Raw genomic sequence first — 144,179 nt, 5'->3', positions numbered from 1 at the left:
GTGTATGCCACTCCACAGAACTCCATTTTCACGGATTCCCTGGTCTTTGGGAATAAAGCTACCATGAGACTTTGAACTACTACCCTGCTCAATGCTCAAGGTTACAGCTTTCACCATGTCCTATGTTGGGCAATGAAGTCCTTATCTTCTTCAAGCCTAAGGCTGCCAAAAAGAGAGCCAAGGATTGAATTTGACTCATAGATGGTTTTTTTCCTTCAATTAGCTAAAGGCCCCTCCACTCCCTTTTGTTCCCAAAAATAAAACTGAGCATCTGCATCATCATTCTTTCCCCTGTTGCTCCTCTTACATCTGTGGTTAAGTGCACAGCCCCCAGAACCAGATTGTCCAAGTTTGAATCTAAGCTCCACCACTCACTAGCTGTATGGCTAGGTCATGTTATGTAATTTTTTTGCATTTTAGGTTTTCATCTTTAAATTGCTCATAAACAAAAGACACCTATCTCTTAAGTGTATATATTGCACTTAGAACTGTAAGTTGTACACAGTAAGTGCTTTGTAAGTGTTATTACTTTATTTGTCATTACCTACTATTTATTATTATTACTTTGTTATTGCTGGCCTGGCTTTTATAGGCATTTGAATGAGATCAGTAGATTAAATCTTTTACCATAAAGGCTATAGTGGAAGATTTCTTCAAAGTAGTTTTATACTCAACCATGCCCTATCAACATTTTTGGCCTTTAACAAAACAAAAAATGTTTATCTCCTTGGCAATAAACAAAACTGCCTAATGGACTTTTATTTTTAGGAAGAAAGGGATGCATGGAGAATTATCTTTCATTCCTTTGACATTAGATTACTAGTATTTTTTAATCACCCTATGACATTTTAACAGGCCAAAAAACATTTGCCCAATTTCTAACTCAGAAGTCTGTACAGATTTTCTCACTCTGTTCCCTACTTAAGCATCACCAGGAAGATGTTTCTACTGCATTGAAAAATTGGCTACATTTCCATCCCCCATCTGCTTTCTAGCACTTGTGGCTTTTTATTTCATATCACTTACAACTCAAGGTACTTTGAGTTGCTTCTTAAAGTCTCAGACTTAACTTGTTAGCTTGTCAGTCATCCCTTTTCTGTAGTGAATCAAAAATATTTTTCACTTGGTGAACAAAATATGGATATTTCATTTCATTGAACCATTTCAAGTTTCTAACATTGAATTGTTGATATCTGAGATTCTTTGTACCTGTTTAATTTTGATACATGACCTTTACATTGCTTTGAAAGTCAAACTTCTAATGGGGAAGAATGTATTTTAATGTGCATATTGGCATGTTTCATAGGTTCAAAAGCACTTTCTTTTATGTGTGAGAGAATGAAAACAAATGTTCCTCTGACAGCCTGTCAGCCAGAGTTTTATCAGCCATGTCTGATCATGTCCCTTGGTGGAAATGGCATCCAAAAGCAGCTGGGTTTTTATTTTTTTGTTAGGGCATTTTGTACACGTTTAAAAGGAACTGTGGTTGTGGATCTAGAGAAAGAGTATATGTAGAGATCAGGACACTCAATTCCAGAAACTGCCTGAGTGATACTGTGATGAAATGGGCAGACCATAATTTGCTTCTTGTTGGTTTATATCTTGGGTAAATTAACCCCTGCCCCTATCTGGAAGGGTCTTTCTCTAAGACTTTTCACTTTATACTCACACCTTCCTCCATATGCTGTTCCTGCAACTTACTTTAGAAATGTGGAGACCTGGGGTAGGGTGGGGATATTGAAGAATTCAGAGAAAGAGGACCATTTTTTTAATGTTTCAGATTGCAAACTTCAGTGAGATATATTTGCCATTGTGGAGGTTATAGTTGTCAAGTAGCCAGGCATAGAGACTAAGAACAAAAGAAAAGACAAGACTGTGTTCTAAGAATTGTTTTTAATACCTTGCAAGGTATTGTCTCTTTTTACCCCACAATAATTCTATGAAATAGGAACCAATTTTATGCCCATTTTAAAAGGTGAGAACATGTGTGATCAGACAGGCAAAGTGACTTATCCAAAATAACATGTCTAGTAAGAACAGAAACAATTAAATCTAGGTTTGTTTATTACAGAACACATAGCAAGAGAAGTAAAAGCCCACTTGTTCTGAGATTTCACTATGTTATGGAAAATTTTATTTTATTGATCATTTATGATAGATTTATAGATCGTAGAAAGTTGCTAAACTATTTTTAAGGAGAATTTTTTCTGTTGTTTATTTTTTTGGTCAAGGCTAGCTGGATTTCTCTTTTTTTATCAGAAAATTCAGGGAATTATTTATTTGTTTTGTTTTATTGAAGTATAATTGACATACAACGTTATATTAGTTTCAGGTATACAGCATAGTGATTCAACATTTATATACATTACAAAATGATCACCTGGATAAGTCATCTATTATCTGTCACCATACAAATTTATTACAATATACTTACTATATCACTTATGCTACACTTTATATCCCCATGATTTGCATATTTTATAATTGGAAGTTTGCACTGCTTAATCCCCTCTACTTTGTTTCAAAAAAATATTTATTCATTTACTTGAGAGAGAGAGAACAAGAGAGAGCATTCAGAAGAGGAGCAGAGGGAGAGGGAGAGTATCCTCAAGCAGACTCCCGATTGAGCATGGAGCCCAATGTGGGGCTTGATCCCAAGATCCTGAGATCACCTGAACCAAAATCAAAAGTCAGGTGCTTAGCACACGGAGCCACCCAGATGCCTCTTCCCTTTACCTTTTCTGTCTGTGCTCCCACTCCCTATCCCTCTAGCAAACACCAGTTTGTTCTCTATTTTTATAAGTCTGTTTCTGTTTTATTTGTTTTGTTTTGTTTTGGTTTGGTTTTTAGATTCCACATAGAAGTAGAATCACATGATATTTTTCTTTATTTGATTTATTTCACTTAGTATAATACTCTCTGGGTCCATCCATGTTGCTGTGAATGGCAAGATTTCATTTGTTTTATGACAGAATAATATTCCATTGTATAGATATACCACATCTTTATCCATTCATCTATTGATGGACACTTTGGCTGCTTTCATATCTTGGCTATTGTAAATAATGCTGCAATGAACATATATGTGCATATACCTTTTTGAATTAGTGTTGTTATTTTTTTGGATAAATATTCAGTGGAATTGCTGGATTGTATTTTTAACTTCTTAAAGACCCTCTATACTATTTTCTATAATGGCTGCACCAGTTTGCATTGCATTCCCACCAGCTCAATGAGGGTTCTCTTTTTTCTACATTCTCACCAACATTCATCTGCCTGATAATAGTCATTCTGACAGGTGTGAGGTGATATTTCATTGTGGTTTTGATTTGAAATTTTTATGGTTAGTGATGTTGAGCACCTTTTCATGTCTACCATGGCTTTAAATGCAAGTAAAAAAGTTCTCCCTATTTGTGGTTAAAAATTATGGCAATACTGGGGCTCCTGGGTGGCTCAACCAGTTAAGCGCCTGCCTTCAGCTCAGGTCATGATCCTAGGGTCCTGGGATCGAGTCTCCACTCTGAGCAGGGAGCCTGCTTCTCCCTCTCCTCCCCACTTGTGCTCTCTGGTTCTCTGTCTCTCTGTCTCTCTCATAAATAAATAAATAAATAAATAAATAAATAAATAAATAAATATTTTGAAAAAATATGGTAACATTGATGAATACAGTGCTAGTTAGGCTTCAGTGAATTATCTTCTTTAAGTAGTTGGGATTTTCTTTGAGAAGTCATGGAGAAATGAGGAAGCATAGAAAACTGCTTTCCAGGGGATCCCTGGGTGGCTCAGCAGTTTGGTGCCTGCCTTTGGCTCAGGGTGTGATCCTGGAGACCCGGGATCGAGTCCCACATCGGGCTCCCTGCATGGAGCCTGCTTCTCCCTCTGCCTGTGTCTCTGCCTCTCTCTCTCTCTCTCTCTGTCTCTCATGAATAAATAGAATCTTAAAAAAAATAGAGTGGATTAAAAAAAAAAAAAGAAAACTGCTTTCCAAATTTCACAATTAAGTTAGGTCTATGGAACATTGGAACATTTTCCAAGATTCAGCAACTACTTCAGGACTCAATTAGCAATTTCTGGGACCTATTTTGTCATCCATTCAGAAATGGGCATCTGTGAATTCTTGTTGTGGGCATCCTGGCTTAGTTATGACTTGTATAGAGGGTCACATGATAAAAACATGAGCACTTTAATAGAAGACATTACTTGCAATTGTTTTCCTCACAAGGCAGTTGTGGGGGAAGAACACGGTATGTTTTCAGATACTTCTCAATACAGCTCAAATTTGCAACACAAATTTATAGCTGTAGATACAGTTATATTTACTGTAATAGCTGAAAATACAGAAATGACATACAATTTTGCATTAAAATCATTACAATTTGGATTGTCAAGAAATGGTACAGTTTCAACTTCAAGTTGAAAATAGCAATTGAGGTTATTCAAAGGCTTCAGGATTTTTTAAAAAATTGGGTTATTTCTAGGTGTACGCCTACTTTATAAGAATCCAGTGAACCTTCACCTCTGGCTTTCACATCAAGTATTTCATTTAATCTTTAGGTCTTGCCTATAATGGGCTGAATGTTTATGTACCCTAAAATCCATATGTTAAAATCTCAACCCCAAGGTATTAAGATATTAAGTGGTGGGAACGTTAGGAGGTATTAGGTTATGAAAAGAGAACTCAAATAAATGATATTAGTACTCTTATAAAAGGGGAGAGGTCCCTCATCCCCTCTCCACATGAGGTCATAACTAGAAGGTGCTACAAACCGGAAATGAACTAGGAATTGGGTTCTCACCAGATAGCAAATCTGCTGGCACCTCTATCTTGGATTTACCAATCTCCAGAGCTATAGGAAATAAACTTCTGTTATTTCTGCCACTTGGTCCATGGTATTTTATTATAGCTGCCAAATGGACTAAGATATTGCCCTAGAACTAGTTTTTCCTCCAACATGATATCTTTAAAGTAATAAGATTAGTAGCTTCAGGATTATTTTGTATATCCTAGCTTCTTGATCTTACATAAGTTTACTTAAATTTTCTGAGCCCCAGAGTTCCTATGGTATTAAAAATGAGGCTTATATTATTTTACTTGGTTGTAAAACAATTGGTAAACTGTAATGAAAAAAGCTTGCAAAATCTATTGTATTTGAATCATTCAATAAGCAGTGTCTTAAATAGAGAAGGGGTTAATTGAATTACATTGGAATGAGTTTAATTTAATTTATTGTGATTAGAGAGTGATTTTTCTTCCTTAAATCCTCAGATTTTGAAATCTCTAGCATTCAGAGACTCTGGAAAACTTCATTTTGATGAGGTCTAGTTAGGGAAGAGGGAGAAGGGATTTCTCAAAAGGAGCGACATAAGCAATCCCCCTTCTCTTACCTGACCTATCAAAGTTCTCTTGAGTTGGAGACTCTCCATAGATTGAGTTGCCCAGTGTCCATTGCTACTAAAGTTGTGCAGGAGGGAATTTGCCATTAGTGACAATGACATTCAGTGCTTGTGGAGTCAAAGCAAGCCAAAGCAAGCATATGGAGGCACATGCTAACTTTTCATTTTGACCCGTGCCTTCTTCTTCTTCTTCTTTTTTTAAAAATATTTAATTTAAAATAAATAAATAAATAATTTATTTATTATATTATATATTTAATTATAATAAATAAATAAATAATTTATTTATTTATTCTTGAGATCCAGAGAGAGGCAGAGATATAGGCAGAGGGAGAAGTAGGCTCTCTGCAGGGAGCCCCATATGGACTTCATCCCAGGACCCTGGGATCACACCTGAGCCAAAGGCAGATGCTCAACTACTGAAACACCCAGGTGCTCTAGCCATGCCCTTTTCTGATGGAGAAAAATATGCATATATATTGGTTTCTTCTAGAATAAAAAAAATGTTTTTAAGACCAAAGGCTTTTCTACATGTAAAAGTGGGAACAAAGTGGTATACAATGCTCTTGGGGTGAGCACCACACCTCCTCTGTGATTATTATTGGGGTTGAGCTATGTTAAGGACACAGAATGTGCTTTAACATGGGTGTCTGGGAGCTGAGCATTTGAACAGGAAGAAATCAACAGCCTGCTGCTAATATATTATTTTAAAATAAATATTTCAAAATGTACCAGCAGAAATATAAAACCCAATCTCATAATAGGAGCTTGGAGATTTGGCCTTCTTCACTCTTAATGATTTTATTCAGAGAAGGATTATCTTTCCTTTGTTTCAAACAGTGGTGATCTGGCACTTGTACAGGCTCTCTGCAGGAGGGGGTTGAGACAGAGAGAGCTGGGAAGAAGCACTTTGAGCTGGAATGTGTCATTGAGCAGATTTAAAGGTATTTTAATCATAGGCCTTTAATGCTATTTTAGAACATATGCGTGGCTCCCTAGCTTATCTCCTTCTTTCTACTCCAGCTGCTGAGAAATAGGCAAATTGCTCTCAGAAAGACGAATACAGTATATTTATGGGCCTCGCATTTTTGATCCCAAGTGTTGAGAACAAGCAAGTTCACAGAAACATGTGCCTAGAACAGCGCCCCGTGATCAGAGAGCTCTGTCTACGGAAGGGCTCCTCCCCCCTTCACATGGACTTAGCTTCCTTCAGAAGCCCACAAGTAGCTACCTGGGCAGGTTCAGCTCATTGATTTGCCACTGCCTTTATTCTCCTGAAATATGACTTTCTATTCATGCTATCCTGGTTTCTATTCCACCCTGTAATTTGTGCAAAAAGCAAAGTATCAGGCGTGCCTGCTTAACAGTCTATTGACATTTTGCAGAACAGAACAGATTGGACCTATTTTCTTTCTGCAATCAGTTTAAAGTATTTGAACCTTTCTAACAGCTGTGAGACAATATTTATTCTTAGTCAGCAACTGAGTTCATGAGTCTGACACCATGTAATGTATGTAACTGTGTATTAAACCATGCAGAGCTGCCTGAGGAATGAGACAGAGCTTCGACAGGAGATCAAGCATGCTCTGAAAAGGACGCTTTGCGCTGGTGCGATGGGTCAGACTCCACTCTAGAAATAGCACAAAATGGTTCAGGAGGATGCCAGGGATTTCCATTTCCAGGAAGGCCAGTCGAACTCACCGGCAGGGGGAGTGTTTGTAGAGTTTTTCTGGGTGATGTTGTGGTAGTAGGGGCAGGGTTCCTGCAATGGGAGAGTTGTGGGAGATGATTAGGTAGTAGCTGTTTATGTGTGAATTTCACAGGATATCAAATAAATTTCAACCAATTCTGCTTGTTTTTAAATTATTAATAAGAAGCCTCAGGGAAGGGTTGGGTTATGAACCTTTGGGATGTATGCATAGAATCACTTTGGGAGCTTATTAAAAATGTAGACTTCTGTTTGCATCCTCTAGACTTTCTGGTTCAGAAGGTCACGGGTAGAGCTAAGGGATTTGCATTTTAAATAATCATCACAGGTAATTCTGATGCATGTAATTTAAGACAGATTGTTAAAGATTTCAAAAGGAGAATGAAGACCCTAGCACACTTCTTGCCCACGATTCAATCTCAACACTAATCCACAAATATTCAAGAATAAAAAATGGAGCAAAACTGACTCTACTACAGTGTTGTGTAGTTCGATTGTACATGGTGGGGAAGGTAATCAACATTTTTCTATCCCTTAATATGTGTCAGATGATTGGAATGCAATAGATTTTAAGCTTTTTATAGCTCTGTAAGTCAGTTCACATTACGTCATTTTACGGGTAGTAAAACAGGCTCAGAGATGTTTAGTAGCTTGCCCAAAATGACACCTGGTAATTACCAGAGCCCCCTTAGGCTTCTCGCTCTCCTCATTATGCTTGGGAAAGTTTCTCATGACTTCCTTCACAATGTCTTCACCAACAAATCTTAAGCCTGTGTTTGTAGCCTGGATCTCTCTCGGGTGTTCTCCAGCCATCTAGCCGTTGGTCTGTTTGACAACTTTGCCTTGATGTTTCCCAAACACCTGAGGTTCTCAATTGTGTTCTCAATTGTACTTGACCTCTTTCTCATATATTTTTTTCTCCTTTACTAATCCTCCAGCTCAGCCAGTAGGACCCACCATCTACCTATTGGTCCAAGCCAAACATCATGAAGTTCTTTTGGCCAAAACACCTAATAACCTCCTGATCCTATTCTTTTCTGCTGGTCCTCCCTGCTAACCTTCTAGTTCAGGCCAGTATCATCTCTTGACAGGTGTATCAGTTAGTGTTTGCTACACAACACAAATTTTCCCATAACCTAGTAGTGGCTTAAAATAGAAATAATTTTACTTAAAAAAAAAAAAAAGAAATCATTTTACTTAACTCACAATTATGTGTGTCAGCTGTGTAGTTCTTTGGGTCTGGACCAGTTTGGCTAAGCTCTGCTGGGCTTTCTCTTGTGTCTGTGATGTGTTGGTGAGATGGCTGGTGGCATAACGACCTACCATGGTCTCACATATCTAGCAGTGGGCAGGCTGTCAGCTGATGCTCATATGGCTTTTGACTAAGATGCTGGGGTTCTTTTCGATAAGTGGCCTCTTATTCTTCAGTAAGTTAGTGTGAGCTCACCCACATGGTGGTCTCAGTATTCCAAGCACAATAAAAGAGATGTAGAAGTACTTTTCAGGCCTTTGCACTATATTTGTTAATGTTACCCAGAGCACCTGACTCATTCACTCACCAAAGTTTATGGATAGAGGGAAAGAAACGTTTTATGGCCATTTTTGCAAACTATTACACTGGGACTTTGTAATAGCCTCCTAATGGTTTCCTTACCACCACTCTGGCTTCCTCCAATCCCCTTTTCATCCAGCAGTCAATGAATGGTCTATCATGTCTTTACTCTGCTTGAAACTTTACTGCTATACCATTGTTTTGAATGTTCTAAAGTCCTAGCTCCTTAATGTGACTTAATAAGGTACTCCAGGATATATGTTCTATCTCCCCTTCAGGCTTTGACTCTCTCCCTATATTCTTAATTTCTTGTGATTACTTAAATAGCCAGATTTACTCTTTCTTAATCAGAGGGAACATGTGGCAGTAAGCTCTCATTAGTCTCCTTACCTTTCTCTCCCTGCAGAAGCTCTTTCTCATTTCCTTATCTTCCTTCCCCTCCCTTGTCTAACTAACATATTTATCCATAGTCTGAGCTTTTAAATATTCCTTCCTTAGGCTTTCCCTTGACTTTTTAAAATATTAGCAGTTATACTTTATTGCTTTAAGTGTTAGTCTTGGCTTTCCTGTGAGACTGTAGGCATTGTGAGGTCATAGACCATGCCTATTTTGCCTAGTACTGACTCTCTAACATGTAGCTCAGTGCCTGACACACAGCAGGTGCTCGATAAATACTGGCTGAAAGAACAAACACCCCTGACTTATTTCAGAATTCTTCTTACTATGGCACACTGCAACTTAGGCTCAATTTGCTGACCCTATTTCTTTTGCTTATACTTAATATATTTTGTTTATGGACTAGAAATGATTTAAGTAATGTGAGCAGAAGGAAAATATATTATTTTTCTCTATATATCATACATATATATGATATTGGAGGTATTTAGCAAATTTACTAATTAAATTTAGTAAATTTGGTAAATTCATACATTTCTTGTACAGGGGTAAAGTGAAATTTATGTCAATGTATTTTTCTTGCATCCCATCCTTCTCAGAGAGAAAAATAAGTGAGTGATTTAAGGAGGAGAGGATAGGACCTCTCCAAAGGGAGTTTAGACAAATTTTCAGTGGTCTGAGAGCAGTCTTCCCCATGTTGTCTTAGCTATGGTCTGCTGCTGTATAAATGTTTTCTTGGTGGGCTGGCATCGTGAACATTGGCCAAAGTTTGTTTTTTGGAAGCCAGTCAACTCTGAAGGCCATTATAAAAGTCATGAAAGCCTACTTGGGAAATAGAGTTTCAAGGCTTGCCTTCCTTGACTTGTGTACACCTTGTGTCCTGTATAGTTTGTGTAATGTGAAGCTGCTATGGTGAAGCTCCTAGCAAATCTGATAGCTCTGTTACTGCAAACTCAAAACAGAAAAGATTTTTCAGAAGTTTTCTCTGCACTCTAGAAAAAGTTGCCAAATCAAATAGTTCTTCTTACATCAATGTTACCTTTATTTCCCTGGAAAACTAAGTCATGTATAATTTGTATAAATCTACTTAGAAGCCTATAGTCTGATTTACAGCATCTCTCCATACTCTTTATCTTTTGGTATTTCTCAATTTTTCCATCTATGAAATGGATATTTGAAATAACTTTGTGTACTATAAAGTGTTATTCATTCATCAAGCATTTCCTGAGTACATATGTTCCAGGCCTTGTGTTAAACCCAAGGCAGGGATATAAAAATGAATAACATATAGTCCTTGCTCTGATTGAGGTCACAATGGATGGAGTGACAGATGAGGGTAAAATCGCAATACAGAATGAACAAAACTGCAATATCACAGAGGGGGTAACAGTTAATTCTGGCTAGAGGGTTCACAGAAGAGAAGATATTTAATGTGGGTTTGGAAGGATAGACAAGATTTTACCAGAGGGAGAAGACAAAGGGCATTCTAATCAGATATCTACTTATAAACTGTAACAGGAGACTCACTCCATCTTTAAAACAATGATAAGTGGTGGGAAAATACCCGGAAGGCACATAAAAGAAGTATAATTGTGAATTATATTTATTTATTTTTGGATTAAGAGAAGACAAGTGGAAGTCATAAAACAAAGCAGCTTCAAGGACAATTAACCAGAACAAGAAGCCACGAAAATTCACTGGGGGAAACAAAACCTGTTACTTTTTACTTTATATATACCCTCAAAATGTGTGAAAGCTTTGAGGCCACCCCCGTAAAACTTCACAGATCAAAGAGGGTGCTTTTCTCTTATTTAATAATCTGATAAGTGGATATGTCAACATAGAGGTGAAAAAAATTCAAAGTGTTTTTTAAAATTATTTTTATTATTTTTTTTAAATTGAAAGTGTTTAAAGGTGTTTGGTCAAGGACACATTCAAATACTTTTAGAAAAGTATCTTCAACAACAATTCATGAACTAAGCAGAAAAATGGGAAAGTAGTTGAGATCTAATTAGAATTATTATCAACACTTTGTGTCATGGGTGCCGAAGCCCATTACTCCTTTATACCACCTTACCCCTATTGCCAGCGGACTACTAAGATGGATGAATTAATTTTAAAGGTAGCAATCTGTGCAAGGCAGATTCAAGAAAAAAGCAAAAACATTTTAAAGGTAAAGAATTCAAAATCTCAGGGGAAATGCATCTACCTATACACACAGATTCGTTTCCCGTTTTCAAATACACCAACTTATAGATCAGACACATAATTTAAATTATTCAGAAAGATGTCACTGAGAATGAAAGAGAGTGCACTTTATAATTGTCACCAGGGAAGCAGGTGCGAACCTGGACTGTCCTGGGCATGTATGGTAACTTAGTTGTAGGAACTGCGCAGTTAAGCTCTGTTGAACAGGACAAAACAAATGCTTTTTGTTCCCCTCTAAGGAGCTCCTGGGGCTTTTGGTTCTGAAACACAGAAGTTTTGGCTTAGGCAAAACATTATCTAGGTGGGAATGGAGTAGAATAAGGACCAGTATATTGTTGTGCTTGACGTCATTGACTGGTTTCAAATTCTGGCTAACTGTGTGACCTTGGGCAAATTGCTTAACTTCATTGTGCCTCAACTTCCTCATCTGTAAATTTGGGATAATAACTGTTATTGTGAGAATTAAATGATACTACAAAGAAAGTGCTCTCAAGAGTGTCTGGCTCACAGGATTATATGTTTTTATTTTTATAATTATCCTTGTTTTATAGATTATACTCCCCCCCTTCCCCAATTAAGGAAAACAGAAACAAAACCCGAAAGGAACAGACCAACAGATTATGTTCAGGGTTAATCTGATATTTGGGTTCAATTTAAGATAGAAAGTGGTCCAGGACAGATTGAGCTGGAAACTTGGGCCTTCACCAGAAAGAAGTATTTCCAAGAATTCTCTGGAAATGAGTGAAGGGGACGAAGAGGTCAGACAAGACCTTATTTTATTGGTTTGGTTTAGAAAAGTCTCTGACATGTCCAATGCTGGGTCAGTTCTGGACTAGATTTGTTACTCATGTAGTGGTGTTGTCAAGGTGAATGAGATTTGGAAAAACAGTAGAAGCAGCCGGAACAACCACAGGAGATCCGTATTTATATGTTTACCTTTAAATCTTGCCTATTAGGCTGATTCCTCTTCATTATTACAACAGCTAATAATTATAATAATTACAATTACAACTAATACAATAATTTAAAAATCATTATAGCTGTCTTTCTTAAGCATTTACTAGATGCCAGGCCCTGCCCTGAGTTCTTCACATGTGTTAACTCATGTAATACAACAAATATTTGATTTAGGTACTATTGTTGTTACCATTTTGCAGATGAAGATACTGAGGAATAAAGAAATTACAGATTTACTCAGTTTTTGCATTTCATCAGTATCAAATACCTACTGGGCACCTAGTAAGCATTTATTGAATCAATTTGCTGGTAGGCTTATTAATATTTTCTACCACTTATTATTGAATCAATTTGCTGGTAGGCTTATTAATATTTTCTACCACTTATTATTGAATCAATTTGCTGGTAGGCTTATTAATATTTTCTACCACAATCAACCACTTACATGGTTGATTCTATTCAGTAAGAAGAAATTTGGAGACTCTATTTAGAGGAAAAACTTTTGCAACTAACGTGTTACCCTTGCATATATTTGTTCTAGGTATTTTGATTTCTGTAAAACCATAAGAATTCATAATTATATTTGAACAATATTTTAAATAAGTGCCATCACAGGTAAGGATAGAAGAGTTAAACGAGATTTTGAATTCTGGAAAACAGCCTGACAAGTAAGTATGGAAAAATTTTAATAAATCACCTATGTTTGGCTTTGGAAAGCCTTAATGTGGATATTTTTGCCTCCAGTGATTTGATTTCCTAATTATGTTTCTACCTCAGGACAGTATTATAATTGCTTGCATTTTCTGAGCACATACCGGCTGATAAGGGGAGAGGGGCACTTCTGGGCAGTTCTGTAAATGTCAGGAGGCCAGTCTGGGGTTAATGATGTGCTCTGAATCTTCCACACAGTGGAAGAAGCACACAGGAAAATCCTCCAGCGGAGAGTGTGTCTGTGGTAAAATGTACAAAGTCCAGAGAGGATGCGGAGCAGAAAAAGAGGCAGCAGGAAAGGCATCGAAGGGGAGATAGCACAGAGTAGCCCTTAGAGGTGATTGATCAGGGAAACAAACAGAAGATGGGAGTAAATTTTTATTCTCCTCAATGGGCTATTTTGTAATGGTACTTTGTGTCCTATGTGATTGGCCACAAAAGCAGGCACCGCATCTTAATGTTCTGGGCCAGTTATAGAAAACAATAACAGAGGAGAAATAGTATTCCCAAGGTTATGATGATGTCAACCTGTGTTTATTTGCCACATTTAAAATTTAAAGGGCCAGGAGCATGAAATGAATTATAATTAGATTAAATGCCTCCCTCAATGCCAAAGCAATGCAGTGGCTCCTCCCTCTCTCTCCCTCATCATGTCTCTGTTTGAGAACTGAGATCTAAGCCCTGCCATGTTCTCATCAGCTTTGCTTTCCTTAATAAAAGGTACTGCCTTCAAAGATCCATTCGATCAACACTCATTGAACAGTAACCATGGGTGAGCAAACAGTCCGGTGGGGGAGAAAAACCATGACACAATTAGAGATCACCCCATAATTACAATTATGTTGAAATGCTATGAAGAAAAAGTTGGTTTCTTAGAACATTGTATGGAGGGACTTATTCTTGACTGGGTGTGTGTGGGGAGAAGAAGGAAGGTTGGGAGCAAGCGTCTCTGCATAGGTCATACTTGGGACTTGAAGAATAAATAGGAAAAAGAAAAAAAAAAAAAGAAGAACAAATAGGAATTGGCCAGATGAAGCTAGCAGGGGGAAGAGTCAGGGGTACATGACTGGCCTTACTCCATTCTTTATAGTAAAAGGGTTTTGTAACTTGAAGTCAGCCAGTCGAGTAGCTCTGGTGTGGACGGATTGGAGGGAACGTGATGGAAACTGGAAATATCACATAATGACAACAGGACACCAGACTGACCCATCTTTCTTCTAAAACACTTCTCTCCATTTTACAAAGCAGCCATGTGTGGTAGAAGTGTGAAAGTGTGTGGACGGGTTACCTTCTCTCCGCCTTGCAGGTGCCAGAAGAGGGAAAGGAGAGTCTGCATGGACTCAGTAGGGGTGGAGGACAACAGTCAGAAACTCTTAGCTTGTTGCCTCACCACAGTGCAATTACTATGGGCTGACAGGGGCCTCTCTCTGTGCAGACAGGGAATATGGAAAATGCCTTTTAAGGCTGGCAGATAAAAAAAAAAAAAAACCCAGATGGCAGATATAAAAAATCCATCTCCAAGAGCATTCTAGGGGGAATTCAGTGCTGCTCTTGGAGCCAGAATTTTAAATCTATACAACCTCAGACCATTGTGTGGCTGATAATTTCAGATATTTATTTTTGCTGCAGCATGGGGCAGAGAGGTGACTTAAGCAACTTTTTTTGTGCCTGATGCCAGATTCCATAAACCATCTCAGAATAAGCCTGACATTAAGAGCAAAAATGAGTTAAAAATCCCATATTTTTTTTTTTTTTTTTTTTTTTTAAAGCTGTGTAGGAGGCTGTGCTCAGTCTGGGAGGTTTGAGAGGAAAGCTCTCACGATGTTCACAGCCCACACGATCACAGGGTGTAAATTCTCAGGGAGGGAATTCTTTGGCAGCAGCAACATATATAGTCACATTTTCCTCAGAACAGAAGATTTTATGTCCAAATTTTTAATTCATGTTAAGTTTAAAGAATTGTCTTTATTATAAAAATGGCCAAACATTTTCTTATTGTATGGTTTCAGAAAACAGATTCCTTGAGGAGTGATTTAATCCAATGATCAGGGTGATGGTAGAAAAGCACAGAAAAGACTTGTTAGGCACAGAGCCAGGAACGTGCGTGTGTGTTTGAGTGTGAACCCCAGGTAGGAATATGCATTAAATTATTCCATTTTCCCTGCTATCAAGTGGATGATGAGCAAACCCCATAAGCACAGTTCTCCTGCAAGGATCATGCCTATTGACAGCTCATTCTCAAGTACAGAAATCTCTGCCTGAAACCAAAGTAACCAACCATAATAGTTCCTCTGTCAACTCTTGATTATGTGTAAATTATGCCTGAATGATTTCCAGGGTCGGTAACATCGCTTCATCAGGGAGCCCAGATTATTTGAGTTCTGCTTTAGGCCAACTTAATGCTGAAGGAGATAAGAAGTTTCATAGTAATGCTAATAATAATCGTTAATATTTATTGAGCATTGTCTATGTGCCAGGCAATATTCTAAGTGCTTTCCATGTTTTATCTCATTGATTTCCCCCGCTCCCCGGCAAAACTCTTGTGGAATAGATATTATTTTTATTTCTGTTCAATAGATCAGAGAGAGAAAGAAATTGTGAAAATTGGCCAAAATCAGACAACTCATCATTGTGATTAGGGTGGCAATCTGACTTCTCTACAAATTTGTTACAGCAGAAGGGAAATATATTTTATTGGTTCTTCTCTCTTCAAAATATACTCAAATAAAGATTTATCTGAGGGGGTGCCTGGGTGGCTCAGTTGGTTAAGAGTCTTCTTTTGGCTCAGGTCATGATCCTGGGGCCTGGGATCGAGCCCTGGGATGGGCTCCCTGCTCCGTGGAGAGTCTGCTTCTCCCTCTCCCTGCCCTTCCCCACTTGCTTGTTTTTTCTCTCTATTTCAAAAAAAAAAATCTTTAAAAGAAATGTGTCCTTATTCACATGTTTTATTTTGCTTAGTGACACAAAATTTAATGACAGTAGAAGCTAAATATTTTTGATCAGCACCGTGGACCAGTTTTAGGATGCTATTTTTGCTTTCTTGCTTTGGTATTATCAGCTTGTAAGTAAAAGATACATTTTCCCCCCTCTTTTCTTATCTCTTAACATGAGAAAATAGATTGATGAATAGATTTTTAAGAAATTTCCATTTAGGTATAAAGTATGCAGCCTGTCCCAAATATATTTGACTTTGAACCCTTCCCTCTTTTGGGGGAGCATTTCATGCAGCAAATGTTTCCTAACTGTGATAAATGCTGTCCTAATATTTACTATACGCATATTTTACCTCCTTTTCATCTCTCAAATCACTATAATCTGGGTTTTGTCTTCAGAGTTTCCATAATTTCAAATCCAATGGCCTCTTCTCAGATCATGTTTCACGATTTCCCAAGAAGTGACTCTATAGACAGTTTCTGACTTGTCTTGGAACATTCTCCTCTCTGGGTTCCAGTTCACCATTTTCCTTTTGGTTTTCTCTCTTCTCCTCTGTCTTCTCAGTTTTCTTTATGAACTCACATTTATCTAATTATTAAATGTTAGTGTTCCTTAAGGCCCCATCCTTGACTGTCATCTCTTCTGTCTCAATGTTATATTCCCAGTTGCATCATTTAGACTGCCATACTCATCCCTACGTTTGGAATCTTCTCTGACTTCTCTATTTTATTTTAATTTAATTTAATTTAATTTTATATTTATTTTTTAGATAGGAGAGACACAAAAAAAAAGAGAGAAAAGAGAGAAAGGAGGGGCAGAGGGAGAGGGAGAGAGAGAGAATCTTAAGCAGCTTAACCAATTGAGCCACCCAGGTGCCCTGTAAGTCTCCCTTGACTTCTATAGAAATAATTAATTTTTCTCTTTCCCTGCCAAAGGCACTTTATTTATGCCGTAGTACATAGTTTCATCATGTCTGCCTTCTAACCAGTCTCTTTTGTGAGGAAGTAATAGGCTCTGTTGTGGTCAGCTCAGTAGATTATCAGAATGGAAGTTTACATCTCACTCACGGAACAGTCTGCTCCAGATCTGGGCAGTACTCACGGGCAGCTGTCTGCCATTCCATTTGGGGTCTTGGAAATCCAGGGAACTTCAAACTTGAGGCTCTACTTTCTAAGGAAAAGTGATTTTTCTCTGACTTCCATGGCAGAAGAGAAAGATTAGAAATTTAATAGGGACATAGGCTTCATCCTGATCTGTGCTGTTCATATTTCACTGGCCATAACTAATCATAGGGTTCTAGATAGCAAGATTGGAAGCTCAGCCTTCCATGTGCCTGGGAAAGACAGGGGAATGACTGGTGAACTGCTTAGCCCAGGGATTATATCATAATCATTTTTCTATCTCCCATACTTGGCACAGGGTTTGACAATAATCGCCAATAAATGTTTCATAAATGGAATCTTATCTAGATCAAATTTGCATCAACAGGTGAGGAGGCTCTTCTAAAGGAAAGGGAGCTTCCACAAATGATTCAAGGAGATAATTACAGAACTAGGACAAGAATCTAAGTCTATTCCTCCTTTCACTACACTTGTTCCTGAAGGAATTTGTTATAAAAGAATTGTATGTTTTTCTGGGTTGAGCATTATTTTCGCTAAGATGGTAAGGTTTGTTTTTGTTTTCTTGCTCGCTTTAAATCTTGGCTTACACAGTTAATAGAGGTATGGCATGAAATATATTAGGAAAATGAATCGAACGCAACAGAATGAACTCAAAATAGATTATCAGTTAGTTGCCAGGCAACATCAATAACTATTTCTAGTTCTTAAATAGCCCATGTCTCCTTTGCTACCTGGTCTTTAATTGCATAGTAAATACTTTTATTGATATGGAAAGAAAGAAGTGTGAAAAGTGAGCCATAGTATTATAAATTATCACCTACTCTTACTTTTTTAATGTCATTTCTGGAATAATAATTCTGTGTTTGCTCAGCAATTTGGGACCTTCCTCCTGCCCACCCCCCATTTTATGTTTACCAACTCCTAAGTTAGTAGATAGGGATTCTCTCCGTGCTATTTTATCTATGAAAATATTAAATTTGATGACTACTGTAATATCTTTTTTAGGCAATCTTATTTGTTTTAAAGCTTGGTGATCTCATTTACTTTACATCTCAGGGTTCTCCAGACTCCACTGAGATTCTCTCTTAAGCTCTACTTCTGCATGTGAAATTCCATTTGAACATATAAACTAATCTTAACTGCAGTGTTTCTAAAATAAGCTCTTGATCTTCTTTCTTTTCTCCCAAGCCTCCTCAGGCGAATAGACATAGAGATTGCTGGTGGTGGCCTGTGTCTGATCTCTAGTCGATGGAATATGAACAGAAGCATGGACACCCCTTCCACGTCTGGCCATGTCATACCATCTTCCTGGCCCACAGCAAACCAACAGACCACTGTCACCACTGCCACCACCACCAAAACAGGTAAAAGCTCCTCCTTCCTAGTTTCCAGTTGGCTGGAGATGAGTATGCCAAACTTGGAAATCAGCGCTAAACCGCTGAGCCACCCAGGCTGCCCTCGACCTGAATTCTTTTTTTTTTTTTTCTTTTCCGCCCTGAATTCTTATACGACTATGGTGAAAGAGCCTTATCACTCTCCTGGACTGTTCGGATAGCAAGAAATAAACTTATTTCATGTTGAGTCATTGGTTAAGATTATTGTTACTATAGAAATAATACAGGAACCTCAGTTTGCCCATCTAGAAAATGGGAATAATAACTACTTTATTTTGAGAACCAAATGAGATAATATAAACAAAGTGTTTATTTTAACATATGATTCATAGGAGATATCCAATAGGTTTTAGTTTCTTTACTTCCTTTCATCTTCCCTTAGATACAAGGAATACAGTCTTTTTTCTCACTTCTTTTATTTCCTTATTATTATTATTATTATTATTTTAGAGAGAGAGAGAGCACAAGTAGGAAGGGGCAGAGGGAAGAGAGAGAATCTTAAACTGACTTCACACTGAGCTCGGAGCCTGACTCAGGACTCCATCTCATGACGCAGACATCATGGACCCAAAATCAAGAGTTGGTCCAACAAACTAAGCCACCTACTTGCCTCTCCTTTGCTCACTTCTTTTTTTTTTTTTTTTTAAGAGTTTATTTATTTATTCATGAGAGAAACAGAATGAGAGGCAGAGACATAGGCAGAGGGAGAAGCGGCTCCTCACAGGGAGCCTGATGCGGGACTCGATCCCTGGCCTGGGATCACGTCCTGAGCGGAAGGCAGACGCTGAGCCACCCAGGTGCCCCTTTTGCTCACTTCTTAAACCTCTGATTCCTCTACCACTTTTTTCTGCTCTGTACTTGGTAAAAGAAAACAGTAATTATGAGACTCAACCTGTTAATTTTCTGTTGCCCAATCTACACATAGTCATAGGCTCAAATTCCCATTTTGCTCTTGTCTTCTGTCCCAATCTCACTCCTGTATTCTTTAATATTAACCAGTGTTTATTAAGTGATTAGGACATGCCACGTAATATGGGAAGCTCTGCATGGATTATATCATTAGAGCTCATGAAGTAAGCACTATATTATATCCTCAAATTGCAGATGAAAGAATTGGGATCAGAAAAATGAAGCAGTTTGCTCATAAAGCAAGTGTGATTGAAGTCCCATGTATCTTTAAATTCTCTCACTCTATTTTCACTTCCTACCTGGACTTAAACATGCTCAAATGTCTACAGTCTCAAGAAAAACCATTCTCTGAAGCTATTGCTCCCTTCTTCATTATCTTCATTTACTGTCTACTTCTTCATCTACACTCTCCAAGCACCAGGCTTGTGTCCTCATCACTCGGATGAAGTGCCTCCTCTTATCAAGTAACACACCCAGTAAAAACTGCCGAGTTCTTAAATCACTCAACTTTTCTGAAATTCCATTGACTACTCTATTCCTTTTCCTTTTCCTTCTTTCTATGCTCCCCTCTTTTAACATCCTTGTCACTCCCTGTTACTTGTCTAGCCACTCTTTCTCAGTCTCGTTTTGGGTACTTCTTTTTCCTTTTTAAATGTTGGTGCTCTTTGGGGTTCTACTCTCTTCACTCCATTTTTTTTATATGCTGCTGGTATCATTCACTCCTATGGTTCCAATTAAAACTATATGCCACTCAACCCCATGTCTTTAATCCACACGAATAAATGTTGCTCCTGAATCCTATAATCATTTAAGCAATTTCTAGGTGACATTCTCAATTTAGATGCTCCATGAACACCTCAAACTCATTTCTAACACTGATTTCATAATCTCTCTGCAAATATCTTCCCTTGTAACATTTCTCCCTCTGAACTTCCCTGCCTCAGCAATTTGTCCATTTGTCCAAGTTGGAAACTGTGTGTTGTTTCTGGATCTGCTCCTTCATCACCCCCACACTCCCAATCAAATTCTAGAGTCTTGTTAATTAACAAGAAATTCAATTTCTAAAATATAATTCAATCTGATTTTTTTGTTGTTGTTCTCCATTTCCTACCATTTGCCATTATTCATGCCTTTGGAGCATTAAATGCTGAAGCAACATCATTTGCCATTCTCAGAAAACAGCAGGCCCTTTCATACTTTGAAAAAAGGCTTACTTATCTTTTTCTCCCTTTTATGCTTCGAAAAGTATTTCAATAATCATCTCTATTGTCACTGCTCTTGTGAACCTTGTAAAGTTTTCTTTGAGGCTTCCCTACCCTCCCTCCTGTGCTACCATCATACTTTGCACCCACCTCCTTTCTAAATATTTATAAGAAAGTTTGCAATTATTTGACTATTTATCTCTTCTGCTAGATTGTGAGAGGCTTGAGAAAAAAAAGCCTATCTTTATTACAGTGAATCAGACACTTCCTAATTTGAAAACACTTTTGCTAAAGGACCAGTTCACAGAATGGCCATTTGCCAAAAGACTGGATTCACTGAATTTATCAATTTATTCCAAACAGTTGTAGTAGTTAAAGCTCCTTGGATGTTTACGTTTGCTTCCCAATGATGACATGATTTTCTGGATATTGACTTTTTAAGGTCGATATATCACCTGACAACATGACAAAAGGGTAAGGTTAGCAAAATAGAATCACTACTAATTAAAAATTTTTTTTCAAAGAAAAAGCTGTTCTCCAACCCCTACTCCTTTTTTTTGGTTCCATTTTATATGTAATGAGACCACTTCTCTACCTCTGAAATATTTTCAGTTATCTTTGAATGTCATTTTCTATTTCGGTAAATTTTAAGCATTTTCCTAATTCTTTTGCCAATTCCTCAAATGGCATCCCAGCTTTCCTTTTATATATCTAGCATTTAAAGTTTAAGATTAAATTAAACTTTAATGAAGATTAAACTTTAAATTTAACTCACAGGCACTAAAATAAATCAGAATTTTAAACTAGATTAAAATTTAATGAAATACAATGTTTAAATTAAATTAAATTTAGAATTACAGTTTAAATTCATCCAAAAGAATCAGAATTAGTTAAAAACATTACATCTCCATGAAACTAAAAATGTGATTTCTATCAAAGAACAATTAGGGGTATCTTGACTTGGTTGGTTAGCAGCTCGCAAAATGATTCACAAAAAAAGCACAAAAAACAATGAAAAAAATGACCACAATGGACCAAATCAGAAAAGATGCTAAAGAATAGTAAAAAAGAAGTATAAAAAATAAATTGATTAAAAATACAATCAATGATAATAGATGGATGCTGAAAGCTTGGCTCCATACAAAATGACATTTTTGAAAGGACTAAATGTGGAATATAAGAAATAGTGAAAGGGACCCACCCATAAGGAGACCGGGGAGACTGAGTGATGAAAAATTAGAGAGGAAGACAAACCAGGAGAGATTCTTGACTCTGGGAAACAAAGGGCTGCAAAAGGAAGGTGGGGGGAGGATGGGGTAACTGGGTGACAGACATTAAGGAGGGCACATGATGAGATGAGCACTGGGTATTATACTATATGCTGGCAAATTGAATTCAAATAAAATAAAAAAAGAAAAAAAACAGTATAAACTGAGAATCCCCATATGAAAAGTAAAATTTTACTTAGTACATATGAACTATTTCACATTCAGTCATCAAATCTTCTTCTTAAAACCTATAAGAGCATCTTTTGTCAACTCAACATATTTGATGGATTGGTTGTCAGTGAATCAGTTACTTGGTGAATTGAGTTTTAGTGGGTTTGTCTACTTGTTTGCCACCAGCAAACTTGTCTATGCTCTCAACCCCTTCTCCAATTTCCACAACTTTCTCATGTTAACCAGAGTCTCTCTTCCTCTGGCATCCTTAAGTGGTATCTGTTAATTCTTATACAACCAATTTACTTCTCTGGTCAGAGATTTCTTTTTTCTTTTTTAAATATTTTATTTATTTATTCATGAGAGATATAGACAGAGAGACAGAGACATAGGCAGAGGGAGAAGCAGGCTCCCTGCGGGGAGCCGAATGTGGGACTCCATCCCAGGACCCCGGAATCACACCCTGAGCCACAGACAGATGCTCAACTAGTGAGCCACCCAAGTGCCCCTGGTTAGAGATTTCTAAACTTCTTTGGTCAGAGGTTGTTTTCCTCTTCTTTTCGAAGCTTTTGAAGCTCATTGTCTCTTGTCTGTCCGATGTTCTTGCCCTCCTCAAAGACAGTACTATATGCTACTACAAAAGCAGTCTCTTATCTTGTTTCTTTTCTTAATATTTATTTTAAAAATATTTAATATATTTGTAGAATATGAATCGGATTGTGTCACTCTCCTGTTTAAAACTTTTTAATAGCGTTCTATCACTCTCAAAGAAAATTCGTAATATGGCCCACATGTTCATGCAAGTTTTGGCCTCTGGATACCTTTTCGTGTTTCTTGGGGGACTTGCTCTTTTTCTCCAGGCATTGACCTTTTCAGACTCTGGAATGTGCCATGGCACTGTCCAGCCCAGAGCCTTTCTCTGTGTACTTTCCTCTGCATGCCTCCTCCTACTTACTCCAATGCCTTTTGTTATGAAAAGCCTGCTCTCGCTCTCTCTCCTTTCTTCTTCTTTTTAAACCAGACTTTATTTTTTTGAAGAAGTATTAGGTTTACAGTAAGATTGAGTAGAAAGAACCCAGAGAGTTCTCATAGACTCCGTGCTCCCACGTGCACAGCCTCCAAGGTGCTCTTTCACTTTTTAGTTGCTCCTCTGCTAGATATATACTTCTATTGTTATCGGTTCTCATAGAATCATGTTCTCTTCCTCAAATGTCACTTTGAGATTGTAACTTTTTAGTATGATTATTTGTTGCTTGTCTTTTTTCTCTACAAGGCATAAACTCCATGAAGGCAGAAACTGTTTATTATTTCTTATCGCTTGCTTCTCCCACTATGCCTGGCATATAGTAGATCTTCATCAAACATCCATCATTGTGGGTCAATGACATATATCATATAATCTTTTATAGTCTAGGGCCGAGACACAGCTCTGTGTAATTACCATTATGAGACTTTGAAAACCTAAAATAAAAATTAACCATAATTTTGCTATTTCCTTCTGTCTCAGATGAATTCAGATTTTGCATTTGTAACTATTCTGTACAGCAGCTTTTAAAAGTTAACCAAAGATGTTATGCTAACATGCATATTAATAAAAATAAAATTATTTTATTATGTATTAAATATAACAATTCCTTTCTACTTTGATTCTTTCTTCTCTGTTTTCAAATCTGAAGTGTTTGGTTTCAAACCTGTAAAAATTTGCTTGTTTTGCCTAAGAGGCACAGATCACCACAAGGGGGCAGGGGTAGACAAATATTCAGTTTTTTTTACTCCGAATTCTGTATCACCAGAGTATTATTCTTTGACAGAGTAAATTTGGACCATTATTTTTTGTAGAAGCTTTTTTCTTTTTTTTTTTTTTTTGCATTTACCATTCAGTTTAAAATCTATAGGTACTATTACCCTTTTCATACACTGTATGTCTTTTAAAAAATGAGCAGACCTTCACTACACAAATTGTAGGCATGAAATAACTTGACTCTTCAGTACATTGTCATTTTACAGAGTTATAAGAATGATATCCCAGGCATGGCAGTAAATTGTTCATTGGTAATTTTATAGCTAGTTTTTATTCTTCTGTTTTATCTTTGGTACCCCTCCCCTTCTCACCACCACCTCCCCCAGTCCTCCCCTCCCCCCCCCCCCCCCACACACATAGAGACTGGTAGGAGGAAAAGAAGATACTATGGTTTTTGTTTGTTTTTAATAATAGTTTAGGGAGTATTTAGGAATTTATTGCATAGAAGTAAGAAATTGAGCATTTTCTGGAATAGGATTTCAACAGTATTGTTTGCTTTATTTTTCTATCTTTTGTGCACTAAGTACATATCCATCTTCTTCTTCAGTTTGATTAAGAAAAACACAACCTGAGCTCTGTGTGGCTAGCTTGACATTGTTCTCCTAAATAGTTGGGGTAGACCTTTATGTAGAGATCTAATTACATGGCTAACTTTATTTTATTGCTTATTCTGAAATTTAGTTTCCTATAAATGCAGAGCTCATCAAATTTGGAGTTGAATTTTAAGAATGTTAAGTTTAATGATAATGAAAGCAAGATAATTTGCATGTGAACAGCCTTGGTTTGGAGGAAGTTTAGAAGAGAAAGAGGGCTTGTTAAGAGAAACTAATAGAAAGAAGGAGACTTTGATCAGACTAAGAACCACCAAAGAGTACATAGGCAATTTGGAGACAAATCACCTAATCTTGATGCTTTTTGATGCCTCTATGTCTGCCCTTGCTTGCCCTCTAACTCTGGAACACCTCCTCCTACCACATCCCTCATTTTTATTCCAGGTAGTATAAGTAACTGGGCATGTCTATTATATTCTAATCTCTGGAGCCCATGGAAGAGATTGCTAACATATCATCATATTCCCCCACGCCCACCAAATCTAGCCTCAGTTTCCTTCTCAGTCCAGCTCCTCAAAATAGATTGGATACCAATACCAATTAATTACAATTCTCCTATGAAGCGAAACATATTTGCCATCTTTGGAGAGTTGCCCCGAACTGGTGGCTGGTTGTCAGACCAAGGTGGATGGCTTTGGAGAATGTAATTTTGCCTTGACTATGATGTGAAGATATTAGAATGTCCCTTCTCCCATTACACATGGTGACAAAATAAAATACCATTTAGTCTGAGGTGAGAAAATAAAGCAACTAAAAACTAAAAACTCATAATTTATTTAATCTTGGTCAGGCTGAATTAGAACATACATTAATACGCTCCATCAAAGAAGAGACATGCTCATTTTGTTCATCACTGTATCACCAGCAGTTAGCCAATGGTCCGACACAGACCGGGTACTCAATAATATTTACCAATTGAATGAGTGAATAGAGAATAATGGCAGATACTATGTTTTATGCCACATGACTTTCTCGATTAAATGAGGTAGTTTTTCACTCAAAGCTGGTAACCTCCAGAGAAGTAAAAGGGAGAAGTCCTTTTTCAGAGGGTAATCCATGGTCTTTTGGAAGGTAGAAAGAGAAAGAAATGAGCAGTAAAAGCTGGGAAACTTGCAAGGGCCCTGTCTTGTCTATTTTACTTCAAATCATTAAAGAATCATATAATTTAAAGAGTTTAGAACTGGAGATTTCTCATGAGTCAATATGATACTATTAAATTGGACATGAAACATTAGACATTGATACTCTTCTGAGACCCATTTTTGGGAATATTTAATTTAACTCTTAAATTTTTGAGGAGAAATATTGCAAAATCTTCCAAGGATATTTAATGTGTTTTTTTATTTCTAAAGGTCAGTTAAGTTTCAGGTTAATTCCTTGTATTCACTGGCATCCTAACCTAAGAATAGAAGGCTCAAAACTGAAAATCTTATTATTTATCTGACCACAGTATATGTGAACAATTTTCAAGTTTAAAAACTTGTGTTATGATAGCAGATGGCCTCTGGGGCATCTGTCATTTATTGACAGGTTGAGGAAAAGGTTATGAAATGCTTCAGAGGTGATCAACAGAATATATTAGTAAGGTCCTTAGATATTATCTGGGCCAGTGTTGTCCAATAGAACTTTTTGTCCTAATGGCAATGTTATTTGTATTGTCCAGTGCAGTAGCCACTAGTTATATGTGGTCATTGAGCACTTGAAATGTTAGTGCAACTGAGGAATTGAATATTTAATTTTATTTAAAACTAGGAATTAAAATGTATGCTTAAATACCATTTGTGACTAATGCTACTTTATTTGGACAGTGCAGACCTAGAAGAATAAATGCCTAATTAGAGTGCTGCAAGTTTTGAGATGAGATACTAAACATTTTAGCAAACAGAATATCAGACTAAAACTAACAGAAAACTCGAGAATGGTGGTATGGGATTTTAAAAAGCAACAAGTTAAGCATTTGCCATGTACTTGACTCTCTGCCAGGCATTTTATATTTATTATCTCAGTCAATGCTTGTAAAACTCTGCAAATAAAGATTTTATCTTTATTTTATAGGCAAGGGGCCAGATATTAAAACTTCCATAGTGGAAATAGGATTAGGACTTATACCCATTTGGCTTCAAAAGCCATGCTTCTGGACAGAAGAAAACTACCCAGATGCAATTATGAATGTGTGTTCTAGGAGAAAGGTCAGGGCTTGAATGAATGTCACATCCAAATATGAGGCTATAATATTTTAAAATCCATTGCTAAGGCTAGAATTTGTTTCTGATGATGTAACAGGGCTGAAGGTAAGGACAGGTCAGATGGTCTGGATTGAGTAGAAGATGCTACCCATGTACATGAGCAACAATTGTTAGACTTGCTATTCCCATTAGCCAATGTTGACTATGGCAGCATCCTTGGCTATTTTTTGTGGTTGGATACTCCTTTGATGTTATTTTTCTCTCCAATAATGCTCTATGACTTAATTTTGTTCTCATTCATCATATGACTTATGCAATGTGTTGTTCACCTGGTAACTGTGAGTTGGGGCATTTCCTTGTTATAATTGCGTTGAGAAAGAGCTTCCTTATGGTGCAGAGGGTGGAGATGTGCCTTTACTTGTTTTTCATCACTAAAACTAATGTCTCTGGGTGCATATGTTTTCATTAACACCTAAATCTTCCTGTAGAAAAATGTGTTCTGTATTCCTAGAATAAAAGGATAACCGCATTTTTCCTGCCTGGTCTTCAGAGTATGTGCCACAAAAAATGATCCTGCACTAGCTTAAATATTAAATGAAGCAGTCTACCTAAAGAAAGCTGAATATATTGGTTTAAGAAGTTGGCTTCCCAGTGATTGAAATAAATTAGATATGAATGATGGACAAGGTATATATATTAGGCTAGGCCTGTACTTTGCAATCCTGGGATTCTTTTAAAACTAGAAATCCAATATTAGAATTCTTTGATAAAGATTGAGATTCTGAGACAGGGTTCACTAAATTCCTTTTGAGTAGAAACTAAGGCAATTTTGTGATTCCACTGGGAATTAAACCCAGGATTTTCTGCATGCAAGGCAGATGTGCTAACCACTACACCATGGAATATAAGATGAGCATTAGATTCTGAGACAGAGTTATGTGGCCTAACCAGTTTAGGATTGGGGCGAGAGTTTATCAAGTGGGATTAAATGGCCATGGATATCTTTGAGGTCTGAATATGAATCTGTCGCAAGATGGGGGACTCTTTATAAGATTTCAGTCAATGGAAATAGTGGGTTTTGGAGGCAGTATGTGAGCCCAGAAATTGGATATGAAAAGAAAACTAGGTTTCTGAAAAAAGCAGATGAAATGATGCAACAGTCTTTGGGGCCAAAGCAGGAGGGAAGCTGGAGAAAGAACAAGGGAAGAGAGACAAGATTGTCACAAGGCAGTTAGGGAGCAAATTACTTGAATTGCAGCCCACTTACATTTGAGCAAATGTGCTTCTGGGAGCTTGGGGCTTGTTCTTAAAAGAATCAGTCCTGTAGGATAGGTGCTTTGCCAAAGTCCAGATTGGCTTCAGTGCTAGAGAAACAAACACATTTTGCAAAATCCTAATGTTCATAGCTGGGGGAGAGCACAATTCCCAGGAAAGGATTGTTCTTTATTTGATATTCTTAAGCATCAACCATGTATTAGACAATATGCGGCCATAGAGAATTGAACTTAATTTCTGCCAGCTTAGCCCAATTGCTGGATGTCTTCTGGAAGAATAAGAAATCCTGTTGAAGAACTATGTCAGAATTAACTCCAATCTCTCCCCATTCCGCCCCCACCCCCCCCCCCCGCCCCCACTCTCTCCCTATGTCTGGCCTTTATAAACAAGGGTAATAAATCTCTTTTCCAAGCTTATCTCAGTTATGGCAGAGGGAAGTGGAAATATGTTGTCCATTTGAAAGGAAGGTTATTGAAGTACCGCAGTACATGATTTGTTAAAGCCTGTTTGATTTAAACTCTGATTATACCCCAAACACTCAATGCTGTTTCACACATGGAAAGCAACTCCCTTTCTGAAAGATTGTGCTCATAGAGAGTGGAGAAATGGGGAGAGAGGAATACTTTCAGGGTCACTGACTGGGGATTTCCCAGACTGGGGTGAGAGCAGGGCTGCTGGGTCTGCCAGTACTATGGCCCTATCCTTTTTCCTTGGGCAGTGGCAGGACTCCAAGTATACCCAGAGACTCCAGTCCTAGACCATGGAGTTGCCACTCCCCATAAAGAGTCCTGGACCTTGAGAGAGGCACAAAGCAAATAGGGTCCATGTGCGACAATGTCAGAAGGGAAAATAAGCTTTTCCACGGTAATCAGTGCGTACCAAAAATAGGACGGGCCTCTGCAATGCCTTGAGATCGAATAAGACTCCTCACCTGGATTTTTATAGGAAACTAAGGAAAAGAGGACAAAATGCTGTGATAATTATTGGGATTAAAATCTCTCCAGATTGCTGGGATTTGGAATGAAGTTGATTAAACAGTGTTCGCTATAAGTGAATTTAAAGAAAGCAAAGCAATGCTTTATTACTTGCACATCTAGATTTGTGGATTAAGGTCCCTACCTGCAATCACTCAGCAGGAAACACAGATGTAAACAAGTGATTACTATTGTGAATTGACTCATCTAGGAAGGAAGAAGTCAGGATACTTTAGAAACAGAACTCGAAGCTTAGCTGGGAGTGTGTTTGGGGGATAGGATGGATGAAGGAAGTAATTATTCCTTGAGTGAACATTTTAGCTGTTATCCACAGGGTAAATAAGAGTTACTTTGGTTAAGGGGACATAGGAGGGTTGGAGAATGTTCCAGGAAGTGAACAATATTTGAAAATATCCTGAGATGAAAAAGAGCATGGAGCAGCCAGTATGGCCAAGACATGCATGCAAGGCTGAGGAAGGTCAAACACAGAGAACAAAGAGGTGACAGGCCTCAGGTTGTTTGGGGCCTACAAGACTATTAAACACAGATAATAAGAGATATGGAAAGCCACTGAAGGATTTTAAGTAGGGGAGTGAAATAAAAGATTTGAGATTTTTCTAGGACTAACTTTGGATGCAAATTGGAAAATAAAAGTGTCAAAAACTATTTAAAGGACTGATGAGTAGGCCTGTGGTTATAGTTGATTGGCCTAGCTTGCAGAGGACGGATTGGTGAGAAGTCAAAAATAAAGAGAGTTTTGAGAGATGGAATCAATAGATCCTGATGACTGATGTTGAGGTAGGGGCATGAGGTGGAGGGGTAAAGAGTGAGAAAGCTTCCTACGTTTCCAGCATGAGTAATAAAAGAGAGGAGGGGAAATAATGGAATCAAGAAACACTGGTTGAAGAACACAATTTAGATTTAGTTTTAAGAAAATGGGTTTGACCTATTTTGGAGACCTCTAAGCTTTTATATATGCATGTTATAACAACCATATGACTGAGTGTAATAGTAATTTATTATTAGACTAAAGGTGATTATAATGAGTACTATGATAATAAATTAAAAATAGGTGATTCTATGTTATCAGATATATTAAAAATATTTAAAAAGGAATTAAGATGGATCTGAACAATTGCTGACAAAGTAAACAACCTCGACCAAGAGACCGGCCAAAGATAGATTGTGAACCAAATAAAATTTCCTCAGATTTTCAGACAGGAAGAAGCTGGTGGAAGAAATACTCTGAGTGGCTAACACCTCACCTTGAAACCCATGAGATGTTAAGTTCTTCAGTTTCAGGTTGTCAGACCTGCAATTCATAAACAGCAGACATTCCACCAAGCCACCATGGAGATAGCTTGGTCTGCACACCTCCACACGTGCTGACCCCCCCAAGTGCATCATCTTCAAGAAACCATGAACCAAATGGGAAAATGTGTGGTTGTGGATCAGTAAAGTCTTTACGTCTTGAAATTATAACAGTAGTGATTGGTTGCTAGTTTGCTGCCCCTCTGCTAAGAGCTATCATTACGAAACTAGCCATTTGGCTTTTGGCATAAACTTTATCCCAAAGCTTGCCACAGATTGAAGAATCCAGGGAGTTTCTAGCCAGTCTTTGTTTTCCTTCACGTGGGGGGTTACTGCAGAGACCGCATGTTCACAAAACCAAAGCTTCTCCTTAAAGGAAAGGGAAATGAAACAGAATAGATGCTTCAGGAAGCAAAACAGGGAGATAACCAGTAAAAGATTACTGGGGTTATTAAGGCCTCCTTGCTTAAACTCCTCATCAAGTGCTTAATGAGACAATGTGAGAAGCCAGGCGTGGGTGCCTCGAGGTTCTCTGACATCTGTTTCCCGAAGCATCTTGTACTTTTCTTAAAGACATTTAACAGACTCTACCTTCCAGTATAGTTAAATGACAAGTTTTTTTTTTTTTTTTTCTTTTTAAGTAGGTATAAGCTGCAAATAGCAGACTGGAAAGAGTTAAAGGGTTTCTATGTGTTTATCCCAGCCAGCAGCACTTTGGCAGAATTGGATTACAAGCCTAGTTACAGCAGTTGGGAAGCATCTGGGCAGGGCCAGAGGCGGGGGGGGGGGGGGGGGGGGGTGTTTGAAAAGGAAATAGGAAAGGATTTATGAAGAAGGAAGCCTATTGTTCCCAGCAATATGGTCTTCCTTGTGGCTTGGTGCCTAGAAACTCATAACACTTCTAGAGCAAAAGGCCTCAAATAGGGGGTAATGCATAGTAAGGTGCGGTCAGAGAAGGCGGTGTGCATCTGTCAGGCTGTAAACCTGCAACAGCCTACAAAGCTAGGAAGTGATTGGGAGGGTAGACCCCTTGTAGATAGTAGTAGGAACGGAGGGGAAGAGCTGTGCGCTGGCCTCTGTGGGAACCAGAAGGTAAGAGCACTTGGCAGGGCTGTATCTACTCAGTGGGTGGTTGTGAGGATGAACTGAGACAATTGGCTCATTGTGACTCAATGTATATGGGCTGTGGACATTATAAGTCAGGCTGGTTAACAAGGCCAGACATGAGATATGGCCAGTCAGGTCATTGAAGCTGTAGCCGTCAGAGGAGAGTAGTCACGTTTACTACGTGTAGCTACTCTGCTAGGCACCTTACATAAGTTATCTCCCTTCATTCTGACGTCAAATATATGCAGAAGTATTAACACCTCTATGTTACAGAGGGAGAAATTCAGCCTCGGAGAAGTTAAAACAATTTGCACAAAGACACACAGCTTGTTAGTGATGGGGCCAGATTTAAAGTCTTCCTGATTACGTGCTCCTTCCAGTGGTCTGTGTTTTTAGAGTACTGGGAGAGATCGGGTAGAGGAAGGTGGAGTAACAAGAAGGTTTGAAATTTGGAAACTAGGCAGAGAGGAACTTAAAAATATAAGCATTGGGGTCTATTCACAGTTCCCAGAACATCTAGGGGATGCCTCCATGGCCCGTTCCATACTGCATTCTATTTACAGATCCATTTGGATGGCCTTGTCTAGTAGACTGGATGCCATGTGTAGGGAGATACCTTTCTTTCTGTCCTCAGTGCCTTGTAAAATGTCTAGAGCATAATTGATGCTTTTTTATTTGTTGAATTAGCGAATTCATTAAATCAAGCCCAGAATTGCATGTTATAGCACACAAACGTAGGGAAATTGGTGATAAAACCCAAGCAGAATCAGTGGCATCTGTAAGCAGAAGTCTTTTTACAGCAAAGTAATGTGTACTATAACATGTTTGGGTTACTTCTTAAACAGAATGTTACAAACATTAACTTGAGGGCAGATCCCTTCATACTTATCATATCTCTTAAGGTCCTCCCAGGCCAACATCTTTCACATAGTAGACATTCAGTAAAATTTTATTGAATTCTAAAAAGAAGTCAACAGTTCAAAATCATGTATGATCTTAGTATCTTTGGGTTGGTTGTGGAAATTTGGGGTATTAATGTCTTTAGATCTTAATATATGAAAAGTATATGCGGTTTATAGTTTTAAGATTTAAGGTCATATCTAAACCATATAAAACATCTGGATAAAAAGTGAAAAATGGAAAAAAAAATACCAGGCCAAATGTTGGGATATTGGAGGAATATTTTGTGCTATATAGTAACAGCCTAAAGTGTAGTATTTTACTTTTTAGACCTCAAGCTCAAACCTACTATCAACATTACATCCAACTTTAAAGCTGGGCAAACCGAGCCATCCAGCATTCTTCTGATAACCTCAATTAGCTTAGATTTGAGAGTACAAATTGAAACGAGAAAAGAAATGCTTGAGCTGCTGGGAAGTGGCATTGACATTACTGAGACTCTTTGGTGCTTTAATTGTGCTGGGAAAAAATACTAATGGGGTCAAACAATTGAAGGCTCAAAGAGATGAAAACAACTGGGAGCAAGAAGGGAAAGAGGGGCGCGGGAGGCTGAGAGGTTAATATCAACTTCTGTCTAATTTCGGATTTGGATTAAAAAACAGAGAAGCTCAAACCTGCTCAAATCGTGCTGCCATCTGTGACTCTGATGTGGCATTTGCAAGAGTAAAAACACATGCTGGAAAATTACCAAGACAAAGAAAAGTTCTGGAATCTCGGCACAGGATTTTCCTTTGTGGCTAAAAGGCTGAGCTACTTTGGAAACATTTGGATTCCGTTTCTGTTTTATCTGAGCCGCAAAGTATCTCTTTCAAAGCATAGACATTGGATTCGATATAAGGAGGAACCTTTGTGAGTTAATCCGACATCATTTTCCAGGCTTGTCTAGGAGTTACATCATTAATAAATGTGAGTTGGTAGTTATCGATTATCTAACAAAAGGGAAAACAAGGAAAATTAAAAATCTTGTTTAAGTGGTGCAACACTTAATGAGCTCTAAGATGGTCTCTTTAGCCCCAGTTCCCATGGAAATTATTTAATGCCAAGAGAGAGTTCAAAGTACTGAGGGGAGATGCATTTTTTTTTTTCAGAGCACTTAAGGTGAGAAGCAAAGCAAGATGGGTCTGCATCTTTGAATAGAACAACATTTTGTGTTAGATGCACATCTGCATTCACTATTTTTTTTTAAAGATTTTATTTGAGAGAGAGAGAGAGAGAGAGAGTGTAGGGAGAGGCAGAGGGGGAGTGAGAGAGAGAATCTCAAGCAAACTCCCCACTGAGCATGGAGCCTGACATGGGCCTCAGGACTTCATCCCTGAACCTTGGGATCATGGCTTGAGCTGAAATCGAGTCCAATGCTGAACCCACTGAGCCACTCAGGCACCTCTGCATATGCTCTTCTGAAAGGCTTCAGGAAGCTGGCTGAGGACAGAAGACAACATGATTATTCTTCGAATTTCAAATTGTCACTGTACTTTGTATCCTTTACATACTTGATTCTAACATGAGTTGATATGGACAGAAAATTTTTTTTTGACATTAAAGGGAAATTATGTGATACAAAGATATTCCAACATCATACCATTTTTGTGGACTCCCTGGGTTATAAAAGGGGCTTCCCTCCAATTCAGCATAAGGGAATTTTTTAAGTTTGAATTTTTTTGGATCAGGCTCCTGGGTTCAGGCACCATGTAGAGTGTGACAGACATCGAGCACAATACAGTTGGCCCCTTCAACCAAATGGCTTTCCACCTTGGCTGCATTGCTGGCATTCTGTGTGGACTGACCCAATGTTACCGTCATCCACTCACCTTCTTTCCATAACAGGAGTGTGGGGCCTCGTGGTGAGAGGGATAATAAGGACCTCAGAGCTTGAAGCTCTGGTTCCAGTGCCGGCCTGCTCTCTAAATAGTTATGAGGCTGTTGGCAAGTGACTGAACATCTCTACACGTTGCTTTTCTCATCTGTAGAACAAGAACACCATTGGCTAAAAAACAGAGATGGAAAAATCAAATAAGATGCTCAATAATGCTAACTCCTCTTACCCTTTCCCATCAGTTAGCTAAGCACGCTGTCCTTTATAAAACACCCCACTCAGAATAGAAAGGTTTCTTTAGATTTGGTGCCCAAATGTAGTTGAATCTTATTTCCCCCTTCTGTCTGTCTGTCTTTCTCTCTCTTTTATAGCACCAGAACTCTGCTCCTATTATACTTTACAGCTGTAGTTACTGTTGTTTCTTTTGAGGAAAGGACCTGTGCCTACTCTTATCATGTGTGATGTCTACAGGCTTAGGAACAACAAATACACAGTTCCTCTGGCCAGTGTTTGGTTCAGGTGACCCGATTTGCTCTTTCAAAAGTTTTTTTTTTTAAATAAATTTTATTTATTCACGAGACACACACACACACACACACAGAGAGAGAGAGAGAGAGAGAGAGAGAGAGAGAGGCAGAGACACAGGCAGAGGGAGAAACAGGCTCCACATAGGGAGCCTGACATGGGACTCGATCCCAGGTGTCCAGGATCCCGCCCTGGGCTGAAGGCGGTGCTAAACCGCTGAGCCACCGGGGCTGCCCCGATTTGCTCTTTCAGCCAAAGCTGCAGGCATGCAAGATGGTATAGCCCCAAGGAGTCTCTACTTTCTAAAGAGTATGACCATGAAGTCCGTGGAGGAGAGCAGAGTCAAGATATGGGTCTCAATGACTTTATTCAAGGTCCTAAACCCAGGAGGCCCAGAGGTAAACGCTGCATGTCCTGGATTTTTCATCAAAGGAGCCGAGAAATTATCTTTTTTTGCTTTAGTGAGTTTGGATTAGTTTCTCACCTTTTCAGTGGAGAGGGTTTTGATGACACTTCCAAGGTTAGAGATCAGGTGGGATGCAAACATTTTTCTTCAGATGGTCCATATATTGCATTAATTCTATAATGCATTTGGAACAAAATAATTGAGATGATTACTTTAAAAATTTCATGCATTGGAGTTATGATGTAGGAAGGCCCAAGGCATCTTGCATCAAGAGAAAAGAAGCTTAGAGATGATCATCTAAAGCATGTACGGAATAATTATGCGTCTTCACAGAAGAGAGCACTATAGGTGTCTGTGTGTGGCGTCCTCAAAAAGAAGCGAGCATTTTTGGAATCTCGGAAAAACACCTTCCTCTCTTTTGTAATATTTAAAAAAAATTTTCTCCACCATAGCATCTCAAGACCTTCCTTAAGAGACAGACAAAAGAAAGCAATTAAAAGCTGTCTGCAAAGGGGAGATGGTTAACAAATGAAATTGAGAGTACATAAGAATATGACTGGATCATTCCAACATGGTCTTGTTAAACAATCCAGGCCGTCCACACTGGAGGCAGCCCTCACACCACACAGCTGCGAAGGGGTAGGCAGAGCTAAAAAAGACACATTGCTGTGCAAAATATAGACAGCAAATTAATGGAATTTGTTATCCCAGGGGGGTGATAAGCCAATTTAGTAGTGGGGAGAGGCTTAGATAAATGTATTCTTGTGAGATATACAGTGAGTTTTTGAAGGACGGTGGACAACTCGGGAAATACCCTCTGTTATTTAATGACCACTCAGTGTCTGGGGAAAGTGGAAAAACCCTCATGACTCAGGGAGTTGTGAGTCTGGTTTAGCCTTTTCAAAAGTGTGTGATCTTGAGCTCGCTTGTCATATGGTGTCGTAATACTACTGTCTGACATCACTGTGGGAGGCTCAAATCAGATCGTTATTCCAGTGCCTTTGGAAGACAATGAATGAAGTTGGAAACAAAGTTCCAATAGAATTACAGGGCTGCTCCTATCGTGATCACCAGTAACCCCTGGCTAAGCCCCATGCCCATTCCATTCCTTCATCTTTATTTTATTTGACAGATGAGCACTATTTGGCAAGTTCTCACTTTCTCCTTGAAATATATCATTTCATCACCAGGACATTGAGCTTACCTGCTTTTTTTCCTTTTTATTTCTCTTTCTTAGTCTCTTTGCTTTCCCCTTTTATCTCTTCAATCTTTAAATGTTGGAGGTGACTTGGGCGGCGTCCTCTTTCTCTTTCAATCTACTCTCTTCTTGGGGGCAATTTCATCCAGGCCAGTGGCTTTAAATACTGTCTACACACTGAATGACACCCCAATTTATATCTCCAGGTGAGATTTTCCCCCCCCTGAAATTGGGGATCCCTATATCCAGCTGCCTATCTGGCAGCTTCACTTGGATCTGATAGGAATCTGAAACTTGCCAGGTCTAAAGTAGGGGTCCTGGAGTTTCCCTGCACACTTGTTGCTCTTAGACCTTCCTCATTGAGTCAATGTCTTCCTTCTGTTAGCTGCTCAGTCCAAGATCTTGGTGTCAACATTGACTTACCTCTTTCTCTCCTCTCTCATATCCAGTCTATCCTGTCAACTCTTCAAACCGTATCCGGAATATGACCACTTATCCCCACCTTCACAGCCTCCACCTTGGTCCACATCCTCATTATCACTTGCAGAGGCTTGATTATTAGAACAGCTTCCTAAATAGTTTCCTAACAGCTTTTGCCCTTGTCCTTTGTAGTCACAACACACAGAGCCAAAGTAATGTGATATAAGTCAGCTCCTGACCCTTCTCTTAGAATTCTTCATGGCTTCCATCTCAGAATAAAAGATGATGTCCCTGACATTTTATAATCTAACCCTGTTACCTCTAAAAAATAATTTTTGTCTACTTACTACATTGTTCACTCTACTCTAGCCCTGCTGGCTTCCTTGTTATTTCTCTACTATCATAGGCATAGTTCCACCTCAGGACATTTGCATTTTCTGTTTTACAGCCTGGAATGCTCTTCCCCCAGGTATCCGCAGTGTAAGCTCCTTCACTAGCATTAAGCTTTTACTTGGAAGTTGCTCCACTGAGGCCTTCCCTGGCCTATCTAAAATTCCATCACCCCACACAATACTTCTTACCTCCTTTTCCTTGTTTATGTTTTCTTTTTTTTTTTTTTTTTTTTTTTTGAGAGGATATCGATTTTTATTTCCAAAGAATTCCAGGCTCCAGAAAGATGGTGGAGAAATAAGGTCCCTGGTAACTAGTTTTCCAAATGGTGGACTCACCAGTGTGAACATGAGCATAGGGTCATGACTTAATTATGCACTGAACAACCTTGTTACAGTTTGGGGGATCTTTAAACCTAGGAATTTAGGGGAGACTTAGGGTATCTTGATTGCTGTCTTTACATCTGCATAGGGCTGCCTGGGGAAAGAAAAGTGTGGCCTCAATGGGGACAAACCAAAACCAGTGGGAGGAGCTATAGGAGACCTAGAGGCTGACTTAGCATATGGAAGAACCTATATATGGACTCCCTTGCTAGAAAGGCTGCACTTGTTCACAGCAAGTCAGTAGAGACTAGATGACCACCTGGTAGGAATTTGATATCATAGATTTATGCCAAGACTAGACCACCAACTGTGAAAGTCCCTTTTACCCTTGAAATCTGAAGTGACACCAGCTAACAGGGAGTTAGCCTGAGTTTATCTGAGAGACAGACTGATCAATGGGGTCTTGGCACAGGACTGCTGGGCTTACAGCATCACTCTATAGGTTCAGCTATTCTTTGTGCCATTGGCCTTGATACCTTTGATCTTCTAAATGGACCTGCCCCTCCTGAAGAGCTGAAGAGCTCTTAAAAGCTGTGTACTCCTGCATGTTTTACAAATTGGATTAGGCTCAGAATTTTAAACTGTGGAAAAATGCCAAGAAGCAGTCAGAGACCTCTATCATGGATTCTCATTTGTGGAGGGACTGGCTACAGCCTGAATTTACCTTCCTGCTCCAGTGCAGCACAAACAGGGCTTTATTGGTAGACTGTACTTAAGAAGCTGTGACAAGGTCCAGCATGTAGACTGTGAGGGCTTGATGTAGTGGCCAGGAGATGCAGATGAGGGGACCAGCCCCAGTAGGCTCTGGTGTCTGGGGCACTTTGTCCTCAGTTCTTGGGGACAAGCATGCAGGAAGAGGGCTTGGCCCTTTAATGGAGAGCAACCTCATAGGTTCCTCCAGATTCCTGATCCTTTTCCTCATGGTTTGCCCAGTCCTTCCATGGACTAATGTCACTGAAGATTGTCCCTGACTCCAGCCCCTCGGCAGCAAACACAGCTTCATCACATGCACACGTGCAGCGCATGCACACAAGTATGTGTTACATCTAATCCAGTTAATAAATATTTAAATTGTGTATATATGTATATAACATAATGTATATATGTACGTATAAAAATGTTTTTGGGTTTGATAACTTTATCAAAATTTACCTATGGCAAACCCTGGCAAGGGCAGAGAAAGAAGGAAGAATTGTCATCAATTAATATAATTTGCCCCAAAGGGAATAACATATTTATCAAAGAAGACAGTATTCATTCAGTAACTAATTAATTCAATTGTCAATGAACTTATTCATCAGAAAGATATTTTTCAAGTGTTTAGAATATGCTAGGTTCTAGACTCTATGTATTGTAGTCCTGGTGGATCTCTCCTTACTATTGAAAAGGAAAAAAAGAAGCAAAATGGAAGCCCCCAAATCACACTGCTCTCTTATTTTTCATGGTGAAGACTAGGTCTATCATGTTATATACACTCCTTGAACAGGGGAGTTGTTGGGGGGAAAAAGCCACAATAACTATGAAGGATCATCTTTTTCCCATGTTATTTGGAAAGAATAAGATGTTGCTAAGAATAATTTCATCTTCTCTCCATATCAGGTCTTAGTATTGTATTTATTTACTTGTACACATCCCAGTCCACAATGATTTGAAACAACTTAAGGAAACACATAAAATACAAATGATAATATAAGATTAAAAGGCAAAAATAGAATAAGGTGACAGACTGAATAGGAGGTCAAGATGAGGAAAAATTACTAAGAAATTCAGGACCTATAGATGAACACAATTGTTACAATTGAATAATAACTTTGGCAGTGAGTTGCCTAGTAGCCTAAGTGAAAAGATAACCCATCATAATTTCATAGCTTTAGGAATTTAATGATCTGTGAGGGAAGCTCAGTATAAATAAGTTTCCCACAAAATAATTCGTCTTTTTCCCCCACTTGTATATAATTCTATAAGTAAACAAATAAATATTATATATATATACATACACTTTTCTTTTAGAAAAGCTATCCTCGCTGTATGAAAAATATGATCTAGAATGACAGAAATAAAATTTCAGCCACTACTGCTAACTAAAAATAAAAAATATAAATAAGAAAAAAAGGATAAGAGGTATTACGTGGGGTGATCGAATTTTAGATAGGCCGGCAAAGGCCTCACTGAGGCCACTTTTAAGTAAAAACTTAATATTAGTGAAGGAGCTCACCAGGTGGATGTCTGGGGCAGAGCATTCCAGGCAGCAGAAACTGAAAATGCAAATGTCCTGAAGTAGAAATATGTCTGTGATAGTAGAGAAGCAACAAGGAGCTAATGTGGCTGGAGTAAACAACATGGTAGTAATATAAGATGATTTTTCAGAGATAGCATCATAAAATGTCTGGGACATTTAAGCTATTTGTATTAAACTATTAAACTATGACCTTGAAAACACACAGTAATTTTAGTTTTTGAATGGTTTCTAAAATGTATAAACATTTAGGCAACACATTTTTTATTGGTTATTAATTATGGAAAAACATCTTAGTGATCAAATACACAATCCCTCATTATTTTATTTATACAGTCTCATTTGCATGGTTTTGATATTAGGTAGACAAAAATAATTTTGTATAAACAGAGGCAGTTGGGACTTTTCTCCTTTCTGTAAACAATTTTCAATAATTCAGTACACCAAAAAAAAAAGAACAAAAGAAATAAAAGAGAAAAAGATGTTAAGACAGAAGGTACAAATAGTTTTTTTTTTCCCCTTAAATTACTCTGTCACAATGGCACACTTTTTTCTCCCTGAGGTAGATTTTTTTCCCCTTCAACAGCCTTTACTTATTTTGATTTTTATCAGATATGATTTTTATTTTTCTCTGATCTTTACATGTGAGCTGTGTCCAAATGGAGAACAGTACAGTAGAGCAGTCCCCTTCTGTATTTTTAAAATCAGCCCTTTGGGTTTTTAAAATGACAATGTGAATAAGATGATAAAGAAGAGTTAGCTTTAGTGCTATCACAGAAATTGCAGAAACTGAAAAACGTTTTAGTGGAAAATACAGACATTTTCAGCTGCTAAGCCAGTTTTAAGAGCTACATTCAGAATTGTATGTTCCTGCACCTGTCATTCTCAACAACTACTGTTTCTTCTTTTTTTTGAACATGCATTTTCAAAATAAACAGAACTCTGCTATTAGTGCTGAGTGAGAGAGAGGAGCGAAAGAAGAAAGCAGAGACTTTGTATAAACTTTTGTTAAAAATACTGATTCTCAGTTTGTGGCTAAATTTTTTTTTTTTCTGGTAGTATCTGTTGTGGGTTGTATTGTGTTCCTCTAACAGATAAGTCAAGTCAAACACCTAGGTGTCTATCTAACACCTGGTTCCTGTGAATGGGATCTTATTTGAAAATAGGGACTTTGTAGGTATAATCAAGTGGAGAGGGGGCAATGGTGTAAGTCTCGATCTGAATCTGACAGCCTGAGAACCAGAAGTATCAGGGTCCCAGGGCAGTAGAAGATGGAAGTCTCAGTCTACACAGAGAGAAGGAATCTGCCCTTCCACCTTTTTCTGTTAAAGACCAGAACCGATTAGATGATGCCCACCGCATTGGTAAAAACAATTCTTGTTCAGTCTACTGATTTAAATTCTAATCTCTTCCAGAGACACTCTCATAGACACACCCAGAAGTAATGTTTTGCCAGCACTCTGTACCTCTAGCCCAGCCCAATGGACTCATAAAATTAACCATCACATAGGCATAAGAGAAGGGAGGTATTTTATTATTTTATGATTGAGTATCAGCCTTCTAGTGAGCCTGAGTTCCTGGGCTATATGACATTACTAAGTACTTCTTTGCTTTTTTACTGCGTCCTTCCCTTTGGTAAGACAGGAAGGCTGGAGGTGTTGGGGGTAGGAGAAATGCCTTACTCTAGGAAGGCAAATGTATTTTTAAGTAAATGATTGTTATTTGAATACATTTTAAATTCATAAAAAGTGAATACATTTCCTAATAAATACTGAAATGTTTGCAGTTACTCAACTGTATCTGGAACCCATTTGCAACCTTCTGTCTATGGTTCTTAACAAAGGGCAGAAGGCAGAGGGGAAATCTTGACACTACTCAGGGTTTGTTTTACTTAGAGTCAATGCCCATCTGAGAACTGGCTGAGAAAAAATACTTGGTTGAGAACTTCAGATAAAATAACAAGATTAAGGGAATGATCTGTGTGGGTCTTAATGTTGCCTTGCATTGTATCTGAGGGTAGGATATGTCAACTGATATGCCCCAAACCTCATAGTTCATCTGTGGTACAGGAAGGCTCCAATCCAGGGTCTTGAATTCCCACTAGAGTGACCAACCATCCTAGTTCGGGTTCTGGAGGTTCTCCCACGATGTGGGGCTTTCAGTGCTCCAACCTGAAGGCCCAGGCAAACCGGAAGTGTTACTCACCATCATGGAGGATTTAAAACAAAGAAAAAAACGTAAGATGAAGAATTTCCCCCCTTGGCACTTATTATCAGTGTGCTGATTACTTAGAGCATGCCTATGTAGGTAATGTGGCAGGTTACAGGAAGATCAATTTGCTGGCAAACAGTTTATAAATTACTTCATTACTCACATAGGTGTTATCTGAGATTTCTATCTGTCTGACAAAAGCAAACAATAAAACAGAAGCTTCTCTTTTCATGGGAACGGTGTAAGCGCTAAGTCTATCTGCCTGCTGGCAACCTACGCTTGGGTGGGAGTTTGATGGCAGCTCTCAGTATATCTTTCTCTCCTTTCTCTGTTACCAGCAGTATCAGGAGTGGGAGGAAACAGGATGGGGCTGGAGGGAAAGCGTGTTGGCATAGCCAGACTTGGGAATGGCTCATCCTGTCTCTATTGTCACCTGCACTGCAACTGGATTGCTCTTTCATTGATGTAGTGATGGACCATGGTCACTGACTTAATCTAGTTCCAAACAACCCTGGACCTATGTGCCTCAAATTCTCATGACTGGGATTTCTTTCTTTATTTATTTTTTAAGATTTTATTTATTTATTCATGAGAGACAGAGACACAGAGACACAGGCAGAGGGAGAAGCAGGCTCCATGCAGGGAACCCGACGTGGGACTCGATCCTGGGTCTGCAGGATCAGGCCCTGGGCTGAAGGCGACGCTAAACCGCTGAGCCACCTGGGCTGCCCTCATGACTGGGATTTAAAGCCTCAATCCTAGTGCTCAGTTAGTTGTAATCGTCTTTTCTCTTACTTCCCTCCGATCTAGGGCAGAGGTGTGCCATTTTTCTAGGTAGTTCCTTCTCCAAAAAGACTAAAGTCTTATCCCTGACCCCCATCAAATTGCTGTGTATCCTCTGCACAATGACTAACACTACTTATCACTTGTGAGCTTCAGCTTAAGGGTCCAACATCTCTTAAGGTCCTGAGCTGCAGCTTAAGGGTCAACATCTCTTAAGGTCCTTATGGTCTTAAGGTCAACATCTCAAAATATCTGTGATATTTTGTCTGAAATCTGATTGGAGATGGGTCTATTCTAGGCACTATACTATATCTGGCCTCCTGTCATTCCAACATTTGTTTGAAACTCCCCTCTCTCTTTCCTGGTCAGAAGCTCAGGATTGTGTTAGGCTAGAGCTGAGAAGGTTCTGGCTGGGTATACTGGTTTGGAGGATATCTGCTGATAGGAAAGTTATTTTACTGAAATTTCCTATATTTGGCCACATACCTCTACTCAGCTGCAGTGGCATAGGGCTATGTCCCCGAGGTGAGTGCCTGTCAGTGGAGAAAGTTTTTCTCCAGTGAGCCACCAATCCAGGGATATTTTCTCTACCACTTCAGAGCGAATATTCTGCTTGCACACACCTTGTTATTTTGAATAAATAACTCTGGAAGTCTCTACTACACTAGAGGATGGGTCCTCTGATGGGACCCCATACTTCATGGTTCAGAACTTTTCTGGGAAGTTCAAAAGCACAGCTTTTCAAGGCTTTCTTCTCCAGAAACCATTTTATCCAAATTAAAAAACGAAATTCTGAGACACAGTTAATATGTGTTAGCCTTGTAGGACCAGCACAAATCTAAGACTTTTATGTGAAGGGATCTGCAGGTCTTAACTGACATGGAGAATATGGCAAATATGATTGTGTGCGTTGAAATGTTTTTTATTTGGTGACTTGGGAGTGACAATCACACTTGGCCACAGCTGGGGATGGCTTAGTACTTTGGCTCCTCTTCTCTCGTGTTTATCAATTTTTGTAAATAAATAAGATAGTTACTAAGAAAAGAACACTTTGAGACAATTTAAATCTTTCATCATTAAATATGTTAGGTAAAAGCAGTTAATGGAATGGATCTAATTAGTGAGTTTGAAAAGGAAATGGTTCCACCTGAAAGTTTAGTGGACACTTCTATGATTTTTCATTTGTACTTGGCCCTGGCATAAGCACTTTACCTATATTTACTCATCTAAATTTTATACCAATCATATGAAATAGGTACCTTTATTATTCCAATTTTATAGATGAAGAAATTGGGGCCTGAAGAAGTTAAGTCAGGTCCAAAGTTGTGCATACAACATTGGAGCTGAGATGTCAATCCAAGAGTCTTTTTTCTAGGGCCTATTTAGATAGTTTTAGGGGGTGCAGACTGTCTATTCTGTGAGTGGACACTCACACTGGCTCTTGCTGGGAGCCTGCAGTGCCCATAGCATAATGGAACAGCTAGAGGTTTTTTAAAAATTTTTTTAAATTTCAATTCAGTTTGCCACTATATAGTATAACACCCAGTGCTCATCCCATCAAGTGCCCTCCTTAATGCCCATCACCCAGTTACCCCATCTTCCCCCCCACCTCCCCTTCTGCAACCCTTTGTTTGTTTCCCAGAGTTAGGAGTCTCTCATGGTTTGTCTCCCTCTCTAATTTTTCCCCACTCAGTTTCCCTCCTTTCCCTTATAATCCCTTTCACTATTTCTTATATTTCATGTATGAGTGAAGCCATATAATGATTGTCCTTCTGCAATTGACTTATTTCACTCTGCGTAATATCCTCCAGCTCCATCCATGTCGAAGCCCATTTTATCACGATGGGCTCAGATCTTGATACAGTTCTCTAGTTTACATGAACCAACGATGGGTTTTCTAGGCACGTTCAAAACTGTTCTATCACCCTTGGACGTGTTGTCCCTGATGAAATCCATACCAATGGGAGTCATTGAGCAAATGACATGAGGAAGATTATATTTATTGACTAGGTGTACTTGGGGCTTTCATATCTCTAGTTTTATTTGGCTCTTGCTAATTTCTTAATCATGTGGATGTGATTTCCCCTACTATTTTTGCAATTATTTCCTCAATAACTCTGATTGCCTCTTCTCTTTGTTAATCACCTTCTACAATTTGGGTGGCTTTACCAGAGAGCTGACAGTTGTAGATGCAAGAACAGAATTCCCTGCCCGCTCTTCTAGATTATAATTCTTCCAACAGAGAGTGTCCAAATCTTCTCTTTCTTCTGTCAACTGTTTTATCTCCTCTGTAGAGGCCCTGATGGTTCACTGGAGGATACTCTCTACAACCTGAGCTATATTTCCTAACTCTCTCCTTCCAACTTCAAGATCTAATTTATCCTTTCTTTTTCTTTTGTGATTGCTCATCTCATCTCAGTCCCCCTTAACTTCTCTGCATGGGTCTTCTTCCCCATCTCTAGGCATTTCTTTTTTTCCATCACACTCTGACCTTGCTTTTTCTGCACGTTATAGGTAAGAATAATACCTTACCTTTTTCTTTTGTCAAAGTAATCCCTAATTTCTTTATCCCATTCAGTAAAAAGAAGCTCATGAACATAAATGTTTAAAATGCTTCTCCTCTCCCATTTCTCAGAATATCCAGTCCATTAGATTAGAGGCATTAGCTCACTTTATGTGTTTATTGAGTTGTGATAGTTCTTACAACAGCTCTATGAAGTAAGTACTATTATTACTCTCAAGTTTGCAGATGAGAAAGCTGAAGAACAGAGAGGCAATGTAACTTGCTCAAGATCATGCTTCTAGTAAGTGGTAGAGCTATGTTCTGAATATGGATAAGGTGATTTCAAAGTCTCTGTGTTTTTTTTTAAAGATTTATTTATTTTATTTATTTTGAGAGAGAGAGATAGAGGGAAGACATGAGTGAGGCAGAGAGGGGCAGAGGGTGGGGGAGAGGAAATAATCTCAAGCAGACTCCCCAGTGAGCCTGAAGCCTGATGTGGGGCTTGATCTCACAACTCTGAGATCATGAACTGAGCCAACACCAAAAGTTGGATGCTCAACCAACTGAGCCACTCAGGTTCCCCTCAAAGTTTGTGTTTTTAACTCCTACATCCTACTTCCTTTTTAAAGACAATGATCTGGGTACCCGGCCTCTGCAATCACATTGCAATAAATATAGTCTTTTTGTCACTTAATAAATGGATGGATGAGTATTTAGAATCTGCTGCTTCCAAAACATGAAGAGGCCTTCTCACACATTGAGTTTCCTAGTGATAATTGATGAGACGTACAATGACTTGTTCTTTATTTTGAAGCAGATCTTTTGGCAAACCTTAGATCCATGGACCCCAAAGAACTTAATGGGTGTAGCAAGCTCTGATATGATTTGTCTTCCTCTGTCTGGGGAGCATGTTTCTTATTGAGACTTCTAGAGTACTTGCTACTTCTTACTCATTAGGTCTGATTATGATGATGTCTTTAACACTGTGCTACAGTGTTCAGATGGTTCAAGTCTCTTCAGACTATATTGTGACAGAGGGCAGTAGAGTTAACATAGTCCTGCAACAAGATTGTTCATGTTTAATTATTCATATTAAGTGAAAATAAAGTGCTTCAGATCTCCTTTCCTGAAGGATGTTGAATAGAACATATTCACCAAATCAAAGACACATATGACATACCTAGGGCTGTATTAATATGCTCTAGTTAAGATACCAGATATGGTACAGCAGCTGTAACTGAGGCTAATCCTAGTTAGTTTGTGTTGGTTTGCGTTACTCCACTGTCATCCATCAGGATCCTTCTGGTTTATGCACAGGTCCGACTAAAGAATTAAGTGGGGATAAGTGAGGGCCATCTACTCTTGTATCTTTCAAGTCTGGACTGTGGCAATAGTCCATTCTCCCTCACAAAAAGTCAGATTTTTTTTTTATTTCCAGCCTCAACTGGAGTGGCTTCTGATGTCAAATGCTCAGAGAAAGACTCTTTATTTAATGGAAAGTTGCTTAAATCTTAAATTAAGATTTATAGATTGAGCAAAAGATGTTAAATTTATCCATTCATTAAACAAATAATTTTTGCATACCTATTAAAGCATGGTGAAGTATTTCAAGATTCTTCTAGGCAAGAAAACAATGAAATAACCTTAAAGCACACACATACACATACATATATATAAAGGAGATATAAATAGACGTTAGACAAATGGTGAAGATATGGTGAAAAGTCAGTGGGAAGGATATGAAAAACATCCAGAAGTTGCTGGAGGTACTTGGTAAGGAAATACATACTACCAATGAGTATTATTATAGTAATACTTAACATTATGAGCACTTACTGTGGGCTAGGCACTTTATTTATATTTCCTCAATTAATCTTTTCTATAGGCCCTATGGTTGAGAGCCATATGGTTCCCATTTTACAACCAAGAACACTGAAGTTTGGAAAAGTTAAGTAACTTGTTTCAATTTTTGTACCAAGCTGGTAAGTAGTGGAACTGGGATTCAAATGTTTTAGATTGGGGACTATAACTTATGCCCACTGCATATCTGTTGGCACTGATGTATCCTGTTGGAGGCTGCAATCTCTGATGATTAGAGTGGAAGTGAAGGCTCTTTGCAGAAGACAGATGCAGAAATGACCCTTGAAAAGGGTCTTGAAAGATGAAGGAAACATCATTCTGGTTTTAAACTTGCAGAAGAAGATGGATACGTAAAGAGAATTTGGTTATGAGAATTCCTTATCTTACAAAGTGTTGTCAACATAATCAATGCTCTGTAGATTTTCTAGATCTGTTACAAAGACATAGAAGATTTCTCTAAGGATGACCTCTTGAGAAGGCAGGGAAAGCTTATTAGCTTCTCTCTTTTGCTTTTGGTATATTATATACTCCCTGCCTCCCCAAAACTACCCATTAACCATCTGCCAGGATTTTAACTTAATTCTTACTTGTTCAATGCTAACATCACACTCATTTGAAATAGGAATGGTTGAGGTGCTGTTTCAATGCAAACTCACTGGTTAAAATGCAGTTGCCTCATAATATAAGCATATCCTATGCTACTGTTTTTCTTCTTTTTTAAAGTAGTTTTTAGGATGCTTTATTAAATAATAATAATGAAAATTAAATACATTCTCCCCAACCACCATAAAAATAGATGGCTTAATATTTTGCTACCTTACAGTTCTTATTAATATGTATGCATCATTTTTACATAATTGTAATCAAAGCAGAGATATAATTTTGCTTCCTTTTCCCCATTAATGTATGAGCATGTTCCCACGTAGCTAGTTAGTGTTTTTAAATTAACACATTTATGGCTGCATATTACTTCATAGAGTTACTGTAGCAAAATGCTTTTTACTATTTCTATACCATTGAACATTTAGGTTGTTTTTTTAACTTTTTTATAGTCATAAAGAACAATGAGGGGCACTTGGCTGGCTCAGTCAGTAGAGCATGTAACTCTTGATCTTGGAGTCATGAGTTCGAGCTTCACGCTGAACGTGGAGCCTACTTAAAAAAAAAAAAGAGCAATAAGCAAATGGAATATGGAGTCTGGGTGATCTAATTTTAAGTCCTGACTTTGCTACATAAAAACTATAAGACCCTGGGCCAGGTGCATTGTCTCCTTATCCAATAGCGTAATGTATTCACAAATACCTGTTGTTAGAAACTGCTTGGTGCTGGGTACATGGTGGAACATGAGAAAGATGTGGTCCCTTCTCTATACAACTATGTAGCTAATGGTCAGTACAGTGTAAAGTGATAACAATAATGCCTATCTCACGTGATTATTGTGAGGAGTAAAAGAAATAACAACTGTAAAGTACTTAGTACAGTGCCTGGCATATACTCAGTGTCCAATATTACTCTTATTACAATTGGTTTTATTATTACTATAGTGTTGTGATTACCATTTTTATTATTATTTAGGCTTATATCTTTCACCAAAGCTACTGTTTTTCAAAGATTATGCATTTACTAATTGATTTTATTGAGCATAATTTAACATTTCTTAAAGTTGCCTTAAGGTCGTATTAGTTTACAAATTCATTGTGGTATTTTTAAATGACAGCTGAAGAGGAGACCACTGTTTTCATGAGTTGAGCACTCTACATATTGTCAGACCCTGTGCCAGGGCCCAGAGGTAGAGCAGTAGGGGCCTAACATCTGTCCTCAGAGAGCCACAGGTTAGTTGTTTATTTAAGAAAACAACGAGATAATAATTATCTTTATTATTTTTTAAATATAAAACTATATGGTCAGTTTTCAATATTCATATTCAAAGAATATGAAACACTGACTTTGTGCAGGAAAAATCCTAAAATCTATGTACTAGTATATCACACTTATAATAAAACAGATATATTCACTTTCTCAAGTTGACTTAAGTCTACATGACTGATTTATTATCATCTTAATTGTGATGGCTTCATTGGGTCCCTCAGCATAATTAAAACTTTGGTTTTAACTCCTAAATTATGAGTCATTATTGCCACTATTTAAAGCCCATAGAGAATGCCGCCTATTAACGCAGCCAAGTTGACATTGATTAGGAAAATTTTGTTTAATTATAAATTGTATTCATCAACTTTGCTGGAATTTCCTTATAGGAGACTGTGTATGAGAAATTCACTCCTAGGATTTTGTATAATTCATATTTTGCTTATGAATTTATTAACTTTAATAAATTAAATCTGACCATTGATATCTTTGTAGTGTAGCAGAGATGCCTAACCATAAACTATAGACTTCAAGAAAATGTTTCAAGTAGAGCCTGATCCACAATGCTCTTCAAGGGAAGTGCTTTCCCTGTACCCTTTCTTTTTTACTTCTCAGCCACATTTGCTTATGCACATTTTTAAAGTATTAAAATTTGATAAGTTTTGATATATGTCTACACCCATGAAACACAGTCAACTCAATGAACATTTCCGTCACTCTCAAATGTTTCCTTATACCCTTTTGTAATCCTTCCTCACCCTTTGCTGTCTCTACCCTGAACTTTGGGCAATCACCGATCTCCCCTTTATTATAGATTAGTTTTCTGTTTCTAGAATTTTACATAATAAATTGAATCATACAATATGTATTCTTATTTGCTTAACACTGTTATTTTGAGTTGCATCCACTTTGTAGGTGTATCAAGAGTGTGTTCTTTTGATTTTTGAGTATGAGCTCATTGTGTGGATACACTGAAATTTGTGCGTCTAGGTACCTGTTCATGAACATTTGAGTTGTTTCAAGTTTTTGGTTATCATACATAACCTTATGCTGAAAGTCATATAAAAGACTTTGTGATTTCATTTTTATTGGTGAATACCCAAGAAAGAAATGGCTGGGTCATGTGGTAGGAATAGTTTATTCTTTTAATAGACAAACTGTTTTCTAAAGTGACTCTATCATGTTGCATTCTTACCAGCAGTTATTTGAGAATTCCAGTTGTTCTGCATCCTTACCAACACTGGCTACAGTTAGTCTTTTTAATTTCAACTCTTCTAGAGCCAGCAAACTGGCTCACAGGCCAAATCTCGCTCACCACCTATTTTTGCAAACAAAGCTTAGTTGGAACATGGTGGTGCACACTGGATTATATTTTCTTTTTTCTTTTTTTTTTTAAATCGGAACTATTTCCAAGTTCTTTTTTTTTCTTATTTATTTATTTTTTAATTTTTATTTATGATAGTCACAGAGAGAGAGAGAGGCAGAGACACAGGCAGAGGGAGAAGCAGGCTCCATGCACCGGGAGCCCGATGTGGGATTCGATCCCGGGTCTCCAGGATCGCGCCCTGGGCCAAAGGCAGGCGCCAAACTGCTGCGCCACCCAGGGATCCTGGATTATATTTTCTGTGGCTCTTTTTGCTTTATCATGGCAGGGTTGAGTGGCTGAGATAGAGACCACCTAGCTCATAAAGCCTAAAATATGTATGATCTGGTCTTTACAGAAAAAAATTTGCTGACACATGGTGGAGCAGTTTCTCATTGAGGCTTTGATTTGTACTTTCCTAATGATTAGTGACACTTCAATGTCATACATAGATATTTAAGCTTAATTCAAGCTTTTGTACCTAATACCACATGGCAGAGTTAGACTTTTCCATTACTACTTTTCTAATTACAACTGGAAAGAATCATAAAGATCATGTATTCCAACTACTCTTCTAAAACTTGACTCATCTTTTTGTCCCCTGTTCTTCACTGTGTCATGCTTAATTGTTACATTCATATGTGATCTAACTTTCCTACAACCATGAGAAATTCATTTCTTTTACTCTAATTTTCTGCATAGTTGTAAATATCTTATTCCAAAAGTAGCAGATTTTTCCATTGATTTTCCAATTTTATTTATTGGGTCCTAGACCAGAGTTGGCTAAAAAGTGACGTATTTATCCTTTGCCCAGTATCAACTATATGTGTAACTCCTTCTGGCATATCTTTTATTTTTTGTTATGTTATTTGTCTCTGAAATATCTTATATACATAAATATATATGTACATACACAAATACATTTTACACACAGATGCATATAGATATAAAATAATCCATTTTAACATATTTTAAATTAGGAAATAGTTAAAACATTTGAGAGTATAATAAACTGGTTTCTCAGTTTCAATTTGGGTCCTGTCTAGTAGATTCTCAACCTTGTACTCAGAGTGATTCTTTGAAGATAAGTCACTTATGTAACTAACTCCTCTTCAAAATCCACTGATGATTTTCTCTCTTGCCTAGAAGACAAGCAAAGTCTTGCTATGGGCTCTTGCCTCTTGAATTCATCTCCTCTCACTCTTTCCTTGCCACTTTGGTGTCCTTACTAGACCTAGAACACACACAAGTCCTACCCAGGGCTTATGCTTGTTTTCTTTACCTGGAAAACATTCCTCCGTTTGCTTCTTCACTTCCTTCATGTCTCTGCTCAAATAACATTTTTATCAGAATCTCTTCCTGACTACTCTATACAAAATAGTTCCTTTAATATCTATATCTTCCCTCTGTTTTAACTTTCTTCACTCAATTTTCATCCTTGGTATGTTGTATATTTATTTATTTTCTTCTTATCTCTTTTCTCTCATGAGGATGTGAGCTCCTCAAGATCACAGATTTTGCCTATTTTCTCCCCAACTGTGTTTCTGCTACTTACAACAATCTTTTGTATTTGATACATAGAAAATATTTAATAAATACTTACTGAAAATACTAACTGAATGAATACTGCAAGCTGCTTTTTCACTTGAGATTATATTTTTGAGATTTATGCATGTTTATTTGTATTGGCTCATTTTTCCACTGCTGTGTAGTATTCTCTTGTATGACTATATCTCAATTTGTCATTCTTGTTTGGTAGATATTTGGGTTCCTTTTAGCTTTTCACTGGTACAAGCAGTGCTGAAATATATATTCTAATTATTTCTCCTTGTGTATATGTGCTGGCTTATAACTGAGTGGTGTATAACTGAGTGGACTTTCTGAATTGTAGGGTATGTTAAAATTCAATTTAAACAGGTATTGTCAAATTTCTCTTCAAAGTGCTTGACTTATTTATTCTCCCATCAGTGGTCAGTACATGATTAAAAGTGTGTTATTTTCCATTCTCTGAGCATTAGTGTGGCTGGCTCTTTGTATGCTTTCTAATAGCATTCTAATGTGCAATCTTGAGTTGAGTGTTTTCTGTAATTTTTTTTCCTTTGTTGTGGTCTTTCTTCCATTTAGTGAATAGAGTTGACACGCAAAGGCTGGGCAAAAAGATATGTAAATAGTATTGCTATGCTTGCTGGAAAATCCCCCCAGAAATGATTATCCTTTTTTGAGGGGAGGCTGTATAGTTCCCTTCGAGGAAATAAGTGAAGGAAACAGAGAGTAAATATTAGTAAGCAATTAAGGATCATATTCCAAAGAGCATCAGAAATATTCAGCATCCTGGAAGTACTGGAAAACTGTATGAATAGCAGCTGAAAAGAGCTCTTACTGGAGGCATGCTGTGACTTGAGAGGATTTGACGAGAGGGAAGAGAAATGCCAGAGCAGGTCGCCCTCAGCACAGTCCCTATGCGATGATAATATAACAGGTAGGGATGTCATCCTGGTCACTTTAGCAGATAACAGCCTCATCACTATTATTATTAAATGATGCACAGAGAAAAGTAAAAAGAATATCTATATAATACACACTCTATTCCTGGCCTTGTGCTTATTTTTTAAAAATATGCATATTTGCCAGCATATTACATTATTGCCCAATTCCAGGGGTCTCCATACATAGAAATCAATGTAAGTAGTGCTTTCTGGAGGATACAGTGTGGTCTATTTACCAGGCACTGTGATAAGTTCTTTTTATACATCATCTCATTTTACTCTTGAAACAGCCCTTCAGGTTAGGTATCTTGAGATAGTACTTAGTTCATAAAACTTTATGCCTAGTGTTATGTAGCTGAAAATGTATTATTCATAATGATATATGGGAGCATGGTTGAAATGTAAATGCAATTTTGTGCTGGAATTGAAAAACATTTTTTCTTCATGTCTCCTTCCAGGTTGATTGTTGACTAAGTAAGTCTAAGTTCTCCTTGCAATGACCTTATTTTTCCTGATTTGCATATGGCTCTTCAGAAGGGTTGGGGGTCAGGCAGGAGTTTGAGCTGGCTTCTCTCAAGCGGTCCCTGTAGACTCATCGCTGCAGAATGGGATGTTGTTGCTGAGCTGGCACAGATGGGTTGATTGAAGAGAGAATGGATAAAGGACAGCTATCATATTTTATGACACTTTAAGGATAGGAAATGTTTTTGGAAACTGGAAAATGAAGGCATCTCTCTTTCAATGATGTTCAGAGACATTAGCAAAGGAATTATTCCCCTGGAACCCCTGAGAGCTCTTTAAAACTCTGGTCAGAGCACACTGTAGTCTTAATACATGGCCTTTGATTTAGAAAATACTATTGTCTAAAAGGAGAAACTTAGAATCCCTTGTGAAATCTTCCACTTGCCAAATACACAGTAATCTTTTGAGACCAAAACTTGGTGAAATAAACATCAAGGATATTACTGTCCTCCCAACATGAGAAAGCTTTCCTTGATATCTTGATGTTTAGGTTTATGTGACTTGATCCAAATTAAGCATGTTTGTAGAGGATCTAAGTATGCTTCCTTTTTTGAACTTATTAAAGCAGATGAAAAGAATGGATTTTCTCATATTTTCTTTCTTTGATGCTTCTACGGGCCTTCCTAGGGGATCCTCAACCTAGAGGAAACACATAGATGTTAGAAACGAGTGTTTTGATCCAGTTGGTATGTCACAACTCATGATTCAATTTACAGCAGATATCTTGGCCTTTGAATTTTTTTCTACTTAAGGACCAAAGGATTTTCTTTCATATCTAACCCTCTTTACTCAACCAATAAGATGGATTTTTATTAAGATGATTAGATAAATCACTTGACAAAGAGGGTCAATGACCATTGAATGACACAGACAGATTATGGAAGATAGTGGTTAGTTACTGAGTCAATATTCAAATTCATGAAGGTCCCTGTATCATATTCTCCTTTTCTGTCCATTAAACAGTGATATATCTCTTTTTTAGCTGAGAACTTTTCGTTTACATGTGCATAAGTTTTTTAATGCTTAAAGATAGATTTTTCTTTCTTGAGAGAGAGAGCACATGCATGCATGTGTGTGCAAGTGGGGAGGGGGAGTGGCAGAGGGAGAGTGGGAATCTTAAGTAGATTCCACACCCAGCATGGGGCCCAAAGTGGGATTCAATCTCATGATCCTGAGATCGTGACCTGAGCTGAAATCAAGAGTTGGATGCTTAACTGGCTGAGTCAGTCAGGCATCCCCCAAATAGAAAGATCTTAATTAATTTGTTGAGATGGAGATATGTAACAAGGTCATTTGAACTTGTCAACACTGATTTCATTTTTGCATACGGGTAGAAATCATGTATTTCCTCTTCCTCCATTTAAAATAAATTGACAAGCAAAAATGACCACCCAAGTTTCTTTCCTTTTTTTTTTTTTTTTTTTTGAGTTTTTTTGAGTTCCAAGTTTCTTTTTGAGTATTCTCTGACCACACTGGGAATGTTACTAATGGTTGCCATTTCTAGAAAGTCTAGATAAAGACTGCAATGGAATTCTAAATTTAAAGGACAATAGATTTGATTTGCTCTCTTCTTTTTTTATAAGCCTTGAACTAAATAACATTTCCCTTTAGTCTTTTTCTTTCTTTCTTTCTTTCTTTCTTTCTTTCTTTCTTTCTTTCTTTCTTTCTTTCTTCTTTCTTCTTTCTTCTTTTCTTTCTTCTTTCTTTCTTTCTTTCTTTCTTTCTTTCTTTCTTTCTTTCTTTTTCTTCTTCTTTTTTTTTTTTTTTTGTGTGTGTTCTCCAAGATTTAAATAGATGACAGAAACAGTAAAGCCAATCATTTGGTCATCTTAATGTATTCAGCACTTTTGTATATGCTAAATATTACTGTAGATGCCAAGAAGAACATCTGCTTTGAAAATTACCAACATCTCTAAGATTACAGAGCATTAAAGTGCAGTAGAATATCCACTCAACAGTGAGCCACCCACATAGTTTTTCAAGCATATGTCTCATAACAAAAATTCCCAGAATATTATTGTTTATGGGGAGTTTCTGATATATTCTCAAATAAAACAAATGGAATTATATTTACAGATGGATTGCTATGCTTTGAGATTCTATAATATGAATCTATAAATGTAATTCTTGTTCAAAATATTCCCACCAGCTTGTGTAAGAACAATATTTAAAGCTGCCTCCCTTTCCTCAGCAAACATTTCCATGTTAATTACAAAAGATTCATAGTTCAGTCAAGTTCCTTTACATTCTTGTATATTTTGAAGGGATGATATAAGCAGCTACATATGTGAGATAATAACAGGATGATTTTCCTCTTTAATCTTTGTGTTTTATATTTTTCAAAATGCTGTGTATAAAACTGAAAAAGGAAAATGATTCCTATTGAAATGTCCTTCTCTTAGAAGAGGAGAGGATTTAAAAGAGAATAAAACATTTTAAGCTTGATAAGTTAATGAATTAGTCATCAACCACCTTCAGTAAATAAATTATAGAAACAATATGAGAAATACATGTAATGTTTTTGTGGGAATTGATCTTGGGCCTACAATAGGAAACACCCAGAAAGCATTTCTGAAATGAGTCTCAAGCAGGAGCCTATGGACTACATTTTATTCTGTTATGTTTAACTCAATTTAGATGCTAATGTTCAGGTCAAACAAATGAACAAACAAAATAAAACAGAACCGAAACCAAAATGAACTCCAAACAAGCAGGCAAACAAACAACTTATATAAAGATTCACAAATTCTTGGTAGCAGGTGGTTGTAACTTTTGTTCCATTTGACTCTGATTGAAAGACAATTCTTCAGTTTCTAATCTGTGTTCTCTCTGAACAACGAGGTCGAGTACATAGAATATCCTTCAGGGTAAAGTATTTAGGGGTTTCAGAGATTTCATTAAATCAAATAAGATCTCTTTCTTTTTAGATTGATGAAAGCAGGTATCTTTTAAATTGTTTTTCTGCTTGTTATCTTACTGTGTCTTTTCTCTTCTGGAGAAATCATTTTCATTTTTGTTTAAGATTCCTACCATGTGAATCTGGTGAGTCAGTTGCTGGCCCTACTCCACCAACCAGCCAAGGGTGACTGCAGGCTATGACACCCATCCCTTTTCAGCAGTTGTCCAAAGGGGTATGCAAGTGATTGGTTGGGTCAAACTCCGTCCTTCTCTGGAATGGTTCCAAATTAGGACAGAAGAGTTTTCATTTTGCTCTGCCTGTAGAAAAGTCCCCATTGCCGCCTCTTTATTGTACACCCATTTTATGGAGCAGTGATAAGAACAACACATACAGATGTATTGACACTAGAGTTGGATGCAGGCACTGATAACAGTACTTGAGTCCAAGAAACCAGATGTTCCTAAGGCCAGCACCTATTTTATACTTTGTGAGTCAAAAATTTCCCTGTTTAAATGTAATCTTATTTTGGATGAGTTCCTACCCTTGCAGTGGAAGGAGTCCTAAGGAATGCATTGATCATTTAGCAATAATCTTTTAGTGCCTACTCCACTATAACCTTTCAATGGAGTTAAATAATTGTATATGTACCATGAGAAGGCATAAATTTACACATCTAATTTGTGGGTTAGTTTGCCATCTTGAAATAAGGTGGCTGTACATAAACATTTCAGACGGGCATCTCTTCTGCAACTATTGACATATTTTGGTAAAAATGGAGAGTTTCATTGGTTGAAAAATACGGAAACAAGGGGATATACCAAGCAATGTCTTAGAACCAGTAGTGAAGCTTCTCATGATTGTCAGCCAGGTACACCCTTGTGGAGTACTGAAAGGTTGATTATTGAACGGACTCTGAGTTTAACAGCATCTATTAGGAACAACATCCAAATTCTGACAAGAAAGAACATCAGTTGTAACTTGGGGGCTGATACCGGGTTGACTATAAGAAGAGAGTTACTGGACTCTGTAGTAATATGGAGCTATAAAGGCAAATCTCAGCAAAGTCAAGATAACTTCAATTTCGAGGACTATGTTTCCGCCATTTTGTCTGCCCTGCTTCTTCTCTTCCCTGAGTCTCCATCCCACTGCCATCTTGTCTTGACTTCAAGTCCCTGGGCATTTCTTGGCTCCTGATGACCTGCTTTGGAGACCATAGGCCTGTGTGCAACTATGTTGTCTGCAATTTTTGTTCAAGACATTTACCAGTACAACAGAAGCCATTCCTACCTCAGTGTGAAAAATAAACTTAGACTCCCTTTGGTGAAAAACTACAGTAACAGGGAAGAACACAAGCTTGGGATTAAAATAGGCCCAAGTTAAAATTCTCTGTCACTCACCAACACTGATGAGATGAGCATCTCTAAAATAGGGACAATAATAGCAATCTTGTAGAGGTATCATAAAAAATAAAATACTGCATATGAAATGCCCAATATTGTCCCTGCACAGATCATCAATAAGATATATCATTGATATTTTTATAATGCAGTGGGCCCCAAAGCACTTCTCACCTGAGGGCTCATTTCACAACCAAAAGAAATGTGCCTGTGCACTTTTTTCTTCTAAGTCTAAAATGCTAGGGCTTCTCCTTATATTGCTGAGGTCCCTTTATCACTAGGGGCCTTCAACACATGCACACTTTTAACCATAGTCAGAAGTCAAAGATACTGTAATATATAGAGTAAAGATGGGCTTAGGACCTATAGCTCAGGCTGTGCAATATGGAATACTGTGCTTGACACAGTTCCTGGACCATCTTTCTTTTCCTGGTGGTAGAATCCCCATCAGCTTCTCTGAGCTGGCCTGTCCTCTTCCCACATAAAGGAAGCAATTCAACAGAGTAACAATTGCTGAGAAAACTCACCTGAATCATCCTTAGGAAGCCAGAATTATTGTAAAGGGGAAGAATAATGTTCCTACAATGGAGATTTAGATCTTGGTTTTGCCTTTTTTTTTTCCCATGTGACACCAGACAAATTACTTATTCTTTGTGCCTCATTTTCTTCATTGTAAAAGAGAAAATAATGATGTTTGTGAAGATAAAATGAATTAGTAAGTGTGAAGCACTTGGCACCTAGTGATCGCTCAATGAATAACTGCTGTGATTTTGCGGAGGCCAGTGTGACTGTTAGGATTATTTTAGAAGACCTTGCTCTCCACTTTCATTTCCTGTTTCCAGTAAGTTTTGAAAACATTAGGAAATACACTGCTAGCCTTCAGAGGTAATGAGCCACTGGAATGGTTCTTGGGATGTGCAAGCAGGTTAATATTATGTAGTATTTCACTTGGAGCAATTACATTGGAGGGAAATTTTCTCATTTCAAGGGCTCAAGGGCAGTGTGTTCCCATGTTTAATGAGCAAAGTTTTCAAAATCGCTTTTATGAACTATTGGAAATTTGAGGTTTAACTCTTTATGAGTGAGAGTAGCAGTCATTAAACTAAGTGGATGTAAAGGTATTTCAGGGAATATTTTGGTATAATTTTTGTGATTTTCTTAAACAAACATCCAGAAGTATTTAATTTAGCTTAACCATTACCACCAAATCTAACAACTCTTTGTTAATTTGTTCAGAAGCAGCAGAATTTGCTTTGTTGAGATGTTCTGACATCTCAAAAGGGTAACAATACCCTTTTGCTGGAACTTGGTGGGCCTGAAATGCTGTATTTGGGGGATAGAATCCCTTTAAAGGTGAAAGAAAGCAGAACACAGTGTAACTCCATTTTTAGGTATTTTGGGGAAGCAGATTGTAGGAGACACTGTTTTTGAAATGCCTGCTCTGGGTTTAACTAGTTTGACACCAACCATTCTTCTGGAGAAACTTGCTGAGAGACTCTTATTTTATGTTAAAGCCAAGAGACCCCACAGAAGCCTGGGCCACCACCATTTTACCCTGGTAACAAGACCTAGGGCATGGTGACATTTGTCCCACTCCAGCTACACTGAAGTTCAGAACATATGTGCAGATTGAAAACTCGAGATAAAATGTAAATATGTATTTGGTAAAATTTGGAAGTTTAGTGAAAAAATTCACTTTATGTTCTATAGATTACATAACGATGACAATAAAGTAAGCAAACATTTAAACTACAGGGCAGATATTAAATCTTGAATATTGAATATCTTATTTTTCCACTTTAATCTTCTCTTGCTATCAGTTTCCATTTATCTCACCTTAAGAACATTCATAGCAATAGCCTGGACCTTAACAGATAATAACTAATAATTACCAGAAAAATAAATTTGCATCTCAATTCTTAGGGATTTCTTTCCTCAACAAAGATGGTAATTATGCCTAAATTGTCTTGAAATGTCAGAGCAGTTTGGCCAACTTGGTCAAATATACTTAAGACAAAAATGAAGAGACAGAAAGAAAAAAAGAAAAAGGATTTAAGCTTTTATGTTTAATGACTATCAATACTAAGAAAGTAGATGCCATGTTATTTTTTGTGTTTGGAGTACACAGATAACAATTGTCAGCCCAAATTTTTATTAAAATACCATTAAACACGTTTATACTAGAATGAAACAAAGAAGGAGGTTCATATCTCTTTCTCAAGAAGTCAGCTCCTTTTTCTATTAAGCACAAAATTATGCACTGCTTCCTCTTACTATCCTGCTTTAGTGTTGACTATCAAGTGTCCAGTGAACTAATTTTGACCTACCTTTGGGGTGAGACTACCATAGTGCAATTCTGATTGTGCTGATATATATATATATATATATATATATATATATATATATATATATATATATTTTTTTTTTTTTTTTTAATCATTGTCATACCAAGGGGGAGGAGACCTAAAAAAGAGAAAACTCAACCATGTTGAAGTTTTAAGGGAAACTGAAGTCTGCTTACTATTTTTTTTGACTTTTGCCTCCCCTATCTGGGAACATGTCGCAATAAGGACAGTTCTGTTTTTCCTGCGCACGCAGGCCTAGAACTCACATATTGTCTCCATATTACTAAAAGCTTTTGGTCTGATTCATGAATGTCACAATGCAGAAAGATGGATGCATTTTTCCTGACTCTCCTGTACTGTTTGACAGCCTCCCACTCAGAGAACTGGCAGACTGGCTGGGTAGTTATTGTGCTCTGCAAAGAGAATTATTACAAAGAAATATTCATTCAACAGGAAAGGAAAAATGAATCTCACAGATTTCAGCACAACATGAATTGATTTACTTCAGACGGTGAAAATCTCCATGTTAAGGTTATGCAATTAAGATCCTTCTCATTTAGATTCCTTTAATTTTTTTTTAAAGAAGTGAATTTTCTTTCATTAAGAAAATTAGAATACTCTCTCCACTCTTACTCCTGTATATGTAGAACTATTACTTAAATTACGATAATTACACTTAAGTAATGTCAGCTCTGATTTATCTGCATATGGTGCCCCCCCCCCCACTTCCATTTCCACTCACATATTCATTTGTAAATTGCTTTTTCAGGTACTCTAATGTGAATCAATTGCATTGAAGGTCACAATTAACAGCCTCCCTGTGTCCATGGCCTTTACAGTGTGACCTTGCAGATTCTTCCTTCAAGAGGTAAATCTATTTCCTTGCTCCATGTGCCTGGTCTGTGATTTGCTTTGGCCGATTAGAACGTGCTACTAATCACACTGTGCTACTTCTGAGCTTGGGCCTCAGGAGGTTATGCATGCTTCTGCTTTTTCTCTTGAAAGCACGCCAACATGTCACTGCCATGTGAATATCCTGGATCACACTGGGGGTTAGGACCTGATAAATGAATTTTGAGGGGGAGGGTCATAATTCAGTCTAGAGCAGTATCTAAAGTGGTCTTATAGTTCAACCTTTATGTAAGATGTGTCTATTTCTAAATTTTCCTAACAAAGGGGATCAAAAACTATTTAAAATATTCTTGGAATTGATTCAACAACCATTGTTAATAATTTGTTTCTTTCAGAGTCAGTGGGTTCTTGCTTATGCCTACTTACACATTTTTAATTTGTTGAAATTAAACTCTTTCAATTAAACACATGCTCTCTTCTGCACAGTTAGAGAATGAATGATTGGTGTAGTATCAAAATTTCATTTTTTGATTGTAGAATATTCACATCATTATTTCCTTTCCTCATTGTGTTTGTTGATATTCAACTTTATGATTTTCAGGACTATATCTAAAACCAGCAATACCAATTAGGGTCTCTGGAAGTTGTTTCATCTAGGACATATTTGAAATATTCTTAAATTGGTTGACCAGTTACATAAAGCATGCTATTCCCATGGAACCCACAAGATAAAACTCAGAACTACATAAATCTCTTCCTTCATAGGAAGACAATGCACATATGAAGAATTCCTTTTAGGACAAGAACCAAAAGTATATTTTAGTTTATATAACTGATGTTTACATTATCAGTATAGGACCTGATCTGTCTTAATCATTTTTGCATGTGGCTTTAGTCACTTTCTCAAGTACATCAGTACATTGTACTGATCTCTGCCAGTTTTCGTTTATAACATTCTTGAATTAATTTCAGAGATTCATTTATTCTTTGAATTAATAATGAGTAAGATCCTACAACATGTTATGTATGTACCATTCTAAGTTCTAGGGTTTCAATGGTAACCAAATGAGACAAGATTCTGGGAATTTTATGATCTAATGGGAGATAACAAAAATGAATATAAAATACACTCTCTAGTACCATTCTGTGTTATGAAGAAAAGTCAAGATAAATAGAGAGTGGAGGGAAACTATTTGAATAGAAGGGTCACTGATAGTGTATCTGAGGATACATGATTTGAGCAGAGATCTAACTGAAGTAACAATACAAGTTATAGATATTTTCTGGTAGAAGGTTTTTTACTGGATGAAGGTTCTAAGAAAGATCTTTAAAAGAGGGAGGGATCAGCTTGCACATGCCTTTTACCCTGCAGTGTTCACCTTTCCCCTTCCCCAGAACATGAACTCAGTTCTGGATAATGAGGTAAATATACAAACAAAAGTGAACATGGAAGTAGTGAAATGGAAGGCCGGAATGAGCCTGGCTCCCGGTGACATTGTACAGTTGCTGAATTGGCCCTGGATTTCCTACTGAGAACCTCTTGTTTTGTATGCAAAACTGTCTGAATTTCTTTAAGCTAGTGTTACATTTGGGGTGGGGGTTAAGGGATTGCTTCTTTTTTAAAAAAAATTATTTGTTAGAGAGAGAGAGAGAGAGAGAGAAAGAAAGTGCACATGAGTTGGGGGAGGAGCAAAGAGAGAATGGATCCCCAGCAGATTCTCCCTGGAGCATGGAACCTGATGACTTGGGGCTTGATCCCAGGACCCTGAGATCATAACCTGAGCTGAAATCAAGAGTCAGAAGTTTAACCAACTAAGCCATCCAGGTATCCTGGGATTATTCAGTTATTATTCATAGCTGAATGAATTCTTTTTTTTTCTAATTTATTTATGTTTATTGTCTGATTTTCTTTTTTTTAATTTATTTTTTATTGGTGTTCAATTTACCAACATACAGAATAACCCCCAGTGCCCGTCACCCATTCACTCCCATCCCCCGCCCTCCTCCCCTTCTACCACCCCTAGTTTGTTTCCCAGAGTTAGCAGTCTTTACGTTCTGTCTCCCTTTCTGATATTTCCCACACATTTCTTCTCCCTTCCCTTCTATTCCCTTTCACTATTATTTATATTCCCCAAATGAATGAGAACATATAATGTTTGTCCTTCTCCGACTGACTTATTTCACTCAGCATAATACCCTCCAGTTCCATCCACGTTGAAGCAAATGGTGGGTATTTGTCATTTCTAATAGCTGAGTAATATTCCATTGTATACATAAACCACATCTTCTTTATCCATTCATCTTTCGATGGACCCCGAGGCTCCTTCCACAGCTTGGCTATTGTGGACATTGCTGCTATAAACATCGGGGTGCAGGTGTCCCTGCGTTTCATTGCATCTGTATCTTTGGGGTAAATCCCCAACAGTGCAATTGCTGGGTCGTAGGGCAGGTCTATTTTTAACTCTTTGAGGAGCCTCCACACAGTTTTCCAGAGTGGCTGCACCAGTTCACATTCCCACCAACAGTGTAAGAGGGTTCCCTTTTCTCCGCATCCTCTCCAACATTTGTGGTTTCCTGCCTTGTTAATTTTCCCCATTCTCACTGGTGTGAGGTGGGATCTCATTGTGGTTTTGATTTGTATTTCCCTGATGGCAAGTGATGCAGAGCATTTTCTCATGTGCATGTTGGCCATGTCTATGTCTTCCTCTGTGAGATTTCTGTTCATGTCTTTTGCCCATTTCATGATTGGATTGTTTGTTTCTTTGGTGTTGAGTTTAATAAGTTCTTTATAGATCTTGGAAACTAGCCCTTTATCTGATATGTCATTTGCAAATATCTTCTCCCATTCTGTAGGTTGTCTTTTAGTTTTGTTGACTGTATCCTTTGCTGTGCAAAAGCTTCTTATCTTGATGAAGTCCCAATAGTTCATTTTTGCTTTTGTTTTTTTTGCCTTCGTGGATGTATCTTGCAAGAAGTTACTGTGGTCGAGTTCAAAAAGGGTGTTGCCTGTGTTCTTCTCTAGGATTTTGATGGAATCTTGTCTCACATTTAGACCTTTCATCCATTTGGAGTTTATCTTTGTGTATGGTGAAAGAGAGTGGTCTAGTTTCATTCTTCTGCATGTGGATGTCCAATTTTCCCAGCACCATTTATTGAAGAGACTGTCTTTCTTCCAGTGGATAGTCTTTCCACCTTTATCGAATATTAGTTGACCATAAAGTTCAGGGTCCACTTCTGGATTCTCTATTCTGTTCCACTGATCTATGTGTCTGTTTTTGTGCCAGTACCACACTGTCTTGATGACCAAGCTTTGTAGTACAACCTGAAATCTGGCTTTGTGATGCCCCCAGATATGGTTTTCTTTTTTAAAATTCCCCTGGCTATTCGGGGTCTTTTCTGATTCCACTCAAATCTTAAAATAATTTGTTCTAACTCTCTGAAGAAAGTCCATGGTATTTTGATAGGGATTGCATTAAACGTGTATATTGCCCTGGGTAACATTGACATTTTCACAATATTAATTCTGCCAATCCATGAGCATGGAATATTTTTCCATCTCTTTGTGTCTTCCTCAATTTCTTTCAGAAGTGTTCTATAGTTTTGAGGGTATAGATCCTTTACCTCTTTGGTGAGGTTTATTCCTAGGTATCTTATGCTTTTGGGTGCAATTGTAAATGGGATTGACTCCTTAATTTCTCTTTCTTCAGTCTCATTGTTAGTGTATAGAAATGCCACTGATTTCTGGGCATTGATTTTGTATCCTGCCACGCTACCAAATTGCTGTATGAGTTCTAGCAATCTTGGGGTGGAGACTTTTGGGTTTTCTATGTAGAGTATCATGTCATCGGCGAAGAGGGAGAGTTTGACTTCTTCTTTGCCAATTTGAATGCCTTTAATGTCTTTTTGTTGTCTGATTGCTGAGGCTAGGACTTCCAGTACTATGTTGAATAGTAGTGGTGAGAGTGGACATCCCTGTCTTGTTCCTGATCTTAGAGGAAAGGCTCCCAGTGCTTCCCCATTGAGAATGATATTTGCTGTGGGCTTTTCATAGATGGCTTTTAAGATGTTGAGGAATGTTCCCTCTATCCCTACACTCTGAAGAGTTTTGATCAGGAATGGATGCTGTATTTTGTCAAATGCTTTCTCTGCATCTAATGAGAGGATCATATGGTTCTTGGTTTTTCTCTTGCTGATATGATGAATCACATTGATTGTTTTACGGGTGTTGAACCAGCCTTGTGTCCCGGGGATAAATCCTACTTGGTTATGGTGAATAATTTTCTTAATGTACTGTTGGATCCTATTGGCCAGTATCTTGTTGAGAATTTTTGCATCCATGTTCATCAGGGATATTGGTCTGTAATTCTCCTTTTTGGTTGGGTCTTTGTCTGGTTTTGGAATTAAGGTGATGCTGGCTTCATAGAACGAATTTGGAAGTACTCCATCTCTTTCTATCTTTCCAAACAGCTTTAGGAGAATAGGTATTATTTCTTCTTTAAACGTTTGATAGAATTCCCCTGGGAAGCCATCTGGCCCTGGACTCTTGTGTTTTGGGAGTTGTTTGATGACTGCTTCAATTTCCTCCCTGGTTATTGGCCTGTTAAGGTTTTCTATTTCTTCCTGTTCCAGTTTTGGTAGTTTGTGGCTTTCCAGGAATGCGTCCATTTCTTCTAGATTGCCTAATTTATTGGCGTATAGCTGTTCATAATATGTTTTTAAAATCGTTTGTATTTCCCTGGTGTTGGTAGTGATCTCTCCTTTCTCATTCATGATTTTATTAATTTGAGTCTTCTCTCTCTTCTTTTTAATAAGGCTGGCTAATGGTTTGTCTATCTTATTAATTCTTTCAAAGAACCAACTCCTGGTTCTGTTGATCTGTTCCACAGTTTTTCTGGTCTTGATTTCGTTGAGTTCTGCTCGAATCTTTATTAACTCTCATCTTCTCCTGGGTGTAGGATCTATCTGCTGTTTTTTCTCTAGCTCCTTTAGGTGTAAGGTTAGCTTTTGTATTTGAGTTCTTTCCAGTTTTTGAATGGATGCTTGTATTGCGATGTATTTCCCCCTTAGGACTGCTTTTGCTGCATCCCAAAGATTTTGAACGGTTGTATCTTCATTCTGATTAGTTTCCATGAATCTTTTTAATTCTTCCTTAATTTCCTGGTTGACCCTTTCATCTTTTAGCAGGATGGTCCTTAACCTCCACGTGTTTGAGGTCCTTCCAAACTTCTTGTTGGGATTTAGTTCTAATTTCAAGGCATTATGGTCTGAGAATATGCAGGGGACGATCCCAATCTTTTGGTATCGGTTCAGACCTGAATTGTGACCCAGTATGTGGTCTATTCTGGAGAAAGTTCCATGTGCGCTTGAGAAGAATGTGTATTCAGTTGAGTTTGGATGTAAAGTTCTGTAGATATCTGTGAAATCCATCTGGTCCAGTGTATCATTTAAAGCTCTCGTTTCTTTGGAGATGTTGTGCTTAGAACACCTATCGAGTATAGAAAGAGCTAGATTGAAGTCACCAAGTATAAGTGTATTGTTATCTAAGTATTTCTTCACTTTGGTTATTAATTGATTTATATATTTGGCAGCTCCCACATTCGGGGCATATATATTGAGGATTGTTAAGCCCTCTTGTTGGATAGATCCTTTAAGTATGATGTAGTGTCCCTCTTCATCTCTCACTACAGTCTTCGGGGTAAATTTTAGTTTATCTGATATAAGGATGGCTACCCCTGCTTTCTTTTGAGGACCATTCGAATGGTAAATGGTTCTCCAACCTTTTATTTTCAGGCTGTAGGTGTCCTTCTGTCTAAAATGAGTCTCTTGTAGACAGCAAATAGATGGGTCCTGCTTTTTTATCCAGTCTGAAACCCTGCGCCTTTTGATGGGGTCATTAAGCCCGTTCACGTTCAGAGTTACTATTGAGAGATATGAGTTTAGTGTCATCATGATATCTATTCAGTCCTTGTTTTTGTGGATTGTTCCACTGAACTTCTTCTTAAAGGGGAATTTTAAGAGTCCCCCTTAAAATTTCTTGCAGAGCTGGTTTGGAGGTCACATATTCTTTCAGTTGCTGCCTGTCTTGGAAGCTCTTTATCTCTCCTTCCATTTTGAATGAGAGCCTTGCTGGATAAAGTATTCTTGGTTGCATGTTCTTCTCATTTAGGACCCTGAATATATCCTGCCAGCCCTTTCTGGCCTGCCAGGTCTCTGTGGAGAGGTCTGCTGTTACCCTAATACTCCTCCCCATAAAAGTCAGGGATTTCTTGTCTCTTGCTGCTTTAAGGATCTTCTCTTTATCTTTGGAATTTGCAAGCTTCACTATTAAATGTCGAGGTGTTGAACGGTTTTTATTGATTTTAGGCGGGGATCTCTCTATTTCCTGGATCTGAATGCCTGTTTCCCTTCCCAGATTAGGAAAGTTTTCAGCTAGAATTTGTTCAAATACATATTCTGGCCCTCTGTCCCTTTCGGCGCCCTCGGGAACACCAATTAAACTTGGTTTTTCTTCCTCAGGCTGTCGTTTATTTCCCTTAATCTATCTTCATGGTCTCTTAATTGTCTCTTTTTTCCTCAGTTTCCCTCTTTGCCATCAACTTGTCTTCTATGTCACTCACTCGTTCTTCCACCTCGTTAACGCTCGTCGGTAAGACGTTGTTTGTATTGGATCTCATTCAATTGATTTTTAATTTCTGCCTGATTAGCTTTAAATTCTGCAGTCATGAAGTCTCTTGAGTCCTTTATACTTTTTTCTAGAGCCACCAGTAGCTGTATAATAGTGCTTCTGAATTGGCTTTCTGACATTGAATTGTAATCCAGATTTTGTAACTCTGTGGGAGAGAGGACTGTTTCTGATTCTTTCTTTTGAGGTGAGGTTTTCCTTCTAGTCATTTTGCTCAGTGCAGAGTGGCCAAAAGCAAGTTGTATTGGGAAAAGGAGAAAAAGAGAGGAGAGAAAGAAGGAAAGAAAAGAGAAAGAGGAAAAAAAAGGAAGAAAAGAAAAAAAAAGAAGAAAAAGAGAAAGAAAAAGAAAGAAAGGGAAAAAAAGGGTGGGGGAAGCAAACAAATCAAAAAGCAAAACAAAGCAAAACAAAACAAAACAAAACAAAAAAACCAAAAACCAAAAACCAAAAAACCCACGGGGGAGTATCATCTGATTCTGTGTACTTTAAGTCCCTTGACTTCCCCTGGAAGTTGTCCGTCTAGCTGGTGTTCTGGGGGAGGGGCCTGCTGTGCTGATTTTCAGGTGTTAGCACTTGGGGGAGCTGCTCTGCCCCTGCCTGGTGCAGGTCTCAGTGGGGGTTGTTTACCCCGTGAGGCCCCAGGAGGCCCCAACCCCAGTGGCGGGGCCAGCTCTGGAGCCCTGGAGTCAGCCCCTGCAGTGACTCCAGAGCTCTCCTCTGCAGGGCCTGGAGGCTCCGGGGCGGGGCCGCTGATCTGCTCAGCTGGGGCAGGAGCGTCCTCGCTGTCCTGGGCCCTCCCGGCCTCTGCCTGTCCCGGGGGAGGCCGGATCCTGGGCTGTGTCCCGGCGCCCTGTGCTCCGGGGCCTGCGCTGTTGGATTCGCGCTCCCGCCCCGTAGCCCCCTCCGCGGAGCCACCCCCGAGCTCCCCCCCCAAGCTGCTCCCGCCCCGCAGCCCCCTCCGCGGAGCCACCCCCGAGCCCCCCCCCCAAGCTGCTCCCGCCCCGCAGCCCCCTCCGCGGAGCCGCCCCCGAGCCCCCCGAGCTGCTCCCGCCCCGCAGCCCCCTCCGCGGAGCCGCCCCCGAGCCCCTCCGAGCTGCTCCGGGTCCCGCCGTGCGCGCTGCAGCCCTTAGGGAGCTCGGCGCATCTCCCGGGGCGCAGGTGTCTGTTACTGTCCCCGGGAGCCCGAGGGCATCCCCGCCCTCCTGGGTCCTGCTCCACCTCCCTGCGAGCCCCTTTCCGCCCGGGAAGGTCGGTGCAGCTCCTGCTCCTCCGGGACGGGGCTCTCCTGTCCTGGGGACACTCGCCCCGGCCTCAGCCCGGCTCCTCGCGGGGCCCCTCCCCCTTGGAGGCCTTTTGTGTCTTTATTTCTTTTTCCCCGTCTTCCTACCTTGGTAGAAGCGCGAACTCATCTCACTGTAGCATTCCAGCTGGTCTCTCTTTAAATCTCAGGCCGAATTCATAGATTTTCAGGATAATTTGAAGGTTTTCTAGGTAATTTGGTGGGGACAGGTGACTTGGGGACCCCACTCTTCCGCCATCTTCTATTGTCTGGCTGAATGAATTCTATAACCAATATATGAGATGTCTCGTTGCCACTATCTCCTAGAATGGCTATATGGACCATCATTGGAGACTTTTGTATTTTTAGGTATTTAGGAAGTAATTCACATTACAAGCCCTGTAAACGAAATATGCCACTCTGTTTCTTCCCCCAAATTCAATTTTGTCGCTCCTTGTAGACCTTTTTTGTCAACTAGATGTACCTATTCTACATTAACCTGAATTCACAGGTGCAGGCTCAATGTGAGAGGAGAGCCAAATCTCTTCTTGCAAAGGGTGGAAAAGACCTTTCTTCCTGAAAAATGGCCGGCATAGTGATGGATACTCGGTAGGTGCTCCATGTAGTTGAGTCTGCTTACATCATCACACCAGAAACAGCTCTCTGTCACTGCTTTAGTAGCATCTATGTGTCATTTAAAGGCAGAATTGTGGCCTTTCCACATCTGTGCATTTACCATTTTCAAGAAGTTTTGGTTATCAAACCAGAAAATCATTTCCATAAATGAATAAGAATAAGAAGGTTTTCAGCTTCACTAGTTAAAAAATAAACAATATAAGTGAATTCCTTTCTTATTCATATCTTAATTTTAGTTATTATTTTTTAAAATGGATCTTTTTATTTATTTATAGCTACATGAAAAAATTCTTTTGGTTGATTTTCTCCAAAGGTTTCCTTTCCTCGCCCCTTTCCCTTTCTTTCATTCCTAAAATGTAACTTGAAAAGTGCACAAGGGCACAATCTATTTTTTATCTACGTTTGGTTGGAGATCAAATGCCAAGGAGAAAAGCTAGCTATCAATTGCATGGTCATATTTTAAATTTGGACTCAACTGGAGCATCATAGAGCAGGAATATACCCCTTCACTTACTTCCTAAGTACCTAAAAATACAAAAGTCACCAATGATGGTCCATATAGCCATTCTAGGAGGTATTGGCACCCAGACATCTTATATATTGGTTATAGAATGCTTTTTGTCAATAGGTGCCATCCTTAATTTTCCATCATTCTTGGAAAGGATTTGTTGGAAATCTCGAAGCATCATCATTTCCCCCAACCTCTGCCAGCTCCTATGCCTCAGAGTGCCAGCCAGCCCTTTGCCCTTTGATTTCTGTACTAGAGCACATCCCTCAGGCATTTCTTACCACTTGCAGGGCTGAAGTCAGCACTCTCCCAGAGTGGGAAGCTCAGGATTCCTTCCAAGGAGTTGCAGGAAAAGCTTTAACAGTTTTGGGCAGAAGATCAGTATATATTGCCTTTCTCCAAGTCAGCTGAAAAATTGTCACGGAACCCTCACATTTCCTTTAGGGATAATCAGTAAGTTTTCTTTCAGAGTTGAATGTATGTATACACTGTGGATGTCTGACTTACCCTCTCCTAATTATCCATGAGTGTCCCTTTAAGTAGTGTGTTATAATGGTAATGGCATTGTCCTGGAAACAAAGGCCCTGAGTCCTTCGAGTTCTTATCAACCTGACTTCAAGTCCCTCATCTGTGGAATGGAGTTAAGGCCTGCCCTATCTATCTCATAGGATTGTTATGAGGTTTGATGAGGTGATAATTTGTTGAGAGTTTTGTTGGCTAAAATCTCATCACTGAACCAGAACTTCCCCCCTCTCTATAGGAGTGCCTCAAAGAAGGGAAGTAATTTTACCTCTGCACCAGGCTTCTATAAATATCCAATCCTGCCAGACCAGGGAAACCCCAACACTTTCTACCTTGTAGTAATGAGACTTGGTGCAGTGGTAAATAATTACGCTGTGGAGATCAAATCCTGACTTCTTTGCTTACTAATTAGTGGGCATCTTGCCTTAGTTACTCAACCCTGTCCAAGTTTCAGTCACCTCATCTGTTGAATGGGAATAGTGATCATATCCATACTTCTGGTTGAGACAAATCTTATAAAGTGGTTAGTATAGTGCCTGGGGTATAGTAAATAGTGAATATAAGTTATTATCAATTTGTTTTTAGCATGGGCACAAGTAGGTTATGTGATACTGAGAAGATAATGGCTACCATTTTATCTTTTTTCTCTATAAATGGCTAACAGTTTACCATAGAGACTAGGGTACTTTCTTTAAGAGCTTGGTAGGTAAGTTTTTGTTTTATTTTGTTATGTTTTACCTTTTCTGTCATTTAACTGGAGGTCATTTTAATTTGAATTTGACATCTTGGCCTCTACCTTTTCATTCTACATTCTGACAGAAATGAAGGGTCTTCAGTATTTTATATAAACTGTGACTTTCATTTTCTGCCCAATGTCTGACATTTTACATTTTTATTTGTGCATTTATTTATATGAATAATCTTATAAAGGAAAAATAATAAAATTACATTTAATTATAAACTTATTTAACTTTAACTTTTGGGAAAAGGCTAAAAAGATGTGAAATATACTCTGTTCGGGAAAATCTTGTCTATGTGGTTGTAGGTTGGATTTATGACTGAAATTAATGAAATTAACCTCATCAAGCTTTCAGGAACTATAATTTAAAACACTTCATTTCCTACAATTGCAGCTAAGAAAATAGTTATTAGATCCTAAAGCTCAACTATCATCTATTTTTGTGAGAGTTTCTGAATGCATTTGTTAAAGACCTTATGTTAATTTTCTCTTAACCTATGAACAGGGAAGGTATTGAGGACCTGATGTGAGTGAGCAAAATAGGAATTTCAGGGCCAAAGAGATTTGGTGAGGGTGAAATCTAATGAGGAAATAAATATATTTCATTGATAGACTTACTTATGCCTAGGATTGGAATGGGCTAATAAGACAGGGCTCACATCCACATACCTTCATTTTTATAATACCTGTAAGCACATACTCTGCTGGGATGTCCAGTGTATCAACGTGTGTCACATACATGACCTCCCAGGTATGCCATTCAGCTGTTCTTTGTTAATCAGTTAAGGACTAGGATAATTCATAAGAATATAGTCATATGTTAGCAACCCAACTGAGTCTTCTGTGTCTTCAGACTTCTATTAATTTTAGTTTTATTCCTTAAACTTAAAATGTGTCCAAGATTCTCATATATAAATACATATATATATTTATATATCTGTCATGTATATTTAGTGGCAAAGAAAAAAGCCCTTTATCTGTGCTCCAGGGTGTCATTCTTAGTTATTTTTGGGGTTCTCATTTTCTTTTTCCTACTCATTTATTAACCTGGTTTCTCCCTCTGTTATGTTCTTCCACATACACTAGCAAAGCTGCTCCCTCCAAGGTCTTTAGAAACCTCTAGTATGGCAAATCCTGTGGGCAATGTTCAGGTATCTCCATATTTGATTTTCTGTGGCATTTGATACTGTTCTTTAAAGTTTTATCACAATTATATTTCTTCTGTAGGATCCTCTTCTTTCATGTACCTCTTAAATGTTGATATTCTTTATGGTTCTTTCTCTTCATTTTGTAAATCATCCTTAGGTATAGGATAGATACCCTCCTACATGCCAATGAGTCTCACATACATATTTTTTTTCAGTATCCCTATCCTGGTTTCTAAGCCCATGTTTATTATCATCTATTAAACTGTCCTCTTTAGATATAAAACAGCTAATTTAAATACAGTAGATTTTTTAAGAAAAGATTTTATTTATTTATTTGAGAGAGAGAGAGAGAGCACGAGCAAAGGGGCAGGGTGCAGGGAGAGGGAGAAGCAGACTCCTTGTTGAGCAGGGACCCTGAGATATGATCTGAGCTGAAGGCAGATACTTAATAGACTGAGCCACCCAGGCACCCTTAAATACATTATATTTAAAATGTAAGTCATTGCTTCCCAAATTTTCTTCTTCTCAGAATTTAAAAAAAAATTGCTTGATAATAATAATATTGTTTATCTAGTAGCTCATTAAAAAATTTCCAAGTATTGCTTTTGAATTTTTTTCTGATCATCAACTACTCCTTGCATTTCCATCCATATCCAGTCTCGCTCTCCTATCTGTGTTGGAGATCCCCCAAACCACATCTAGCTTTAATGATTTACTAGGAGAACATGCAGAACTCAGCATATGCCTATACTCACAGCTAAGATTTATTTATAACTGGGTGATACAAAACAAAATCAACAAAGGGAAAAGGTACATGAAGTGAATTCCAGAGGTATCAGGAATAAGCTTCCAAGAGTTATCTCATTGTGGCAACTCACAGGACAGATTTCATTTCTTTAGCATTAAATTGTGACAACATATATGAAATGTTGTCTATCTGGCAGCTCATTAGAGGCTCAGTGTCTCAGGTTTTTATTGGTGACTGGCCGGTCATATAAGCAACATCTATCTGCCTAACACATATGAAAATTCCAGATTCCCAGAAGGGGAGAAGGATTTATATTCAGCAGAAACCTTATTGTTGGTGTAAACAGTTTGAGTACAATGAGCCATTCTAATCAGTTAGGGAATGTTGGGAACCTTTCTAAAATCCAAGTTTCCAGACACCAGCCAAAGATCAACATTGCAAGCAGGTCTTTCTAAGAATACCGATCTCTGGCCTGCTACTATGTAAACTCTCTTCTGCACTTTATCAATTACATCAAATGCCTTTCAAAAATACATACCAGTTCTCTGATTAATCTTTTTTTGGTCTCCATTAATTTCACTCTAAAGCCCAATGGCCCACTCAATAATGTATCTCAAAGGTCTATCATAGGACCTAGCACATGGTAGTCATTGAATACATTATATAATTGGAAAAATATACAAAATTCCTCATAATTTTGTCATGTTCTACATTTTCCAATGTCATCCATCACCCCTTCCCCAGGCATATTCCATATTTTAGGAATTCCAAACTCTGCTCTTCCCATGTTTTCCCACATGTTCAGCTTTTTGCAATGGAAACTTCTTTTTCCTAGAATATTCTTTCCTCTGTTAGCCACCTGGCAAAGTCAAGCCTCAGCTGAAGTGTAAGCTCCTACTCTCCCATCCCCCTGTAATGTACTCTAGGCAGAGTTAGATATACTACACATACATCTCTGATATGGTCCTTATTGCTCTTGAAGATTTCAGAACACATGCAATGAGAATGAAGAGGTGTTTTAATATGGAAGGTCAGTTGGTCACCTAGACAGATGGCCACAAGGTCATATTTATTTGTTTGCCCAGTGACCTCACTATAGTCTAAGACCAGACTCTTGGCCTCGTGTGCTCAGAAACTAGCCTCAGCCATGTTTCAGTTAATAAGAATGATTGGACATAAAGATGCTAACTCACACTAAGAGGCCCAGCAGAGGCCATTTTGTGAATTTAAAATGAGGAACATCTGTGAAGCTGACTTTACATTCACATTTGTCTGATAAGTACATTTGCTCCCTGTAGATAAGCTGTACTGAGAGCCAGATTATCAGAGAGATGCTTGAGAAACATGGAATCAGTACAAGGGGATTTATATACATTATATAATTTCAATATTTTATGGCATTAGGCTCCCTTAACTGGACATAACCATCTCAGCAACAAAGATATATTGTAGGCAGAGCAGATAAGCCTGCAAGCCTGATAAAACTCTTTCTGGATGGTATTTGGATGAAAGCTCCCAAACTTTTCCTCTTTTTTGCCTGTATATGATTCTCATTTTCTTTCTATATTTAAATGGCTGAACTATCCCTTGTATGATTGGCACTTTCTTTATTATTTTATTGCACTTAAATAAGATTATAGTCTAAATTTTGTGGGCCTGGAGACCAGTCTATTTCTTTAAGTGGAATTTGCAGATCTCCACTTTGATAGATTAAGTGTTGATTTCTGAGGGCAAAAATTGTTTTTCTTATTCCTATTTTATTTTGGAGGTGATGAGGAGACTTTTGCATTGTAACTGCTTGTTTATTTTCATATTTGACTTACCCAGAAACCTGTAATCTCCGAGAGATTGGTGACTATGATTTATTGATTTTGGTGTCTTGTTACCTAGCCCAGAATTTTATTACAGAAAAATACGTTCCTTAAATGTATAGAGGTTAAAAATTTTCATTGGTAGTAAAGTTTTCTTTCTTTCTCTTTTAAAAAATATTTTGTTTATTTATTTGGGGGGGACAGGGCTAGGGACAAGCAAATTGGTACAGAGTATAAAGCCCAATGTGGGGCTCAATCCCACGACCCCAAGATCATGACATTAACTGAAATCAAGATTCAGAGGCTTAAGTGACTGTGTCACCTTGGCATCCCATTAAGTGATGTTCATTTTCATTAATATTTTAAGCTACCTTAAGTGAAAGTATTACTTTAGAATCTATAATAATTTTAACATTTTAGAATTTGTGATTTTTGTGTGTGTGTGTTCTGCAATTTAGCTTCTTTTTCAGAAAGTATATATTCAATCAATGAATAATATGTGAAACAGAGAAAAAGAAAAAGTAGTTTATTTATTTATTTATTTGTTTGTTTTTTAGAAAAAGTAGTTTAAAGCAATGGATCTTGTGCTCCATTTCATGCAGATTCCCCATAATTCTTACATATACATATATTCCTACTCATCTCTGAATCTTTGCTGTTTTTCCTCTATCTGACTAGAAACCATTTTTAAAAAGATTTTATTTATTTATTCATGAGAGACACACAGAGAGAGGCAGAGACATAGGCAGAGGGAGAAGCAGGCTCCATGCAGGGAGCCCGATGCAGGACTCCATCCCTGGACCATAGGATCACGTCCTGAGCCAAAGGCAGATGCTCTACTACTGAGCCACCCAGGCGTCCCCATCTTTTACTCTTTAACAGTCTTACGTGAATACACCGTGTGATGAGCCCTTTCAATGATCAAACATGGTATAACTCGTACTGCATTATTTTTTTTCCCAAACCATTTAAGAGTAAGTTGCAGAGATGATTGCTTTTTATTTCTGAATATTTTCATGTCCATTTCCTAAAAAAGGAAAATCTTCTATATAAGCACAGTGCAATTATCAAAATCAAGAAATTAACATGAATATAATAGAATTATAGATTATATAAACTGCAGACTTCATTCAGATTTGTTTTTAAACAGCTTTTATGGAGGCTCTAAACAAGTAATGTTGTATCTAGCCACCGCCCCCCCAAAAAAAATCCAAGGTCATGTGTTGCCTTTGGTGATAATATATCTTAAATCTTCTTTAATTCACTTTCTGAATCTTTGTCTCTTATGATATTGATATTTTTGAAGAGTAGAGTCAGTTATTTAGGATAATGTTTCTCAATTTGGATTTGTCTAATGTTTCCGTAGGATTAGACTCAGTGTATGATCGGTTGGTGGGAATACTATAGATCTAATGCTGAATTCCTCTTAGTACCTTCTGTCAGAAGGCACATGCTATCAATTAGTCTCATTATTAGAGATACTAACTTTGATTATTTGGTTAAGGTAGTGTCTCCTGGTTTTTTCCCCTGCAAAGTTATTATTTTACCCTTTGTAATTAATATGTATCCTCTGGATAGATACTTTGACACTATGCAAATATCCTGTTACTCCCCTTAGAGTCTACCTTCTAGTTTCAGCATCACTGATAATTTTGGCTTGAGTCAATTGTTATTGTGAGGGTTGCCAAATGACAATTTTCTAATCACATCATTCTGCCTACATTTGTTAGTTGGCTTTCTGGGGGAAGAAAGAGCTTCCATCCTCATCTTTTTTTCCTATCAGTGAGGACACATGGACCCCCTATTCCATGCAATACTATCTTTATTTATTTTGATATTCACATTGTGCCAGATTTGGCCAGTGGGGACCACTTTAAATTGGCGTTGTGTCCTTTTGGCATGTCCACACCACTCCTTTGAACTCTTTCAGACTTTTTGGCATAACAGGGTGTTTCTGGCTTATCTTGTACTTTTCTTTCTTTAGCTCTGGAATCAGCCATTTCTCCAAAGACTCCTGGTACCTTTCAATGGACAATGGAGAATGGTATTTAGACACCAAGATCTGGATGTCAGGTAATTGCAACTGGGTTGTCTTAGACTTTTAGGCCTTTTCAGATAACGGAACTAGGAAATTGAATATATATAAGAATATTCTTATATACATGTATTAACAATTTTACATCCTACTTTCATAAAATTTATTATCTTCTAATATAGTATATATTTTTTCCTTATAATATTGGTTAATATAAGATTTGTTGCCATTTTTTTTTTTCCTACTAGAATTTAAATTCCACCATGGTAGGGGCTTTTCATTTGCTTTGTTTATGAACACATCCCAAGCAGCAAGAATAGTCCTGGGCTTAGTGGTTATTTGTGAATGAAAGAATAAATTCATTTCAGGGAAAACAAAAAATGTTTAGGAAAGAAAATACAATTATATTATATAGTTCCATTGGAAATAGTACTTCTATAGTTAAAAACTATAGTAAATTAATACTGAATATTGATATAGATAAAATTATAATAGAAGTATATTGTAAAGATGGAGGGAAGATGAAGGAAAACAAAATCTTTATTTTTTAGACAGTAGATAATGCCTAACATTGAAAAATTTTTTTGTTTCTTTTTGTTTGTTTCTTTGTTTTCACTATGTAGTTGAGTGTCAAAAGACACAGGGAAGTTGAAGATGATTGTGAGAAATCAGGAAGTGGGTGGTGGAGAGGGTTTAGAGGACTACATTTTTATAATAAGTAGAACAAAACTACTTGATTTATTAAATTAGATGCATTTGGTATAAATACCTTTAATATATTCTCTAACCATTTCCCTCCATATATAAAATATACCTTTGATGAATAATAACATAAAAAGATCTTGAAAGAAATACCATAAATGAATGACTATGTGAATATACATAAATTAATTTTTCTGGAATCTTCTCTAAAATATATCCTTTCTTTAAGGCAAGTCGACAAAAAGCTGTATCAATGGACAAGAGTTTTTATGCTAGACTGCACTTTGGCATGGAACTATCTGCCTCTATTGATGAAATTTTTTGTCTTATTTAAATGTTGTTGAGACTGTCACTTGTAAACAGTATGAAGAATTTTTCTTCTCGGGATGCCTGGGTGGCTCAGTGGTTGAGCGTCTGCCTTCGGCTCAGGTCAGGATCCTTGGGTCCTGGGATTGAGTCCTGCATCAGGCTCCCTGTGAGGATCCTGTTTCTCCCTCTGCCTATGTCTCTGCTTCTGTGTGTGTGTGTCTCTCATGAATAAATAAAGAAAATTAAAAAGAAAAGAGTTTTTCTTTTCTTCTTACCATCAGATATTGTGTATTTCTGCAAAGCAAGTGGTTTGCTTTATTTTATGAAATGGCAACCCAAAAAGCCAACATTGTTTCTCTGTAGGGTATTAGAAAGTTCAGAGACAAAATTCTCACATCTGTGGCAAGTGTACAGGATCTCCGAGTATGTATCTTGTTTACTAGTTGGTGCTCTCCCCTTCATTATTGCCCTCCTGCTCTAATTTTCTCCTCCTGAGTTTATCACATATTTGTCATAAGTTGCATTGTTTTGTACTTGATTAAATCTGTTGAAAACAAAGAAAGGTATAAATAAGTAAATAATGACTAATTACATATATTTTTATCCACGAAAATAGGGAATTATTTTTGAGGTGTTCCTAAACCCTAGAGGTAAAAGATGTATAAACTTTTTAAATTACTTGCTTATTTGGAACTTGTTTTACTTTTCTCAACTTAGTTAACATTTTCCTAATCTTGCTTATAATTACATTTTGAAGGAGACATTTAAGACAATTTGAAATCAATGTGTTTCGTATTTATTTAAAAATTATAGGACAATAGATTTTTGGGTTAGAAATGGAGGTAGTGATTTTGTAATATAAAATCCTATAATGAGCTACTCATTTGATTCCAGGTTTCTTTCTCTTGTTCTGTTGGAAAAGCCTTTCTTTAAGCTGAAGTACACACACACACACACACACACACACACACAATCTTTTCTAGAACTTTCTCTGCAGTATGTAATGTGCTCAGCACCAGGAAAGCTCAAGTAAATAAAATTAGCTCCTTCAGTGAGCTACTCTCTGAAACCTGTTTCCTCATGTGTCAAATGGAGATAATAGCAGCACCTATCACACACACAGAATTTTGGTCTGAGTGTTGAATGAATTAATGCGTATAAAGTACCACCACACTGTTACGTGCTCACTAGGTGTTTACTGCTGCCATATATTTGACAGGTTTGTTGCTAACATCAAGTGAAAGTACTTCGTAAAGTCCAAAGCACTATTAAAATGTAAGGACGTGCCAGTAAATTAAATCTTAGTAGTGTTAGGTTATAACTACAGTTGCTTGAATACTTTTTCTGTCTATGATTCTACTTGGAAGCATGTTAATTGTTTATGTAATCACTTTTTTTGGAAACCACATACAGTTTTTTTTCCCGCATACAGTTTTTAACATGTATGTTATTAACTTTCATATTTAACCCCTCATTTCAGTGTAATACCTTTCTCAATCTTCATCCTGACATTGAATGCATTTTTTCTTATTTTCCTGTTTTGTGTGTTGCATAAATGTTATAAATATCCTATTATTAACAATTATTTGATTCTTTTGGGCAATCTACTTTTTTTTTTTTTTTTAAGTAGGACTATCTCTCCATTTTGTTTGGAAAGGACTTTTGTTTGTTTCTTTTTTCTTTTTTTAAGATTATATTTATTTATGAGAGACACACAGAGAGAGGCAGAGACATAGGCAGAGGAAGAAGCAGGCTCCTTGCAGCAAGCCCCATGCAGGACTCGATCCCAGAACCTTGGGATCCTGACCTGAGCCAAAGGCAGACGCCCAACCACTGAGCCACTCAGGTGCCCCAGGACTTTTGTTTCTTAATGTTCCTTAGACCTGTAGGAAGCAAAAGACTAGCTAAAGCCTATGTAAAGCCCTGTGTTGCGACATTTAAGTAAAGGTTATCTCCTGCCTGCATTGTTCTGGCCAGCAGTCTGATGTGTGGGATGCTGAGCTAGCGTTTGAGCCTGAGGAAGGCCTTGGCCTTTTAAATATCTGAATCAATCGTAGAACTTAGAACCCAGGTGACTTCTAGAGTGCATCATTCAGTCCTCTTGCCCATATTTACTGAGGAGTTTGGTATTAATTGGAGGGAAGAAACCCTCCACAGAACCCATAATTACTGAATTTGCACCTATTGTGATGTTGGGCATTTTGCATCAGAAAAGCCATCTTCCCCAAAGCTTGTGATGCTGTTATGAGAGGTAATTCAGGGAGTGAGAAATAGTTCCTACTTAATTTGAAGTTACTGGGATTCTTATTACACTGAAAGGCATAAATCTGTGTCTTGGAGCACGGGGCTTTGGACATTTGTTCCTCTCACCCTCATACTTTCAAATATTGCCAGCTCATCTAGGCAAACTTATTGCTATAATATGGATCTTTTGCTCCATTTCATGCAGATTCCCCATAATTCTCACATATACATATTCCTATTCATCTCTGAATCTTTGCTGTTTTTCCTCTGACTAGAAACTATTTTTTAAAAGATTTTATTTATTTATTCATGAAAGACACACAGGGAGAGGGCCAGAGACATAGACAGAGGGCTATGCAGGGAGCCTGCAGTCCCTCCTCCTGCAGGGAGCCTGATGTGGGACTCCATCCCAGGACCCTGGGATCATGACCTGAGCCAAAGGCAGATGCTCAACCACTGAGCCATGCAGGTGCCCCTAGAAGCCATTTGTTATGCCCTCTCTACCTATACTAATCTACTCAAGGAGTTTCCCTAGGTAAATCTCTTCAAAATGATCTTTTTACTTTCTTGTTTCCATTGGATCATAATGTTTGTAATGTACATTTTATAACATATGGATTGTTTCATATATATAAATGTTCACTTCCAAAATAATTAATCCAGTATTAATTAAACACAAAATTATTTGACTTAACTAACTTTATAAAATAAGTGAAATCGCTATTTTGATATACGAATTTTTAAAGACTTTAATTTTTAAGAGTTTACAAAAGATGTTACATACTTCCTTAATTAAACATTTGTATCAAAATAATTTAGCCGCCTTCTGGTGGTTTAGGATCAGAAACATTTGTTTTTCCCTGCTATAAATTACCCCAAGACTGTTATCAATTGTTATTATTTGAGGCATAAGCATCAAAAAAGACCTCTATTTCCCATTTAAACCTCTGCTCCTAAGATTTAATCAATCATTTATTCAGTTAGTGTTTATTAATCACTGTATTTCAGTATTATGTTACTTAGGAAAATAGTAGAGCAGACATTAATCTCATAGTACTTTTGGGCTAGCATACTTATAGTCTAGATGCTAAACCAAAATCACATAAATAAAAATACAAATTCAGACTAAATAAGCTCCAAGAAGAAAAAATAGAGGAGGGATGTGAGGGAGTAGGTACAAAGATAACTGATTTAAAATGATGTGTCAAGGAATGCCTGTGGAGAGAAGGGACATATGAGTTGAAACCTGAAGAATAAATAAATTTTTGCCAGAAAAAAATGTGGGAAGAGCATCTCAGCCACAGGGAAGAGCATGTACTAAACCCCCAGTGTGCAAAAGATCTTGGCACATTTATGGAATGAAGAGAAGCTATGTAGCAGGGGAGCTGTGAGTGAGGGAGTGATGTGGAGTTGATAGGGCCGGATATAATAAGGTCTCTTTGGCTATTTTATAGATTTAGATTTTTCCTAAGTGTACATGGAAATAGTGACCAGGAAAGTAAGAAGATGTTACACATATTTTAAGATCTCTGGCTGCCTAGGTTAGACAGGTAAGGGAGAAAGTCCCTGAAACAAGTGGATTAAAAGGTCCAGGTAGAGGTGCCACAGAATAGCCCTGGCAGCAGAAGTGCTGAAAAGTAGACAGATTCAGGTTTGACTTTGGAGGGATGAGTAAAGGATTTTCTGATGGACCTGATGTGGGGGTGAGGGAGGAGAGGTCAGTGCTGACTTACATTTCAGGGCATGTATTGGTCCACAAGCTCTTCAGGAGCTTCCTGGGTTTACTCTGGGGCCAGCCCCCATACACGGAGGGCACAGTGAGACCATGCGGGTCACTTATTAAACCAAGCAATGGAACTTACAAACAAGGCTTGTCTTGGGCAGCCACAAGGTGAGTAGATCTCTACACTGTCCCAGCAGAATCTTAGAAGTGTATATAGAGGCCTTAACTGGATTCAGTCATGTATCCTGTCTGGATGGTCTCAACATGACATCATTAACTCAAAGCTATGTCCTTGGGCCAGCCTCTGGGAGCAAAGAAGGCAAGTGGAACACACATTCCAAGGACAAGGGAGGGAGTGAAGAGCCTCTGATCGCTGGGGTCCAGCTCGTGGGTGAACCCCAGTCACATCTTCCCCATGACCAACAGCTTCTGTAAGAATACATACAAACAGACTGTAGAACCAGCAGGCATGGCATTTCTTGATTTAACCATTAATCTGTCACCTGAAGCCTCACTTTACTTACTTTCAGATCCGTGGTGTTATCACCAAGGTTTGAGGCTCCTTGAGGTCTGAATTCTAGACACAGGAGCATCCAACTGTAGAGCTTAAACTCTTTGACCCTGGGGACCAACGCTCATACTTCTGAATCATCTTAAAGTGCTGTTCTCAGCACAGAAAGTAGGTGCTTACCAAGTTGATTTTAAGTTAAATAAGTATGGTTTAATTTATGCCAGCTGCTTCCTTGAAAATTTCCTAGATGATAAGGATTATGTTCTATAACCATTTTTCACTCTTCTTAATGGTGGGCACATCCATAAATCTTTAGTGAATTTACCCGGACCCCTAAATTTGAAGCACATGTTCACTGTTTGTCCTCATGGGATATTGAAAGTGGGACAGAAGAAAGAAGACTCATGAATCTCAATGTGCATCACAGCAAGAATTAGGCATGCATGCACATTATCATTGCTCCTGGCTCTCTTTTTGGGTTCTGCCCAACTGTGGAGAGATTATGTTCTTATCTTCTTTCCCTGCCACTCTGGAAATTGTGCAGGGCACTGTTAAAGAAAAAAAAATCATTCCGATACCTGTTAAAATAATAAGAGAGACTTTATTCAGGACAGTTGTGATAGGTGTCGAGACTTTCATAATAGGAGAGAGTGCTCAGGCTCAACTCTGAATACAACAAGAACAAATGAAGGTGTCTAGCCAAGAGGCAGGTGAAGGGAGTCAGTAGATGGAACATTTCTGAGAGGAGACAATAAGGGCAGGGAGCATTCTTGCTGAATCTGGTAGTGTCTGTTAGTCAGACACTGTGTGCAGACACAGGAGTCAGAGACTCCTGTAGAGTCTTGTGAAGGCAGGCTGGGGGGTCATCGATCACCTGTTGGATGGTGAAGGATGAAGAATCCGGTCTGAGTCTCTCTAAACTGACTTAACAGAATTCTTGCTTAGACAGCAATGCAGGCCTCATTGAGGTCAGGAGACCTCATTGAAAGGGGGCTATGGGGAGCCTGACTCAAATTTTGCCAAGGAGGGTTTTCATCAGCAGGCTCTGCCTGCGGGGGCATGAGCTTGTCATCCACAGCTGTCAAACTGGCGGAGGAAGTCTTGCATGCAGTCTAAGGTATTCTCCAAACAACATTATCAGTAATAAAACTGACGCCGTTACCTCCAACTGTTAGATTGTCAAGTTTGTTTCTCCAATGGCTCAGAACTCAGGTGGAGAACAGAGACTTTACTGATAATTCATGGGCTCTCCAAGAACCCCAACATATATGTCTAGATATGCTGATGCGCTTGTAACTGTGATCTCCTAGAGCGTAGGAAGAGAGAGTTAAGTATAGGACAACATTATCACCAAATTGTACCAGGCCCTATGTTAGGTTTCTTAGACATATTATTTCATCATAGTGATACCGAAGAAGTCAACAGCACCATAAAATCCATAGAGGTACCAGATATTGTGTTCTAGCTTTTCCTTAAAAATTAATATTAGATTAATTAACATATGGTGTATTATTAGTCTCAGAGGTAGAGTTTGTTTTGTTTGTTTTTAAAAACATGTCAGCTAGTCCCAGGTATTAAAAAGGAGGACCCCAAAATTTTCCATACCTTCTATTATTGCACTCATCTCTGTCATATTGTGCAAATGAGTGTCAGTTTGGGATTTTATATACTACTCAACTTGACATCTCAGATGGAATTTTGCTAAAGTGTAATGCCAGGTAAATGCAAATCAGAAACTTTGTGCAACCAACAGTTCATTTCACTTATTCTGGAAAAAAAACCCAGGAATCCTCTGTAGACTACCTTCATTGCTTTAATTATCCTTATTTAAGATACATTTCAGATTTTCTTGAAAATACCTTCTCTGAAAATTATGTCACCAAAATGAGGTTTCTTAGAATATAATATTGAGATGATTCAACATGGGACCAAATTAAAATACAGCAAATGATTAGACAAACTACTGTCTTAGAGAAAACAATTAGCAATGATTTGGACTATTAAAATCATTACAATTTTTTCCCACAATTTTATCTTTTCTCTGAGAACTATTTCCTTCCCTTTCATAATTGCAAATGACTGGTTTCCCACTTTTGTGCTTCCTTTCTGCAATATTTTGTTTGCTGACTCAAGATGCTACCCTTCCCTCACAGGTCCTTCTGGGTTCTCAGAGCAGCCTTAGACATAAATCATTATTATGTATTGAAAGTATTAACATTAGCTTAGTCTTTACTCAGTAGATTCATGTCTAGGAATAAAGTCAGTTCTAATACAATCATGTTCCCAAGAAACCTTGCGTTATTAAGAATCACAAGTAAGAATGATTATAGGAAGGGAAGTTAGAGCCTCAACAATTTCAGAGTTACAATTACAAGATTATATTTCCTACAGGAATTTTAATCAGACAGGTATTTGGAAACTACTAATAATTTGTATTTATAATGTAAAAATTAAAGATTAATCTACAGAAACAGAAAAAAAATTAGATAAAACATTCTGAGTAAGCCCTGTGCATTTGAAATGAGAAAAATGAATGAATTTCTAGGTTACCATTGTGTTAATAATTATTATAACCCATGTGATACTAAAGACCAGATTGAAACTAGATGTTTGAAAAATACATTGTCAAAGTTAATTATAACATTTGTAACTGGCAATGGTTTTTAATTATAAGTAAAAAAACAAAAAACAAAAAAGTAAAAAAAACAGGGAGGGAGGGGGCTTAAGAGCTGTATGTAAATGCTTGACATTTTATTTTGTTTATTTTTAATTTTTTAAATTTAAATTCAATTTGCCAACATATAGTATAACACCCAGTACTCGTCCCATCAAGTGCCCTACTTAGTGCCCATCACCCAGTTACCCCATCCCTCACCCACCTCCCCTTCTGCAACCCTTTGTTTCCCAGAGTCAGAAGTCTCTCATGGTTTGTCTCCCTCTCTAATTTTTCCCACTCAGTTCCCCTCCTTTCCCTTATAATCCCTTTCTGTATTTCTTATATTCCACATATGAGTGATATGATGATTTTCCTTCTCAGATTGACCTATTTCACTCAGCATAAAAGCTTCTTATAATTAACAGCAGTTCATGTATTAAAAATCAGGGTCATCATGAAAATTGCAGTGGAAATGAAATTCTGGTATAGCTCAAATAAATTACAACAAATATTATACATATATATATATATATATATATATAGCCATTCATTGCAGCACTTTTTATGACAGAAAAAAATAAAAAATAACCTAAAATTTCAATAATAGGAGATTGACTAACTACATTTTTGTAAATCCCTATAATGTATGTTTGTACATGTAATGCATGTATTCATGGTATATTATTGACAAAAGCTTATTATAGAATAACATGTACATCATAATCCCATTTTTGAAAATTTATGTTAATTTTCCATTGAAAGTGTCTAGAAACACACATAATGAAATCTTCAGACCAGTAATCTAGTATCCCTTCATTTTGCTTGTCTCTTTTCTATAATCAATATAGATTACTTGGCTAAGATTTATAATTGGAACAATTATAATTAATTAATTATTTCCTACTTAATAAGTAATTGTAAAAGAAATCATGTTCCCTACAGTACTACAGAAATTGAAATAGAGCTTTTGGAAATGGAAAAAAAAAACCCTCAGCCATAATGACAAAATTGTTTATAAGTGTCTTATAACTTAAGTTATAAGACACTGTCTTAATAACTGATCCAGCACAACATTATTATAGAAAATCTCTGAAGGACAGAATGCTGTATAGCACTAATCAGTGCATAGTTTATAGAATGCATTTAAGTTGAACTACTTAAATTCTATTTTTTTCTTAAGGGAAATTAAAGAAATATTATGTAAATAGAAAAGTATATTGTTAATGTTCTCCATAATTGAAAAGCCAAGCTAGAAAGAAGGGTCAATAAATGTGGTGTGGTATGGTGGCTTTATATGTTAGCATGAACTTTTTATTTTTATTTTTTTAAAGATTTCTATACTTAGAAATTTCTATACTTAGACTACTTCTCTACACCCAACGTGCGGCTTGAACTCACAATCCTGAGATCAAGAGTTGCCTGTTCTGTTAGCTGAGCTGGCCAGGCGCTCCACGCACGAACTTTTTAAAAACAATTTGACCCTCAGTTTTTTGGCCTTTACCATACTCTAGATTTGGTGCCATGTGAGCAAGACAGGATGCCTCACCTCTAACATCTCACTAGCTAGTGAGAGAGAAAGAAACATCCAGAACTTCACGATGTGTTAAGCAGAGCGATTGAGTCTAAGTGCTGTGGGAGCAGAGCCAGCAGTGATGAATTCAGCCTGAGGTGGGAGATTTCCCTGAGAAGGTGAAATTTGAGTTCTGCAAAGAATGAGCAAGACTTACTAAGTGAAGATTGTAGAAAGGGCTTTCCAGGCCTATGGAACAGCAAGAGCAAAAGAACAGAGTGTGAGATGTGTCATGGGAACACCGGTTATTCAGAGGTGTGGGTAGGTTTGTGTCATAGAGTACAGATGAGGGGATGTGCAAGGAGCCAATCAGTGCAAACCTTTAGCTATGCAAGTACAAAATGGGAGAGGCTAAAAAAAAAAAAAAAAAAAAGACATGAAATCACAATTCTGAAAATAAAGGTGGATTGTTTCTGTCACTTAAAATCTGTAGCAGAAAGAAAAGCAGAGTTTATTGAGTCCCTATTGTATGCCTTTATATCTGCTGTAGCATTCAGCCCGGATATCAACCTTAAAAGGTAGATTGCTCTCAATTTACACCTGAGGAAATGGACACTACAGAAATCACCCTAATTTCTGGAAAGATGAAGTGTAGCAGTAGGGTTCAATCAAAGTTCACACAACTCCCCAAGCTGGTACTCTTCCCATTATACCCTTCAGTCTTTCTGAAACACCCGACTCTCCTATTACAACAAACAGGGGGACTCATTACCACACAGATCACCCCCACCACTACCACCATCCCCAAATAACCTGGTATATTTGGAGTTAAAAATCAACTGAAGAGAGATGAAATGTGCATGTGAAAACTTTCTAGATCATTCTGCCCTATTCAGCATCCCTTATGGGATTGTCACTGTGATGTGAATGCAGAAATTTGCTGCTTTGAAAGCCTCGATATTTCCCCATTGTAGCCCACAGCTGTCTGAACACGGTGGTGTTTCTTGAGCTGGCAAGGGGGGAAAAAAAGAAGCTCGTTTTCTGCAGTGTGTGAATCTGCACAAAGGTATTTATCACAAACAGCTACTCTCCCCTTTACAAAGGACTGATTTGGAATTCAGGTTGGTTGCGATGCCACAGGTGTTTTGGATTTGGATGGCAGCCTCTGAGGGGGGCCTGATGAGCTGTGTGTGCTGCCTGCCTGGCTGCACATTTGCCAGGCTGAGTAAGCCCATTCATCCGGGAGATGGCCCTGGAGTTGAAAGATGTGAGGCCCAAATGCCTTGTCACTTGAGTTTGCCTGTTTTCCTTTTTTCCCTCCTCTGCTCCCTGCCAGGAGTCTCCACAATGTAGTACTTCAGGAGGAGGGATGAATGCCAGCATCTGCCAAGGCATTAAGATACAGATCCTGCTTCTTCAGTTGACTAGATTAACATATTAAACAGCCTGTTCTGTTAAGATGTTTTCAGCTAAAATTAGTATTTCCTTTCTTGTTATGCTAGTTGTGATTTCACGGGGTTGTTTATCTCCTGGCGGAGCTCCCTCCCGTCTTTCTCTGCTCTTGTCATCTTCCGCACTGCTGCCAGACTGATCTGCTGTAAATGAAAATCTCCTCATTTTTCTTCCCTGGCTTAAAATTGGTGCGAAGTGAACTCATCCTTCAACGGTCAGCCACGCTGGGCCCCCCCATGCAGAGGGGGCCACTTTCTGGTCTAGCCAGAGCCTGTGCATACCTCACAGAGGGGGGTTCGCACAGTATTTGCAGTTGTTTGTTCATTATCACTTTCTCTTTCTAGTTGATGCTTGAAGGAGCATGTCTTTTTTCACTATTTTAGTATCAAAATCTCATGTGTGGCCAACTCATCGTAGGTACAAAGAAAAGATTCGCTAGAAATATTAAAGGGTTAACTAAGTAGTAAATGAATTAAAAAATATTAAAAGAGCGATTGGTAGTTGTGAGAACCTAGCAGAAGGTGAAGGGGGGAGGAGCTGGGAGGAGGCTCTTATCCACTGTAGCACCTGATAAAGGGTAATGGAAATGCCTGGAATTTCCTTAAAGTGACATGTTTAGGGGCTCCTGAATGGCTCAGGGGTTGAGCGTCTGCCTTTGGCTCAGGGTGTGATCCCGGGGTCCTGGGATTGAGTCCCACATCAGGTTTCCCATAGGTTGCCTGCTTCTCCCTCTGTCTTTGTCTCTGTCTCTGTCTCTGTCTCTCTCTCTCTCTCTGTCTCTTATGAATAAATAAATAAAATCTTTTTTTTTTAAACTGACATGTTTAGATAGTAGCCTTTGAAGCAAATTTTCCCTGTTTTTAGACAATTCTTGGTGTTGATTTGAATTCGTGGAATATCTCAGGGGTTGTCAGCTTACAAGTGTGTACAGAATGCTTTATGGTGATAAAAATGAGTACAAGATGAGACCTAAGAAAATGTATGATTAATAGAGAACATGGTTTGTGTCTAATCCCCCTTTACCCTAGAGCTTTGTGGAAGGATCATCCTATTTTATGGATGATACTTAGGATTTTTAAAAAATCCATTTTTCTTAAGATAACCCAAATGTCGAAACTGCCTTTCTTCTGAGGCTTTTATGGTTAGTGAAAACTCCAGATAAAGCAAAATTATTCAATCATATTTTATAGATCTCTCTGAATTGCCTTTTCCTTCCTCTAGAGGACTATCTAAGAGAAAATTTTCCATTTTTTCCTACCCAACATTTACTCCATTTAAATAATAGAGAAAATGGTAGGGTGTACTTTAAAACATCAGTGTAGATGGGAGACAACATTTCCAAATTAAATATCTTAAAATTTAATTTTAGCTAGTTGTAATAATGCGTAATCCTATCAACATGATGTATGTATATTTAACATATACACATATATACGTTATATACTCATATATATGACAAGCAATTGGCAAGTTGCAAAATAGATATTCAAAGGATTACTGGTAAAAGAGTGTCATACAGCCCAATCATTTGAAAATGGCATGAATTATATACAGGTAATAACATTTTAAATTGGTGATAACTATAAGACCTTAAGTTATCCCAACATTCCGTGAATGGGTGACGGGCACTGGGTATTATTCTGTATGTTAGTAAATTGAACACCAATAAAAAAAAAAAAAAAAAAAAAAAAAAGTTATCCCAACATTCCTGAAGTAAGAGAGAGAAACATGATATTTGATGATTGGTACCTAAACTTCAAAGTCTTCTTTAACCATAATTTGAATAATTACTCTCTAATTTAGAGAAATTATTTTGTGTCTTGTTAGTACCTCTACATTCTTCAGCCAACTTTTTTTTTAAAGATTTTATTTATTTATTCACAAGAGACACACAGAGAGAGGCAGAGACATAGGGAGAGGGAGAAGCAGGCTTCTCATAGGGAGCCTGCTATGGGACTAGATCCGAGGACCCCGGGATCATGCCCTGAGCCAAAGGCAGACACCCAACCGCTGAGCCACCCAGGCATGCCTTCAGCCATCTTTTTAGAACAAAGAGAGTTGAGCTATTTATAAGGTAAGTTAACATGGACACTAAGGAGAGAGTTTATTATTAAGGCCTAGAGGTGACTGAGTGGAAAGACATGGGACCTGAACCAAATTCATCCCCAAAGGGTCATTGATGAAACTAACTTGAAAACAATCAAATTAGTTTTACATCAGATACATGAATGAATGTTCTTGACTTAAAGGCCTTGTTTCCAAGAAACATGTAAAAATGTCAAATTTCTAGCTTTGCATCCTTTTTCCAAGAAATCATGGCTCACTATGCCTTTCCTTTGAGATGAGGATTCATATGTCCATGGGGCCCACTCAACCTCTCATTTAAGTCTCAATCTGAACACCAAAGACTAATAGTTTAATTCCCCAAACAATCCTCTTCTGTTCCGATCTTAGAAGGAGCATCCTTCACTCAGCTCTCAGGCCAAAAACTAATATGAGTTCATCTTGATACTTTCTGCTTTCTTACCTCCACATCTACTCCAGCACTTCTTAAATACCTACTAAACATTTCTTAAATATTTTCTCCTACTCCCACCACTGCCTTAGTAGCAGCTACCATGACCTACTGCCTAGGAAAGAGTGTTAAATAGAATGGCTTTCTTCTCCGATTCCTTGTGCAAACTCCAGCTGAGCTGTCTTTCTGAAATGCAGATTCAGTTATGCCATTCTCCCTCTTAAAATCCTCCAGTGTTTTTGAAATTGTTTTTAGGATTAAAAATAAATTATTAAATATAGGTCAAAGGCCCTGAGTGGCCTGGCTTACCTCCCCTTTCAACTCATCCCATCTCACTGAGTCCTTCACACCTACCAAGCTACCTCTCTCTCTCTGGACCTTTGAACTTGCTCTTTTCCCATCAGGAAAGCTCTTCTGTCTCCTTGTCATCCAATAAACTTTTATTCTCCCTTCAAATTCCAACCTAGCACCCATGATCATGACCACTCACCCACTCTCATAGCACTGTGCAACTCTCTCTAATGACACTAACTATAATTATAACTTTAGATCTGTCACCTTTACTGGGCTCTCTCTAAGCTTTTTGAGAACAGGTACAACGTCTGGTTTTGTCCTCTAATGAGTCTTCAGAGCTTAGCCCCATAGTCAGCATGTTCTGCATTGTCAATATTTATTGAATGATAGTGGACCTATTAGCCAGTACTGACATTAGAGATAATCATTTTCTGAGTAATGATAAATATTCAGAGAAAGAAAGTTTTTAACATAAGTGCACTAAATAGATCTGTACTTTTATTGCCCATGTATGGGGTTGTCAATGTACTTCTTGCCTTTGTTTGTTTGTTTGTTTGTTTTTTTACAGACTTTATTTATTCATGAAAGACAGAGAGAGAGAGAGAGAGAGAGGGAGAGGGAGAGAGAGAGAGAGAGGCAGAGACACAGCAGAAGGAGAAGCAGGCTCCATGCGGGGAGCCCTATGTGGGACTCGATCCCGGGGCTCCAGGATCACGCCCTGGGCCGACAGCAGGCGCTAAACCACTGAACCACCCAGGGATCCCCTACTTCTTGCCTTTGTATCCATTCAGCAGACCTTGCACGTTTGGATTATTTGGCTTATGTTAAGTCTTGAAATATATTTTTGTCTGCCTCAACTTATTATACATTTTAATTTCTCAGAATTGAAAGGTAATTCTCAGAAGTGTCAATCACTGGGTACAATGGATTCATTAAATGACATACATGGTATGGGCTTGAGATTTAGAACCAGATCTGTTTGGCTTTGATTCCTAGCTCTGCTATATATTACATATGTAAACTTGGGCAGTTGACTTCATATCGTCTGTAAAATGGGTTTTATAACACCTATCTCATGAGAAAATATAATTACAACTCTTCCTATTTAATAGGTACTGAATAAAAGGTCTTCATTATTCTTGCTGCCTTATCTTCCTCCCAGATAATCTGCATAGTTGCAAAGACATACCAATTAGATTACCACCCCTACTTTATGTTCCATCCAAATGAAATATATGTTTTAAAACTGAACTGTAACTGAATTGGAGATAGAGAAAAAGGATGAAAGGAGGACAAATATGCCGATCAATAGCCATGAGCACCCTAGGTTAATGCCTTGTAAATGAGCAGAAATAAAAAAGTGTCATTTCTTTGATGTAGTGGTTACCTGAGTTCGGTTTGCTTTTAATTTGCTCAAGTTATTAATAAAAATCTCTCCTTTCAGAGTAATTAGTTGTGTTTATTTGCTTCTTAGAGGGAAGGTGTTGGAGGAGTTCGTCAAGGAGATGAGACCTCTGGTTGACTTGTGAGCTTGATTCAGCAATGAGTCTCCTATACCCTCGCCTATACCCTATACCTTATACCCTAGGAATGTATGGACTGCTCACTGTTCCCACCATGGGAGCCCGTTTTCAAGGATGCAGTCTTGTGAAAGCAATGTGTTGTTGAGACCATCTGGACTGAATAAATGACTGAACCTAACTTCTCTGCAGTTTTAGGATTCTGGAGGGCAGGTGTGGAAATCTATCCATCTTGCAGCTGCCTGAGACAAGCCTTGAATCAAGTGCCCTTGCTTATTAAACCTGCCACCTACCTGTGTGGAGTGGTCTGTCTCTTTGTTCCTTCCTCATCAGCTTGGAGCCAGTTTCAGATTTCATCCAGGAAGCTTCTGAATTTCCAAACCAACTGAAGGATGCCTTCATGTTTTGTGCCGTAATTCCTTTCAGTATGCTCTTTTAACTTTACTTACTTTAAATAGAAATGATAAAGTAGATACTGCAAACATAGTAATCATGTTAACTCCTACTTTAGTTTAAAATTAAAAGCATGGCAAATGCCTTTATGAGAGTGCTCTTTGATGGTGAGGAGACTGAGGTATTATTGAGATGTCTAATTTTATTAACAAACTATGCAGCTGAAAACAATATCATCAATCATTTTTCTATTCTTACCTTTAGGGAAGACTGTGCCTAGACCATCTCAGCAGAAAGATAGCCTGGCTCATTGTTTACAAAATATTGTATGTCAAAGACACTTTTATGGATCAAAGCCTGGGGAGCTTTGCTTTTCTTGGTTCTTTTTCTTCCAGAAATAATCATTACCTTTCTATACCTATTGGTTAGCATGTGACTATGAAATATTGTAGATGGATTTGTTAGTAAAGGGGGAGCATAAGATTATTCACCAACCAATGAAAAGTATTATAAGACCTAATGAAGTAGTACACCTCTGTCCTCAGAGAAGAAATAATTATTAAGTATGAAGTCAGTATATGATAAAGGCATTACCCTTTGACCTTGTGTTACCTATTATTTTAAGGTAATAAAGATATGGATGTAGTTTTCACAATGAAATAATACACATATGTGTTTTAAAGATGTATCAATGGGCTATAAAACTCTCTCTTCACAAGCATTAATCTCTATAAATTCTTCTGTGATTTATACACTACAATAATCATAATCTCTATGGTTAACAATTATTCAGTGCTTGTTATGTGCCAGATATTATGGTAATTATTTCACACACATGTAACTCTAGTGATGTTTTGTTGAGGCAGAGATGTATATGTTGTGTTTCTTAGATGAGAGAAATGAAATTTGGAGAGATCAGGTGAGTGTCCCAAGATCTCTGCAGCTTAGTTTGTGAAGGAAGTATGTTTTTGAGTTCAAGTTCACTTGATTCCAAAGCTTTGATCTTGGCAACTAGTCAGAAATAAGCAGAAGAAAGCTGATGGGAGTCTAATGCGTGACTATTTACAAGTAATACTATTCTTTTATGTATTTCTTTTTTTTTTAAAGGGGATGTATATTTTTTAAATAAATTATTTTATTCATGAGAGACAGAGAGAGAGAGAGAGAGAGGCAGAGACACAGGCAAAAGGAGAAGCAGGCTCCATGCAGGGAGCCTGATGTGGGACTTGATCCCCGGACTCCAGGATCACGCCCTGGGCCAAAGGCAGATGCTAAACCACTGAACCACCCATGGATCCCCTCTTTTATGTATTTCTGTGAGCATTTGATTAACATAAGCAACATGGATTTAGTAAGTTATTTACCTCTGTTTTTTCTCTGAAAGCTTTTCCATATGACCCTTTCTGCTTGTGAGGGTTACTGGGAGTGAATAATATCCTCTGAGGTTATTTAAGCACTTTGTTGCCATGGAGTCTGTAAGAATGCCCAGATTAAGAGAAATCGGGATGGGTGAAAATAGTTGCTGCTACATAAATTAAATCACTCAGTCACTCATTAATTCAACAAAATGTCAAGAAACTATTATATTCCAAGTAAAACTTTAGATTAAACACATACACACACACACACACACACACACACACACACCAGCATGCATTCTCTGTCCTTTACAAACTCATACTCTAGTGTGTATGGCAAGAGAAGAATGGATTAAGTATGTAAAATAATGATTGCAATAAGATACATCTCAAAAGAAAAACATGAAAAAAAGTACTCTGTGCACACTCAGGAGAGAGTGTTTCACTGGTTAGAGTTTCAAGGAATTATTCTAGAGAAAGTTATAGTTGAGTGTGAGATGGAGTTCCTCAGCTGACATGGACAGGTGAGAGGTGATGGGCGTTCCAGAAAGAGGAAATATATGCAAAAGAGTCTGGAGCCTGTTAGTTGGGTGTGGCTGAAATGTAAGGATCAAAATACCCACCCACTTATGCACACCTTGGACTGTTCTAGACAAAAGACCCCATCTGCCATGACCTGTTTCCCTGTCTCTGTCACCGTCTCTCAGTTTAATTAACAGAATTGGCTCATGTAATTGTGGGATTGTAGGAGCTGATAATTCTAAAATCTATGTCCAGTAGGTCAGCAGTCTAGAAATTCAGGTAGGATTTAATGTTACAGTATTAATCCAGAATCTGCAAGGTGAGTCTCTATGTTGCAGTCTTGATGGCAAATTGCTTCTTTCATGAGAAACCTTGGTCTATGATGTTTAGGCCTTCGGTTGACTGGATGAAGCTCAGCCACATTACGGAAAGTTATCTGTTTCACTCAAAGGCTATTGATTATAAATCTTACTCACTTCTGAAAAATATCTTCAGGGCAACATTTAGACTGCTGTTTGACTAAACACTGGGCTGCATAGCCTAGCCAAGTTGGCACATAAATTAACCATCACCCCTGCTAAAGAAGAACCAGCTTCTTCCTCTTCTATGTGTTGTTGCCTTTTTTCTTGCTAATACTAAGCCCAAATCTTATATAGATACAGAGCACGGATCACTTCCTTGAAGCCCAGATGGACGGGGAATCTAGGAAATATAATCTTTAGCTTTCCAGTCTTTAGAGAACTAGGAAGGCAAACTAGAAGTGATTTAAAATGGGTGTTAAATAAGTCAACTAAGCTCACTTTCTGCTACTTAGCATCCATTCAAACTTTTAAAACAAGAACAGGAACAATAAAAGCAAGAGCAATAGGCGTGCCTGGGTCCCTCAGTTGGCTAAGCATCTGCCTTTGGCTCAGGTCATGATCCTGGGATCCTGGGATTGAGCCCCACATTGGGCTCCCTCATCAATGAGGAGTCTGCTTCTACCCCTCCCCCCACTCACGTTCTTGCTCTCTCTCCCTCAAGTAAATAATTTTTTTTTAAAGCAAGAACAACATGCTTAATGTAATTCAACTATCTTTTTTTGTTTGTTTGTTTATTTTGAGAGAGAGAGCATGCGAGTGCATGAGAATGGGGGGAGGGACGAAGGCAGGGGGAGAAAGGATCTCAAGCTCACTTTGCTGAGCACTGAGCCTGAGGCAGGGCCCCCTTCATGATCATGAGATTGTGACCTGAGCCAAAATCAAAAGTCAGACACCTAACCCACTGAGCCACCCAGGCACCCCAACTATCCTTTGCTCAAATGAAAACTCACTTATTCTCTCTTTGAAGGGAAAGTCTCAAATTTCATCTGTTTCTGCATTTCTTTCTGGGTAATGTTCATTTCTACTTTGGGTTAGTTCATTTCTACACCTCGGTATTTTGTAAGCTGTAGAATAAATTATGATGTTATCAGCAAAGAATTTATCCTATATAAATTCCTACATAAATTACTAGGTGGAAGTTATATAGGAAAAAACAGGATTTCTCTCCTCTTTTTTTAAGGAAGGACTACTACACATAGTTGTCATTCATTTTGCAGCTTTTAATGAGCCTTTTTTAAAAAAGATTTTATTTATTTATTCATGAGACAACAGAGAGAGCGAGCGAGAGAGAAGCAGAGACACAGGCAGAGGGAGAGACAGGCTCCATGCAGGGAGCCTGATGCAGGACTCGATCCCAGGTCTCCAGGATCATGCCCTGGGGTGAAGGTGGCGCTAAACCGCTGAGCCACTGAGCCACCCAGGCTGCCCTTAATGAGCCTTTTGTTAATATTTGTAACTGGTCATGGTCCAAATTTATTATTTGTAACATCCTCCATCACTAGCCATTCTTTTTTTTTTTAAAGATTTATTTTTTTGTTTATGATAGACATAGAGAGAGAGAGAGAGAGGGAGAGAGAGGCAGAGACACAGTAGAAGGGAGAAGCAGGCTCCATGCCAGGAGCCCAACGTGGGACTTGATCCTGGGACTCCAGGATCATGCCCTGGGCCAAAGGCAAGCGCTAAACCGCTGAGCCATCCGGGGATCCCCATCACTAGCCATTCTTAAGTTAGATAACTATTCATGAATTTCTGGCCTTTCTTATTTCTAATATAATCATTCTAATGTAATTACTTCATTAAAAAGTGAAGTCTTTTTAATACTACTTTTTTTAATCAAATGAGTTTTGATATATAACATTTCCATCATTGTTTATCCCAAAGTATTTTTTTAAGATTTTATTTATTTATTCATGAGAGACACAGAAAGAAAGAGGCAGAGACACAGGCAGAGGGAAGAGAAGCAGGCTCCCTGCAAGGAGCCCGATGAGGGACTCGATCCCAGGACTTCAGGATCATGCCCTGGGCTGAAGGCAGGTGCTAAACCGCCAAGCCACCTGGGCTGCTCTATCCCAGAGTATTTTTAAATATCTGTGAACATTTTTTTCACCCATAACATATTTAGACCCAATTTTTAAAAATTTTCCAAGTATATGGGAGTTTTCATTTATGTTTTTGATGCTGATTAATTGCACTGTGGTTACAGAATATGGTTGATAGTATATATTAAAATTTTTTGTATTGTATTGTATTATACTATATTATACTATTATACATTTTTTAAAAAAAGATTTTATTTATTTATTTATTTAGAGAGAAAGTGTGAGCAGGGGGGCGGGGCAGAGGGAGAGGAAGAGAGAATCCCAAGCAGACGCTGCATTAAGCATGGAGCCTGACACCAGGCCCGATCTCATGACCCTGAGATCATGACCTGAACTCAAATTAAGAGTCAGATGCTTAACTGACTGAGTCACTCTATTATATTGTTATACATATAAATGATAACTGAGAGAAGCATGTTGAAAATGTTCACTATGATCATGAATTTTTCAAATTTTCCCATAGCTCACCCAACTTTTGATTTGCATATTTTGCAAATTGTTATATCTTCTTAGTGAATTTAGACTTTTATCATTATGCAGTCACCGTCTGTATTTATCTTAGTGGTTTTCTATTGTTTTGCTTTCCTAACATCTGTTCTATATACCTATGTAGCTTCTTTCTTATGGGGAATCCATTCTTCCTATACCACCATTCTCAGTGCTAACTTGCATTTTTTCCTATAAAATTTTTTTTCTGTACTCTTAAGAATTCAACTTGCTTTAGTGTGCTTTACTGCTATTTGCAATGCTTTTATTTCCCTGTGGGTATTATTTTGGTCTTTAGTTGGTTTTCTCAGTTCTACAGTCTTCCGAATTCTTTTGTTTCTTCATCTCATCTTTGAAGTCTCTCATTGAATTCCTGTTGTTTTTTATATTCTTCTATTGTAGAAGGCGCTTGTAGGGAAAGTTCTTTTTTTTGGCTATGATTACTTCCTTATGAGGCTCTATATTCATCCTTTAAATAATATGTTTCTTTAATTTTACTGTCTCTTTTGTGTGTGTGCTGATGTTTTTAAAATTGAGGCTCTGCCATGTATTTTTTTGTTACTCATTTATAACACAACAGTTTTTTTAATATATTCCTTCAGCTTTGATATAAAGTGAATGTTTGTTCCTCTTCTTGTAACTGCCTATGCCAATTTGGGGCTCCTATCTATGTTTTCTGGCAGAAAGGTTCAAGCTTCCTATCTTTTTCTAATGTAGAATGCAGCCCTGAACTTTGGCTTCAACAGAATATCAGGACCAAGTCTATATTTTTTGTATTTCCATCTTTTCTCTTCAAGCTCTATTTTGCCCCCCTATAATTCAGAGAGGGGGAATTTATTTATTTATGTGTTCTATTCCTGGAGTTTCTAGGGAGTGGGATAGAGCAGAGAGATATCTTACTCAGAGATCTTTGCATCCTCGTGTCCTACTCATAATCCTTTGCTCACCCACCAGACTTTAACTTCTTTTCAGATTTTCTCATACTTACTTTTTCTTTTGCTTTTTTAAAAATAATAAATTTATTTTTTATTGGTGTTCAATTTGCCAACATACAGAATAACACCCAGTGCTCATTCCATCAAGTGCCCCCCTCAGTGCCCGTCACCCATTCACCCCCACCCCCTGCCCTCCTCCCCTTTTCTTTTGCTTTGTTAATTAATTACCTTTTATCTTGAACTTTCCCCTATAATAAGGTCATTATGACAGCCTCTGATAGATGTTTGCCTTATTAAGGGAATACTTAATAAAACTACATTGTAGATGACTGCAAGTAAAATTTTTGAGTGTTCCCGTGGTCATTTGTCTGGGTTTTTCGCATAGCCTTTCCTGGTTTCCTACAAATTGACTGGAGGTTTATTTTAGATGAGTTTCTTAGGGTGTGGTCTGTTTGTCTTTTTCCTTTGTTTATAACTTTTCTCTGAGGGGAGGTAAGGTTAGGAGCCTTTGAGTTATCTTGATCTTTGGCTATCTTTTTCAAGGATTTTTGCCTGAGTTGGTATTCCTTTTTTTAAAAAGTTGAAGCTGACATGCCAATTTCCTCTTTGTAGGGTCTGTTGTTACTAGCAGTTCCCTAAGATTTGGGAGAAATAGAAAAATTGTTATCTGGCCTCACCTTCCTTCTTACTTTGATATTGCTTAGGATTTTTAAACATGAGGTGGCTTTGCTATTTATCCCAATCAGAAAATATTAATAATCTGGTTCAGCAGCAAGTGGTCATTTATCTGAAGTATGCAAGTTGCAATTCCATTTGGTGGCACAGAGGAGATGAACCCAAGGTACTGATGTGTGGTTATGTTTTCCAATAGCATTATGATGCTACTGGGAACTAACTACATGTCTGGGTAAAAAGACAATTTATTAACATTCAACATTAACCTTTGCTTTAAGAGAAATACACATCAATTTATCATGTTTTTTCAACAGACACCCTAGTAACTGGAAGAGAAAAAAATTACATTATATTATACTGGACTATCAGAAATAAAAGGTAATCTGAGGATTTTAAGTGATGTAAGTGACTATAGAGATATTCATGCACCCAGGGACAATCAAGTTTTCCTCAAATTATACATAATAAAACTGAGAGAAACGAAGCATACATGAAGTCTTGAGAAGATTCCAGTAGGAAAACTGGCGCTGATTTTTTTTCTAGATGCTAAATTCTTTGCCCTTAAATTGCTGTTCTATTTGTGAGTAATCTATTTTTTTTAATCTTTGTCCATATATCCACGGATCCAAGCCAGTGAACAGCTTTATACGATTCAACTCACTCTATTTGAAGTGAGAAATGGAAACAAGTAGAGAAGCTGAGTTGAAGAGCCAAAGAAATATGAAATAAATACTTGTAAGTAATTCAGTAAGTCTCAGGTCTAAGTATAATTCCTTTTTCGTATTTTAAAAAGTAAAGTTTTAAAAGATAGAATAAACATGGAAAATTCAAATGGATAATTACTAGCAGTAAAAGAAAATGAGTCATAGTCATTGGAAATATTAAACTTTATATTCTTATACTATCTTGATTATTAAAGGTCTACTTTCCAACCTCTTGTCTCATCCTCCTCATACTTAGAAAAGGTGGACAGACAAGAGAAAAAATATGTGTGATGTTCTTTCTTCCTTAACGGTAGCTGCCTTGCACCCTTAAGCCTCTACTTGTTAGAACACTACACATCTGTGCCACTACACATCCATGAGGAGCTCAGTCTCCTTCAGACTCTTTCCCACTCCCAATCTTTTTTTTTTTTTAATTTTTATTTATTTATTTATGATAGTCACAGAGAGAGAGAAAGGCAGAGACATAGGCAGAGGGAGAAGCAGGCTCCATGCACCGGGAGCCCGACGTGGGATTCGATCCCAGGTCTCCAGGATCGCGCCCTGGGCCAAAGGCAGGCGCTAAACCACTGCACCACCCAGGGATCCCCCCACTCCCAATCTAAATACAAACATATTCTAAATTCTCAGTGCCATCTGGGACCCTTGCTGTATCACATTGTATATCATATTTCTGTCTCTACTATTTCTGCCCAAATTTATTTAAGCTGTAAAATATAATAGAGTAAACATTAAAGACAGCCTGGAAGTGACAAAATAAGGAAAATAATGTCATAATATCAACATCCTTTATACTCTTGTGGACCATACTCAACAAAAGAAGCTCAGACTTCCTAGAGTCTTTTTCCTGTAATTATGTCCATCGTCTTCAGGGTCTTAGTTCCACCCCTCCCAACCCCAGCCTGTCCCTGAGAACACTGTTTTCCACACAAACTTCCCACTTGGTGACTGTTTTCTTCTACACTGGCCCTATTAGAGGCAGGATAGTTATTCTTGTTTCTCTACCTCTAGCCCATTGCTCCTTTGCCTCTAAAGAAACCCAACCAACAAACAGCAAACACTTTACCTGTTCAAACGTCCCTTTCCAGCTTCTGCCTCAGATCTCTGTTTTCTTTTACTGAAAATTTCTTGGAAGTTTTGTTTTCCCTGCTTCTATCAGTTCATGTCTCACTCTGAGAAAACCATGGTACAAGCTTTCATAGGTGGTATGAAGCTGCTGTCATCAAAGTCAGCCTCTCTCTGACTTTCTGTAGCCAAATCAATAGTCAAGTCCGATTTCTCATCTTGCTCTGTTTTTGTTTCATTAGACAAGTTGAGCTCTCCCTCCTTCTTGAAACCTTTTTTTCACTAGCTTGCAGAAATTTCAGCTCTCGAGGTTCTCATCCTATCCCACCAGTCTTTTTCCATCTGCTTTTCGAGCTCCTATTTCTCTTCTCAAATTCTAGGTTTTTGGAGTGCTCCGATGATTTAGAATTTTTCTTCTTTCTAAATTCATTCCCTAGTTGATCACATGCAGACACTCGACTTTGAATATCATCCACTTGCCAATCATTCCCAACTTCATGTTTCTAGACAGCCCTCTCTCCCAAATTTCTGACTCCTGTGTTTTAACTGTCCACTCCATATCACGCACTCATCTCAAAACAGAGATCTTGATTATTTCCAAAAAAACTCTCGTACTATTTTCATCTTTGTAAATGTCACTTCTCTTTCTCCATTGCTCAGGCATCTCCCACATCCCTCTTCCCATCCATCAGCAAACTCTGTTGGCTCTACCTTCAGACTGTATCCTGACTCCTATCATTTCTCACTAAATCCACAACTACTGTCTTACTTCAATCCATTATCGTTTTCTCTCCTGGACTATTGAAATACTTTCCTGACTCACTCCTCTGCTTTCAACTTTATTTCCCTGATGTTTTTTTCTTCTCATGGAAACCAGAGTGATACTTCTAACATGGAATTCACACCATGTCACTGCTGAATCTTCAGTGCCTAGAATACTTTCTGGCACATAGTTGACATTCAACAAATATTTGTTGAATGAATGAAAAAGAAATGTTCTTTGGGAAAAGGGGCTAATATAATAGTTAGCTCCAACATATATGTATATTTTAGTTCCTTTAGTAGTCCAGTCTCATTACCAACCTCCTTGCTGAATTTTTTGGACATTATTCACCTTCTATCATCTTCCTTACCAATCGATAGATTAGTGTCCCATATGTCATAGTGAGAGTAAACTTGTTGGTTTACCACAATCTACAGCTTGGGTGTTGATGTCTTTCCTCTTGTTCTCTACTATCCACTAAGGTTATTCACTGACAAGAACCAATTCATTAAAATAAGAAGCTTATATTCTCCTGATACTTCAAATTACTTTTCAGGAAACAACATATTTATGCTACAACTCAAGGTATCAGGCAGGTAGAGGTTATAATGTAAATCTAAATGCACTAGGTGGGATCACAGAAGGTTGGTTGAAGGGACTTACAGACCAGTGAGAGAGCTTGTGTTGTTCTTCAAATCATACAATGTACTTAATGCACCAATGTGGAGCAGCCTTAACCTTGACATTCATTATACAGAAATGTAGATATTGCAGGAGATTAGCATTCAGATTGAGTTTGGTAGTATGTCATTTTTTCTAAAGTGCATTTACTATAAAGTATGAAAAACCAAGGTTTTTTTTTTTTTTTTTCCTGGTAAAACTAAATTTCTGTAATCAATCCACTGACTAGTTAATTAACAAGAACAGAATTAAGCTCCCAGGCCATGAAGCATTTAATTTGCCTTGGAATCCTAATCTAGCTAAATGCCAAGTCCCGGGGGAAAGACACTATCTTACCGCATTTTACCTTTGGTAAACTGGAATTTGAAAGAATAAGAGAAGCCCAGAAAGAATAAGTAGGTTTTGGCCCAAGCATACCTTTGGCAAGGTTGAGCCATATGCTTACATTTAACAATCTCAATTAATCACTAAGAAAAAGAAAGATTTAGGAAATAGCAATTTATATATTTGAAAGTCCTCTTCTATATAATGTAAGGCAAAACCAAATTAGTAAAAACACTGATGCAGGTTTGTCTCAGTATTTTCCTGTGACCTTGTTGTAATGAATGAGAAAAAATAATAGAAAGCTGTTACCTTTTCACCAAATCTATTTTAAGATCATAAACTACTTCACTATATAAGAGAAAAGCAAAACACTTTTTATTGCAAAAGTATGGTGCCAAGATTTTATGGCTCCAGGGTCATCATCCTGAAGAAAATTCAGTCACAAAAAGAGCAGACAATTTACAGTCTATAATTAGCACTCCTCCCTTTACTTTTGGCTTTGTCTGATGCCAGGTGGCCCGTGGTTAACCATGCCAGGTCTCATACTCGGAGAGGAGAAGAGTCAAGGCTAGTGTTCTGTGCGGTACCAACAGTAGCTTCCACTAAATTTCATTTGGGATGCCAACTTTAAATGTTGCTGAACTTTATGCCAATTCAGTGACATTTAAAAGGCTTGCTTTGTTTTAATACCTCTCATTTTCTTTGAGTCACAGTAGAGAGTGACATATTTGCTTACCAAGTGAAGGTGAATGGCAGTTCATGCCAATTAGAAATTTATTTAGGGAATTTGAAGTCTTTCAAAATCTACCATTCCTTGCCTAAAAAGATCCATTTCAATCCAGTGGCAGAAATCATGAATACAATCAATTATTGAAAAGAAAAGGAGCATGATGCTTAAAATGTATAGAGAAATACTAAAATAAGGGGAATCTGTGCTAAGGTAAAGCATTGCTCCCAAGGCCCAGACCCAGCTCTGAACAGGGTTATTATTAGTGAGCATAGTTTTAAGGCCCAACACTCCTTACTCACAATCTGGCAGAGACGAACAATGACCAGGACAAGAGAAACAGGGAAGGAGATAGTGGATTGGAATTAGTAAAGGCAACAGGTAGATGAATATTAAACCACATACTTGTTTGTGCAGAAAGTAAAGCTCAAATAAAAACTATGGAAATGAAGCACTATTTTGCCATGAACAGAAACTGAATGTTGAATTTATCCTTACCAAATGTAAGATAGCAAAAGGACAGCTCAAGAACAGACTGAAACATAATTTGATTTTAAAAAGTGAACACAGGTCTCTTTCTTTGAGCTCAGATCCTACCCATGCCAAGGAAAATGATCTCCCCTATTTCAAGCCTCATACAGAAAGGGACCAGAAGATTGTATTTATAGGTTAGCTTTGATTCTGTGAAAGAAAGCTTCCTTTAAGGAAAGAATAAACAAATGGTCCATCAAAGAGAATTTTGTTTGCTTCCCTGAAGATTCCAAGTACAAAAAGGATGGGATATTTTTGTGTCCCTGAGGGAATCAGAACAGCTTTATTGGTGTTTGCACGTGGGTCTTTGAAGTAGGCAACAATCATATGATATTCTTTCCATCTTTCGCATGGGAAAGCTCTGGCTGTAAGAGTTAATGGGCCTCTGAACTTCAACAATAGTCTAATGTTTATGCCACTACAAGGACCTACTGATATAAAAAGTTCTAGATTAGAATCTTAAACTCAAAGATTTTGTTGCCTTGGCATGCGGTACTTCAAATACTATTTAAAGATGCAGATGATGAAAGCGTTTGGGTCTTTTGTTGGACATATGTCTTGAAAGGCTGAAATTGGAATTAATTTCAAATTTGAAAGATGACTTAATTTTATCTGGGCTTTCCCCCAAACAACTTCTAGCATGAGTGTTATAAATGTGCACAGAGTCTTCAGCATGAATAAAAGATTATCATCTTTTGGCCCATGGGAAAAGTAAGAGTTTTGAGTATATTTATGTATATTCTAGATGCCTAAGGTTATATGCTAAAGAAAGAATACATTAAGATGTAGTAAGGTGTCTTTAAGGACATTAGGTTGGTGCCGAAGAAGGTGGAGCTATACTGTATCCACAAATTGCTGAAAGTCTGAGCCAATTCTTGCTTTGAATACTTTCCTAGTTAGTGATTTTGGTGATACTGACACTACATAGATGGAAACTTTATTTCCCCTCCTCTGAACTGCAAATCCACCTTCTACCACTGCTAAGTATGTTGTTTTAGACAACTTAAGGTGTCTTGGCTTCCTTATTCCTGAACAAAGATGAGACCAGTTATCCTAGGGTGTTGTTTGAAGATTAAATGAGAAAATATGTGTGTAGCAGGATATGAAGCTAAGACTTGCATAGGATTTTATGTGCGTAGGCAACACTACTTCATCACCTCACTTCACCTCAGTTAGATGTTTGCATTCTATGTAGTCTAATTTACTGGTCTGAAAATGTCCAAGGCTTGGTTATATCCTATCCTTTGCATAGGACCCCTCAGGCTGCTGAGAAAGAGTTTAAAACTTGCCTGTTAGCTACAATTTAGTTGGGCATATGTAGACTCAAATGATTTACATGAGGGAAGGGAGATAAAAGTCTTGTGATGAAGTAGCAGACCATCATAACAGGGTCTTTTAGCAAAAGTCCCCATGAATGAGGCTGACATCTTAGGGTTTAGGTCAGATGCCCTGCATGTGTACTGAGCAAGCTCCACCTTGGTTCCAGGGAGAGATGTAGGGCAGGCACCAGGAATATGTGGATATTTGGTGTGGAACAAGGGTGCAGTGGATTCACTAGTAAGCAAGTATCAACTTATGGCTGCAGATGTGGCTGCAGGCAATGGTGCACAGACTGACAAAGGCAGCAGTGAGTGCAGAGCCATAAGCATCACTTGACTTGCCTACCCTCCTTAGAGACTCCAAGAGTGGTATAAAACTGGGGAGAGGTGGCTGGGATGTATCATTAAGAGGTTGCAAGGGAAAACTATTTAAAATGACTGGGCTTAGCATTCCACGGTGGCTCTCATTCGGACTACTCGTGGAAGAGTCACTGCGAGGTCCTGGTGATAATTGTGGAAAGACCACTTGGAAAAATCTCTAGAGTTCTTTTAGCATCATGGTTTGGCATTTCCTTAAATGTGGCCCTGTTTGTTTCACTAACCACTGAAGCCTGAGACATGCAGTTTAGAGGCATATAAAAAACACAGCAGGGAGACTGGCATATAATAAGCAGTTAAGAAACAGAGGTTGCTATTATTATTGTTGTTGTTGTCACTTCTTTAATGCTAGCACTGTCCATTATCTACTATTTCTGTCAACAGAACTCAATTAAAATGTGACAAATAAAAGCTTAAAAAATATGTTACAGATCACTCCTAAGACCTGTATATCTCTTCTGTAGGAATCCGAAATGCTAAAGTTACTTCACAGAAAGTATTCTATGGAAAATGAGTTCAGAATCAATGAAAAATGCAGACATGAGTACATCCAATACTTACCATTCTAGTTCATGCTCGTTCCCTCTGTGGCATCTGTCAGCATTTCTTTAATGCAACCATTACTTTTCTATTATTACTGCCAATGACATCCCATTTCTATGATCATCACCGCTGCGATGCTGGTCCTGCCTCTGTACCGGGTGTGGGAAGGTTTGCTGAGCTGTGGCGGCCCTGTAGAATGAGGAGTGGTCCCTCTCCTCATCATTTATAGTCTCACTTGCAGAATTTGTGCTTCCTGTCTGCTCTGAGTGATTAGAGGTTCTGGTTCTCAGGACACTGAGGGTGATACTTCTAACCAGGGGGCATAATAAAGGGTCCCCTAAAATCCAAGCTATGGCCTGGGGACCCTAAACCCCGCCCTTACCAGAAAGTATCAAGCAAATAAATTGGGTACTCCAATGGCAGATAATGGGAGTCACTATGATGTCCCTTGGTACTTCTAGGCCTGGTGAAAACAGCAAATGGGCTACTCCACCACCACAGCCCTGACAAGGAGTTTATATGTAGGAGTTCAGACACTTTAATTGTGAAGCAGGTTGGAATTACCCCACGGGGGCAGCAGATCTAGACTAGAAGTGCTGTCTGAGTCTGATCATAACCTAGAACAGGTGGAGAGAGGTAATCAGTATAAATTACAGCCTCAACAAATATATCAGTGCAACAGGGATTGTAGTACATACAACCAATCTTCCTATTGTCTTTTTTTTTTCCAAAATAAATTGTGACAGCTATCTTTTTTAAATGTCTGTGGTAGGACCGAGGTTTGAGTACATTTAGTTTGGATCATGAGTGTTTTAAGTGCTGGGCGGGAGCAGAAGATGTCAGTTGACATTTATGTTTCCCTGGCACTAGCTCTATACACATTGATGGCTGCAGACATCTGTCAGCAATCTGCCTGAGTACTTTCGCTGGTTGTAGGAATGTGCTTGGCTTGTGTGGGGTATGCTGGAAATGACTGGAAGTTAACATCCCTGGGAGTGGTCCTCAACCAGTGATGGATGGAGTTGGTAGAGAAACTTCATAGTTTTCTCATCTCTCAGGTAGAACAACGCTGAGGGGTGTTCTGTAGAACACCCAGGGGACCCTCAAAGAGTGATCTTCAATTCTCACAATGGCAAACTCTTCAGTAATGTACCTTCTCTTGGCTTTGTTCCTTTCCCTGTCTTGCTTTCTCACTCCCCTTTGGTGCTTCTGGGAATCATTTCCCCAGGAAATTATTTTCATACAGTTCTTTACTTCAGGGAACTCAACCCAAGACAAGTAACAAAGCAAGTCAGAGTTCTGACCCTCCTACCACTTACAGTCTAGTAGAAGAGAAGGATATTAGTCAGATAATTACATCATAATTATAAAATTACAATTGTGACAGGACGGCACATTAAAACACTGAGTGTGTGTGTGCGTATGTGTACACTAGACTTAGGAAGGGTCTTCCCTGAGGAAGGGATCTTTGAGCTGATAGGTACCTGCTACAATTTCCTCATATATGAAATAACTATATATTTTAATAGTGATTAGAATAGCCTCTGATGTATGCTAAGCACAATACAAGTGTTAGGTATTATTAACATTATTATGATCTTCTCATATATCATCCGTGAAAATTGATGAATTTTAAGATGGATTGTTGTCCAGGGGCTTTCATTACGTTTTGGCATATACAGCATATAGCTGTTGCTTTTCTGTCTTCTTCTTTTTTCTTAGAAAGGGAAGAGAGGGGGTGGGGCAGAGGGAGAAAGAGAGGGAATCTTTTCCCCAGGAAATTATTTTCATACAGTTCTTTACTTCAGGGAACTCAACCCAAGACAAGTGACAAAGCAAGTCAAAAAAAGATTCCCCTTTTTTTTTGGAGTTCAATTTGCTAACATATAGCATAACACCCAATGCTCATCCCACCAAGTATCTAATCTGTGCCTGTCACCCAGTCACCCCGTCACCCCAAACACCTACCCACCTCCCTTTCCACTAGCCCTTGTTCGTTTCCCAGAGTTAGGTGTTGGTGAGAGGGAATCTTTTTTTTTTTTAATAAATAAATCTTTTTCTTTTTAATGTTTATTTATTTATGATAGTCACAGAGAGAGAGAGAGAGAGAGAGAGAGAGAAAGGCAGAGACATAGGCAGAGGGAGAAGCAGGCTCCATGCACCGGGAGCCCGACGTGGGATTTGATCCCGGGCCTCCAGGATCGCGCCCCGGGCCAAAGGCAGGCACTAAACCACTGCGCCACCCAGGGATCCCGAGAGAGGGAATCTTAAGCAGACTCCACAGTCACCATCAAGGTGACTCAGGGCTCGATCTCATGACCCTGAGATCATGACCTAAACCAAAATCAAGAGTTGGACACTCAACCGATTGAGCCACCCAGCACTTGCTTTAACAGCCAGTGCAGGGGAAGGCAGTATGGTAGGGGGTCTGGAATCAAATACAGGCATCAGTGCTCGCCTCTGAGTAACCTTGAGCAAGTTACTTCACTTCCATTTTATCTTCTCTGTAATAGTACCTACTTCATGGGGTGATTTTAGAAGAAATCAACTACTATCCATCAAAGACAGGTAGGTGGTGGCATATAGTATGCTTTGTATCAGCTGGAACTACCATGATAAGCACTTCTAGCCATCATTCTCATCAGCTGCTGCTTCTTCCATTGTGATCCTATTTATTATAATATTTTGATAAGCATCTAAGATAATACTTTGGAATAACTTTTACCTTTGGAAGAGCCCTTAACATAGAAAGCCCTGCAGAAATGTAGTCACCTTCACTACTCTGCCGCAAATTTTATATTTTCTACGACCTTAATGTCTTTAGATTAGGGACATTGCAGTGCTACTGCTGCATTATTATTGCAATAAGGACCTCATCAAAATGACTTTTATTTTGTATCTCTGTGAGTGACATAATCATTCTGAAGCGAATTGTCACATTGCTAAGAACATCTCAGGTATTTTATGCTTTTCTCTCTGGCTTCAATGATTTTATCATAATTATAGCAAAATACCACATATTTAGCTCATGAGCATAAAACTCTGTGTTCTCATACAATTATCTTTCAAGGACAGATTCTAATGTTTCAGATAGAAGAAACTTTTTTTTTTTTTTACTTGCAGCAACCTATGTTTAAAAAAATTATGAGTACTCTTATAAAAAATTTTTATTGGGACACATTAAATTTTTGGCAAGCATTGTTTATTTATTGCAAGTATCTTTTTTTCCTTTAAACTCTGGCATAATATTGAGATATTGGGAAACAATTCCCCTTTTAGATCAGTTCTTACTTTTTTATGCCTTTAGTGCATTTCTTTGTGTATATACGCTTACTTCCTACATCGGCTTTTGAAGTTTCTTTAACTACAATCTGATTAAAGTTTTTCACTTTTAGATAAGTGATATATGAAACTGAAGATTGTTTCCTAATTAAGCTCTGCTCTATTAAACAACTTGGTATATATAATGCTTATACTATTATAAAATTTAGGTTATAAAAGATACATTACTAATATACCTTAACATGTTTCCTTTCATGTTGCAAAATATTCCTAATATATTTTGCTTAAGAAATTTTCTTATGTTGTTTGCCCCAACTTTTCAGCTTCAAAAGGAGATTTCTAAAATAAATTGATTTTGCTTTTGACATTTTGATAGTTTCTGCAACCCCTTTTGGTTCTAATATCTGTCTATGACACTTAACTGAAAATACTTTGAAGAAAGCATTGCTGAGTTTTTGTACTAACAGATGTGTATCTTGTTTGCTTTAATTTTCTTACACCGTATCTGATATGTTACTCCAAATCTTAAATGGTTCAATTCTTATAAAATGTGTGGTAACAATTCCTAGAAACATCTAATGCTTCTTTGGCATTATACTGTATCTCGAGTGGGGAGGAGGTATGGTACTCATTCTCTCTGTGGGAACTGTCGTAGAGTGTATCCTGAAGCATTGAGAGGTACAGAAACTGTCTCTTTTACTGTAAGGTTTCTGTGGTCTGTCCATATGGTATACATGACCGGATGTTAAAAGTAGAAAAATCCATGTGTCCTTTAAGTAACCTTTAAGCTTCAATATATGTAAATTCATTGGGTAGTCATTTCAGTATTAATTTTTGTGAAAAGACATTTTCAAAGATGAAATGTTAAATTCTATTTCAGATCAGCCTTGACGAATGAACATTTGCCATCGGTTCTGATGATAGAGAACACTACCTTGAATCCCAATGAAGGAAACATTATTCTCTAAAAATAATTACTTTCTTTTCATTAGTATACCTGTATTGTAAGAAAGCTGTGTTCAATTATCATTATAGTTTGAATACTGTCAGTAAAAATTTTATGAAAATTTGTCTTTTCTCTTGCTATGAGTGCTTACATAATATCTGTGATTTTACCTCTTGTCCTACAAAACCTAAAACACTTACTATCTGAACTTTTAAAGGAAAAAGCTTTATGACCTCTGCTTTAAGGAAATCATCATGGTTGTAGGAGGGGGAACGGACTTTAGGGAGGTGAGGAGTCAGGTTAAGGAGCAGTCCAGGGGAGAGAGAGGATGATGTTCAAAATTGAACAAGAGAGTCAAAGTGGTCCTCTGCCTAAAAAGAGAGTGCTGAGCCTTTTCCAAGTCTCTTTGGCAAGAGTGGGAGTGGGGTGAGAGTCATAGCCCCATGATCCAAAAAAGGGGTTTTAAAGCAACAACTAATAAAAATTCGGGCTGATGAATAGACAACACATACTAAATTGTTCTTTTAATCAAGTACTATTGGAAGAGTATGACATATATTAATTTATTCAATCTTCATAATAAAGCTATGTGGTAGGAACTATTTTGTCTTCGTTTTGTAGGTGAGGTGTCTGAGGTACAAAGAAATTTAAAACTTGCCGGATGTCATAGGAACAATGAATAGAGGCACCGGGATTTGAACTCAAACATTCTGGTACAAGTACTTAATCTTTAGTCACTACTACACTGTCTCTTCCATAAACAAGGGAGGCAGCTAGCTCAAGTCCTAGATGGCTCTCTGTGGAGGCATATGTTTGTTGTTCTGGCCCCTGTATCTAGTAGAACAGGGAGAGAGGAGGAGGGAAGAGATGGTAGAGAGCATTTTCAAAATTGGTGTGACAGGGATGGGGGGTGAAGTAGACTCTGTGGAAAGAAGCTGGGCTGTAGTTATCTTCTGAGTATGGCAGAGATATCTGCTGAGGTAGAGATCCAAATGGCAAGAGGTGAAGAGAAGGAACTGGAGGAGGAGGTTAAGCTGGCAACTATCTTTTATATCAGCAAACTGCACTGTGGAGACTACTATACATTCTCCTGAAGAAGCCACATGTGCCCTCGGTGGAAGGGGGTGGGTAGTACTAGGACATCTACCACACAGAGGACAATGATAACTCACAGAGGTGTTTAGTAACAAGAGTTTTTTTGTTTGTTTGTTTAAGAGAGGGATGAGGGGAGGGGCAAAAAGAGAGGGAGAGAGGATCTTAAGCAGGTTCCACACCCCCAGAGTGGGCTCCATCTCACAACCCTGAGATCATGACCTGAGCCAAAATCAAGAGTCAGATGCTTAGCTGACTGAGCCACCAGATGCCCCAAAAGATAATTTTTAAAAGGAGTCTCCTTTTTTTGAACATGTTTTCTATCCACCTCCAACAGTGAAAGTGATGTAATGGAAGCAAGACTGGGTTGGGAGTGGTGGGGGCTGCAAACTGGTGGTGTGGAGGGAGCAGAGACAGAACGAGGGCAAGAGAAGATAAGAAAGATAAGAACTAGCCTCCTTCTCACTTTAGTTCCTTCACATTGTTGCTGAACTGCTCAAACTGAGAGAGAGTCCAGATTTCTTTTCTACAATGGTATCACATACTCAGAGAATGAGAATCAATTTTACCATGGAATAATGCCAATAAATAGTTCTGGTTATACTGCGCTGTTGCAAAAGCATTTCATAAAACAAGTTGGGGCAGGACATGTTTGGTGTAGCATTGACTATATGTCAAGTCGCATAAATTCTCTTTGTAAATAAATTTACCATGATTTTGAAAACTCTGATGAAAAGTGGTGGCTCTATTCACTGTATACAATGTCGTTCCCCACCTCTACCTTCAATTTCAACCTGTGATGACCCCAAAGCGATGGAGACAAAGGTCAAGTGAAGTGAAACAGCCTGACCTATGCTAAAGAGCTGTTCACTCTGGAACCTGGGAGAACTGTGTCTGTGTAGGACTTGAAGAATTATTGCCAGTATTGTTATGCCACTGAATTTACTTGCCAAAGCAATAACATCAATAAAACTGGGAAAATTGGAGGTATCCTGTTAATATCCAAAAAAGCCAAACTTTCTCATCCTCAAATTTCATCCATTCAAACAATGTAAAAATATTGTGAATATTACAATCATCCATCTATTCAACAAAATTTTATTGAAATTTTATTATGTACCAGGCTCTATTTTAAACAGTGAAGTTTCAGCAGTGAAATAAAATGAAACAAAATTCCTTTCCTCCAAAGAGCTTGTATTTAGTGTAAATGGGTGTGGGTGGTTGGGGGTAAGGAGACAGAGAAGAGATAGACAATAAACAAAACATGCAAAGAGATTATATAATATGCCAAAAGATGATATGTATTTTGGGAGAAAAATAAAGCAAGGTTGGGAGATGAAGACTATATAAAGAAGTGGTTTGCAATTTTAAGTAAGGTTTTTCCAGGTAATACACGTATATGGCAGGATTACTTTGCACATAGCAAAATATCACACAAAGTCTACAGTTTCCATTGGTTGGGGGAATCACAATACATCATATAACATAATGAAGAATGTAGAATGTATCCTCCTCAAGCATCTCTGCATTCTGGTCCCTAACGTCTTCTAGTGAAGTGGTAAAACGATTTCATTGGAAGTGAATGTCCTTATAGTGCTTGTAAAGGATTTAAGGAAAGGTTTAGAATGGAAGACTAAGGTCAGATACATTTATCTCCATACTGTGTTTCAAAAGCATCCAAATACTAAAGCATTTATCCATCCATCTATTCATCCATCCAACCATTCATTCATCCTTCCCAAATTATTGATTATGTATCTTATCCCAGGTACAGTGAATAAGTACTGGGAACAATTATAGAGGTGTTCATGTTCTAGGGTGAGAAAGGGGCTAATAGGAGTAATTAGGGATTATATTCCTGAGATTTCATTTGATCCTCACTATACTATTTAAGGAAATTGTCTGAAAATTTTATTGGACATCAGAACAACAACAACAACAACAACAGCAAAAAAACAAACCCTTGAAAAATATATAAAAGTATATACCATCTTATATAGTGTGTGCAGATCTTAACTTTACTGGTAAAAGTAATGAGCCAGTACAGACTTCCACAGAAAATTTCATAGTGTGAGAAATATTGTAAAAATAAAACTTAAATGGAAAATAAGCAGTTGAAATACCCTCTAAATATTATTAATAATAAGAAGCATTCTAATTATTGTTATAATAGAAATGACTTTTGGGTAGAAATAGTTTTATTTCATTTAGTGGAATTTTCAAGATGTCCCTGACAGCTCCACATTAATATACCATTTTCAAATTTCTATACTTATAATCATTGTAATCTCCTTAAAAGTAAATATCCTAATTATAGAAATTTTAAATAAATACATCTCATACACATTCAAAAAATTCAGATAAAGTAATAGTTTCACTTGCCATCATTAGTTTATTTTTCTGTATATCTGTTACACATGTGTGTACATGAAGAATATTTAGTTTGGGTAACTAGTTTGTAAAATAAATGGTACTATACTGTGAGTACTGGTCTATAGCTTGCATTTTTCCCTTATAATCACACCTTGGAGATCCTTTCACATTGTCTAAATATTAATATATCTTATTCTGTTCAGGAACTGCATTGTATGACTTTACATAATCTTTTTTTGTTGTTGATGGGGATTTAGACTGCAATTTTCAAAGTCACAGACAATGCTACAAAGGATGTCGTATATGCCTTCATCCTCACACAGATAGGTATTTCTTTAGGGAAGGTATTAAACCGTACAACTGCTAGGTGGTAGGGTGGTTATATTTCAACTTCCAGTGGTACTTATGAATTATTCTCTAAAAGGACTGTGCCAATTCATACTCCTACCAATAGTGTGTGATAATATCAAATACCCCACAAATATAACATACCATAAAGTGACTTTCTAATTTCTGTAACTTTTAAATTGACTTGTATGAGCTCTGTATCTGCTGTGGGAAATAATCTTTGTCCCATTATAAAGACTGAAAAATATGCTTTTCTCATCTGTAGTTTATCTATTCTGCATATTAATCCCTTCTCTGTTATATAGGTTGAGAATACATTTCCCCAGTCTGCAGCTTTGTTTCCTAATTTTCACATCTTTTTAGAGTTGTGCAATCATTAATATTTATAAATAATATAAAATGTACAAATAATATAAAAAGTTTATGATATGTTAAGTGAAAAGGAATGCAAAAATATTTACTTTTAAAAAACTGTTTTAATTAATTCTTTATTTTATTTTACTTTTAAGCTTTAATTTTAATCACTCTATGCTCATCATAACAAGTGTACTCCTTAATTCCCATCATCTATTTCACTATCCCCCCACCCCTCTGGTAACCATCAGTTTGTTCTCTATGGTTAAGAGTCTATTTCTTGGCTTCTCTCTCTATATATATATTCTCTTTTTTCCCCTTGTTTGTTTGTTTTGTTTGTTAAATTCCACATTTGAGTGAAGTCATATGGCATTTGTCTCTCTCTGACTGACTTATTTAAAGTTTTAAATTCTGGTGTAGTCAAAATTATGAGATTTTTCTTTATGACTTTTGTGTTTTATATGTTGTTGTTAAAAGCATCTTCTGTCTCAAAGTTATAAATATGGATTCCTATTTTTCTTAAAATGTGTTTGAGGCTTTGACTTTTACCTTTACATTTTTAATCCAAGTGGGTTTGTTTTTTTGCAAATGGTATAAAATATTTGACTTAATTTTTCTTGCTCGATTTACTAAGAAAAATTCAGTATATGACTATCCTCTCCTCAGAGTTATTTTATTGCCACTATTGATTATTGCACAATTATCCATACATGGGTCTATTTCTGAACTCTATTCTATTACAAACCATTTGTCTCTTCCTGAATCAATACCATAATGTTTTAATTTCTATTTCCTTTTGATTTTACAGTGCCTGCCACTTGCATGTTAATATTAGCAAACTAAATGCCATGTTTCCCAGAAAGGATCCTGGCATAGAGTAGGAGTTAAATTGACATTTATTGAATTTTTTTCTTTAAATTCTAAGTTGCTTTTGGCAGACTAAAAAAAATGTATTTGATGATAAGAGAAATTGGCTTCTTTATTCTCGTTTCCTGAATCCCATCTTAAAAACTTTGGATTAAAGTAAACCTATTTTATGATTCTCCAAGGGTAGATGCTAGCAGGTCATGACTTCTGCATTTATAAATGTGTTTGCAGAAGGGTATAGTGGTCTGGAACCTCCAATAGCCCTTTTGGTTAAGGGTTTAAAGAAACTCCAGTTCTTCCTTTTGATTGTTGTCACATACTTCTAAACAAAACATGATTTAGACATGTTCAGTAACTGAGAAAAATGTGTTCCACAAGCATTGCTTTCAAATGTTTTATTGATTATTTAAAAAATTTAAGTAAATATCAATGAAACAGCAGAATACATAGCATGAAGTAATCAAAATTAAAATAGCTTTAAGTTTTTACTTTTACTAAAAAGACTGATTATATTAATGATATAATGTCCTGAATGAAAAGACGAAAATATGTCCTGAATGTGGTAGAAAAGAAAATAAACCTATGGAGAAATAGGGGCTGAATCAAAATAACCCTAGAAACTGTTATCCTGTTAGGCAATTAAGTCATTTCTCATTTTTGGGAAAGAAACAATTTTATTTTTATTTTTTATTAAGTGTAATCTCTCTACAAAGCTATTTGGATTTAGGTCAGGATGAAGAGCAATATACTTTTAAGTGTTGCTAAAAAGCACATTAGAGTAACTTACTGCTTAAGTGAACTAATTAATGCATAATATTTCCCCTCTTGCATTCTTTCTTATAAACTTTTCCGCTTATTAGTCATCATAGAACTGTTTTGTCTTTGCGTTCCATATCCTTTCTGAATGATTGTAATAAAGAGATAAATTTGGTATGTGTAATATTGTTACCCTGAGAAACCATGGCAACAAGTAAATACATCATTGGTCATTGTAATTCATCAGGCATTGTAGACAGTAGGGAGTTACATTATAAGTTGAGAAAGATCAGGGTCCCTGTGGGCTGAGACTTAGGGAAAAGAAAAGCAGGTTTTATTCTTTCTGCTACTAAAGTCTTTTGCTGAAGTCTTCGTTATTGATTCTTAATTATGTTCTAGATCTAACTAGAAGGAACACGTTGTAAGCACTTGGAAATCCAAATGTGAATATGTATGGCATTCTTAGTCTGCTTAGTCTCACTCACTCATATTCTGTAAGATGTCTTCTAGCTCTTTTTTTTTTTTTAATGGGAAGATTTTTCATTGGAATTTATTTCTTAGTAATAAAAATTACTTTTTGATAATCAAGTTGTTTCAGAATATGTTCATACTTTCAATTGATCCTATTTAGTGTTTAGGAGTAGAGTGAAAATTTATTTTATTTGCGTATGTTGATGTATGCTACTGCCACTTATTTTAAGTTTTTATTTAAATTCCTGTTAGTTAACATACAGTTAGCTTCAGCTATACAATTTAGGTGATCCAATACCTTACATACAACACCCAGTGCTTATCACAAGTAGAATACATTTTCCTCAATTAATTAACCCAGCTCCCTCACTCACCTCCTCTCTGATAACCATCAGTTTGTTGTCTTTAGTTAAGAATCTATTTTCCTCTCTTTTTCCCCCATGATCATTTTGTTTCTTAAATTCCACATATGAATGAAATCATATGGTATTTGTCTTTGTTTGACTGAATGATTTTGTTTAGCATAATATACTCCAGCTCCATCCATGTCATCACAAATGGCAAAATTTTTTTATAGCCGAGTAATATTCCAATATATATATTCAACATATATATATATTCCAATATACATATATATACATATATATACACACACACACACTAAGAAAAAAATATATATACCATCAGTTGATGGAAAATTGGGCTTTTTGCATAATTTGGCTATTGTAGATAATGCTGCAAAAAACGTTGGGGTTATGCTACTACCATTTAAATCATTTTAATCCCATAGTTCTTAGCATTGCTATTAGATATTATTGAAATTTTTAAAAATTCATCAACAGATTTTACTTCAAATATTGATTAAAGGTAGAAAATGAGAAGGATATGCCTTCTTAGTTTTAGTTACAAATATCTTTTCTTATCTGAGTTTTTATATAGATTTGATAAAATTAATGACTCATCAAAGCATTTCTAAGAATTTACACTGGGAAAATATTTTTCGACTTGTCACATTAAACTTATTAAGAAATCAAGCATATTATCCAATAATTGGAATTAAAGTCCAGTACAGGAGGGAATAGTGAATAATCTCTTTCATCTTCTAGCTAATTATTGGCCTGAGAAATCTCTTGATCTTCTTTATCTGGTATCTCAGGCTCATATTAAAAATTCAGTTATAGTCGAAGTAACAACATTTCTGTAAAGAGATGTGTAAAAAAATAGTATAAATACTTTTTATACTTATAAGCCTGTACATTTGCTATTGGGAATTCCTACCCCAGTGACCAATTTATTAGAAATATTACCATCACTATACATGATGCCTTTAACCACTTTATATCTTATAAGCCTGTACATTTGCTATTGGGAATTCCTACCCCAGTGACCAATTTATTAGAAATATTACCATCCCTATACATGATGCCTTTAACCACTTTATATATGGTTCATTTGGAGATAGTTCATATTTGTTGATTGTGCTTAATGTAACCACATTCCCTCATTTCAAATGAACAAATGATTTTGAAATGTAGTTGTTTATAAATTAGTCTAAGTATCTGGAGGAATAAATTCAAAGTATAGTGTAAAGACTGTCCTACATGAACACATTCACTTCAGTATTTGAGTTCAAGTATTTTTGGTATTCACTTACCCACTGGAGAAATCCACATTTTCAAAGAAAAGAAATATTTCTCTATGGGCATTTCAGAGTATAGGATAAAATGTTTTGACTTCAGTAACAAACTTTGGCTGGCTGATTATGCACCAACTGGATAATTAAATGAATAGCCCTGAGGGTAGATTCTTAAATACAAAAAAATGACTTTGGAAAGTTGTCCATAAATACACAACTCTAGATATGAGCTAAGCAGGCTGGCCACTATACTCTTAAGGTAATTGAGTTGTATTAGACTTATTCGTAGAACCCATTCATCAGAAAGAACACAAATCACAGTGCACATCAAGTAGACATCCTTACAGGGTAAGTTATGGGTTTATAATTGTAGTTTACCATCAGTCACTTGTGAAATTTGCTTTGCATCAATTCTGTGAATCCTGGTCACCTTTAAATGAGCTGATTCAGTCAAGTTTCTGAGCTTTCAAAGTGGCAGTCTCTTTCCTGGACTGTGCTGCTCTGTGGTGAGGACTTCCCTGAGTGGTAAACCATCTGTTAACTGAATGCATCCTCTCTAAACCTGAAGTGAGATACTATTTATTTACTCATCTGTTGAGCATCTTTTAGCAAAGGCTGTTCTAACCGTGGAGGATACAGTAATGAACAAAATCAACAAAGTCTTTGTGTTTATGGAACTTATGCGTGATAATATTGTGAAATAATAAAATGTAAAAGTCCTTGAAAATCCTTTAGTTTTGTTCCCTCATTTCAATAATCCGAAGATGAATGCAATTAGTTAATAGTACAGCTGAGACTTAAAGCTCAGGTTTTTCTCACTAGCTGTCAAGGAAAAGAGGAAGATGATAAAAGAACCACAGTGGGGTTTCCATTGACTGCTGAGTAGTTCTGGTAAGGAGAAATGAGGGTCATTGTGGCTTAAATAACAAAATAACAATTTAGTCATAAGAAAAGGAGGGCTCAAAATATAGACTCAACTAATTCAGTTATTGTGACATTAAGAAAATTATTCTATGATTATTTGACTTAAGAAACAATGCCATAAATCATGTGTCCACAAGGCTATAAAACTAACACAATTTCCTCTGTGTTTTCCTTCCAGTCCCTGCCAAAATAGCAAAAAGCATGACTTTGAAGCTCAGGTCCCTATATTTATCTGCTTCTATCTGTGCTTAATACCAGAGTGACTTTGGCTAAGACAACCAACCTGTCTGAGCTTCTGTTCTTTCTCCTTTAAAAAGTGGCAAATATTTACTTCTGGGGAGATTTAGTACTTTTAGAGTGGATTCAAACCTAAGCAACCATCAACCTAATATAGATTGCCATATGCATAAGATGTTATATATAAACCTAATGGTAACCACAAATCAAAACCCAGTAATAGAGATGCAAAAAATAAAGAGAAAGGAATCCAAGTATATCACTAAAGAAAGCTTGCAAATCATGAGAAAAAGGAATAGGGAAGAACTACAAAAACAACTACAAAATAAATAACAAAATGGCAATAAGTACATACCTATCAATAATGACTTTGAATGTAAATGAACCAGATGCTCCAATCAAAAGACATAGGGCAATGGAATGGATGAAAAAGCAGGATTCATCTATATGCTGCCCTCAAGAGACCAAATTCAGACCTAAAGACACATGCAGATTGAAAATGAAAGAATGGAAAAGCATTTATAATGCAAATGGAAGTGAAAAGAAAGCTGGGGCAGCAATACTTGTATTAGAGAAAATATACTTTAAAACAAGAGATGAAGAAGGATACTAAATAATCATGAAGGGGACAATTCAACATGTAAATATTTATGCAGCCAACTTGAATTCATCCAAATACATAAAGCAGCTAATAACAAACATAAAGGAAGTAACCAAATTAATGCAAAAGTAGGAAATTTTAATACTCCACTTGTATCAATAAATAGATCATCCAAACAGAAAATCAACAAGGAAATAGTGGCTTCGAAGGCCACATTGTACCAGATGGATCTAACAGATACATTCAGAACATTCCATCCTAAAACAATAGAATACATATCTTTTTCAAGTGCACATGGAACATTTTCCAGATTAGACTACATTAGGCCACAAAACAAATCTCAACAAACCAAAAAGACAAGTCATACTATGTATCTTTTCTGACTACAACACTAAAAGTATAGAAATCAACCAGAAGAAAAAATCTGGAAAGAACACCAAATACATGGAGGTTAAATAATATGCTATTAAACAATGAATGAGTCAACCAAGAAATCAGAGTAAACAAAAAAATACATGGAGATGAATGCCAATGAAAACAAAATAGTCCAAAAACCTTTGGGATGCAGCAAAAGCTATTCTAAGAGGGAATTTTATAGGAAGTAATACAGGTCTACCTCAAGAAGCAAAAAGATCTCAAGTAACCTTAAGGAGCCAGAAAAAGAATAACTTAAAACCAGTGGAAGGAAGGAAGTAATAAAGATTAGAGCAGAAATAAATGACATAGAAATACTTTTAAAAAGCAATACAATAACAGATCAATGAAACTAGGAGCTGGTTCTTTGAAAGAATCAACAAAATTGACAAATATTTAACCAGACTTATTAAAAAAAAGAGGGAGAACTCAGAATCATAAATGAAAGAGGAGAAATAACAACTGACATTACAGAAATACAAAGGATTATAAAGAATATTATGAAAAACTGTAGCCAACAAGTTGGAAAACTTAGAAGAAATGGGTAAATTCCTAGAAACATATAACTTCCCAAAACTGAAGCAGGAACAAATAGAAAATTTGAACAGGCCAATTATCAGCAATGAAACTGAATTCGTAATAAAAAAACTCCAACAAATAAAGTCCAGGATCGGATGGCTTGATGTGTAGAATTCCACCAAATATTTAAAGAGAGTTACCACCTATTCATCTCAAACTATCCCCCCCCAAAAATAGAAGACAAAGGAAAGTTTCCAAATTAATTCTATGGGGCCAGCATTACTCTGATACCAAAACCAGATAAAAATATGACGTAAAAAGAGAACTACAACACAGTATCTCTGATGAACATAGTTACAAAAATTCTCAACAAAATATTAGCAAGACAAATCCACAATGCATTAAAAATCATAAATGAAAGAGGAGTAATAACAACTGACACTGCAGAATACAAAGGATTATAAGTATAGCCAAAGCCATCTTGAAAAAGAACAAAACTGGAGGTATCATAATTCCGGATTTCAAGATATACTACACAGCTGTAGTAATCAAAACAGTATAGTACTGATACAAAATAGACACATAGATCAATAGAACAGAATAAAGACTCCAGAAATAAAGCCATAATTATTTGGTCAATTAATTTATGACAAAGCAGGAAAGAGCATCCAGTGGGAAAAAGACAATCTCTTCAACAAATGGTGTTGGGAAAACTGGACAACTACATGCAAAAGGATGAAACTGTACTACTTTCTTACACCATACACAAAAATAAACTCAAAATGGAATATGTGAGACCTGAAACCATAAAAACCCTAGAAGAGAACATAGGCAGTAATTTCTCTGACATTAGCTGTAGCAATATTTTTCTAAAGATGTCTCCTGAGCAAGGGAAACAAAAAAAAAAAATAAACTATTGGGACTACCTCAAAATAAAAAGGTGCTGCACAGTGAAGGAAATAATCAACAAAACAAGAAGACAACCTAACGATTGGGAGAAGATATTTGCAAATGATATATCTGATAAGGGGTTAGTATCCAAAATATATAAAGAGTTTATACAACTCAACACAAAAAAGCCAAATAATTCAATTAAGAAATGAGCAGAAGACATGAACAGACATTTCTCCAAAAAAGATACACAGATGGCCAACAGACACATGAAAAGATGCTCAATATCACTAATCATCAGGGAAATGCAAATCAAAACCACAATGAGATATCACCGCACACCTGTCAGGATGTCTAAAATCAAAAACACTAGAAATAATAAAGGTTGGAAAAAATATGGAGAAAAAGCAACCTTCATGCACTGTTGGTGGGAATGCAAAGTGGTGCAGCCACTGTGGAAGATAGTATGGAGGTTCCTCAAAAAATTAAAAATAAAATACTGTATAATCCAGTAATTCTACTACTGGATATTTATCCAGAGAATATGAAAATACGAATTCAATAAGATGTATGAACCCCTGTATTTATTACAGCATTATTTACAATAGCCAAACAATGGAAGCAGCCCAAGTGACCGTTGACAGATGAGTGGATAAAGGACATGTGGTATATATATATATACATGAAATACTACTCGGCCTTAAAAAGAGTGAAATCTTGCCACTTACAATGACTAGGAGGATCTAGAGGGTATAATGCTAAATTAAATGAATCAGTCAGATAAAGACAAATACCGTATGATTTTACTTATATGTGGAATTTAAGAAACACAACAAAGAAAAAAAGAGACAAACAAAAAACCAGATTTTTATTGAGAACAAATTGATGGTTACCAGAGGAGAGATGGATGGGAAGGTGGGTAAAATAGGTGAAGGGGATTAAGAATGCACTTATCATGATGAGCACTGAGTAATGTATAGAAATCTTGAATCACTATATTATACACCTGAAAATAATGTAACACTGTATGTTAATTATACAGGAATTTAAAAAAGGGAAAAATTTGATGGACAAAAGTGGTGAATGAAATACATCTGTGCATAAAAACACACTGTAAACTAGGAAGTGTAATTAAACTAATTAAGCAAATATTAGGCATTCATTATGTTTAAGTATTTATAAAGTCCATGCAGAAGTTCCCTTAGTTCAAAGCATCCTCTGATCTATATACTAGCATTTTGCTTGCTTCTTAATAGATTCCTACCAAAGGCTTCTCTGTAATTTTTTTATAACTTGGCAACACCTGGTTACCATTACAGGGTCAGAGAAGTTTGTCTCCATTCCCTCTCAAGCTCTTTGCCAGGTAATTTTTCCATTTAAGATCCTATAAGATGAACATAGAACTCAGGACAGAGGATTTTCTGTTAAAATTCTTATAAGAATGTCTTGAGAAATGTGAAGCTCTTTTTAAAAGTGCTTAGGATATGGAAAGATAGATGATTATCCTTTAAATTCCCTCGTTTGTGCAGATGAGAATTTCTCAAGCAGCTATATTTAATAAGTGCACAGTAATTTAAGATTGTCTCAACTCTCCAACCTGAGGAGGGTTGGAAACAGATTCACTTTATTTTGTTTGTTTGTTTGTGAACCTCTTACCTGGTAGGATTTTCATATTTTCTTTGGATTGTAATTTGTACTATTTTAGATTCTCCTGTGGTTTTCACGCATTATTGTTATTACTGGAACATTCTGATGCAAGCAGTTTCTAACTTTTCCTTATATATAATTTATCTCAGTGCTCTCAGAGGCTTACACAATATGCAGACTCAGATTAAGCAGTAGCTCAAAATTAAGTAAAATCAGATACAATTTTAGAGTTTGCATTTAAGTTCTGCTTCTTTCATACATTCTAAGAATAGTTTATTCAAAAGCTCTTCTAGAACATGAATGTTTACTAATCTCAAGTATGTGATAGTCATACTTAAAAAACAATGAAAATTATTGGTTCACATCTCTCCACTCCCTTCTCTGTTATTCTGATCCTTCAAACCTGTGTATATTGGACTTCAGAATGCTTTGAAGGAAATGCGAGTTTTGAAAAGTCAGCTTCTTGGGCCAGGGCTCATGTCTTTGTATTAAATGTATGCTTAATACATAGCAGCTGCTCAGTAAATTCTTGATGATTTTAAGTAAATTACAAAAAATGGGAAAATACTTTTGCAATTGGGGGCGAGAGGGCATACCAAAGATAAAACTAATATACAGGTCTGAAAGTAAATATTAAAAAGCAGAGAGGTATGAGTCACGTGAAGAGGTTCAAAATAGAATTTAGAATAAGTCAGAGTTCAGATTATTTAATCAATGTTGTATTCCATAGGAAATTGGGATCTGAAATATATGCTCAGAAAAGCTGGTTGGGTCCACATGTTGACAAAAGCAGAATCCAAGGTTCCCAAGCAGAGCCAGAAGACCTCTCTTTTAGAGAAGGCTGGGAACATCTTGAGGAAAAGGAGTGGTCTCGGGCCCTCCCTACAAAGACAGTGGGTAATTGAGAAGGTGGTATTGTATTAGAAATAAATAATTTAGAGCAGAAAGAAACATGATGGCCAGTTGTATGTGTCAGAGTGAAGGGTGGAGACTGACGATGTAGCCTCTCTTCTGTATTTACTACTTGGACATCTAAAAGGTCAAAGGCATATGAATTGTAAGATGGATTCTGGTGGTTAAGGTAGGAAAGCTGTTCTGAGGGGAGCACTACCAGAGGAAGGCAGAGAGAACTAAGACTATGATTGGAATACAAATTATGGAACCAAAATTTGGACAGAGGACGGATACAAATAGGATAAGGCGTATAAAGGCTATTCAAGAAAGAAATCCCAAACTTTCCAAGACTTCTCAGCCTTATTGGAGGCAAATAGCTTAACATTAGATAAAACCTCACAGGACATATGTTTTTAAAGAGAATTCCCATAGTAAATCATATACTTTTGGACCAGTGAGAATACTGTTGTTTCCATTGAGAATGTAATATTTCCATACCCTGAAACACTCAGAGATAGATGGTAGGACTATGTACAGAGAAGAGTACATCTGCCTGTCAAAGAAGGACTAGCAATTCACAGTTACAGAAAGGCCCTTCTTACTGGTACACGTACCGACCAAGGCACAAGGCAGAGCCAGCCAAAAAGTGAATTGGACAGAAAGCAAATGGAAGCCTTTTGATTTACCTAGAAGTCAACAACAATGCAAGTATGGCATCAGAGATAAACTTTACGTAACTAGAGCACTAGGGAAATAATCTAATTTACAGTAGTGACATGTCTTACAATTTCTAGTTTCTAGAACTACTCATTTCCTCATGGATATTAAGGTCTGCTTTTTAGCATCAACCATAGCTTATCCTTTCAGTCATTGTTTTTCTGATCCTTTATTCAAATGAAATACCATTTGTGTGGAAATAAATAGAATAAGTTCTGCTGCAGTGATCTACCACCTGTCTGAACAGATCAAGAAATGAATAGCATTACTAATGTTTGATTCTTGCTACTATGCTTTCTTTCCCATACTTATAACAACTACATATTTTAAAAGCCTTGTTTGTTGTCGGCATCCCAAGTAGTATTGTTTGAAGAAATGGAAGGGTTTCTTTGGCACCAGAAATATATATTTAAGCATAAACTACTGAACATCAGAAATAATATCTTATTCATGTAACCGAATCTCATTTTTGTTATAATGGAACATATTTTAATTAGTATAAGGTACAATTACTTCACTTATTAGGCATCTGATAAGGTCAACTTATGCTTTTAAATACAAAGGAGATGAAATGTCTAACAGCCATTAAATGTCTGACATGTATTTCATTACACAATCTCCCCTGCAATGAATGCAAAATTCATCCATCAATGGAACATTGCACTGTCTGCAATAAAATGGAGTTACTTTCTTGCATTTTCTTTATGTGATTACAATCATTCTCTGAAGAAACCTCAAAAGAAGTGATTCATGTGAATCTGAACTGTTAGGAGTAATTTATATTTGTCTATGCTAACACACTGTCAGGAATACATAACTTAACATTTGCTATATTAAAAGGGAGCAGGCAATACAACTTATTGATCTGTATCATGAAACTACCCAGAAAGTATAATGCTAATGATCGTTAACAATCAAATTCCAGAAGAAAAGGAAAACTTGACAAGTATTCAGATGATATTAGTATTTCATTTCAAATATTCTTTTCTGGGAAAAGACATTTTTGAATATAATCATTTTTTATCTTTCTGTGCCTTTACATGTGAGACCTACAGGTGGCCTGATTCTGATTAAAATGAAAAAGATCTCTTCCTCTGTTGAATGCACAATTATCTTATATGTAAAAAGCATTTAGGAATGAGACCAAATGTGGTGTATAAGATTCTAATATTTTCAAAGCAGAGTAAAACTTCATAGGTCTCAATCAACTGCAGGCTTTCTTTGCTGACCAAAAGTAACTAGGGTGGTAAGGATTGATTGATTGATTGATTGATCCGACAACACTGAATTTACTGGGTGGGTCTGGTGATCCCGAGATGAATAAGGTGGATCCACAGAATTTAAGGAGCTCATAGTTCAATGGAGATTATATCATGTGAAAATTTATAACACATCCTAAGTTTAGGAAAAAGTCAAAATTAATAATTTTTATTTAAAGTGTGTTACTCTTGCCATCAAGGAAATAGAAGTCAAAACCACAATGAGATACCACCTCACATCAGTGAGAATGGTGAAAATTAACAAGACAGGAAACAACAAATGTTGGAGAGGATGTGGAGAAAGGGGAACCCTCTTGCACTGATGGTGGGAATGTGAACTGGTGCAGCCACTCTGGAAAACTGTGAGGAGGTTCCTCAAAGAGTTAAAAATAAATATGCCCTACTACCCAGCAATTTCACTGCTGGGGATTTACCCCAAAGATACAGATGCAGTGAAAGACTGAGACACCTGCACCCCAATGTTTATAGCAGCAATGTCCACAGTAGCCAGACTGTGGAAGGAGCCTCAGTGTCCATCGACAGATGAATGGATAAGAAGATGTGGTCTATGTATACAATGGAATATTACTCATCCATCAGAAGAGACGAATACCCACCATTTGCTTCAATGTGGATGGAACTGGAGGGTATTATGCTGAGTGAAGTAAGTCAATTGGAGAAGAACAATCATTATATGGTTCCAGTCATATGGGGAATATAAAAAATAGTAAAAGGAATTAAAGGGGAAAGGAGAGAAAAATGAGTGGGAAATATCAGAGAGGGTGACGGAACATGAGAGACTCCTAACTCCGGGAAACGAACTAGGGGTGGTGGAGGGGAAGGTGGGCGTGGGGATGGGGTGACTGGGTGATGGGCACTGAGGGGGGCACTTGACAGGATGAACACTGGGTGTTATGCTATATGTTGGCAAATCGAACTCCAATAAAAAATATACAAAAAATAAATAAGAAAATAAAAAGTGTGTTACTCATTTTGTAGACTTACAGTCCCAACTTTGTCTCTAGATATTAATGTATTAACTGAGGCATATATGAGCAGATTCATATACATTTATTGTATTTCCCAAAGATTCAGTATATATTTAGATAATTTCCTAAAGTATACAAAGCTAGATTTATAAGATACATAGGTAGAAAGTGAAAGCATATATTAACATGCCTTTAAATATATATATAAATGAACTGACAACCCATGAGAGACTCTTAACTCTGGGAAACAAACTGAGGGCTGCTGAAGGGGAGGTGGGTGGGGAATGGGGTATTGGAGTGATAGGCATTAAGGAGGGCATGTGATGTGCTGAGCACTGGGTGTTACATGCAACATAAATTATTGAAAACTACATCTGAAACTAATGATGTAGTATATGTTGGCAAATTGAATTAAAACTAAATAAAATAATGAATAAATATATATAAAAGAACTGAAAAGCCAATGGAGCTTATATGATAGTGCAGTAAGGGGGTGAAATGCTAGATAAATATGCTAGCTATGGTAGAATTAATAACAATATGCAAATAGAAGACTAACTGAAAATATTCCACATACAAATAGCACAAAATTCTAGAATTTTTTTGAGTAGGGAATAAGATGTGAACTTACAGTTGAACATAAAACTGAGCAGAGCAAATGTAGACAACTAGTTCACGTGTTCCTACACAGGAAGACTAAATGTTATATAGATGTACATTGTTCCTGAATTAAATAATAAACTAAATGGAAACGGTAATGGGAATTTTACGGAATCTCGAGCAGATTCTAAAGTTCATACAGAGAAGCAAATAAACAGAATACTAACACACGTTTGAAATAGACTACTGTATATTAAAACATGCTAGTTAGCAGATATAAGTGTGGGAATAAAAAATAAACGAAGGGACCATAATACAAGGTCCGTGTATAAAATATATCCTTGTATATTTGAAATTTAATATATGATAAATAGGGCACTTAAAACTATCAGGGAAATGAAAACTACTGATAATCCAATTGACATTTTATAAAAAATAAAATCTTACCTCCCAATAAACGGAAAGTAAATTCCAGATTAATTAATAACAATATATTTTTAAGACTAAGAAAAAAAAGAAATACAGGGGAATGTTTTTATAATCTTGCAGTAGGAAAGGCTTCCTGAGTGAGGCAGAGATTCAGACTCCACAGAAGAAAACTGACATATTTAATTTTTTTTTGAAAACTAACATATTGGACTACATAAATTAAAATGCCTGTATGGCAAATGAAACCATAATACAAAGAACATTAAAAGATAAAAACATAGATTGGAAGATTATACATGTCATTAGTATATTATCATATTTGTATACATATATAAAAATATTACTATATTTACATATATATATAAAACCAAGGGTAATATTCATAGGTAAGAATTTCTACAAAATTATGTCGAAGAGTGTATAAGATTCTAATGAAGGGAATGCAATCTGGAGAGTTTGTTTGTGGTTAATAAATGTTATTTAAAAGATATCATGAATTTTTCAATGGGGGCTAAAAAGAAAACTACATCCCAACTGTACATTTTTCTTTTTAAATATTCGAGTATTCTATCTCTCGCCATGTGCTTGCCAACATCCATCTAACTAAAATTTCAATTTTAGTCATCTATTTTTACACCTTGACAAGTATATCTGTTTTCCTAAATCTTGATTTATATGTTATTATCCTAGCGATTCTCCTTATTGCAGAAAGGTATTCAAAAATTGAACTTTCATAAGCCTGCTATTATAAAATATCTATTTATAGGTAGGCAACTGGCAGAGTTACCATAGAAACTGAAACAGCAATCAATTCTGAAACCATGAAAGTGTAAGTAAAGATGTGAGTATTATGAATAGAAAGCAATAAAACACGAAATCTTTTGTAATTATTAGGAAAAAATGCAAAGTAGGATATGTTTCAAAAGATGGTAACAGAAGGAAAAACAATTTACAATTATGTTTTATCCACCAGCATAAATTTTCGCAACTGTAATGAAGCTGGGCATGCTCCCATTTTAAGATGCTGTCAAGAAGTTATTTTAAGAAAATTGGATAAATATAAAACTCGTGTATTTTGAGAAGCCTATATCTTAAGGCAAACACCTAGTATTCTCTAACTTACCAATATTAAACCTTCTTCCAATGCAATGTCCAAGTCATTTTGAATTGGCAGGTAGATATCTTGACCCAGACCCACATCTTCTACAACTACCACTGCACACACTTTGCATACTGCCAGGTGACACTGCCAAAGAGGCCAGGAATCATATTATATAACCATCAAAGTGGGAAAGCCCTTTGATAATTAATTGCCTAGTTATTTTCAGCTGGCACATTTAGTGCACTAATGCATTCCTGAACTCATGATTGTGGCTGCTGTAAGATTACAGTAAGAATTACAGCTAATTCTGGTGGGAATGAATTCAGTTCTCTTTTTATCTTTTTAAAAATATATTTTAATTTATAAAAGGTAAAACAAAAGAAAAAACACTCCATTCATAAAGATTTTAACGAATGGACTTTTCTCACCTGTGGGTATCCAGTGCTTTAAAATGAAGGTGTATAAAAGGGATGTCAGAAAGTTAAGATCCTTTAATCATTTAATCCATATCAGTTATTCCCTAAATTTCAAGGCAACTTGTAATTTTTAGCTTCTTATAAACCATTGTGAGGAAATGGATATTTTCCTAAACAACAAAAAGCATTTATCACTTACTAAGGAACACGAGATAATTCATATTTCTATGAATATTTGCTTAATTAAAGGCTTCTCAAAAGTTTACTTACAAAAACCAGGGACTGTGTGATTGTTTTCCCATATGTCCACTAAAGAAAAAAGAACATGATTAGAGTGCAAGAAGTAGATATTAAATTATACCAGATATCTCCAGTGGTCCAGAGTAGGAGGATTATGATTCAATATAGATTTGTTCGGCTTCAGAAAGCAATACATTTTCATTCCCAAAGGGACATAGCTCAAGTACCACTCTCAGGGAGCTGTAAACCTCACTACCCTGATTCAGAAAGGATTACACAGGGCAACATGGGGATTACATTGTCAATTATTAACCTTAAAAATAATTCTGATGAAATATTAAACTTATTATTTGACTTTGAAAACATTCAAAGGTCTCTCATTCATTTGAATACCCAGAGTACACAGTAAGTGTGAGAACAAATGGACTATTCCAAGCCCTTTTAACTAAATTTAAGGAGAAAAGGAACTGTGGTTGACAATTGCAAGAATATAAAATCCTGATAACGACGATACCTTGGTGGTGACTTTTATGCATCAAATTAAAAACAAAGGGAAGTATTTATTCTGTTTTTATTTGAGCTTTTAATTGAAACGAAATAGATATTTTGTGTGAACAAATGAACAGTCCAGTGAATTTTTACTTTGTGTAAACCTTCTAATATCAATAGCACACACAATTCAAGAACAGAACATTGCCAGCATCCCACAAGCTAGCTTCATGTCCCTTACCAGTCACTCCCCACTCTCTCACAGCTAAATGAGATTTTAGTGCTGCTCTGAATGTGATTGTACATGGTTCTTGCTCAACACATGTAAGCATTTTTGTAGGCTGTATACCAAGGAAGGAAATTGATGAGTCATGGAGTTTGTACACATTCATCTTGAATCATTACTGCCAAATGGTTCTCCAAAGTAGTTTTACCAATTTAAATTCTAACTGTATGTGAGAATTCTGGTTGTGCCGCATCCTTGCAGCATCGGCAGCATTTGGCATTTTCTGTCCTTTTCATTCAGCGATTCTGTTGGGTGTGTAGTGGATTCTCATTGTTTCCAGTGAACACTCTTCAAATATGTAATGAAATTGGATTTCTTCCTATGTTTGTTGGGCACACGGAACTCCTCATTGTGAAGGGCACACTAAAACAGTGATTGTTTCATAAGGGAAAACTGTAATTTCATTTACATTCTAATGACTCTCATCTTAATAAATACTCCTGGTGATGATTATTCATACTCATATATGGCAACCATTGCAGTAGGCTCTATTACCACCAGGACATGGACAATGTTTTAGTTACCATTGAATTTCTGGTGTCTAGCCCAGGGCCTTGTTTTTGGATCATTGGTTTTGTCATTTTTAAAAAAATATGAACATTTAAAACTATAAATTTCCTTCTAAGTACTGCATCAGCTCTACTTTAGCTACATCCTGCTAGTTTGGGTATGCTGTGATTTAATTATCATTTAATAAGAAATATTTTCTAAAAAAAAAAAAATATTTTCTAATTTCCTTTGTGATTTCTTCTTTATTCCATCAGTTATTTAGAAATAAGTTGATCAAATTCCAGGTATTTTGAGATTTTCTAGATATCTTGTTGATTTTCTAAGTTAAATACAGTTATTGTATGGAAACATGATTTCATGTCCTTTTATTTATTTTTATTATCTTTATTTTTTTTTAAGATTTTATTTATTCATGAGAGACATAGAGAGAGAGAGAGGCAGAGACACAGGCAGAGGAAGAAGCAGGCTCCATTCAATGCAGGGAGCCCAACGTGGGACTCGATCCCGGGTGCCCAGGATCACGCCCCGGGCTGAAGACGGCGCTAAACCGCTGAGCAACCCAGGCTGCCCTGGCATGAATTTTTCTACAGTTGATCTGGAAATTATTAGCCTACCTGTCATAATTCTGAGATCTCAATGGGCAAAAAGATTGCATTTTCAAAATTCAGTACATGACTGATAGATTTCTACTGAAATTTGAGGGTTTAATATGGATTCCTGCCCTGTTCTGTGGTGTATGTTTCCAAGGGACAGATCTCTTACCCTCACAAATAAGTCTCTGTGTCACCATTTCAAGGACATATCTTCAATTTTCTGCAGAGCTGTAGAAGGGACAATGAGGAAGAAAATCTGGAGGCTCTTGTGACTCAAACAGCCTCTTGTTTTTAACCTCATCCTTATCTCCATTTATAGGTAACCGGTACTGCAAATTCAGAATTGTGGGACAAGTGGTAAAGACAAATCAGATAGCTTCTAAATTTCTAACATTTTGTGGCAGAGCTGGTGGTCATATGTGAAGGAGTTAACTGGCAAAATTGTGCAAATTAAGAGTCTACTGGGATCTATGGCAGTGTTACTGCTGAAATTCTAACATTATAGATTCATTCTTCCTTTGAGTATTCATTTGTTAAATTAAAAATTTTTTTTTCTCACTTCCAAGGGATTTGAATCAACGAATTAATCCTTGGGGATAATAAATTTCCCCTTTGAATGCACATCACCCTGGGATGTATAACACACTGAGATTTCCATCAGTCATTTACATTATATTTCAGAATAATTTTATCAGACGTTTCTGGCAAACCTATGAGAAACTTGCCCATTAAGAATGGGAATGTGGACAAAGTAAATATGAAAAAGGAGTTGTTATTCTGCACTGGAAGCCCTGGAAGCTTGCAGGGTGGGGATCCAGTGCTGCTGGGGCCAAAGGGTGATAGACTGAGGTCTTGAGTAAAGGATGAGAAGTGACAGACAGAGTTTTATAACAAATTGGATGGAGAGAAAGGAAATAAGAATTCAAAGATAGTCCTGAGCTTTCTAGAATTTATCAGTTGTTATTATTAATACTTAAATACCTTTTCCAAAGCTAAAAACAGAAGTCTTGGAATTACATGATAACTATGGATTTTTCTAAAATGGAATATTTCTGCTGGGCCCTTAAAATATACTGCAGAATAACCTTGCTTTCTTATATTGATAACAAGACATTATTTGTAAATTACCATTTTTTTTCTAAGTTGAATTATTTTATATTAATTCATCTTGTAAATTTAGAAAAGTTCTATAAGTTACTTATTAGTTTATTATTTTCTTTGATCTTCATGCCCTCTGTCAAGTAGCTAGCATATTTTGACCGTTAGATGTACTACAGTTAGCATTTAAGAAAAAGTAATTATGTTGTATTGCCTTAATTTTCTCCTAGAATATTTATGCTTTAGCTGGCTTTTTTCCTCTTATATTTAAATAATACCAATCCAAATAGGAAATATAGCAATTTTCTGATTTAAAAATACATGTTTTTAAAATATTTTATTTATTTATTTGAGACAGAGAGAGAGCATGAGCAGGGGGAGGGGCAGAGGGAGAAGCAGGCTCCCCACTGAGCATGGATCTTGACTCTGGGCTCAATCCCAGGACCTTGGATCATGATCCAAGCCAAAGACAAACACTTATATGACTGAGCCACCCAGGTGCCCCTGATTTAAAATATTTTTATTTCAGAAGCTAGAGAGCCCATGTTCATAATACCTAACTTACATATTCTATATTAAATTAATAATGTGCATATGTATAATTATTTGTTACATATTATGATGCGGGGGAGTATTTTTTGGTGGTTGTTTTGCTGGTAAAGCTACCTCCTGGGTTTACTCTCTAAAAAACTTGTCGATATAGACATAGGATAGGATTTAGACTTTGATGAATCTATTTCACTCCATGGCTGAAGACATCCAAAAGACTAGTTTGTAGAAAATAAAGTAAAATGCCTTATGAAAGAAAAGTTGTAAATACTTATTACTATGGAAAGTTTTTAGAGATGACTTCGGAAAAAGCAATTAAATTAGGCCATGTACTGCTCATAACACACTGGTAGTGTGAATTCAGCTTACCTGGAGGTAAAGCTCTAGCTCTAACAGATTTTTCCGTTGTTACATTTGTTCCTATGGAAACTGACCTCTCTTACACTCTTCTCTTTCTCTTTTTATCACTTAAAAACAAGTTACAGAAACAATGGCCAGGAGGAAACATGAAATATTCATACAGTCATTGCTTAGAAGTTTTGAGTAACATACAGGTATATGTTTGCTTTTACAGGCTGTGTACACAAACCCACATACCACCTATTTATATATGTCTAACAACCTAGAACACAGGAACTGAAAGAATTTTTCTGACTTTGTAATGAGGCAACTTAATGAATGCTCCAAGGTCTTCCAAGGCATGTGGGAGGTAGAGCAGGGTTAACAGAGCTGAAAGTAGATGGTTACTTACTGGAAACCTTTTAGTTTTGGGACAATATGAATGTGCAGGCTTCTCCCCCACACTCAGTATCTATTTATTAACAAAGCATTACAATAGGTTAAAAGCTCAGTTTAGAGAGAGCAATCATACCTGGCTAGTCTTGGATTTTAGAAAAGGCCCTTATTTTTTTTCTTTAAGATATATCTAAAAGTTTTTAATAAACTATACTGTTTATTTAAAGATAATTTTTAAAAAGCCAAAATTAATATTTGATTTACCTTTATCTTAAAAGATAAGGTGAACTCATATTACAACAAGGCTTCTGATCCAAAGTGTCTTATAAAAAAAAAATCAAAGGGTGCCTGAGTGGCTCAGTTAGTTGAGCATACAACTCTTGATCTCAGCTCAGGTCTTGATCTTAGAGTCATGAGTTCAAGCCCCATGTTGGGCTCCATGCAAGATGGAGAGCCTACTTAAAAAAAAATCAATATTTTTTTGCTATTGTTAAGGAATTTTCCAGACTAAATTCCCTTGATGGGATTTTGGTGATTATTAAATACAATTTTCCACCTCCCTCTAAATCTGGATGCCTTCTCCAGGCTGAATGAGTGAACATTTTTGATGTTCACCAAGAAGGGGGGAAAAATCCTTTTTTTTTTTTTTTTTTGGCTTACCATCACAGACATAGCTGCAATCCCAGGACCCTGGATTTTAAAATCAGGTCTGTCCAGAGCTGGTTAGTGAGGTTGACAAAGTCCTTTAACTTCTTCGAGTTTTTGCCTGTCATTTTTCAAATTGAAGCAGTAATAGCTATTAAGTTCAGAGGATTTAATAAAGTCATATAGATGGGTTTAAGTTTCTTCAATGCTGAGGCACTGTAGTAAGCACTGGAAATACAATGGTGAGTAAAACACAGTCCCTGTCCACTTGGTGAGTATGACCTGTTACAGTGGTTTCCAAATGGTTCCCAAATGTTAGTGAGAATAATCATCACCTGAGATATTTACTAAAAGATGGAATTGTTAAAATGTAGACCACATTACAGTTTTCTTATGAAATGGTCACTGGTTTACATGAAATTACATAGCCCATTTGCTCCAGCACATATATATTTATTTTTTAAGCTTTATTTTTTTCTTTATTTTAGAGAAAGAGAGTGTCAGGGGAAGGGGCAGGGGGAGAGAGAGAATCTTAAGCAAACTCCCCACTGATCACAGAGCCCAACGTGGGGCTCAATTTCACGACCCTGAGATCATGAACAGAGCCAAAATCAAGAGTTGAACTCTTAATTGACTAAACATCCAGATGCTCCTGAAGCACATATATTTTTAAGAAGTTGATCAAGAAAATATCAGTGAGGGTGACAAAACATGAGAGACACCTAACTCTGGGAAAGGAACAAGGGGTAGTGGAAAGGGAGGTGGGAGGGGGGTTGAGGGTGACTGGGTGATGGGCACTGAGTTGGGCATTTGGTGGGATGAGCACTGGGTGTTATGCTATATGTTGGCAAATTGAACTCCAATAAAAAAAATAAAAAATAAAAGTTGATCAAGAGAAGTTTGACTACTTTCTTTTTCCTTTTTAAAGATTTTATTTATTTATTCCTGAGAGAGGCAGAGACACAGGCAGAGAGAGAAGCAGGCTCCATGCAGGGGGCCCGAGACGCGGGACTCGATTCCGGGTCTCCAGGATCACGCCGTGGGCAGAAGGCAGCGATAATCCGCTGAGCCACCCAGGCTGCCCAGTTTGACTACTTTTAAAAAAAATTTCATCAATAACAGTGTATGTTTTGAACACAGGTAAAAAATTAAAACTGGATGATTCAAGTCATTTGTCAACATACATTGACTAATATAAACAAAGCAAAAAATAAAAAATAAAAAAGACTGGGGAGGAAAAATTAATCAGAGATATGAGAATAAAAGCTTACTTCAAAAAATATGTCTTACTTCAGTAACTGCATTTGGATTGGAAAATGAATTGGAAGGACACATTTTAAGATTTCTTTTTAAAAGATTTTATTTATTTATTCATGAGAGAAACTGAGAGAGATGCAGAGACACAGGCAAAGGGAGAAGCAGGTTCTCTGTGGGGAGCCTGATGCAAAACTCAATCCCAGGATCCCGGGATCACAACCTGAGCCAAAGGCATATATATTCAACCCCTGAGCCACCCAGATGCCCCCATACTTTAAGATTTTAGTAGAAAGATCTCTACCACATTTTCTCTTCAGTATTTTTCTCTCTTGATCTGGAAAATGAATGATCAATGGTAAGAGGAAAGATTGAAAATCTAGTCAGAAAGTATGTTATAAAATGGTTGCCCACTGATCTTGTTATTCTCTCCATAGTTTTGCCTTTTCCAGAATGTCATATAATTGGAATCCTGTAGTGAAGCCTTTCACGACTGGCTTCTTTCACTTACTAATATGCATTTAAATTTATTCCATGTCTTTTCATGCCTGATAATCTTTTCCCTTAATTGTAGGAAATTAATGTTTAACCCAAAGTTTCAATGTTTTCACCTCCTATGTTTATCATTTTTTATGGTTGCTTGAATATATCTATATAGACACATGTGTATGGTAGTATGGAGAACAAAAGAAAGGAACAGTAACAAGAATTTGGCTTTTTCTTGATCTTCCTCCCCCTTAAACCTATATGAAAAGAGCAGCATTGTATTTAGCTACCACGCTTAATATTTCATAGTGAAGACAAGCAGAGAAATCAGTGGAGGGCCTAGAAGCACATATTGGTACAATGTGCTGAAAAGCAACTGGTGGATGGAAAACTCAAGATAGGATCTGAGTTAATAATGTGTCTTTTTTTTTTCCTAAAAATACCAGAAGGACATGACATTTTAAACATATTTTAAAATGACAGGGGGGATATACGTTTGTAATCTTGCTTAATTCTCACCACAAACTTTTTAAAATAAAGAGAAAAAAATATATATAGCTAATCAGAAAGGGTAGGAATGTTGCTCAAGGTCACAGAAGTGGTGAGTGATCCAGGCAGGACTGCACTCAGTGCTCTGTATTTTAAAATTTGTTTCTGGAAGATAGACATGTTGAATGTAATTAACACATATTTACCAGTTGAATAAATAAAAGAATTATTTGGGGTATCACTAATACTGAAAATGACTTTATTTGGATTAATTGAAGTCACCAGACATCCTTAGAGCTCATGGATAATGCCATTAAGGCACATATGACAAGGTCCTCAGTCTGTCCTCTGCTCAGATTGAGTTCACTCTACATTCTACATCTCACAGGTAGCATCCCTGAAGGTTGAGGTTCCTTTGTTGGGAAACTTCTCTTCGCCATTGCAGGGGACTGGATACCCATGTGTAAAGTTTTCATTGTTTTTAGAACTCGAATTTCCATAAAACTTTTTGGGAATTTTAGGAGGATATCTTATCTGACTTGTGTTTTTAAGAAGTTTACTCTGGGTACCATGTAAAGAATGGACTTTAGGGCAGCAAAAATGGAACCCTCAAGCCTAGAGAGGAGTATCAAGAGTCCATGATGGTCTGGCCAATGTTTAAGGCAACGAGGTTGGGGGAAAGAGATTGTAAGATATATTTTGGGGGAAGACCTGATAGGACTTAGTTCATACCATAGGAAATGGTAAGGGAAATAAATGGATTAACATTTTAGATGTTCTGCTTTCACAATTGTAGTGGGTGTCAGCAGTTTACTATTACTAAGATGGAAGAATATATTTGGGAGTAGAAATCAGGAAATGTATTTTGAAAATGTTAACTTTGAGACAATTATAGTTATTTAATTATAGATATCAATCGAGCAGCCAGTTGTGTATTTCTAGAGAGAGGTGAAGACTAGAGATAAAGGAGTCATTCAACACTGCTCAAGAATAGGAAACTACACTTGTACACTGACACACAGTATTTCAAATGTTTTGCCTATAATTTTAAAAGATTTATTCATTATTTATTTATATACTTACTGGGGTGGGGGTGCAGAGGAGAGGGAGCAGGGAGCTCCCTGAGCAGGGAGCCTGACATGGTGCTTGATCCCAGGGTGCTGGGATCATGACCTGAGCTGAAGGAAGATGCCCAACCGACTGAGCCACCCAGGTCCCTCTGTTTTGCCTATATTTATTCATTTAATTTTATAATAACCTGAAACTATTATCTTTATTATATAGGCAAGAAAACTGAGGAACACAATAGTCAGAGCTAGAATTTGAATACTTGCAGGCTGACCTCAAAGACATTACTCCATAATTGTGAAAATAATTGTGATATCTTAAATGGTGGATTGTATGGGAATAAGACATCAGTGGATATGCCAAATATAAAGAAATGACTATAATCCCTGGACTCTAGTATCTGAGTTTGAATGTGAAAAATAAGCTTGAATGCTGACTATAGAGAGGGCTTGCTTTCTTTCTCTTTCTTTCTTTCTTTCTTTCTTTCTTTCTTTCTTTCTTCCTTTCTTCCTTTCCTCCTTTCCTCCTTTCCTCCTTTCCTCCTTTCTTCCTTTCTTCCTTTCTTCCTTTCTTCCTTCCTTCCTTCCTTCCTTTCTTTCTTTCTTTCTTTCTTTCTTTCTTTCTTCTTTCTTCTTTCTAATGATAGAATAAGTAAGTACTCTTTATTGGCACCCTCCTTCATCAAGATTACTGTGGAGGTGGGAACATTTGAACAAACAACTGTTGCAAAATCATATCTATTGTGAGGAGACAGTTTGTTCTAAGAAATCTGGCTTACACAAAGTCAACACTTGAAAAAGAGGCTTCAAATAAGAAAAAGGAGAAAAATATAAATAATATATATTTGGCTTCAGAGTCACAGGATATCTGAACACTGTGGGATTTCAGGGCACAATCAAATGGATGACCATTTCTTTCTCTTTCAAATCCTCTCATCCTTTTTTTTTTTTTTTTTTTTTTTTTCCGGAAGAGAAGGCTATGCACCAAAGAGGTATGTGCTTCAGGAAATACACTTGCCAGCCACAGAAATGGATTTACTCCATGTCACACACACTTGTTACGTTTCTCACCTGTGTCACTACAACTTCGATTGAGAACACTGAATACAGGCATTTGACAGAGTACAGATTTCTCATCCACACGCAAATGGAATGGTATTGACCTCATTGATCCTTTCCCTGTCAGGCTTAATCATCACTACTCATAGCAATTTAGATTATAGAGGTTAATAGTATGGCACCCTTTGCTTTTACTTCTATTTTATACAAACATCTTTACAGGTTTCTTTATAGATAACATTATTATGACCATCAATAGAGGGAGAGAGAGAGAGAGAGAGAGAGAGAGAGAGAGATGGATGTACAGAGCATATTTAAAACTTTAGTTAATATAATTGATGGAAATATATGAGATATCAAATTAGGTCTTCCCTCTAAAAGGTTTATGAATACTGAAATCACCAATATCTCTCATGTAACATTTTGAGACAGGGTGTTTGTTGGTTTTTAACCTTTGGTTGTAGACTTTCTGAATTTTAAGATGGATTCTTATTATGAAAGTTCTTACATTTGGATAAAGTCAAAACCATATGGAAGTAGATCTCATGAACATTTTTCCAAAAAAGGAGGAGTACAAGAATCACAATGGGGGAAAAAAACACTAAGATAAGATACGATGTGGAGACCCAGAACTTTAATACATTCCCTTGCTTTTATTACTTGTTTTATTCATAGTCAAGTTACCACTACCACCCACTTTTGCTACTAGCTGCTGTTCACCGTGAGATTGTTATATGGCAAGCGTTGAGCTGAACCTTTCATATAGCTGCTTTATGCAATCAGAACAATGCTATAGCAAGTGTGTTTTCTCATTACCACACAGTTCATAACTATGATTATGTTAGTTCATAATACTGCATCTTGGAAAGGTTAAACAAATTGTCTCTGGTCACATGCCTCATGTGATGAGTTTTATTATTTACTCATTTTCATAATTTTTTCACTTATAGTAGATGGAACATACTGTACTCACTCAATTATTCTTGTATTTTTTGAGTACTTATTGTGCTAGGAACTGCTTATAAAAGCTTACAGTTTAATGTGTAGTATATAGCCAATGCCTCACAATCAAATTGATTAATAATACAAACTGATTAGGTGAATACATTGATCATGTAGAACAAGGATTTAGAAATACAAATATTTCAATCATTCATTTTAAATGTTTATTGAGTGTCCAACCTGTGTGGTGGGTGATGTGCTAAACAGTAGGGATTAAAAAGTGAACAGGAGGTATTTTTTCCTGCCCTCAGAATCCTTCTTACATCTACAACTTGTGTGGTTTTGGGTAAATCACTTCTCATGCATTCTACTTTCTCATGTGTGTAACATAAGTGATTACAGTGATTATATCTAAAAGGATGAGTGATATCTCAAGTCCCTTCCAGCCCTAAAATTAGAATAAAGGAAAAACTGAAAGTAAAATAATATTAACATTGATTTAAACTTGAAGGACAAAAGGGACTTTAAAAGGGGGAACAAAGACTTTTCAGAGAGTTAAAAATAAGCTACACACACAGATGCCTACCTACTGCCCCTCCCATACACACAAATGAAGACACCAGGCATGTTGCAGCAAATAGCTTTGTATGGAGAAACAGTGAAATATAAGGCTCTGTTGTCCTACTGTGAAGAGTCTCGAAGCTGGTATGACAGAAACTGATCCTTAGCCTCCAGGAGCCATCCTTTCTCATCTAGTTAGAGAATACACAAATTTTTAGCTGGGCCCCGGGCCTCTCAGCTAGAGACTACATGCTGCCTCTCTTGCAGTAAGGTGATCTAGTTTGTGCCATTGGGTAGATTAGACAAGACAAATAAAACTTCTATGTCTTCTTAAAGACGAAGTTGTATATCTAAGAATTCCTCCTTCCTACCCCACTCCTGCTGGGAAATTATGGCAACTGGACCAACTGTGGAAGCTGTGTGTTAAAGATGGCAAAACAACTTCATGGGGGCTGCTCATATCTGCACTGTCTTATGAGATGGAATCATAAGTGTGTAAACTTTTGGTAGTGGCTTTTTCATTCAGCGTAATTCCCTGGAAATTTATTCAAGTTGTGCACTATCAATAGTTCATTTATTTTTATCGCTGAGTAATAGTTAATGGTTTGTTTACCATTCACTCTTGGGAGAACATCTGGGTTGTTTCCAGTTTGGGGCGATTAGTAATAAAGCTGAGATAAATATGTAGGTCCCACCTTTTTGGTGTGTGGACATAAGTTTTTATTTCTGTGGGAAAATACTCCAAATGTAGTTCCTGGGTCATATAAGTATATATTTAGTTTTGTTTTTTTAAAGAAATTGACAAATTGTTTCCAGAGTGTTTAGCCCATTTTGCGTTCTCACTAGCAATGGATAAGTGATCCAGTTCCTCCACATTCTTGTCAGCATTTGGTATTATTTTTAATTTTAGTCATTATTATATGTTTATAGTAATATCTTATGGCAGTTTTAATTTCTATTTCTTAAATGACTAATGATGTTCATCTATTCATGTGCTTATTAGCTCTCTCTGTATCTTCTTTGGTAAGATGTCCTTTCATGCATTTGTTCATTTCTTATTTTACTGTTTTGCTCTTTTAGTCTTTAATATTTACCATTATTAATTTATTGTTGCTTGATATTTATTGCATTTATTGTCATTTTATTGTTGAGCTCTGAGGATTTTTTCCATATCTTAGATTTGATTTTAAAAACGTGGCCCACAAAAGGAGAGGACACATTGGACCTCATTAAAATGTAAAACATTTGCTCTTGAAAGGCCCTGTTAAAAGAATGAAAGGATAGAATACAGACTGGAAGAAATATTGGCAAACCACATATCTAACCAAGGACTAGTAGCTGGTCCTAGTCCTAGGTCCTGAAGATTTTCTCCTGTATTTTTTTATTAAAAGTTTTATAGCCTTATATTTACATTTAAATCTTTAAGCCATTTTGAGTGATTTTATTAAATACTTATTTTTGTGCCTTAGAAATATCTGCCATTATTTAATTTAAATGCATAATGGGAAAGATTGAGCTGGGAGTGGTGTGAATTAGATTTTCCTAGTACTCAAAGATGATGCACCTTTTCTCAGAGGGATATCTCAGGCTGGAAGGTATAAACCATAACATGGGAGGAAGAAAGAGTTCCTAATATAGAGACTATCTAGCATTCTTTCTAAAAGGTGGTACCTGCGTGTAAAGCATCCTGAAGTGATTAAGGGAAAAAAAGAGATTTTACAGGAATATTATTCTCATACTTTTTTTCAAACCCATTTCCCAATTATCAGTTGTACTATTTTGTAAAGCTAACATTAAAGTTTAAATGGATTCTCCTCAAAGGCAGTGACTAAGAATCTTAAGGTAGGGCAATAAAGAAGGTAATATGGGCATTCAACAAATTTATTAAATAGAATTAGTGGTAGAACTATAGATTTGCTCAGTTTGTCCTTATTATTGTTGACTACAGTACACAATCATAAACAATTGGGAGCTTTCATTGACTAACAAGGGTATGGACAGTGAAATAAGAGTCATTTCTATACCAGAGGACTCATCTAGATATTCTTTTGCTATTAGAAAGTATGGTCACTGGGGATTTCCTATAATTGGATCTTACCTGTAATATAATATACTATTACTGAAAGCTATGTTTTCTTCAAACTGGAACATTTGATCCTGGGGCATTTTAGAAGCTTTCTACAGATTAAATGCAGGAAACACATTCAATAAATGGAGAAAATGAAATGTTCAGTCATAAACAGAACTTTATCCATTTTTCAAGTTACATTTTCCTTTTAGATGGAACCATTTCAATTCCTTTTGATTTCCTTCTGACATATTATTGTAATTAAATTACTCTCTGAACTATGCATACATTTTCATATTCTCTTCGAACTATAATAAAAATGACCCACAGATATTAAATAAAGATTTGACCTGTAAAAGATAGGAATGATATAATTCCCTAATGATCCTTCTTATGTATATAATCCAGAATGCACTCACTTGATACCTGATAAGAAAGATACTAGTATCAGGGTTACTCGCATATAAATCACCTATTTTGACATATTATATAACAAAATGGTTGATATAGGCTCTTAGCAACCCCATTGTCTTGCTTATATTAGCTGTATGATCAAAGACAACAATACTCATTAGTTAGTCATGTTAGACCAGCAAGTTATTTCTTATTCTTCTGACACTAGTCTTTGCTCTCTGGATAAAATGCTTAATAATTATCTAGAGAAATTTAGAAAAGACTTTAGGATATCTTTTAGAAAGGATAATAGAGCCAAACATCCCCATTTTAGAGATGAAAAGTCAAGACCCAGTTTTTCAATATTGTATTTCAACCATTATAAAATACACTTCATTATTCAAATGTTAGCATCTCTAAAATCAACGTATTTTCTATAATGAATAGCATCATACCGTGGTTGTTGGCCAGGTGACAATCGTGATGTAGTTGCCTGGTATGCATGAACTGGGTAGCATTACTGGACGACTGTAACTTCATGTTTCAGTAAGTGGGCCACTTTCGGATCATTTGAGTAAAACATAATTCCCGGTTGAGGTCTAAAAACTTGTGTTGGTACCTTCTAGTGAAATGTACAGAGTGTCAGCAGTAAAACTCATATAACAGATAAGAATGGCTTGGGAAACAATCCTGGAGTTACCAGTAGAGCATTCTTTTTTTTTTTTTATTTTTTTAGAGCATTCTTTTAAAGAAAAGCTGGCACAGAGGGCATAATATTGGGGAAAAGAGGCACATCAGCTACGCTTCGTCAAAAATTGATTCAGAGCAATTGGCCCTGACATATTTTTGTTTTTACACTTTATAACATTGACATGTGAGAAATCTACGTCTAAGTAAATCTAAATGAGCTCCTATA

The 144,179-nt window shown here is 37.2% G+C and overlaps 1 protein-coding gene, 2 long non-coding RNA genes and 1 other non-coding gene across 30 annotated transcripts; 1 reads left to right on the top strand and 3 right to left on the bottom strand.

The window, feature by feature from the left end:
• Positions 1-6,900: 6,900 nt before the first annotated feature.
• LOC144318536 (uncharacterized) lies at positions 6,901-9,236 on the bottom strand. Its single transcript, XR_013384543.1, has 2 exons — positions 9,045-9,236; positions 6,901-7,156 (listed from the first exon to the last, which is right to left on the bottom strand). It is a non-coding gene; the product is annotated as an uncharacterized LOC144318536 (long non-coding RNA).
• Positions 9,237-27,355: 18,119 nt separating this feature from the next.
• Positions 27,356-27,428, bottom strand: TRNAA-UGC (transfer RNA alanine (anticodon UGC)). Its single transcript has one exon. It is a non-coding gene; the product is annotated as a tRNA-Ala (tRNA).
• Positions 27,429-60,522: 33,094 nt separating this feature from the next.
• Positions 60,523-110,373, top strand: LOC144318534 (uncharacterized). Of its 26 annotated transcripts, none has more exons than XM_077905564.1 (6): positions 70,295-70,403; positions 71,668-71,725; positions 76,666-76,754; positions 92,486-92,577; positions 99,613-99,717; positions 110,198-110,373. In XM_077905564.1, the coding sequence occupies exons 1-5, from the start codon at positions 70,399-70,401 to the stop codon at positions 99,672-99,674; spliced, it is 306 nt and encodes a 101-aa protein (XP_077761690.1). In that variant the 5' UTR covers positions 70,295-70,398; the 3' UTR covers positions 99,675-99,717; positions 110,198-110,373. The 26 variants fall into 26 exon arrangements, 6 of the variants coding, with proteins under 6 accessions (XP_077761691.1, XP_077761690.1, XP_077761687.1 ...); XM_077905561.1 differs by having other exon boundaries at positions 71,603-71,725; XR_013384527.1 differs by lacking the exons at positions 70,295-70,403; positions 71,668-71,725 and adding an exon at positions 60,523-60,624 and having other exon boundaries at positions 92,345-92,577.
• Positions 110,374-117,286: 6,913 nt separating this feature from the next.
• On the bottom strand, positions 117,287-133,968 carry LOC144318050 (uncharacterized). Of its 2 annotated transcripts, XR_013383910.1 has the most exons (5): positions 133,934-133,968; positions 130,070-130,108; positions 129,812-129,969; positions 127,884-127,935; positions 117,287-117,722 (listed from the first exon to the last, which is right to left on the bottom strand). It is a non-coding gene; the product is annotated as an uncharacterized LOC144318050 (long non-coding RNA). The 2 variants fall into 2 exon arrangements; XR_013383909.1 differs by lacking the exon at positions 127,884-127,935.
• Between the last annotated feature and the right edge of the window lie 10,211 nt (positions 133,969-144,179).

Source organism: Canis aureus, chromosome 8 (assembly GCF_053574225.1).
Source record: "Canis aureus isolate CA01 chromosome 8, VMU_Caureus_v.1.0, whole genome shotgun sequence".
Lineage (NCBI taxonomy): Eukaryota > Metazoa > Chordata > Mammalia > Carnivora > Canidae > Canis > Canis aureus.
This window is presented reverse-complemented; position numbering and strand designations above follow the sequence as displayed.

Coding starts and splice junctions, on each gene's coding strand:
- LOC144318534 (XM_077905561.1), top strand. Junction 71,726..76,665: donor TCACATACATGACCTCCCAG/GTATGCCATTCA, acceptor TTCTTTCTTTAG/CTCTGGAATCAGCCATTTCT. Junction 76,755..92,485: donor CACCAAGATCTGGATGTCAG/GTAATTGCAACT, acceptor CTTCCTCATCAG/CTTGGAGCCAGTTTCAGATT.